General features: G+C 41.2%; 4 protein-coding genes across 7 annotated transcripts; all 4 read right to left on the bottom strand.

Annotated features, from left to right (window-relative positions):
- Positions 1 to 22,883: 22,883 nt before the first annotated feature.
- tars2 (threonyl-tRNA synthetase 2, mitochondrial) lies at positions 22,884 to 43,144 on the bottom strand. 3 transcript variants are annotated; one of them, XM_061775709.1, is made up of 18 exons: positions 43,005 to 43,144; positions 37,267 to 37,442; positions 37,084 to 37,198; positions 34,584 to 34,705; positions 33,789 to 33,900; positions 31,533 to 31,597; positions 31,362 to 31,440; positions 30,035 to 30,181; positions 29,255 to 29,353; positions 28,487 to 28,656; positions 28,258 to 28,420; positions 26,461 to 26,598; positions 26,126 to 26,203; positions 25,585 to 25,685; positions 24,209 to 24,310; positions 24,067 to 24,139; positions 23,870 to 23,984; positions 22,884 to 23,793 (listed from the first exon to the last, which is right to left on the bottom strand). In XM_061775709.1, exons 1-18 carry the CDS (start codon positions 43,005 to 43,007, stop codon positions 23,651 to 23,653), a joined length of 2,001 nt encoding a protein of 666 aa, XP_061631693.1. In that variant the 5' UTR covers positions 43,008 to 43,144; the 3' UTR covers positions 22,884 to 23,650. The 3 variants fall into 3 exon arrangements, with proteins under 3 accessions (XP_061631693.1, XP_061631692.1, XP_061631694.1); XM_061775708.1 differs by lacking the exon at positions 43,005 to 43,144 and adding an exon at positions 39,320 to 39,781; XM_061775710.1 differs by lacking the exons at positions 29,255 to 29,353; positions 43,005 to 43,144 and adding an exon at positions 39,320 to 41,846.
- On the bottom strand, positions 41,985 to 84,669 carry LOC133479146 (regulation of nuclear pre-mRNA domain-containing protein 2-like). The gene is made up of 12 exons (XM_061775711.1): positions 84,240 to 84,669; positions 71,577 to 71,706; positions 71,271 to 71,445; positions 64,877 to 64,902; positions 64,685 to 64,695; positions 57,593 to 57,639; positions 57,381 to 57,507; positions 56,706 to 56,881; positions 53,285 to 53,564; positions 52,972 to 53,187; positions 45,072 to 45,236; positions 41,985 to 44,995 (listed from the first exon to the last, which is right to left on the bottom strand). Exons 1-12 carry the CDS (start codon positions 84,556 to 84,558, stop codon positions 43,089 to 43,091), a joined length of 3,579 nt encoding a protein of 1,192 aa, XP_061631695.1. The 5' UTR covers positions 84,559 to 84,669; the 3' UTR covers positions 41,985 to 43,088.
- A 1,163-nt stretch (positions 84,670 to 85,832) lies between these two features.
- Positions 85,833 to 98,786, bottom strand: prpf3 (PRP3 pre-mRNA processing factor 3 homolog (yeast)). Its single transcript, XM_061777407.1, has 17 exons — positions 98,601 to 98,786; positions 98,120 to 98,272; positions 96,547 to 96,677; positions 96,278 to 96,448; positions 93,947 to 94,024; positions 92,599 to 92,843; positions 92,383 to 92,501; positions 89,619 to 89,806; positions 89,367 to 89,533; positions 89,004 to 89,086; positions 88,759 to 88,902; positions 88,585 to 88,684; positions 88,398 to 88,511; positions 88,198 to 88,316; positions 86,576 to 86,653; positions 86,460 to 86,515; positions 85,833 to 86,373 (listed from the first exon to the last, which is right to left on the bottom strand). Exons 2-17 carry the CDS (start codon positions 98,262 to 98,264, stop codon positions 86,224 to 86,226), a joined length of 2,088 nt encoding a protein of 695 aa, XP_061633391.1. The 5' UTR covers positions 98,265 to 98,272; positions 98,601 to 98,786; the 3' UTR covers positions 85,833 to 86,223.
- Positions 98,787 to 110,765: 11,979 nt separating this feature from the next.
- On the bottom strand, positions 110,766 to 125,403 carry LOC133480013 (uncharacterized). 2 transcript variants are annotated; one of them, XM_061777638.1, is made up of 6 exons: positions 125,261 to 125,403; positions 122,818 to 123,125; positions 122,665 to 122,740; positions 120,704 to 120,782; positions 117,505 to 117,700; positions 110,766 to 114,633 (listed from the first exon to the last, which is right to left on the bottom strand). In XM_061777638.1, the coding sequence occupies exons 2-6, from the start codon at positions 123,121 to 123,123 to the stop codon at positions 114,127 to 114,129; spliced, it is 1,164 nt and encodes a 387-aa protein (XP_061633622.1). In that variant the 5' UTR covers positions 123,124 to 123,125; positions 125,261 to 125,403; the 3' UTR covers positions 110,766 to 114,126. The 2 variants fall into 2 exon arrangements, with proteins under 2 accessions (XP_061633622.1, XP_061633621.1); XM_061777637.1 differs by having other exon boundaries at positions 110,767 to 114,633; positions 125,130 to 125,387.
- Positions 125,404 to 144,179: the final 18,776 nt, after the last annotated feature.

Below are 144,179 nucleotides of genomic sequence, written 5' to 3'. Positions count from 1 at the left end.
CAACTTAAGCACCAAAATGTAAATGCTGCACTTTTGTGTGTGTTTGTGTTTGTGTGGGGCTGCGGTGTAGAGCAGATGTGCAAAGTTTCGCCTCCCAAAGTGTTGACACTATTTTTGTTTGCTTGTGATTCCCCAACATTCCCTGTGAGTCACAACAGGTTTTCTTTATTTATTGCCTTCTTCATTTTGGAGAGTGCTTTCCAAAACTGACGACAAAAAAGGAGCAGTCAGAAAGACAAAATGTTTGGTTAAAGTCTGGTGAAGTAGTTGGACAAAGACTAACAATGATTTTCTTTCTCTGGCAAGTTTGGAGAAAGATGCTCGTTGACCGACTTTGTGGTCATAAACCTACCAACTGAGCAAAAGTTCAGTGTTGGTGCCTGTCTCATGATTATATTTACAATGGCGCCTCTAAGTAATGCTGGTTGACCTCCAATTAAGTTTGCTTAGAAACTATTTATGACATGGAAAGTAACGGAATTAGAACTAATTTTGAGATATGAACCATTGTTCAGCTGAGTTTTTGCTTTGACTTGCGAGCGTAAACCTGAGAGCCAAGCTCTGTATGGTGGCAGTGAACTCAACTCACGTCGCAATAAGCTGCACTTGGGCAAATCGTCAACAATTCTTCCAAAAAAGGCTTCAAGCTGTTTCATGTCATTCCCAGTTGAAGTTTATTGTCAAACTAAACATAAAACAGAAAAATTATCACATAGCCGCCTTTAGTCCGCTAGCTTAATGCTAACACATAATGGGAAATGCAGATATAACCCTTTAAGCAACTGATATTTGAACACTAATGGTGCAGCAACACATTTACACATTCAATGTAACGGTACTCACAGTCATGTATTCTTAATCCTCTGCAAGGATTTGAAACGAGCTGAGACATCTATACTGTACGGATGTCCATGTACGTTATATCTGTCTGTCTGGCCAAGGTTGGCAGCAGCACAACGGCCATTCATTTGATGCAAAGTGTGACAAAAACGGTTTCATTCTTTTTAATTCTGTCAATACTGTATAATTTTTACGAAGAACAATATAATAGAGTTCTATTTTACTCATTAAAAAAAAAATGTTTTGGGGGTGGAGGCTCGAAGGGAATAATGGTATTTCCATTCCTTTCTATGGAGAAAGGGTTAGAATGCCATATTACACATATTAGTGCTACACAGACGTAGAGTATCAACACTGATGCATCCCCAAGATGACCTCTTGTGCCTGGAAGGTCAATCTCTGCACATTCAAAACTTTACTTTCTTCTGTTAATGTCCATGTCAACTTGCCTTTAGCCATTAAACTGAGCAGCCAGGACAGAGGTGGGCAGCGCTTTCCTAGGTTTCTAGGTGGCGACCTTGTGACAGTGAGGACTAGCAGCTGTTTTTGGTGACGTCCGTGTGCCTCGTGAGTCATAGCGACGTCATCTCTCTGTGACTCACATTTTCATTTAAAAGGACATTCGAGCGGTCTCGGATCACACACTGAAAAGTAAAACTTTTCCACTACGGTGTTCCCCAGCAGCCCAGTGGCCTAATTACCACTATGGTGGGCTACGCACAGTGCTAGGGGAACTACAGTCTCGTAATTGTGCTTTTGCTTTGAAATGACCTTCCAGAAAGTAGTCATTTTTCTCATTTTATATATAGTTTTTTTATCATATTAGATTTTTTCGCTATGCCTTTTTTGTAACATTACAACTTTATTTTTGTTATATTAATACTTTTAGTCATAACATTACTTTTTTGTTACAACTTTTTTTGCACAACATTAAACCCAATAAGTAGTTTTTTCCCCAAAAAAACACTTTCATTATCATAAATGTAATTATCTTTGAATTTTGAGCCTCCAATACTCTTTCGTAATTACAAAAAATGAATTCTACATTTTTTTTATTTCATTCCAAGCGCAATTTGCTGGATCTGACAAGGCTAATGTTCAGACAAGGTCACTGAAATGAAGGCACACTAATGGATATTCAACCCTTGATCCCTCTCAAAGCACCACAGTTTGCTCCACGAGACGTAACTACAGTAACTGGGTCCTATGGTCTCATACGGGCGCCACACACACTAAGGCTAATAATGCTGCCGCTAGTGCTTTTCTTAGCCGACATGGCAATGGTGATTAACCAACATCAAAGGGTGACCACATTAAAGAGTCGGCTTTTGATTTGATGATTGCAAATAGAAACAGTCACGGGGAGGAATGAGAGTGAATTCTTGGCACATGTATATGTTGGATTCAAGAGGGTGTGTAGTGGGTGTTATTAGTGAAATGGATATCTTGATATTTAGGAGCAGCGAGTCTATCAGTAAATGCAATTAGCCGGGGGTCATTGCCATGGCCAACACTGCTCCGTGACCACTTATAGCACCGAGCTACCACCCTTGTTTCTTTTTTGAGAGCAGTGCTTCTCAAACTGGGGTCGACGAGTCGTTGCGTGGGGAGCTACAAAATAATCTGCACAAAATGTGAACAACAGGCTCTTTTTTTTTTGTTTTTTGAAAACATAGTGCAATACCTGGAGAACCATTAATTAGTTCCACCCCCTCAAAAAAGTCCCAATCTTTTTGTTACATTTTAAATAAGGAAAATAGCACTGTGTTGCATAAAAGCCTAACAAAATACAGTATCTTTTTGAAAAGTACATAGAAAAAGATAGCTTTATAAGGTAATCTGTCAAGGGCGAATCAAGGCAAGTGGACTGTTGTTTGTTGAAGATGTTTCACTTTTAATCCAAAAGGCTTCTTCAGTTCTACATTTTAGGTGTGAACTCCCTGTATTTATGCCTCCATACTTAAAATTTTGAAATGAAGAACTGATGGATTGCCCTGACCTGGATGACTAAGAAGCTACACAGACAATATTTTTATAAAGTGTAATTACTGTAAATACTGTAGTAGTCATGTGTTGGATAGACTATCCTTGCGAGTGTTGCCGTTTGTATTTACCCGTTTGACTGTCTGTCCCATTCAACATTGGCAAGGTGGCAGGAGCTTTAGAGCAAGGAAAATCTCAAAACACTCACTTGTATATGAAGGATCAAAGGCAAACATTTACTCAGGTAATTGTATTTGTGTTCATCGTTCCGGCATTCTGGCTTCGATCTTGGAACGTTAGGTACAGAAAGAGGAAACAAAGCTAAGCTCTTGAAACTCAGATTAGTTCCCCCAGCAAGCAGAACGAGGTAACTTCTTTGTAAAAAAAAAAAAAAAAAAAAAAGGCGCATGTTTCACTGTAAACATTTTGTCCAATTGCACTTAGTTTTCAAGGTGTTAATCGCTGCACGTGTCTGATGATAGCAATCTGCAAACAATGTGAAGCGCCCATCTGAAAACATCTCGCCTGTCGATTGAACTGAGGGACAGCTACAATATTAAAAGAAATAAATGTGCATTTTTTTAATTCACTTGTTAAAATAGGACCTTGCTTGAAATTTTGACTTGAATACCACAATATGGAAAAATGCTTTGTCTTTTAAGATTCTAACTTTTTATACTGACAAAATGTCCTTGTTCTTTTAAAGACTACAACCTGATGTTATTAAAACATTACATTTTTTTCTGAAAAATATGTATTTGTGATTGTCATTTATAAGTAGGAGGTCCCTGGATGTAAAAAGTTTGAGAACCCCTCCCTGAGAGGCAGCGACTGACATTGCATAGGACATTCAAACTGGGATGAGCACAGACTAGTGAACACAGGACGGAGACATGCCGTGTTTGCAGGGAGGGCCCGCGTGTAGCAACAGATCAGTTATTTGTCTCGGATGGCTGATCTGACTAATAGCATTGCACATCACAGTGGGTCACAGCAACCCCATGGGGGTCATAAATCACTCAAAAAACCTCCAGCACGTATCCCACCCCAAGACACAAGCGCCAACCCCAAAAGGCTCCCTCCCTCGGTGTGCCCTTTTACAGTCCAAGTTCATGAGGCCCTCAGGCGGAAGGTCACGGGCCTCAGGGGGTCTGAGTGTTGCGGCGCCGCCTGACGCTAACGGGGAAGATTTAAGGGGCACCAAGTGAGTGGGCAGCCATGGGGACCTTTGCGGTGCTTGACCCAAACTGTTCTCATTCCGCGAAAGCTACAACTATCTGGTGTTCATTTAACCATGATGACGACAGATGTCTAAATGCAAAGGGAACCGGCAGGGCGGAAACTTGCTGCGGGGAAGATTTATGTCTCCAGGATGGCCATGAAACAGTACCAGGAGTCTTTACACTACGTTATGCAACATGCACGCTTTTGTTTTTGGTCGCATGTATGGATGTTGTAGAAAGGGATTCATATTTCCGTGAAAAGTGGCGAGCTGCATTTATTTACTAAACTGCTGATGGGATGGAGGCTTCTATTAGGGGGAAGGCCTTTATTTGGGTGCGAAAAACATGATCACTTTTTCTCATATTTGTAACATTCTCGTGACATTTTCACTTTCAGAAAAATGTCAACTTTTTCACACAACTTTTTCTGGTAAGATTGCAACTTTATATTCATAACATTGACTTTTGTTGTTTTATAGTACAGCCAAGTGGAGCTTAAAGCTAAAACAGTTTAAACTATTCCTGCGAAATAGGGAGAAACTTCAAGAAATAAGGCAGACTGCAGAAAAAAAATAATTTGCGCGGGTCCCTGTAACAATCGAGCGATCACGTCAGTCTATTTGAATTGTCGATCTTTAAATCCCCATGTAATGCAAGATAATCACCAATACTGCGATTAAACTTTCAATTTACAACATGGTAAACACTACACACTCATTCTTTTGAGAGACTGTTTAGGTGCGTCACTCTGTGTTGCCATTTTGGTTAGCGACAGAATTAAAATTGCCTATCTACTGTAACAATGGTCGCTTTTGTTGTGTTTTTATTTTATTTTATTTTTTTAAATGAATTCTGTCCTTGTAATAATGCTCCTTGAAAAACGGCAGACAACCTTCTCCACTTCATTCATCCTTGCAGGACCATATTTCTACTAGAATATCCGAGGAATGGTAAAACATTTAGTCATCAATAGGATTTACAATGGCAAGACTGCAAGTCTAAAGAATGACAGTATGATGTAAGGAGTATAAGGAGGAGAAGTTTTGTTGTAGGCCCCTTGGTGGTGGTCCAGAAAGTGAAACAGAGCAAGACAGTCCTGGTCAAATGTTGTACTAACAAATGGACGACCTGAACTGCACTACATCCATGGCGGACATCCAAGTAATCTGAAAACCATGGTAGACATGTACAGTGACCAGGACGCGCGCTGGCTCTCCTTCTCTGGCTGGCTATGCTGCAGTAGCACTGGACCGGCATCAAGACCACAACTGAGTCCGGTTGAAAAGATTTGAAAATTTATGACCAAAGTCTGGTTTTGCAAACATGGCAGCCAGCCGCAGCGCGTATAAATATCACATGAAAGTATGTTGGCATCCGGCCTTTTCACACTGCGTGTGTGTGTGTGTGTTGACTTGCACTTTCACTAAGGCAACAAGGTGCTCTAATGTCGTAGCTTTTCTAACACCTGTATATATGTATATACTGTACATATGTGTGCACATTGTTCTTATTGCATGTAAGCATTCTATTTCATTTAATATTATTAAATCTGCAAACAATGAAAGGAAATGGTGGTATTGTTGTGATTGCCCTTTGTTGGTTAACAGGATTAAGCAAAAGTTACACATGCAATTTACTTGAAACTTTGTGTAGGAATGGAAAGACATTTAAAGTTTTTGCAAATACAAGTAACAATGTCCAGTGGGGAAAACATTTATTTAGTCAGCCACCAATTGTGCAAGTTCTCCCAATTAAAAAGATGAGAGAGGCCTGTAATTTTCATCATTGGTATACCTCACCAATAAGAGACAAAATGACAAAATTTCTGGCTCTCACAGACCTGTAACAACTGCTCCACTCGTTACCTGCATTAATGGCACCTGTTTGAACTGATCAGTATAAAAGACACCAGAAACAAAATTGTAGACCTCCACCAGGCTGGGAAGACAGAATCTGCAATAGGTAAGCAGCTCGGTGTGAAGAAATCAACTGTGGGAACAATTATTAGAACATGGAAGACATACAACACGACTGATAATCTCCCTCGATCTGGGGCTCCACGCAAGATCTCACCCCGTGGGGTCAAAATTATCACAAGAACGGTGAGCAAAAATCTCTGAACCACACGGGTGGACCTAGTGAATGACCTGCAGAGAGCTGTGACCAAAGTAACAAAGGCTACCATCAGTAACACACTACGGTGCCAGGGACTCAAATCCTGCGCTGCCAGACGTGTCCCCCCGCTTAAGCCAGTACAAGTCCAGGCCCGTCTGAAGTTTGCTCGAGAGCATTTGGATGATCCAGAAGAGGATTGGAAGAATGTCAAAACCAAAATGGAACTTTCTGGTCAAAACCCAACTTGTCGTGTTTGTAGGAGAAAGAATGCCAAGTTACATCCAAAGAACACCATACATACTGTGAAGCATGGGAGTGGAAACATCATGCTTTGGGGTTGTTTTTCTGCAAAGGGACCAGGACGACTGATCCGTGTAAAGGAAAGAATGAATGGGGACATGTATCGTGAGATTTGGAGTGAAAACCTCCTTCCATCAGCGATGGCATTGAAGATGAAACATGGCTCCCATCTCATTCCTCCCCGTGACTTTCGGCATGACAATGATCCCAAACACACACCCCTGGCAATGAAAGAGTGGCTTCGTAAGAAGCATTTCAAGGTCCTGGAGTGGTCTAGCCAGTCTCCAGATCTCAACCCCATAGAAAATCTTTGGAGGGAGTTGAAAGTCTGTGTTACCCAGCGACAGCCCCAAAACATCACTGCTCTAGAGATCTGCATGGAGGAATGGGCCAAAATACCAGCAACAGTGTGTGAAAACCTTGGGAAGACATACAGAAAATGTTTAACCTCTGTAATTGCCAACAAAGGGCAAATAAAGTGTTGAGATGAACTTTTGTTATTGACCAAATACTTATTTTCCACCATAATTTGCTAATAAATTCATTAAAATTCAGACAATATGAAAATTACAGGCCTCCCTCATCTTTTTTAAGTGGGAGAACTTGCACAATAGGTGGCTGACTAAATACTTTTTTGCCCCACTGTAGGTAGAAAAATTTATGGTATTTTTACTTCACGCCATTTTAGCCAGTTCCCACACCCAAATCCTAATGGTAGAATCCTGCTCACCGTTTTATATCATTTTCAATTAACCAGGAAGTAGCCCACTTAGATACAGGTAACCAAAGAAAAATATGTCATTCTGTTACAATATAAAAACGAGAAAAATAACTTAACATAAAGACTATAGAAATACAAAATTAAACTGTTACTAACAAAATAAAATAAATAACTAAGAAGAAATATACATAATGAAATTATTCGTATACGATAATAAAATGTTGAAAAATAGAAAAACAATTGACAAGTACTCAAAATAATAAACTAAATACAATAAGATAAAAAGTAGAAAGAAACTAATAAAATTACAATGTAGAAATAAAGTAAAAAATACAATTCAAATACCAAGAAAAATAAAACAATGTAATACATTGTGGGGAAAAAAAAGGCATCACTCTTGCCAAAGGGTGCGCTTCTGATTGCGGAAACTACCATTCGTTACAATGCGGTCATACAAAGAAGTGATTTATTTTTTTTTTTTACTTTTAATTCATTTTTTAAAATTTGCCTTTATTTCTCTTATGTAATTCTTTATATAAATCATGTTTGTGCACATGTTTTGCCATAGAGTGGATTATCCTTGAGTCTGAATGCGGTAGCAGGCCTCTACATTTAGCACATTGTAGGTGACTGACAAGGACTCACTGGCCTTGTGTGAAATCCAAGATGGAAGAGGCGACAAGGCCTGAAAGGAGCAGAAGAGTGCGCAGTGATGACGGACAAGGACACAAAAGGCAGTGAAGAGAAAGGCGGTGGTCGTAGAAAAGAGGATGAAAGGGTACGGCGAAAGAAAGCCATAATGGCGGATTAGTCGGGAACTGGGTATGTGAAACGAGGCAGGAAAGTGGGGGAGGTGGAATGATTTATCCCGCTCAAATGGAGTCAATATTTGCTCCATTCCGCGTGTCCAGTGACAGGCTGTGTGTGTGCAGTAAGATGAGAAAACCAGCTGACACTTATACACTGCTGACAGTGAGAGCTTTCATTGAAAGGTATGTTAGCTTACATTCGGCGTGGATGAGCATCAGGTGGAAAAAAAAAAAAGTGTCAGGACGTGCCTAATGAGAATGTATAGATTAGATGCCTAATGGTCAGTGGCGAGACAAGGACATGAGGAGGAGGGAGGCTGAGAGAGGTCACTGCCAGGGGAGTCTAATTGGCTCACGATAGGACCTTGTTCCAATTAAACAAACAAAGAGCCATTGTTGATAACTCAGGGGACAACAAACAACGTAATGTCCCAGTGTGTGAACGAAGATGTCCACTATCGTTCAAAAGTTTGGGGTCACCCAGACAACTTTATTTTTTCAAACTGTTTTTAACCACATTAACAATGTCTAGACTGTGTTTCTGAATAATGTAACCTTATTGGGCAAACAGTGTTTTTCTTTGAAAAATTAGAACGTTTAAGTGTTCCCGAACTTTTGAACGGTAGTGGAAGATGATGCAGCTGAGCAGATCCGTACATTTAAATGTAAATGCTTTGGCAATATTTGCACCTCTTATATCTGTAATTTAAAAAATATATATACAAGTTGGATTTAAACCACAGTGGTACCTTTAATTCCGAGTGTTCAAACTCAAGTTCAGTCAATTTTTTGCTTTGTGTTGTGAGCCAAAATTTTGGTACGAGTGAGATTCAGATACAACAGTGGATGCCTCACCATTCCAAGTCTCCCTCACAGTTATGTAGAGATAAAAGAATATTGAGTTAAGAGCTCAGTCACGGAACAAAAACTTGTGAGTCAAGGTACCAATGTATTGTATTGTTTTGTGTTGTAATATGATGGTAGCCAAACAAGAAAAGTAGCTAAATAACGGATTTACAAACACATTGACTTTCTAACAAAGTAATAAGCAGTCATTCAAACAAGTTCGTTCGCTCAGTAACTAACTTACTAACTAACAGCCATATTCAGGTCTGCACATTCTCCCGTCCGCTCAAATCTGTCACTCATGCACCGTCATGCCAGACACGCAACCCTAAAATGTGGGGGTTCTCTGTCGAATCTGGCCCTACGTGGATGCCGCACGCATTCTCCTGTGGACTTAAAGCACTTTTCCAGTGAAGCATTTCCGAGGCCGTTTTAAATCCAGCGCCCTGTGAAGGTGAAACATCCTATTGCAGTTTTGATTCAGTTAAATGATCGGCAAAGGCTCACTGGTGAAGATAGTGCGGGACACACCTGGCCCATAACGCTCACCTACGCTTACAGACTGCCCACCGGCCATAATGTCTCCCTACCACATTACACCAATGGCCGAACGGCGACATATTATATAATATTAGGTCTCCCATTATTACAACAACTACAGTCATCGTAATAGTGCAATGGTGAGTTAGATACTGAATAATTTGTTTTTTTGTGTTTCTGTGTCAGTCATCAAATATGTTAAAGTGACTCGCCCAGTCTGTGGCGCAAGGAAGGTTAGGCACCGTTAATCTATGGAAAACCAGGCACGCCCCATTTTTTTATTGATGGACCTCCAAACATGCATTCACTCATAAACACAGTATTCTGATTAAATTACTTTTATTGGATTTCATACCAAAAAAAAGCATACTCTCCTTCAAAGTGTAGCGTGTTAGACGGAGCAGTGTGCGTGTCCCACTGGCGACGACACATTCGTTACGTAAGGTATTTTCATATTTAGATTTCTGTGACATTCACAAGTCTCAGGAAAATTCTAGGCTCCGTGATTTACAGCCAGCCTCAGACTTCAGTGAGTCACGCCTCTTAGGTGGTTGCACACACATTTCCAGGTTACGCATGATGGGTGTTGTCAGAAGCTTGCATGCCATGTTTATGAAAGGTGAGCAAGCCAGACGTGTAAAAAAAAAAAAATAATAACCTAGACGCAAACAGGACAATATGGCCCTAACTAATTAACGAATTAACTAACTAAAACAACTAACAAACGATAACTAAACAACTGACGAACTAGCAAAAACAAAGACATAAGCTATAAGATTGAATAACCGACTTACAAATGAACAAACTAATAAGAAAGAAAACTGCAAGTCAAAACAAACCAAGAAAATTTGCTAATTAAAGGGCTAGCAAACAAACAAGGTAGCTAATACTATGTGAAAACAACTTAACTGATAAGCAGGCTAACAGACAAACAAAAAAAAGTGAGCTAACTGATGGACTAAAAAACAAAAGTTAAATGAAATCATACAAGCGAGCTAACAACAAACAAACAAGTGAGCCCAATTCTTGATGTAAATTGTAACAATCAATCATTTTTGTTAAAATCTCTTTTTTTAATCTTAAACATTGTAGTTAAGCGTACAAAGAACCCCTAAAAAGCCAAAAGCTCAATCCTTTCTGTGAATGTTTATCTATGTATATAAGCGTTGAGCAGATTAGCAGGCAGAGTGTGCACATGAGGCCTGAGCAACTGATGTGTAACAGGACCCCTCCTTTCCACACAAGAGGGACGTGAGGCTGGATGAAACACACAGGGAGGCCCCTATCACTTCAATCAATACTGTGCCCAAGCCATGCATATTCCCACACAAATTTGCATTTCATCAGAATAGCCTGACATTACTTCTAAGGGCAGATTTAATGTGAATTCAAGCCCCTTGGACATTTGGCCCCTGTTGTGGGACTGAATTTGAATATAAACCCAAAAGAAAACTAACACCAAAACCATGAAAAAGGTGACAAAAAAATCCCCCAGGTCCCTGCAGATAATTTATTTTGATTGTAAAATGAATTAAGCAATCTGGAATACTCCGAAGAGTACAATAAGGCAAAATAAATAAATAAATAAATTCTTCACGCAGAAAAACGTATTTACACTGCTCAAGTACATGTTGATGTACAAATTTAAGATTCAAATAAAATTTGCCTCATTTCTTTGCTTTTTTTTTGTTCTGGCCTCCAACTTGAGCCAGGCCCATCTCCACCTGCACCTGATGCCTGCTTCGACCTATGCCGCATGAATAGCATCCTCCTCTTTAAGCACTCTCATTCTGGAAAAGAATTGACTAAATTCATTGTGTTTCACTTCCTTTTTCACTATTACCAACTTCAAAGGCTAATCACAAATGCATAATCCAGGAAGATAAGTACAATATTTTTCCATTTTTATTGGCCATTTCTGAAATTGAAGTTAGTACATTCTGTGTTGTGACAATTGTAGGCGCGTTTCCTAATTAATAATTAATAGGTCATCAGGTGTTGTCAACGATGTTACGTGTGCTTCACGGTTCCGCTGGAACCGCAACCAGGGCCACAACTTGCAGCACCTCAACGCGAAAATACAAAACACCAGTGCAGCAAATACCACACTGGCTCATCTGATGAGCAAAAATGTTGCTTAAGCGCAAGAGTAGCAACAGAGGATGTCCACTCCAGAGGTGGGTAGAGTAGCCAAATATTGTACTCAAGTAAGAGTACTGTTACTTGACAAAAATGTGATTCAAGTAAAAGTAAAAAATAGTCCTCCAAAATATTACATAAGAGTAAAAAGTACACATTGAAATAATTACTCAAGTGCTGAGTAAATAGTGAGTTACTTACTATTTTTTTTTAACCACAGCATGAACATCAATATAAAAAAATAAAATACAAAATGTGAATGTGCAAAATCTGATGATGCTGTGTGTGTGTGTGTGTATATGCAGTCAAATATACAAAAAACATCTGCAACCGTTTTCTAAAGTTATAAATGAGCTGAAATATCCACATTTTGGCAGAGAGCGCCAGAAAAATACTACAATGCAGGAAAGCTGTTGATTTTGTTCGTCTAAATGTAAACACGAGCAGCGCGCCGCTGCCTTCATGGTAACGACGACCTTGCCAACATGGCCGCCAGGTAGGCACAACAATCAACCGGGCTGGCTTATCTTGTGTTAATACCTATGGCCAGGAAGCCCAATAGAAGACGTTCTGTGAGGTCATGTGACTTTGTGTTGTTTGATTGGTGAACTAGACTTAAACGTCACTAGCGCTTAATCTGGATTGGCGCAAACAGCGCCCGATGCGGAAGTCGAAGTCGTAGTCTCGCACACGAAATAGTTGATAAATAAACAATAATTGATAAATAAAAGTAGGGAGCGACATTTAGATCATTGTAAGTAAAAGTACTATTACTTCTTAACAGCAGAAGCGGCAGAAGTGTTTTCTCTGGTCTCGTCAACTCTTATTACTTACCCAAAGCAGGTCTTGAGCGCACAGTCGGAACCTCAGGCCAATGCGCTGGCATATTAGTCCGCCGCGGAGTAATATTCACAATTACATCTGTGTGTGGATGGGTGGAATGGATGGAGCTGCCACGGTTTAAGGAGTGCGAAACAGCCTATGACCACAGCGATGGCGACCCCCCCCACCCCCGGAAAAACTCATCGGATCGATACGATTCACGTAAATGGTCTATTTTGAGTTCAAAACGGCGAATTTCACCGAAAGGCGACTGATTTGCATGTACGTACAATTCAACAAACGCTGACTTTGGGATATTCTCTGAAATTTATAAACAGTGCAACCTCTGAGGTAAAAACACATTTCGCTTCAGGGATGAAATAATGAAAGTAGAATTAATTTATTCCAGGGCTACACGCTCCATTATTTACCAACTCTACAGGAAATGTTTAAAGTAACCTGTAAACATTATAAACTGTCATACTAGAGTAAAAATAAGTTAACCTATAGTATTAATGTAAAAATAGGACACGATCTGGACACACAAAGTGTGTGTGTGTTTGTGTGGTCGTATCGAGAAGTTAACCGCTAATGTAACTTAAAATGTTGAGCACTCTTAACAAGCTAGCTTGCTGGCACTGGCAGCTAGCACCTCACTTGTTAATTCATGCAGGGATTTTTTTTGTGCGACTTGAGGTATATTTTTCCATGTGCAATTTAAATTTGTACAGTCTCTGGTGCACTGTAATTAACTTCAGTGACCACTCTTAATGTTGTCGCAACTTTATGCTTGACCCATCAGGGGTCACCACAGCGAGTCACTCACTCGCATGATTTGTTTGACATAGTTTTTAATTACTGACGCAACCCACCCATATTTTTATCTGGGCTTGAGACCAGCTGAGACTGGGTCTCTGGGCACTGGCAGAAATCAAACCCGCGACATTGGCATGCAAGGCAGAATGATGCACGACTACAGTACCAGTGTACCTCTCGCCCAGTCAGCTGGGGCATGCTCCAGTTTAATCATAACCCAAACTAGAGGCTGACACGGGAGTGGATGTTGACTCCTGCTCCATCCTACTCCCACTGAGGTTGATCCTACTCCCTCCCAATCCCAGGTGAGTGTTTAAAAGAAAAAAAAAATCCTGCATCACATTATTACATATACACCACAAATTGATGGATAACTAGTTTTGAAATCAGAAGTCAAGATCATTTGTTCAACTATTCTTTTAGTTGGGTTAGCAAAATTGGTTTGGTAACAAAACAATGCTTGCAATATCTCAACGTTATTATTTAATAAATCTGACAGTTTAAAACGTTGGTACAGATTTTTACAAGAATCATGGAAGTTGACTCGAATGATTTTCTTTTGCAAGTCACATAAATTGATGTGGCAGGCCAGATGTGGCCCACGGGCCTTGAGTTTGACACGTGTGTAATGTAAACTATTGATATAGGCAAATCATAAAAATGTTTAGGCAAGGCATCAATTACTTGCGTTTTTTGCTATTCACAGCAGGGCTCGGTCCCTATCCCCCATAATCTCTTTGACAGTGTCAATCAAAACTGGGCATTATGATCTTTGTGGTTTTTGTTACAGCTCTTTGTATTGGTTCTCATTAGATTTTGCAGTATACACATCAGTTATTTGCCGATCTTCAGCCACAGCTGTGCCAGGAGAAGCACATCTGTTTTTTTTTTTCTTCCTCAAGTTGACTTGACGATTGTAATGGTCTTCTGACTGGACTCCCCAAAAGAGCTTTAAACAGCTGCAGCTCGGGTTCTGACAAGAACAAAGAGGTCAGAGCATATTACTCCAATTCTAAAGTCTCTACAGTGGGTCCCAGTCAGCTTTAGAATAGATTTTAAAGTTCTGCTACTCGTCTATAAATCACTAAATGGTTTAGGTACTAATACATGAAAGAAATGCAAATGGTACATAAACACAGTAGGACTCTGAGATCTACAGAATCAGGTCAAATAGTGGACCAGAGAGTCCAAAGCAAACATGGTGAAGCAGCATTTCGCCATTATGCTGCACACAAATGGAATAAGCTTGCTAACAGAAGTGACGTCAGCCCCAAGTGTGAATGTTTTTAAGAGTTAAAAGCTTCTCTTTTTTCCCCTCATGCTTTTTAGGGCATTTTGACTTAAATGATATTTCTTGAACTGTACGCTGTTTTAATTGTACATTTATTTTTCTTTTAAATGTTAAGCTGTTTTTTTCTTCTTTGTTTTATATGCTTTTAATCATGTAAAGCCCATTGAGTTAACTTGTGTATGAAACGCGCTATATAAATACATTTGCTTTGCTTTATGCAATTTACACTGATAACCCATAAACTCGTAACTTACACACTACAGCTAGCTCTAGTCTCGCATGAACTGACCGCTCCTAGCCTGGCCATCCTTCTTCAGTGGCTTCAAGTTACCCTCCAAAAGGCAGGAATCCTGAAAACAGGTCAAAACTCCCCAAGGCGCCCCTGCACAACTCACAAATATGAGCAAAGGGAGGAAAGGTTTATTCAACACGGAACGTGTGAGAAAGGAGATTTTTACTGGTGTTGAAATGTGTTGAGAGAGAGAAATGGTATGCTTCTTAGGTCTCACATCCAGAGGTCTGTGAGAGGTTTGTATGCAGCTGTTTCATATGTGTGACATTTTCTCTTGTCCATGCTCACAGCTAAAGAGGGACACGACAGCATTTGGCGTCTCCGAGCGAGCAAATTCAGAGCTGATGCTGGCCTTTGCCTCTGCAGCGACTCGCCTGCGGGAGGTGAGTGCAAATGCAAATATTTGGGAATCGGTTTATTCGTCTAAACTGGCCTGAGAGTCAAGATAACCTCCGACCTTCCCCTGAACCCATGAACTCCTCCCCCCTGAGAGGGATTCAACAGGTTGGCTCCAACAATAAACTCTTTCACACAGGAAGCCCACTCTCTAATACGAAAGGTGTCGCCAGGGAAAAGCGGGTCAGTGCATGCGGCATAGCACGCATATTTCACATCACATTGAGGCCAGTTAATTCTGTATGCTTTTGTCTGCTGTCTTATAGGTTCTCTGGGAGCACACTCAGTATCATCTTCTCCGGCCAGTGAGAGAGTTCCGTTAGCTTCTACAAAGAATCCTCCAGGGTGCAAAGAGAGCGGCGCAATGAAAGCTGCCGGATCAGAGAGTCGGTCCAGATCAAATAAGGAACAACGTGCAGGATCTTGCTCAGTCTTAATCGTGCAGTTTACAGAGTTTTGGGTCGGGAAGAAAAAGAGGGAGCTGGCTGAAAGGAGTTGGAATGAGTGGAGGCTGGGATGCCAAAAGTGGTGCGGGCAGGCCAGTCAAAGTAGCAAAGCCTGCTCATGGAAGCTACAGTAACGGCTGTTGATTTGCATGAGAAACATCTGTTCATACATTGTCCATGCATTTATTTCTAGACATATTAAAGTGGGGAAATAATTATTTGATCCTCTGCTACATTTGGAAGTTTGATTACTTACAAAGAAATCAACAGTCTCCAATTGTTACGGTTGTTTATTGATTATGGTAATAGACATTCAAAAATGTTGAAAACTTCTAAAAAGAAAATTACCATCGATTGCCCTCAGACTGGAGCTCCATGCAAGATCTTTATCTCGTGGAGCAAGGATGATCACCAGGAGATCAGTTCTACTTGCTTTGGTTTGAAGTCACCATTCAAAACAGTACAGCGTCAACTTGCAAAAACCTCACTGCACTGAACACATCATTCGCCACGAGACACACTACCAACCGAGGAGGAGGACGAGAGTTTCCTGTATTTAGTTAAAAGGAGACTGAGGGCAGAAAATCAGGTTGCTGCAATAAATTGGAGAATGTGGAGTGCATATGAAATACTGCAGTGTCCAGAGTAAATCATGTTAGCATGTCTGTATATTATTTTTTTGTTATTTTAGGTAGTTTATACTCTGGTTACAATGACAATGCTACAATATACATGAGCTACTTAGTGTAACCTTGACGTGCCAATTAACAAACTTTACACAGATCTGATCGGTATCGGAAGATAATTAGCATTTTATGCAGATCGGCTAATCGGCTTTGTCATAAATATTGCAGATACGATCAATGACGTCATTGATCGGCACCGCAAAAGACATTTACTCCGTGTCGCCGTCGTGTATGTTTGAATCCAAAAGCTCGTTATTTTCTAGCCTTGTCATGTATCTTGTGACGTAATACTGTAAATACCTGACAGACAAAGTTTTTTTTTTTTAAATCTTGCCGGTGAAAAAGAATGTCGGCAGTGTGGGACTTTATTGCGGTGTCTGTGACAGACAACACGAAAGCCTTTTGCAATCTGTGCAAAACTGAAGTACTTTCTAGGGGGAACGTCACCTAAATTCTTCAACACAACAAATTTCATCAGGCACCTGAAGAATGTACACAAGGAGGAGCATGCCGCGTTCAAGCAACGCAGCATGGAAAAGGAAAGGCTAACAACCAAACGGACGCTTACGCAAACAATGCTGGACACCACCCATATATATAGCCGGGGGACAGTGAGAAAGTTAGAGTTGGCATGTCATAAACAGTATTTGTTAATGTAAAGAAATTTTATTAATTTTTTATTAAGTTCACACCCATTATTTCTCTCTCAAGTAATGTTGGTTTGACCTGACTGAACTTTAAACTTATGTCAGTGACCAATCCTTGAATGCCCCCTAGAGGTCATTGATGTTTTACCTTTTGTTTAAAATGCAAGAGAATTTTGAAGATACTCAGTATACAGTATAAAAGTATATAGGGTAAATTAACAAGTCATTTAAATAGACACATTGCTCCATCATCTTGTGATCAGATCGGTGATGGGTTATGTTTTTTTTAACTCGCTGATCCGCCCGAAAAATCCTGATCGTGTAAAGCCTACCAATGAAGTACTTAAACATGTAAATAAGCGCACAATTCTCCAGTACACTTCTCTACAGACTCTTCACTGACAAAAGTGGTCATATTTTTCTTCCTTTCTAGTCCACAAATTCGTAAAATGTATGAAACAAACAAAGAAACGAACGGAAGCGGTCAACACTGCCGATGCAGCCGAAATAAAGTACAGAAACTGCTATACACAAAGCAGTGCAGCAAATGAGCACAATATAAATTACTAAGTGAATGAACAGTACACTCAGTTATTCAGAGACGCACACTAAACACTGCAGTGCTGTACAGACCCAATGCAGCCGTGTCGCAATCCAGACTGTATTCCCCACTGCGTAGGTGGTAATGAAAAATCAACCCGCAATGTCAAAAATTACATTGCGATTTTTTTTTTTTTTTAAACCTGTGATATATTTTTTGATATGAAATAATACAGGATCAATGTTGGGAAAGTTAATTTTCTATGTGAACTAGTTCAAAGTTCACTTCGTTCCAAAAATTAACTAGATCAGTTCGTAATTCGAAATTAACAAAATTCATCAGTCCAAAAACAAACTAGTTCATACCTACATTTACCCCAACGATCAATTAAGAGTGTTCAGTGAACCTTGCATGCATTATTTTAAACTCTGGGAGAAAGACAGAGAGAAGCCACACAAGCATAAAGGTGAGTTGAAATTTGAACTCAATGTTCCACTGCACTGCTCTCTGTCGTTTTCCCTTTGGAAATTCAATTTACACTCCATTGTTTCCATTAATATACATTACACAGTCCCATCATACACGCACACAATTAGATCCAATGCACAGTATGCATCAAGGGACAGAATTAGCATTATACAGTCCCCTCCAAACGTATTGGAATGGCTAGGTCAATTTTATTTTATTTTTTGTGTATACTGAAGAGATTTGGGTTTCAGATCAAAAGATGAATATGAGACAAAAGTTCACAATTCCAGCTTTTATTTCAAGGTATTTACATCTAGATGTGTGAAACAACTCAGGACAGAGCACCTTTTGTTTGAAGCCACCCACTTTTCAAGTGAGCAAAAGTATTGGAACATGTGACTGATGGGTGTTTCTAGTTGCTTAGGTGTTGCCTTTTAGATTGATTCCATAAATATTAGATAGCGCTTGTTTTTGGCTTTCACCTGTGAAAACGGCATTTGCTGTTAAGCAAACATGAAGACCAAAGAACTGTCTATGGGAGAAAAGCAAACCATTTTGAAGCTGAGAGAAGAGGGAAAATCGATCAAAGCTATTGCACTAAAATTGGGCATAGCCGCTACAAAATTTTGGAATGTCCTGAAAAAGAAGGAAAGTACTGGTGTATTGAGCAATAGACATTTAACAGGTCGGCCAAGGGTCATCAACAGCAGTTGTTGACAGAAACATTGTGAGACCTGTGAACAAACACCCAAAGACAACAGTCAGTAACATCACTGCCAACCTCCACAGGGCAGGGGTGAAGGTATCACAATCCACTGTCTGAGACAGAGACAAGAAATATACAGGCCAAACCACTCATCAGCAAAAAGAATCGGAAGGCCAAATTGGATTTTGCAAAGAAGTACAGAGATGAGCCACAAAAGATTTTGAACAAAGTTTTATGGACTGATGAGACCAAAATTAACCTCTACCAAAGTGATGGAAAGGCCAATGTATGGAGAAAGAAAGGATCTGCTTTTGATCCAAAACACACACGCTCATCTGTGAAGCATAGTAGAGGTAATGTCATGGCTTGGGCATGCATGGCTGCTTCTGGAACGGGCTCAATAGTCTTTATTGATGATGTAACTCATGATTGTAGCAGCAGAATTAATTCTGAAGTCTACAAAATCATTTTGTCTGGCAATTTACAGAAAAATGCGTCCAAACTAATAGGGAGAAGCTTTATCATGCAACAAGACAATGACCCAAAACACACTGCCAACACAACAAAGGACTTTATCAGGGGGGAAAAGTCGAAGGTCTTAGACTGATCAAGTCAATCACTGGACCTTAACCCAATAGAGCATGCATTTTACCTCTTGAAGAGGAGATTGAAGGGAGAATGCCCCAGAAATAAACAAGAACTGAAAAAGGCACCAGTAAAGGCCTGGAAAAGCATTTCAAAAGAAGAATGCAACAGTCTGGTTAAGTCAATGGGTCGCAGGCTTGATGCAGTTATTGCAAGTAAGGGTTATGCCACCAAATATCAAATGTTATTCACTTTAAGTTAATTTAAGCATGTCTGTTCCGATACCTTTGCTCACTTGAAAAGTGGGTGGCATCAAACAAAACGTGCTGTCCCGAGTTGTTTAACATATCCAGATGTAAATACCATAAAATAAAAGCTGGAATTCTGAGCTTTTGTCTCATATTCATCTTTTGATATGAAACCCAAATGTCTTCAGTATACAACAAAAACTAAGGAATTGACCTTGCCGTTGCAATACTTTTTGAGGGGACTCTAAATATGTTACCATATTTGGTAACTTAGTCGGGTCCATTTACATGTGGCTGTTAGTTTACTTGACCACAGTGTTTTGAAGCCTGAAAACAAAGGTTCTACACATCGTACAAATTAAAAACAGTAGTCTACCAAATCAGAGGACATTGGGCATGTGTTTTAACTGTTCAGTGTAGCTATGAGCAAGTATGTCAGTCAAACCCCATGACAGAACAGTGCTGGAGTAGCATTTGTGTAACTTAAATACAAAAATCTAAACCATACAGCCCAATAAAGGATATTCAAGCATTGAATAGCAGAGAACTAGCCGTTAGTATGCATGTGTGTTTTGTTTGCAGATAAAAATAAGGTATTTACTATTGTTGTCATGTCAACTTACCCTTGAACAATAAAAATGGACACCACACTATAAAGGCAGAAGAATCACATAACTAATCCTATCTAAACAGTGAAGAAAAGAGGCGATGATAACGGAAACATTATTAACTATTATGAAATACAGTAAAAGTTTATCACACTGAATATCATGAACAGAAATATAGCGATTAGAAAGTTTGTTCCTGGGGTTAAAATGTGTATCTTAATGTTTCATTATTTTAATGAATGCTCCAAGTTTTAAGTGGTTGTCTCACTTCCTTACTAGTATGGTATTTACTCTGCCAAAAGCAAACACTAATATGAGGGGAAAGCTGGATGTGGCGGATTATTCCCACAAACGTTAAGTCTTCAGTGTGTGTGTGTGTGTGTGTGTGTGTTTGGGTCACCTGGGGGTCTCTGGTGCTGGGGTCACTGTAAATGATCATCTTAACCAGAACCTTCTGTTAGTATGCAGTGGCTCCACTCCAGCAATGGTCACTTTTTTCCTGAATCGGTGTCCTTTTTTGCCCCCCACTCTAAACACACACACACACACAGGAGAGGGGGAGTAGGGGTATATTTATAATAGGGTAAAAGAGAAAGAAGTCAGGCAGAGCCTATTTTGGGAGGTCCAGCCTTCAATCAGTCAGGCAGACAGGGCGGCAGTGATACCAGGAGAACAATAGCACGCTGCCTGTTTATCTTCCTATGGGCTGGCCTTGGAGGGTTCTGCCTCCTGGCTCAGGTCGTCGTCACCCGGCCTCCCTGCAGGAAAGAAGCCGGGGACAAGAGGGCGAGTTCTTCCACAGTCTGCCACTTGACAAAGTTGTGGATTTCTCTGTGGAGGGAATGTGGTTGCAGTTGTTTGTTGTGTTTGTCACTGCTTAGTTTTCTCATGTCGTCCCTCTCTCCCCTTATAGATGGATATCTATACCGCCTTACATGATTAAAGCAATTATCTTTATCTTTTCTGAGTGTCACGTGAAGTTATTATGAGTGTGTGTGTGTGGGAGCTGTGCATAGGAGAGGAGAAGCTGATACTGTTATCCATTAAGTAAAGATTTGAAGAGTGTACACTGGAACTAATGGTGTGTTTCATATCGCTACGCAACTACTGGGCAATGTTAGCGCACCACATCTGACAGTTTGCTTATCTACTCTCCGTGAACAATACCTACTCAAATGACCCCATGCAAGAGTACCACAAGTATATGCGTGTCAACATGAAAACGCAAAACGCATTTATAATCTGTACACTCACTGATCAAAATATTAGGTACATGTGTACAATTGAATGAGCTCCAATACCAAGACTAAATATCTTTGAAAAAATACTGTCCTTAACTTACAATAGCGCATTTTTTTCTTGTATTACTATAAAATCTGATACAATTCGGTACAGTAAAAAGATTAGTGACAAAACGACAAACAACTATAGAACCATTAGAAACACACCTTGTCCAAACCATTAGGTACACTGGCGTAACAAAAAAATCTTAAGATTAATAGGACTATTGTCAATTACTTCTAAAATGTAAATCAAAACCATGGCTTCCAGTTCACCATTTTCAGGAACATCAAGGGTGTCCCAAAAAATTTGACATTTCATAGTGGACATAAAGTCTCACTAATATGATCCCAAATTTAAAAACTACAACTACAAAGAGTGAGTAAAGACTATAACCAAGTCTCACTCAAATGACCCCAAATTTAACAAATTTTAAAACTACAAAGAGTGAAGACAATGTCCACTGTAGTTAAAATGTAATTTTTATTTGACACCATATTATGGCGATTAAATTGAACTGCAAATTAGCAAAAATGCAAGTTGTCTTCAACAGGGACCTTAAAATGTTGAATAACCCTATCTTAAAACAAAAGTAAATTAAGTTTAATTTCGAGGCTGCTCTGTGCATTCATTAACGCTATTGCAGGACTACACAAGGTATCTAATTTAAAATGTATGCATCCATCCATTCTCTGTACTGCTTCATTTAAATTTATTTTCAACATATTTAAAAAAGTTAATCTATTTGAAGTGGATAATTTTGAATATTTGCATATTTTCCTGGAAACTTAAGGGCAATTTACAGTCAACATCCCTATTTAACTGGAAGCTATAAACTTGCATTATACTAAATGTGTATCAAAACGGACCAACCGACAGAAAGCAATGCAAACTCCCCAAATGTGAATGGTAATCAGAGACAAAATTCGCATACACTAACAGCAACAATTTTAAAGGTTCTATATTAACATTATAATATACCACAGAATCCCCCAAACTCAAAAACCTGCCTAAATTTAGTCTCTGGTGCAGAGTAGGAGCTGTGTCAAATGAAGGTCAAACTGTTCAGGTGTGTCACAGTCTGATCCGTTCCGCTCCGGAAGAACTTGCCACACACACAGACACGGTGCTGATTTTTCCACAGCGGGATTTGTTAAAAGCTGCTCCGTTTGTCCACCCTTGTGTTGTGACTCATGTCTTTTCCATCCTGTTGCCCTCCCTCAATTAAAAAAAGAAGCATCCAATCATTTTTGACCTTTACCTTGACTTGGCAGTTTCCATTAAAACACAAAAACATACTGCTGCTCCTGTTGCTTGCTGCTCAAACTCCTATTTTAGTCAAATCCTCCCCTGCATCCTCCCTTTCTTCCACTCTTTTAAAGGTAAGCCATTTCTTTATTCTCACAGCATGACAAAGCCTGTGTGTGTATGCATGTGTGTGTGTGTGTGTGTTTGTGGAGTGACAACATATTTAGTCAACACATTACAGGCAGTGACCTGAGATTTACGCGTCAGCAAAATTAATGGACAAAAAAACGTTTGTGGAGATTTATTAGAAAATGAAGCTGCACTTCTCCCAGCTAAAGTGCCGCACCAAAAATTAACATTGGTTTACATTACAGAATTGTCCTGAGACACATACGCAATTTTTCCACAAATAGTTTGTAGATGTCTTGGATATGCCGAGTCTCCAATAACATTTCTGTAACATGAGTTTGTCAAAAATATCCCAAGGATCAAGAAGGATAGCAGTTCACACCCAATTTATTCCCCTTGCTGAAATATGCCTGTATGAAAGGGGCAGTCTTACTGTATCTAATGCAAATGAGACAGAGACATTAGTGAAAATGTGACAAAATCGGACAAAAATAGGTAGCTAACAAAAGATTTATGTGGTTGTGTAATTTCACACTTCATGCGTAGGCAGGCTTTCCAGTGACCTATTTGAATATAAACTATTAAAAAGTCACATTTTCATACATTATGTCTTTCTATATTTACACAATTTTAGTGCGCCGTTGCAATCAGCCTGCTTTGCATCTATACAAAACAGCCTCTGCCCCGCTGTCAGCTTTGAGTTACCATGATGAGCACGGCAAAGGTAGGGGGTTTCTAGGTTGCTCAAGCGGGAGCCTGAGATTGAAGGGAACCCCCCCCCCCCATCAAGACACAGACAGTAAAAGCATCGATAGTATTATGTGTCAGTTATCAGAAGCCAACGATAACATGTTTCATGTAGATAGGTTGAGTTACTTGATTGTGTAATTTCAGAAATGGATGAGAATGTTTCTTATGTCCCATTTAAAAGGTCTCCTGGTTACTCCTGGAGTCTCGAAGCCGTGTGAGGCTCATCAGAACCTCCTCGACAGGTCGCCTGCCCAGCTGCAGGCCGCCTCGACTTCGAACACTCACCGTGTGGCTCTCGCGTTCCAGATTGCCTACCACTGAAAGCAAAACATTTATCACAAAAAACAAAGTTGAGGATGTAAAGCTTATGGCCAGAATGTCAGTGCTCTTTACCAAGAATGTAGTTGTATTGCGCCAGCTGAGCAGAGCGGATCTTCTTACTTAAGGTGGAGCCACTGTCTTCATTCAAGTCCACCATGAAGCCAGCTTCATGAAACTGCTGAACCACCTTATAACAAAACAAACATTGTATTTGGGTTCCTCCCCACCCCCCAAGATAGCCAGTGAGAGAACAGAAACCTGTTACTGACCTGTTTGGCGGCTGACACACAGCTGATCCCAACAGGGATGACCATTACCTGCGCCGGAGACAACCATAGCGGCCTTTGGAAGGAAAGGAATAAATGGTGAATTTGCTCAAAAGAACTGAACCGGACTCCAATTTCTTCTCACCATTTCCCTCCAAAGTTTTCAGCCAAGATGGCGATCATCCTCTCCAGTGATCCCAGTACTGCACGGTGGATCATCACCGGTCGTTGCAACTGGCCATCTCGCCTGAGATAAACAGGAAGAGGAAGCTGGGTCATGTGACAGTAGACCAGTATGGACCAGTGCTCTGCAACCCATTTTGTACCATCCAACACAACACTCCATATGGTGAAGCACTGTTAAGGTATCACAGCTTTATTAGAATGCAAGAAAGTTGACAGCCCCAAGTCATACAATTTGGAATTCAGCAAAAATTTGAGGGAAAAAAAATCTTGTCACACAAAATGAAAGTTTTGCTTTTTCCTTGGCTTTTTTATGATACTATCAAAGAATATCAGAATCATCTATATTTGCCAAGTATGTCCAAAAGACACAAGGAATTTGTCTCCGGTAGTTGGAGCCGCTATAGTACGACAACATATGGGCTCAGCCAAGCCTCAGCAGCTATGTTACATATTTAATCATCTTTTTAAACTGTAACTACATTGACACATGGGTGCTGGTTGTCCCAGGGGCTCAGAGACTGCGGGTGAGTGGGAGTAATGTGTGTTTGTCTTTGTGTTGTGAAGCACTGTTTGTTTTGTAAAGTGGGGCAAAAAAGTAGTTAGCCTCCACTTGTGCAAGTTCTCCCACTTAAAAAGATGAGAGAGACCTGTAATTTTCATCGTAGGTATACCTCACCTATGAGAGACAAAATGAGAGAGAGAAAAAAAAAAATATCCCGAAAATCAGATCTTATTTTCTCATCTTTTTAAGTGGGACAACTTGCACAATTGGTGGGTGACTAAATACTTTTTTGCCCCACTGTAAGTATGAAAGGTGCTATATAAATAAAGGTTTGATTGATTGCATGGGGCCAGTGATGACAGAGGAGATGGTGTTATGGGGCCCAACTTTTGTTCATTGAAGCTCTATAGGATCATTTAAGTTCGCTCGATCGACTAAGTGCAATATGGGAAAGTGGTATGCACTCATACAGTAGGGCTCAAGTGACAATAAGTGGGAAGAGCATTGTAACAGAAAAGTGAGCTGTGTTATGTGAAAGTTCTTACGACTTAAGTACATGCAATAATCCCCCCCGCCCCCTTTAATGATTTACGTATTAGTGGTCAACAACTTTTTTTTTTTTTAACAGTTAAAAAATGTTAAACTAACTACCTGTACAGTTACCCCAGGTTTCATGATGGAAAGTGATCCTGAAAACATTGACATTTTCATTATATCCTTTAGCAAACTGATGCCAAATTAGCACATTTGTATTTGATCTCAAGAGATTCCACAGTAAATGATTTATCAGCACCATCAGTGGAGTAAACTATATGCCAGAAATCAGCACTTACCCCACATACTGAAGATCAAATCTGATTGGCAGCTGAAAGTCCAACTGGATGGTTGCGCACTGGTGCTGTCGGCCAATAGCATCTCTGATCTGGATATCAATCTGCAATGTCACAAGAAAGTTGGGAAGGAGTGTGTTGTACTTGAGCGAAGTCTCACAGGTGCGAGGAAAATTGCATTTTTGGGGGGCGACATGCTCATAAAATGAGCCGCCACGAAAGAGGAGCGGATTTCGCTAATTGCTGCAAACACGCCTGAGCTGGACGTGGAGAGAGGAATGTTTGTTTTCATGGAGCGTCTTTGTGTTTGTCGAAGTGCACCCTTACATGAGCTGCCTCAACTCTGTGCATGCACCTGAGCTGAAAAACCCTTACGACCACGTCTAACTTGAAAATAACACAGGGCACCACTCAAATGAATTATATACAAATAGACTTGACTTACTTGACTTAAATAGAGTGTTGGATATTTTTAACTGACATTGCTACTAGTACCAACGCGATCCATTCTTGATAGATGGTCTTAAAATACGGCCTCACTCACCTTTGGCCCATAGAAAGCTCCGTCTCCTGGGTTCAACTCCCACCGCTCGCCAAACTGCTGCAGGCTCCGCTCCAACTGCTGCGCACACAACAAAAAACAGTGGGGGAGCCTATAAGTGAGTCCCATTTTGATCCTTACGTCGCCCCTGTGAGGGTGTGTGCCCATTTAATCGCACTCAATTGAATCAGCTTTAAGATAAACATCGACACAGCAGCTTGATAAGGCAGCTCTCTACAAAGTGACTGTTTAAGTGGTGCATGCTTGTTTGGTTGTTGTAGCTGTGGCTTCATATAAACACAATTACACACAATTTCTTTCTTTGAGTTTGGTCAGACCTGCTCGGCGTGGTCCCACTGCTCTGGCTCCCCGAGGCAGGGAGTGGGACGTGTGGACAGGAGGCAATGGAAGGAAAACCCAAACACTTGATAAACACTCCTCACGAAATCCAAACAAGCCACAATCTCATCTTCCAGCTGGGAGGGATGAAGAAAAAAAAAACATGAGGGCAATAGGAGGACACAATGTCAATAACGGACACGCACATTTGGAGGGTTAAATTTCATATGGGTATGATGCCCACTGGCAGCAGACATTAAAATGGTATCCGAGAGGTTAACGTGGTGATGCGACTCATCATGGGATCTTTGAGGCTCGACAGGAGACCAACACGGGGAGGTTGGTTGGACTCGCACCTCCATGGGAGCTTTGTGGGGGATCAGGATTACACACAGCGTGCGGCACATTTCGAGGTTAAGATTGCATCAGGACAAAGCGCCTCATTCATGAAGCTGGAATGTCTCTGGAATTATTAGTGTGGCCCATCTAATCACTGTAATATGGTCCCATGGTACGTGCCCCATTTATAGGTTGTATCAGAATAGAAAATTGTGTGTGGTACATAAAGTACTGTGCCAACATAAAATTTGTTGTTTCATCAAATGTTATAATGACCATATTAGCAGACTTTACACCGATCTGATCGGCCTGATCAGTGTCGGCCGATAATTAGCATTTTATGCTGATCAGCTGATCGGCTTTAATGTCATAATTCGGCTGATCGGCTCCACTAAAGACATTTACTCCGCATCGCCATCGTGTACAGTATATTTGAATTCAAAAGGTAGTTTATTTTTAGCCTTGTCGCGTGTCATTTGACGAAGTACTGTAAATATCTGACAAGCAATAAAGTTATTTAAAAAAAAAAAAAAAAAACGTTGGCGGTGTGGGACAAACAACACGTCTGCGACAGACAACATGGATCAGGCTACAAGACAAATTTTGTCTTTCGCGATTGCAATATGTCAGACGACTGCAATAACATCTTTGATACCACCACGTCCATTCTTTTATGATCACTGGGCTTTATCTTTTCTACTCATAAACGTGACTGGATACACTCGTTACCATGGCGACGACATCGCGACGCGTGTATTATAAGAACAAAATGGGTTAAAACGTGTGCTGGTGGTCACCGGTGCTCAGGAGATTCTGTTAATTTAAGGCTTGCTTGAGGTATGTTCACGTACTTTAATACGATACCCCTTGCAAGCAGGCAACAAAACGTTATGTAGCCTAGCAAGCTAGTGCTAGCACTAACGGTTGTGCGTAAACATCCCGGCGTGATGTCGATTCATGCTCTAAAGTTTCGGTGTGTGTGTGTGTGAAGTAATTTAATTACAATAAAGTAATTCAACTACAGTAAGTTAGCTCCCATTATTTCTGTCATCTGTTGTAATGTTTGTTTGACCTGACTGATTAGATAGAATACACTGATTAGATAGAATACATGACCTGACTAGAACAGTGATTTCAAACCAGTTGTTGTTAACTTGGTTAATAAAGAGATTTTTCATCATTCACCCCCTTGATATGTCTGATAAACAGTATAAGTTTAAGTATAAGTATACAGTTTAAGTATAAGTTTTATATTGTGTTCAAAGTGTTCCTACTTTTCTTAACATGGGGATTTTTGTTGAGGCTGGAAGCAATTGATGTTTACCTTATTTTTTTATGTTAAAATTATAGTCAATATATGAACTTTAATTCAAAAACCGCATTCAAGAACCAATACAATTCGTAAATCAGGGTTCCACTGTACTTTAAAAGCTAAACTTGAGTCTATTAATGTGTACCTGCTCAGGTGTGCAGAAGATATGAGCGTCGTCTTGGCAGAACCTGCGGACACGGGTGAGACCTCCCAGAGCGCCGGAGAGCTCGTTGCGATGCAGCGCCCCGAAGTCGGCCCAGCGCAGAGGAAGCTCACGCCACGAGCGCACACGCTGCTCGTACATCAGGCTACAAGACAGGAAAAGTCAAGACCCACTGAGAATTATAAGTGTGCGTGTATGTGTGCGTCTGTACCAGTGTGCAGGGCAGTTCATGGGCTTGAGCGCGTAGGTCTGAGAACCCTCCAAGGTCACGGTGAACATGTTGTCGCTGTAGTGCTCCCAGTGGCCTGAACGCTCCCACAATGCAGTGTTGTACAGAGTCGGGGTGATGACCTCGGTGAAGCCTCGCCTTCGATACTCGCTCTGCAAGAGGTCCAAAGAGGGAGGGAGGATATGCGTATCTGTCACAAAGAGTGCAAGGATGTGCTTAGACTGTTACAACACAGCAATAAATTGAGACTAACAAGCGCGACATCCTGAATTCTGATGGAAAACAGTAATACCCTCAGGGATGTGTTGTTAAAAAGGTGCGTTTGAGATGCTTGCACAAGTGGAATATAACAGCATTTCGAGTAGGGCTGTCACAATCAAATATTTTTAGAATTTTTAATTTATATTTTTATCTGATAGATATTTCGTCGAGTACGAGTAATCGCCAAACCCCCCCCCCCCCCCCCCAACTTACGACTAGCATGCATTTTATTTTCTTTTATGAGGGGGCTTCTATCCTTAAATTGCACGTTGATACTGAGTGCATGGTCTGAACTGTCAGAATTTGAGACAACAAAATCAGTCTTTAACAGTAACTTTTTCTTCTTTTTTGTTGGTCCCAGCGGAGCTTTGAGGCAGAAATTCTGCATAGACCTATTTTTTAAGTCGACGTAGCAGAGTTATTCCATTATTTTTCGCAGCCCTAATTTCGAGTAAATAATGCCTCAAAGAAGCCCTTCATAGAAGTCACCTTGATGAAGTCAGTGAGTGTGTTGTACACGTGCGCTCCTTTAGGGAGGAAGAAGCAGCTTCCTGGACTGACATCATTGAAGAAGAACAGCTCCTGGTCCTGTTAAAAGATTGAGTGTTCCGAGATTTAACCAAGCAATCGAATTAAAAATATTTTCTTCTCTTTCTTCTGAGTGTTCTCATATAGGTGATCAGGAGCCAAATATGTGGGTCACTAGAAATTTGTGAACTATTGCTTTTTTCAGCACAGAAACCTAGCAGCTCCTAAATACAGTATTTGATTTTTCTAATCAATGAAAGTTGAGAATCGTGGACAATAGTGCAAGTCATCATGATGACATTGTCTGAAAATGCTTACAGGAGTCCAATCAGATGACCTTTAATTGTCTGACAGTTACACTTATGAGTTAAAAAAGCTAAAACATTACTGAAAACAATGCCTGTACAGTTAGTAAAGGTGATGTGATTGTGACAGTTCGACCATGGAACATTCCTTGCAATGGCATAATTTTTTTTTTAATCTATTGAATGGATTGTTTGTGATTGGCTCGTGACTAGTCTTGGGTGTATCCTGCCTCTCGCACAAAGTCAGCTGGGATAGGCTCTGGCTCACCTACGACCCTAATGAGGACTTGCGTCTAGCGCTATAGAAAATGGATGGGTAAATATAGTGTGTTGCACATTTGAGGTTCCACTGATACGCTGTGATGCATTATCTATTCTGTTCATTCTTTTTGACATTTTCGCTTGGACACAACATCTCTTAAGTGAGTGGTATTACTGTGCCGATGCGTCTGTGGTCCCTCCTGCGGGTCTCCTCCTGCTCCCTGTCCCACTCCTCCTTATCCCTCTCTCTGAGAAAGGCCACCCCAAAGAGACGCATCAAACCCGGGCACTCACTCCGGTCGGCCAGAGTCAGAGTTGACAGCTGGGGAGTGAGAGAGCAGACGTGCGGAAGGCGTGTTAACATTCACGTCAATGTAATTGGTGTATAAAGGGCTGGCGAAAGGTAGCGGAAGAGCGCAATTCAGCCAAAAGAGGAAGGGTGAAGCGATACGAGTCACAGAGCTTCTGATGGATGGCACAGTGTGTGTGTATGTGAGAGCCAAGAACAGGAAACTGGCCTCTGACAAAACAACATCCTGCTGTTGCCATGGAATCGCAGTCTGTCCAGTGACGTGCCAGTATGGAAAACCAGCTCCCTCATGGATCAATAACCATGAGGAACATTCCATTCACATAGCATCATTAAGCCCTCTACATGTATGAAGCCAAAATAAACACTTTTACAGATTAGCAAGGCTCAACAGTATACTTGGTGTGTCAAAAACTCAGTATTATGTCAAACTATTCATTCTCACTGGCACCATCTCACTAAGGTCAGTATAACAGTGTGACCAATATGAAATGTTAGAGAACAATGATCTGTTCTGATTGACAATGTCAAAGAGCTTTTATTTTAACAATACTGAATTCTTAATATTACATTACAAATTACAAACATACGATAATAAATGACCATATGCACCTCACTGGACAGTCATACAGAGAGATATTTAGTTACATTGAAAGCTCAAAATATTAGAAAGATGATCCAGCACATATTGCACAAACAATACACATTGTCCAATCAAATTTGATAATTAATATCTTTGTAAAGGCTAAATTTTCAATACAGCCCCTATATTGTAAATTATTATATGTTGCAGCTAAATCAAATCAAGTGGCTGATGCATATAGATCAAACACACTTTGTGCTATTAAAGTGATGTCTGGGGAGTTTGACCACAACTTCAATCCCGTGAGACCACCAACAGGCTGCTGGTGGAATAGCAGGCAGCCAAAAGAAGGACTCTTAATAGTTTGGTCTAAGACACAAAGGACGGGCTGCAGGTTTTTAAAAATTTTTAAAGTATATTTTAAATGGAAACTATCATTATTTTCTTTTAATTTTATGCTTAATCTGTATTATGTACACCACTTTGTTGAAGTGCTATAGAATCAAATTTAGTTGAGTTTATAATAAATTTGATAATGACATCAATAGCTGCGATGGCAGATTAAAGAAGAGATCACAACACTGTTCACTAATGGAGGAAAAAAAACACCTGGAGCATCTTGAACACCCTCAGGAGGCCAGTGTGTGGGAGGAGGGGGCCATTACAGAGTGCTATGCTGTCTCCACACCTGAGTCACACAAAATGATTGTAAGAATTTTTTACAGTGTGTTTCTAGGACACTATAAGTGCCTGTTTGTGCGTATGTATGTGTAAACGTGCCTGTATACCGTAGCAGTGGGGCCGTTCATCTTCTCCTGTAGAAGCTGTAATCTGAGCATGTCATCCTGAAACAAATACACAAAAGGCTCATATTACAGGTGAAATGGAGGCAAGGCAAGAGACAAAGAAACAAAAAACACAAAGCCTGTCACTCCAACTGCACACAAGTCCAATGTCAGACACTATTTTACTCCCAAGAATATATTTTAAGGGAGTGAACAAGTGATAGTTGTTTACACAAAAAAAAAAAAAAAAAAAAAAAAAAAAGGGGGGGGGGGGGGGCGGCATGGTAGACTACTAGTTGGCACGTCTGCCAAAAAGCCAAGAAGTGCTGGGTTCAAACCTCAGCTCGGGCCCTCCTCCGTGAAGCCTAGAATTGAATGTGGGGACTATGACAGGAAAATCTCGGGAGTCGGTTGACATGATGATTAGGAGAAAGGTTGATATCGTGTGTGTCCAGGAGACCAAGTGGAAAGGCAGTCAGGCTACAAGTTTAGGGGCAGGGTTTAAATGATTTTACCATGGTGTAGATGGGAAGAGAAATGGAGTAGGGGTTATTTTAAAAGAGTTAGCTAAAAATGTCTTGGAGGTGAAAAGAGAATCAGATCGAGTGATGAGGCTGAAACTTGAAATTGTATAATGTGATAATATTATGTATAATGTGATTAGCAGCTATGTCCCACAGGTAGGATGTGACCTAATGCATTGAAATGTGACAGAGGACAAAGGTAGAGGTGGCAAAGGCCAAACAAGAGGCATTTGATGACATGTATGCAAGGTTGGACACTAAAGAAGGTCCTGATGACATTCCTGTGGATGTATGGAAGCATCTAGGAGAGGTGGCTGTGGAGTTTTTTACAAGCTTGTTCAATAGAATTCTAGCATGTGAGAAGATGCCTGAGGAATGAAGGAAAGGTGTGCTGGTGCCCATTTTTAAGAACAAGGGTGATGTGCAGAGCTGTGGGAACTATAGAGGAATAAAGTCGATGAGCCACACAATGAAGTTATGGGAAAGAGTAGTGGACGCTAGACTTGGGACAGAAGTGAGTATTTGCGAATAACAGTATGGTTTCATGCCAAGAAAGAGTACCACAGATGCATTATTTGCCTTGAGGATGTTGATGGAAAAGTACAGAGAATGTCAGAAGGAGCTACATTGTATCTTTGTGGATCTAGAGAAAGCCTATGACAGAGTACCCAGAGAGGAACCGTGCTACTGCATGCGGAGGTCTGGAGTGGCAGAGAAGTATGTTAGAATAGTACTGGACATGTATGAGGGCAGCAGAACAGTGGTTAGGTGTGCTGTTGGTGTGACAAGGAGTTCAAGGTGGAGGTGGGACTGCATCAGGAATCAGCCCTGAGCCCCTTCATGTTTGCAGTGGTGATGGATAGGCTGACGGATGAGGTTAGACTGGAATCCCCGTGGACCATGATGTTTGCAGATGACATTGTGATCTCCAGTGAAAGCAGGGAGCAGGTGGAGGAACAGTTAGAAAGATGGAGCCATGCACTGGAAAGGAGAGGAATGAAGATTAGCAGAAGTAAGACAGAATATATGTGCATGAATGAGAGGGGTGGAGGGGGGAGAGTGAGGCTACAGGGAGAAGAGATAGCAAGGGGGGAGGACTTTAAATACTTGGGGGTCAACAGTCCAGAGCAATGATGAGTGTGGTAAGGAAGTGAAGAAACGGGTCCAAGCAGGTTGGAACAGGTGGAGGAAGGTGACAGGTGTGTTTTGTGACAGAAGCGTCTCTGCTAAGATGAAGGGCAAAGTTTATAAGACAGTGGTGAGGCCAGCCATGATGTACAGATTAGAGACAGTGGCACTGAAGAGACAACAGGAAGCAGAGCTGGAGGTGGCGGAAATTAAGATGTTGAGGGTTGCTGTCGGAGTGACCAGGTTGGATAAAATTAGAAATTAGCTCATCAGAGGGAAAGCCAAGGTTCGATGTTTTGGAGACAAAGTTAGAGAGAGCAGAATTCGATGGTTTGGACACGTCCAGAGGAGAAATAGTGAGTGTATTGGTAGAAGGATGGACCTGCCCGACAAGAGAGCTAGAGGAAGACCAAAGAGAATGTTGATGGAGGTTGTGAGGGAAGACATGAGGGCAGTTGGTGTTAGAGAGATAGGCTCACATGGAAAAGGATGACGCGCTGTGGCAACCCTTAACGGGACAAGCCGAAAGGAAAAGAAGATTCATTTGTCTTAAGAGGATGATGGACAGGTGACTAAATGGTCATATGAGTTTTACTAACCTGGAAGAGCTCACTGATCTCCTGTGCGTCGAGTTCCAGCCTGGTCAGAGGCAGCTTGAGGGCAGCGGCCGCCTTGCATCTCTCCTCCAGATCACTCAGAGACACGGCGGCACTGTTGGCAAGGAAAGGACACAGGTGGAACATCAAAAGACAAATAGATATTTGACAGAGGGAGGATGATTGGAGAAAAAAAAAAAAAAAAAAAATAAATAAAAGTAGGTCAGGGGCCCTGCATGCGTGATGTCAAAGATAACGCTTTCTCTGAGGGAGGGAGAATGGTCATCTATGCAGGGGATTTGTTATCATGAAAGAAGACGCTATCTTAGGCAAAACAAACTGTCCATCAAAGCTGACTTTAGATGGCCGTACTTCAACCAGTCCTTTTCTTGCTCTCTGTAAATGATCTATCAGACCAATGCAAAAATACACATACAAATGTAAACTGACAATGCAGTAATATATACTACCACAAAAATGCACATCAGGCTACTTCCTGTTTCACACTGGCACAGTGCCGATAAGAAATCTATTTACTCATTTGGATGCTCGCCCCTAAATTGAATGCACTGCCCCCTCCATGCACGCAACTGAGTGCTGTAAGTCTCTAAATTCATCCATGAGATTAGACAACCTCGTGCTCATTTGAAACCAGACCAACATTTTTAAGTGCATCCCTGACCATAACACCATTTTAGTGGTGAAATACAAGAATACAGATGTTGAAATCTGTTATTCTATTAATAATATTTCTATCTTGAAGTGTTTTACTGCCCTTTTGAGATGCCAGTGTCTCACCTGTTCTCCAGCACATGGTCACAGTAAAGGCCGAGCTCCGACACTCCTTCGCGACACACCCGGGCACCAAACTCCCTCTGCAACACTCCACTCAACACACACGCCCCTGTCCGCCATGCTGCCTAAAGAACAAAAGGCACAAACTATGTAGGTCTAACTATTCAATAAACATACATCCTACCTTTTTTCATTCCCCCAAAATACCGCAACAAGATGCAGCGGCTGAAGTAAGTATTTAACACGTAACCATTTTTCTTCACTAAATATATTTCCAAAGGAGCTATTGACATGAAATTTTCACCAGATATTGGGAACAACCCAGTCATTCATACATACAAAGAAAGTGGAACAAATAAGATCAGAAATTAGGTTGTGTGTAATAATGTGAAATGACACAGGGAAAAGGTATTGAACACATGAAGAAAGGGAGGTGCAAAAAGGCACGGAAAGCCAAGACAACACCGAAAATCTATCGATAATGAAACAGCAATCCAGCCCCTTGTCAGTGCAAATGAATAGCTGGTTCAGTCCTAATTGATGGTCTACAAAAAGGTCTCATTGCCAAGGTGTGAGTCAAGACGCATCTCATGAGGGGAAAGAGCAAAGAGCTTTCTCAAGACCATCGCAAAGTAATTGTTGCAAAATGATGGCATTGGTTACAGATGCAAATCTGCGCTTCTGAATGTTCCAGTGAACACGGTCAGGGCCATAATACGTAAGTGGAAAGCCAACCATACCACCATAAATTTGCCTCGATCAGGTGCTCCTCGCAAGATTTCTGACAGAGGAGTGCAAAGAATAATCAGAAGACTTGTCGGAGAGCCAAGGACCACCTGTGGAAGCTTCAAAAAGTCCTGGAATTAGCAGGTACTGTTGTCACAAGGAAAACAGTGAGTAATGTACTCCGTCGCCATAGCCTGTATGCACGCTCACCATACAAGACCCCATTGCTGAGAAAAAAAAGACAAAAAAAGCATGTTAAAGCCCGTTTAAAATTTGCTGACCAACAGTTGTACAAGCCAGTTAAATACTGGTAGTATACACTCTGGTCGGATGAGAGCAAAATTGAACTCTTTGGATGCCATAATGCATACCACTGCCCTAAAAACACCATACCAACAGTCAAGTTTGGAGGTGGGAACATGATGGTGTGGGGCTGCTTTTCAGCAAATGGTACTGGTAAACTTCACATTATTGAAGGATGGATGACTGGGCAAATGTACAGTGACATTCTTGACAAAAATCTGCTGCCATCTACGAGGATGATGAAAATGAAACGAGGATGGACATTTCAGGAGGATAATGATCCAAAACATGGTGCCAAGGAAACTCTCAATCGGTTTCAAAGAAAAAAATTAAGCTGCTAGAACAACCCAGCCAATCACCTGACTTGAATTCAATTGAAAATCTCTGGAAAGAACTGAAACTCAAGGTCCATAAAAGAAGCCCACGGAACCTTCAAGATTTGAAGACTGCTTATGTGGAGGAATGGGCCAAAATCACACCAGCGCAATGCATGCCACTAATTTCTCCACACAGGAGGCGACTTGAACCTGTCATTGCAAACAAAGGCTTTTGTACAAAGTATTAAATAAATACAAGTTGGCGTGTTAAATACTTTTTCCGTGTCATTTCACATTTCACATAACGTAATTTCCTTGCTTATTTGTTCTACTTTCTTTGTATGTATGGATTACTTGGGTTGTTCCCAACATTTGGTGAATGTTTTATGTCAATAGCACCTTTGGAAATGTATTTAGTGAGAAAAATCGTGACGTGTTAAATACTTTCAGCCACTGTATTACATTCAGTGTTCCAGTGCCTATGTCATATGTAAAAACAGTACAAGTAAATAATACCAGTCATAAATACAAAAAGTAGCTCTGGGCTGCTTTGATTCGAAGTAACTGGTAGAGTACTGTCTAAAAGGCTGGAGGTCTAGGTTTTTGTGTACAGCAGAGACAACTGTTGCAGTAGTGTTAATAAGATGCTCAAAGAAGAGGAAAGAAGGATAACAAGAGGGAAAAGGGGCTGTTCATGAGTAACATAACAGTACCAAAACTGCATACTGGCAGTAGAGCTGTAAACATAAATTGAACAAACTGAAAAACGAGATTACAAAAAAATACGTCATTTTACTTGTAATCAGCTGGTTTGTTATTCCACACACCATGTTGCAGATATTTGAAATTAAGGTACTTGTGTTCCTGTTGACCTTAACCAGTTTAGTTGATTTAGGTTGATGATATAATATTAGATCTAAACAACACAGAGCACATCCACAATAACTCATGAAGGGACAAGAGTAAAAAAAATAATAATAATAAAAATTAAAAATACAAATTTAAAGTAATTGTAACTACATATGGCCACAGCTTTTATATATACTCTTGATATCTAGCAATGTTCTTTGGTATACATATTACTCATATTCTTGCATATTATAAATATGCAAAGAAAGAACTAAAATATGCAAATGAATAAAGATGATTCTGATTACCTGTCTTCCCTCAAGCGAGTCAAAGCCAATAAATTGTAGGTGACAATCAGCCTCTAAGGGACGCCCAAGATCCCATAGCTCCCCATTCACTTTGCTCACTATGGCTCCTTTCTCACTGTGAGGAGAAATTGGATCAACAAAGTGCAAATAAATAGTAAGTGCAAATTCCTGTTCTGCATATACCGAATACTCTGTGCGACAGAGAGCGGCGTTGTGACCCCGGATGTTCCCTTCACAAGCTGGCCTTCACCTATGTGGATGCTGAGGTGCTTTTCCGAAGCCTCAACTCTCCTCTTTTTGTCCTTTTGCTCCCTGAGAGACTCAAAGATTTGCACTCGCTCTGGCAACGCTGGGCACGCCTGAAGACAGAAAGGTACAGAGATTTTAAAATTAGGGTCTGAAATTAAGAAATCATTGAGAAAAGTTTCAAATGTACATCTGTCCTGATTGTAAATACTTAACTGCTGTGGAAGTGTGCATAAAACCCTTCAAAACCAAGTCAGTTTATAATGCATTATATTCTGCATTAGTATAAGAGAATACAAAAACAAAAAGCAATAGCTTGTAGTGCAACCATGCTACAGAACAGCACCACAAACCACATTTTCTTACACAGACTTTGCCTCATAACACATTACCTAAAATAAAGCTTGTGTGCTGAACTGAACTGAAGTAATCCAACAGTCTATTTGATGTAAATACAGTTGTGCTCATAAGTTTACATACCCTGGCAGAATTTATGATTTCTTGGCCATTTTTCAGATCATATGAATGACAACACAAACTTCTTTCACTCATGGTTAGTGCTTGGGTGAAGCCATTTATTATCAAACAACTGTGTTTATTCTTTTTAAATAAGGACAATAGAAACTACAGACACAAGCCTCAAAACTTCTGGAACAAAATCATTTGGAGTAATGAGACCAAAACTGAACTTCTTGGCCACAACCATAAACGTTACATTTGGAGAGGAGTCAACAAGGCCTTTGATGATAGGTACACCATTCCTATTGTGAAACATGGAGGTGGATTGCTGATGTTTTGGGGATGTGTGAGCTCCAAAGGCACGGAATCTTGATTAAAATTGATGGCAAGATCAATGCAGCATGTTATCAAAAAATACTAGAGAAAAATGTGCACTCATCAACGTTATCATTCATATTCTCTGAAAAATGGCCAAGAAATCAGAAATTCTGCCAGGGTATGTAAACTTATGAGCACAACTGTATGTCTGGACTTATTGGCTAGTTTGTAGATACATAATAGTTAATGTATTACAACTGTTCTTTTTTCATGCTGAACTGTTCTAGACCCGTCTATAAAAACAGTTTGTAATGCTTTATATTCTGCATGAGCATAATGGAAGACAAAAAAATGCAACAGCTCGCAGTAACACGCCAATTTCTTCCATTAACCATATTATTAGTCACCAAAATTATGGCCTAAGCCTAATGACATTTTTCCTAAGAGTGAAACGATTCAAAGTGCAGTCTCTTTAGAACAAAGTGTGCAGCATAAATCTGTTTTATGTACTGTAAACATTTTTGAGCAAGATTCTCATTTAACTTCATACCACATAATTACTCATCAAATAAATTGTTTTATCGCTTTCAAAGAGTATACTTTGAAAAGAAAATGCTTCATGTTATTTATGGCGAATTTTCTTTTTTTCTTTTTAGTTTAGCCCTGTAAAGATACTCCTCCACAACAGCAGTGCATAACACATCTGGCTAGATCAAAGTTCATTACTAGAAATCAATCAAGATAGTAGCACTAGTGTTAAAACGAAAAGTGCGCCTTTATTAACTGAAGGGTCCTGATCTAGCAGAATCAATACAATTACGTCATTGATAGTATTCATCCACTTAAGGGCTGGTTTGGAGCTACTCCAAATTTCTGTTTTTTTTTTTTTTTTTTTAAGTTTACCAAATATCAGTGCCACGATGCTGCACAAGAGTGTGCAAGTGTTCGCCTCGCTCTGAACAAAGTAATTTTTATCCCAGGATAACTGCTAGCTGCTAAATTAAGCTAAGACGCAATGAAAACGACTGAAAATGGAATTTCGGCTCTGAAGGTAATTTTGATGACTACAGTACATGATCCTGGAAAGTTCAGAGTAATAAACTTTGACTGGGCGACAAATAGCAGTTGTTCACACTGAATGACATCACAGTCAGACCAGCATGCTAACGTTAGCCTTTCATGCTAGCAACTGGGAAATGCATCACTTTCGCACCTTGCTGTACCTCCTGAACGCGCGAGCAGTCGATTGACGGACGACCAGCCGATACATCTGCGTCACCGACATCTCCAATACAAATGCCCGGACAAACATTCACGTCATGTCCTCCAAGTACAGCCACCACCACCAATTTTCACCGTACGCACGCGGCCATGACGACTGTGACGTCACGACGTGCGCGTTCACGAGGACGCGTACTCCGCATAGAACCTAACGCACGGGAGCATGTAAACAAACGCAGTTACGACGCCACGCTGAAAATAAAATAAAAACCTTTTTGAAACCCGACATGTTGACTCAAATTTGCACCTTTTGTTGGTGCATAGAAAATGGAAAAATATTCCAATCATGATAAATCATTTTTTCGTTTTCCTAAATGATTCTGTGTCGAATCTTTATTACATGAAGATGTTAAGGATCTTCCACGGAAGCGTAAATGAGTTTTACACGCACCACGGAAAATTCAAATCATGTATCAAGTGCTCACATTGACCTCGTTTATTGAGAAACCGATTATTGCAAAATAATCATGGCAGAAGCTAATTAAATTCAAACTAAGAAGAAATTTCCCAACTGCCCGGGGAATTACTCAACTATTACTGTATTATTATTAAACGAACATAATATTGTGCCCGACTTTGAACACACGGTGGAGCTAAAGCAGTTTCCAGAGCTCGTCTCCGGTTACTGACGTCACCCCATCTAACAAGATGGTTTTCACTATGAATGAAGCCGCATCACACCGTCTGCGCTCAAACGTAAATATATATATAAATATATTTAAAACAAAATGTGCGATATTGTGGAGAAGACATTTGGCATGTAACAAGAACCGTTTATGCAGGAAAAAAGGAAGATCTACTTGAAATCAGTTAGAATATGACTAACACACACAAAAAAACTAAAACTAACCAACTGTACCAAAAAGGCAATGTTGAACATGAAGAGCGAGAGCTTTTGTGTCATTACAGCCGACATGCAAGAAAATGTTTTGTACTACTATCCCCATGGACATTGACTAAATTATGGATGGCAAAACAATAACACTGCCTATTTAATGTTATCTCCCATGTGTGGTGCAGATACTGTTGTGTAAAATGTTGCTTGTAATGTGTAGGCGTTTAACTTTTTAAATTTACTACAACAAAAAAAGTGGAATACCTGACTACTTGTAACAATTGCTGCTGGAAATAACCAAGCAATGATACTGCATGTACGTGTAAAATTGCATTGTAAATAACAAAACAGAAGGGGGGAAAAAAAAAAATTGCATTGTAAATAACAAAACAGAAGGGGAAAAAAAAAAACACTCAGAATGATGCATATGCATTGACCGTGACAAAAACTATGCATGCTGGTGTCACTAGAAAGGACTGGACACTCCAACACTGGTTATATAGCGTCATTGATAAAAATAAAAAAAACAGCTTTCCCCCCCAAACACACAAACCATCCACTTTGTCTTTTTTTCATTTTTTTGGAGGGGGGGGGATATGGGGTCAAATCATGTGGCAAGGAGAGAGGCGGTTATTTACAGTGTGGAAATATTTTATGCTGAGCTAGAATGAAATAGACTACATAAGTTGGAAAATAAACAGAAAAATATTTGACATCCGCTCTCTTACACGAGTGAGATATACCATATTTCTGCATAGTGGCCGGGGTATGTTTATTTACTCAACCGCTGGTAGTGGGAGGTTTATATTAGGGGCAGAGGCCTCCAAGTCTATGTACAGCATATTAAACATAACCGTTACATTACAATGTAATGTAAAACGAAACTTAGAAAAGGACTTTCCTGAACATGAATGAAAACATTATGGGTTGATCACATAGTCTACTGGAACACCAATTGCCGCCATCTCCCCATCGGGCAAGAAAGATCTATAATCAAATTGTTTACACATTTAACTCCATTTCCAAGACTGTTTACATGCTACGGTGCTGCCGTTTTGGTTAGCAAGAGTTCAAATGGGTTCATCAGTCAACTCAAATGGCCATACGTTAACAATAGCTAACAAATAATATTCCTTTTTCAATTTCCTGATGGGAAAAGCGAGATGTCTATTTGAGGGAGGCATTTATTAAGCTGAAGTGGATGATGTGTCCGGCAACCATCAGAGGGGCGACCACTATTTTAGGAAATAGAGGTGTGTTGTTTGGTTTTTTTTTTTATTTATTATTATTTTTTTTAAATAATGGAAGAACCCATAGATTAGCATGTTGAGTACATTGGGTAGATCAACACACACAGTTGGATGAAGGTAATGTGAGGCTTTGACAGCAGTGACACCATTATGCATCTGTCACAATAAAATGTTAAATGTGGAAGACAGGGCGGCTTTAGTGAGCCTCGAATCTTGCAGAGGGAGAAAGGGCTGTTGTCTATTTGCTGCCATATTCTAACACTGCTCTTTTCGGGTGAACAAAATTGCGAGCACACGGGCTCTTGGAAGCAGAAGACGTTGAAGACAGTGAAGCGAAGAGGGCAATATAACAACTCAAGTATTAAAATGAACAGTAGACTGAACAATCCTTAGTGCAATTTTGTTTCATCATATACTGTGATGATGCCACAGATTCACTTTTGTCAATAAACTATGCAGGCCATAAATTGAAGTCAAAATGGTGGCAGCTACATAAGAAAAAGAAGCGCACATTAACTACAAAGCGCTATTTATTCAAGACCCAATGCAATAATCCCCCGCGCCCCACTTTAATTGAAACTCTGGATTTTATTCAACTCAGGACATGCAGGAGCTTCCCAAAGTACTCGCAGACACCCCATAAACTCTCTCCATCCACGATGTTTGATTGAAGTGTAGCCTGGCAAACATGTACTTGGAAATTAAAATTAGGGATGAGCATTTGACTAGATTTACTTTATTATGGGGGAAAATGTTAATTTCAACAGGATGTAAAAAAAAATCTCTGAATACGAGTGTTACATAGAGGAGTTATTTGGAGTCACTACATGGCTGTAGCTGAACTTCCCATCACATTGTTCTTTAGACAAAACTAGTTGACTAGTATGCCCATCCCTAATTAAAATACAATTATCGCCTCTTTTTTCCATGTACTGAATTTAAAAGAAACAAAAAATAACAAATTAAACAAATTCTGAGGTAAATGAGCATTTCCAAAGCCTTGATCACAGTAACGACAGGCTGCAGCAGTGAGCATCATTTACAAGCGTTTGAAGAGGGGGAAAAAGTAGTCAGTCACTCGTTTATATTACAAGCTTAGAATTACAAAGTCGGGAGGGACACGCGGGAAGAGAAAATTCCTAGTGCGAGATGACAAGGGTTATTTACATCAGAAAATTCTGGAAACCACTTCAAACACTGTTGTAGGACAGTGTACACATTCATGCATTCAGGGAGGAAAAGGAACTTTGGAACAAGTCGTGTTTCATGACTTCCTATCATTCAACATTTTCTTCTTATGTAGTAAGACCTCTAACTCATGAAATGTATGACAACTGTAAGGAATTCAAAACGGATGAGTAGCTTTTGTTGTAGGTTGATCTCAACTCTCCTAATGAGCGTTGAAGATGCCAAACTGACTCTGAAGATAAGCTTATACAACACTGTGGGCTAAATATTCTATGAAGTTTTAATGGACTATTTACACACAAGTGTTATGATTATGAAGTAGGCAAATATATCTAGGTTCATACCATCAAGGCAAACACACACTGCGGTGGGTTTAGGCTAGCACTGTGGCTTGCACTCCCTCTCTCAGCACATCACAGATGACCACTTCAGTAGCGTGGCGGTTGGAAGGGTCTCTTCTGCCCGTGGAACGGGCCACCTGCAAAAGGAGGGCCGGGACGCTTGTTGCCACGGAACCTCCCACCGCCTTGGTGATCTTGGTTAAAGTGTCGAGAGTGGTGGCCTCGCTGGTTGCCAAAGAGCAAGGGGGGTCTTTGAGTAGGCAGCGCCAGGAGAGGGACGGGGCTGGGAGGTTGGCTGCGGGGTTGACTGGGAGGACTCACCACGGGATTTTGCCCAGGAGGCGCGGCGGTTTGAGCGAGGGCACGAGCTGTCGTGCCGTCCACTGCAGGGGAATTGGGTGTCGAAGGAGACGTGCTTGGAGGGTGCAAACTTGGGGACTCCTTTACTCGGCCCAGGAGGGGTGGAGGCGCACCAGGAGCACCTGGGCGGTGGATCGGGGGTGTATTATGGGCAGGAAAAGGCTCTTTGACTGTGCCGGGACGGGGCAGCTTGGGAGGATCACCTAATAATGACATGAGTGGACGAGGAGAGGACCTGTTACCCCTGGGGCCTCCTCGCTCTGCACTGTCATGCCTGCCTGGAGGAGGACCAGCCTGCATCTGGTCGACGGGGACTAAAAGTCCACCTACCATGACTGGTGGGGGCAAAGAGGGAGACAGCGTGGGTGACATGGGAGGCGGGGGAGGTCGAGGGATGGTGGGGGGAGCGCCAAAGAAATGGGGTGAAGGAGGAGGTGGGTGTAGGAGATGAGAAGGGGGAGGAGTCTGGAGACTCTCTGCATGGTAAAGCATTTGGAAAGGTATTTGAGGAGGTGGAGGAGGAGGGACCGGGTGAGGGAGTGGGGGAGGGGGAGGGGGAGGAGGGTGAGAGAGGAGATGGTGTGGGGGCGGCATTTCCCCACTGCCTCCCTGGCCAATGCTAAGAGGAGGGGGGATGGGATGGGGCGAGGTAGAATGAGCTTCCATGTATTCTTCCTCTTCGTACCACATTGGCCCAGGCAGAGCACCAGCCCCTCCTCCTCGTCGAGAGTCTCGACCAATCACACGGATGCTCTCGACCGTCTTGATTCGCTCTCCTGCAAGGGGCTGGTTAGAATAGCCCACAGTCTCAATGGGTGCACCCTCAGTACAGGGTGAAACAAGGGTCTCAATGCGATGGTACCCCCCGCTGTCCTTAGTGTCCCTACCTGGGGACTGTAGACCTTTAAGCTTGTCCTCTCTTTTCCCACTCAGACCTCCTTCTTCAGAGCCAGTGCTTGCTTTTCGGGAGCCAGCGGAGAGGCGATGCTCTCCCTTTGTACTGGCATTTCCTCCTGTCATAACACCCTGACTGTGCTGTGCATCTTTCTTAGCCTTCATGAGCTCACTACTGGAGGCGGAGACCACCTGCTTCCTTGCACTCTTAGCTGCATCGTTCCTTTTCGCACCTCCATACCGGGAAGAGGTGAAGTTACTATCATTATTTCCCGACGGAGTGATCACAGCGTCCCAAGGCTCACTGCGATACGCTGTGGGTGAAAGGTTGTTGCCACCAGAGGATCCTAAAGACTCAGGTACACTCCCAGGCGTGTCCATGATCTCATCTTGGGTGGGGGTACCGACAGCCTCATCTCGCACTGGGGTCCCATCAACACCATCTGGACTGGCATCACCTAAGGCCAGGCTAAAACCTGGATTACCCTGCAAGAAACTGTTGATTTTTGATTCGAGGCTTGGGGGAGAGACAGTGGAGGCAACACAGGGAGGATGGGGTGCGGGAGGGGGGGAGAGCTGACGGTCCTTCTCCCAGACTATGTTCCTGTTGGGTGTTTCTCGCTTGAGACTGTTTGCCACTGTGGATTTAGCTTTCGGGGTCTTCGCTGATGATGATGCTTCTGGGGAAGCTCGAGTGGGTTGAGCAGAGTTTGTCACAGTGTGCAGGAGAGAGGACAATGCTGCAAGAAGATGAGGGAAAAGATACAAAATTAACCATTTCTACCATTTTGATAGAGTCAAAATAAATTTTCATACCTGGTGTGTTTTTTTTAGACAGAGCATTCAGTATGCCTTCAGGTGTGATGTCAACACGTGACAAAATACTGGCAAGAGCAGGACTTGCTGGGGTCGCTTTGGAGGTTATAGACTGGGCCGATGGTGTGGTGGATGTTGCTGGAGCTGGCCGAGCTGAGGGGCTACCTGCTTGAACAGACGAGCATGAAAGAAAGCCATTTAAAAGATAACTGACCTTGAACTGCATTCATTAACCATCGAAATGATAATTTATCTATCCACTTCTATAGCACTTGCCCCAGCGTCAGCCATTTGCAGGGCATAAGGGCAAACAACCATCTAGACTCACACTTACAGTGCATTCCGATGGACAATTCAGTCTTCATTCTAAGGTACAAATAAAAATGTCATACATTTGACACACTTCAGAGAAGAGTGTTGTTAACAAGCCTGCCAAATTGGAATGAAGAATAATAATTTAAAAAAGAGACATCGTCTCAGCTCTGACGCTGTGGGAGTGTCAGCTGAATGCGTTGAAAACACACCTTGCTCAAATTTCAACTGTCATTTGTAATTTTTGTATTTGTTTTGTATTTGTCATTCGTACATCTAGCATATGCCAAGATGTCCCTAAATGTTTGAGCCACCAAAATATATCCGCTTGAAGCCTCCACTGGTTGGACTACAGCCCACGGTGTCATCCTGCAATGAGATGCACTAGCCACCAGCTAATTGGTTTCCAGGCCCGGCGGACGGATCCCGCGTCAAGCAATACAGTGCCGTGAATATATACTGCCCCTTTCTCAAATTCTTATATTTTTGCATAGTTATCCCAATTTAATGTTTAAGATCATCAAACGAATGTCCGTATCAGACAAATATACCCCAAGTGAACTTAAAATGCTGTTTTTAAAATGGTGATTTCATTTATTACGGGGGAAAAAAACAAGTATTCAAAGTTACCTGGCCCTGTGTGAAAAGGTAATTACCCCCTTTGTTATATTTGAATTAGTAGTGGCTAATCACAATTTTTGGTTAATTTTCACTGATCAAACCAAAGCCTGATTACCTCCAGACCTGTTCAATCAAGAAATCACTTAAAGAGAATCTGTCCAGACAAAATCAAGTCGGACAAAAATCCAAAAAAGCTGCAACCAAATGACATGATCCAAAGAAATTCCAGAACAGTTGAGAAATAAAGTAATTGACATCTATCAGTCTGGAAAGGGTAACAAAAGCCATATACAAAGCTTTAGGATTCCAACAAACGATAGGGACAGCCATTATCCTCACATGGAGAAAATATGGAACAGTGGTGAACCTTCCCAGGTGTGGCCGGCCTACAAAGATTACTCCAAGAGAACACCAATGTGGCCTCAGGCCAAAAAGGACCTCAGGACAACTTCTAAAGAAATGCAGGCCTCCCTTGAGTCAGTGAAAGTCAATGCTCATGAAACAACAATGAGGAAAAGACCAGGCAAAAATGGCATCCATGGCAGAGTTCCAAGTCAAAAACCACTGCTGATCAAAAAGAACATTGAAGGCTCGTCTTACTTTTGCAAAAAACATCTGAATGATTCCCAAGCCCTTTGGGACAATAGTCTATGGCCTGACGAGATGGAAAGTGGAGCTTTTTCGAAGGTGTTTGTCTCGTTACATCTGGCGTAAATGTAGTAGAGCATTGCAGAAAAAGTACATCATACCAACAGTCGAACTTGGTGGTGGTCATGTGATGTCTTGGGCTGCTTTGCTCCTTTGACACCTGGATAACTTGCTGTGATTGATGGAACCATGAATTCTGCTCTTTAACAGAAAATCCTGAAGGAGAATGTTCAGCCACCAGTTTGTGACCTCAAGCTGAAGTGCACTTGGGTTGTGCAGCAGGATAACGATCCAAAAAACACCAGCAAGTCAACATCTGAATGGTTTAAAAAAAACAAAATAAAATTTTTGGATTGGCCTCGTCAAAGTCCAGACTTGAATCCGATTGAAATGCAGTGGCATGCCTTTACAAAGGCTGTTAATGCTCGAAAACTCTCAATTTTTGCTGAATTGAAACAATTCTGCAAGGAAGAGTCGGCCAAAATATCTCCACAGAGATGTGAAAGACTCATTGCCAGTTATAGAAAACGTTTGATTTCAGTTGTTGCTGCCGAGGATGGCAACCTGTTAGTAGGTTTACGGGGACATTACTTTTTCCACACAGGGCCAGGTAACTTTGAATATTTTTTTTTTTTAGTATATGAAATCACTATTTGGGGAAATTAACTGCTCTTCATCTCTAAATAGTGGAATCCAGGGAAGGTGCAGGCATACCTAGCTATTTGTAGTGGTAGAAATGGGTCAAGTACTTATAACTAGTAACTGACAATGGCACCGGATAGCCGCTGATGGAATGAAGGCACTCAGTTCTTATATAGTGTGGTAGGGGCAACTCATGCTGGACGGATGCCCAAGTGCATCACTAGGAACCCCCCCCGCCCCCCCAAAAAAACCTCAGAAAACTGAAATAGTGAAAAACAGTTTCACAGTATATCTCCACAACTGAGTACTACACCATTCTCAGTCTTTCTACGTATTCAGCAATTATCTTCAAACATGTCTAAAGTATTGAGGAACAAGTCACTGAATTCATTTTCAAATTGTTTTTGGAATGTGGCAGGAAGCCAGAGTACCTGACAAAAAGCACGGAGACCGCATGCAAAGTCTAAACAAGAAGGCCAGAGCTGAGGTTCAAACCCCGACCCTCAGAATTGTTAGGCAGATGTGAAAATCACTACCCCATCATGCTACTATTTGTACAAAAGTATTTTGTAAGTTCGTGACCACGGACAATGCTAAAAACAATGCTAGTATTGTGGAAGTAGCTGGACGTGAGATGTTTCGCGCACACGATAACCTGGCTGTACAGAGAGCACTGGGCGCGAAGGTGGTGCGCCAGAGTGAGACAGTAAGAGAATTATTTTTTTTTTTTTTTTTTTTTTATGTTTGTTATTCAATTTCTTTAACCTCAGTGTTTACATTCATGTTGCCCTTTATGCAACAGACAGCAAGTTGATTTTCTTAACTTAATGTCCATAGTGTAGTTTAGTTTTTTAAAACAGTGGCTATTTTAAGGTCCACCTTGGCCATGTTGACTCCCAGAGGGGTGGATGGAGTTTGAGAGGTAGAAGTAGGTGTGGTGTGGCTGGGTTTAAAAAAAAAAAAAAAAAAAAAAAAAAAAAAAAGTATTGCATCTGTACAGCGCCGCAACTAGCTTGAATGGTACTGTGTGCTAGACCCTGGCTCTAAACAAGTGTTTATTTGTGTAATTAATTTGACATTTTAAAATATAGATAACTTTTTTTTTTTTTTATTGCCACCGAGCAACAACTCTCAGAGATAAGTGGCCTTTTACATGTTTGAAAATAGGGTTAGACAAATGTCATTTTTATAGAATTCATTCATTCATCTTTCGTTCCGCTTATCCTCACTAGGGTCGCGGTCATGCTGGAGCCTAGCCCAACTAACTTTGGGCAAGAGGCGGGGTACACCCTGAACTGCTCACCAGCCAATTGCAGGGCACATGTAAACAAACAACCAGTCGCACTTACATTCACACCTATGGGCAATTTGAAGTCTTCAATTAACCTACCATGCATGATTTTGGGATGTGGGAGGAAACCAGAGCACCCGGAGAAAACCCACACAGGCACTGGGAGAACATGCACACTCCACACAGGCGGGGCCGGGATTTGAACCCTCAGAATTGTGAGGCGGATGTGATAACCAGTCGTTCACCGTGCCGCCATTTTTATAGAATTGTCTTAAGTCAAATCAACAATAACAAACTCATGGACTCCTGCAGATCAAATCCCAGATTACCCCATTCCTATAGGAAACATTAAGTATTTAGGTATTAATATTTCACCAAAACTTACACCACTAACCAATCTAAATTACACACCACTTCTGGAAAAACTCTCAGCTGACCTAAAACGCTGGAATAACTTGCCTATATCACTACTGGGAAGAATAGCCACAATGAAAATGAAAACCTTACCTCAAATTAATTATTTATTCTCAATGATTCCATTTAAACCCACAATTAAATGGTTTCAAACATTATAGTCTGCTGTACTACATTTTTAGTTAGAAAATAAGAAAAATAGAATTAGTCTATCCACGCTTCAGAAAAGTAAACAAGAGGGAGGCCTAAATGCTCCTAACTTTAAACACTATTATTTAGCTAATCAATTACAATACTTCATCAAATGGTTGCACCACAATGAGGAATATCATTCTTGACTAGGATTGGAAAAAATAGACTGCAACAGCATCAAACTCCTAAAACTCCCATTTATTTGCACAAGTCTTAAACGCCATAAATGCTTCAAGAACCCAATAATCGCATCCACCTTAACGGCTTGGTGGAAAAGTTTAGAATCTACAGTATCTCAATTAGTTCCCAGTATGCTCTCCCCAATCTGTCATAATCCAGATTTCAAAATAAATTATATACCCCTTCATTTTAGCAGATGGGAACAACATGGAATTGACCACCTACAAAAACTATTTAACGATAATGTTTTTAGGTCACGTGATCCGTGTTCCAAGAATTCCAAACAACAATCGGAAACTTTCTTCAATACAATAAAATAAAAGCAGCAATAAACTGATTTGGATTGACCTCCCGGAGAGCATTGATGGTGTGATGGTGACTCGCACATGTTCCGTGGGTGCTGGGTCCCACGCTCTGGCTACTGGTGAGGGCGGTGGGGCCCCCCTGTCACTCCTCGGGCCTGCTTCCTCCTCTTCTCTCCGTTCCTTGCGTCCCGCTGCGGTCCCCTCTTCCTTCTTCTCGTTGGGGGGCTGAGTGGTCCCCTGCGGGCTGGACACTTCTGTCAGTCATTGTGCATGCGAAACTGTCTCAATTCACTTGCATGTGTCCACAGGCACACAGTCCTGGGACTTTTTCGCTGGGCGTGGGGCCACTCACTTATTGGGACAAATAATCCTGGGTATCTCCTCACTCACACTCACCTCCTATAAACTTGGAATTTACATAGTCACTCCCACCACACTTGAGTTGTCCAGCCGGGTTCACGACCATTGCCTTGCATGCTTCTTCTCCTGTCCAATCTTGTCCTTCCCTCACAGGGTGTAGCACTACTCCCCCATACAACACTCATATCTAATGTTGCATGTTTATAGATATGTAATGATTTACTTTTCTCATCTTGTTTACAATTAGTACCTTGTCTTTTGTCTCCGTCTCTCACTCCCCTCTAGAAACTTTGTTCTGTTCGACTGATAGACTCTGATTCTCAATAAATATCAATTATAACACTAAGAAACCACAGCAGCAGTTTAAAAACCCCACTGTGACAGAGTAAAACTGTTTCGGCATAAAAGGGAAACAGATCCTCCATTCTGCTTGACCGAACAGGACACACAAAAAACAAACAACAACAAAAAAAAGTCAAATCAAGGTGCTTTATGATTAACGTCTACATCAACAAATGTTGACTATCGCATAGTTTCTGCACCAAATCGAATCGTATCGAATAATCGTATCGTTCCCATACTGAACTGAATCGTATTGTTCCGCCCATAAAGATATCGCTTTTGAATCAAACCTTAACCTGTGTATCTAGTAGGGCTGAACAATTAATCAAATTTTTACCATGATCGCGTTTTTAGCCACCACGATTAAATGAGCCTGATCATCTGCGATTTTTTTACATTTAAAATGTGTGCACTGCTGCATATGAGAAGTGCTTCATTTGCAGCAGTGCCCGCATAGTCAGCCAGCCACCAGGGGGCAAGCGTATGGTTAAGGCTTCATTAAGGGCTGCGCTCTGTGGCCAACTTCAAAAAGCCGAAAATGGCATTGATATCCAATGTAGTAATAAATTAAGCTTTTATTTTGAAGTTGGCCCTCTGAGCACGTTGGCGGAGAGGCGGCATGTCACGGTAAGACACTATTAACAATCGTTGCGGCTGCCTTGACTTCAAGTTCTAGGCTGGCCTGACTCCAATGAAAAAAAGTCAAGAGTAAATAGAGAGGGAAATCACAAATGTCAAATTCTTTGCAGTTTGTGACTACATGACTGACCAATGGTCAAGTAGAACAACGGACACGCATTTACCCTTGCCAATTCACTATTTTGACAGAGATTTTCACATGAAAAGTCAGTGCTTACAGCCTTAATGTTATTGCGTTTTCTGCATAAACTATTTGTTTCCATGAAGTTACAATTTGTGATTGCAAATTGTAATAGCATATTTATTCAGTTAGCCCTTGGTAAAGTTCAAATGTTGTTATTGTTATCTATCAGGCGGCACGGTAGCCGACTGGTTAGAGCGTCAGCCTCACAGTTCTGAGGTGCGGGGTTCAATCCCCGTCCCCGCCTGTGTGGAGTTTGCATGTTCTCCCCGTGCCTGTGTGGGTTTTCTCCGGGCACTCCGGTTTCCTCCCACATCCCAAAAACATGCATTAATTGGAGACTCTAAATTGCCCGTTGGCATGACTGTGAGTGCGAATGGTTGTTTGTTTCTATGTGTGCTTCGCGGTTCCGCTGAGACCACAACCAGGACCACGACGTCACAGCACCTCAACGCGAAAATACAACACTGGCTAATCTGATGAGCAAAAATGTTGCTTAAACGTAAGAGTAGCAAGAGAGGACGTGTGCTCCAGAGGTGGGTAGAGTAGCCAAATATTGTGCTCAAGTAAGAGCACTGTTGCTTGACAATAATGTGACTCAAGTAAAAGTAAATAGAAGTCCTCCAAAAAATTACTTGAGTGAGAGTAAAAAGTATGAACATCAATTAATATATATATATATATATATATATATATATAAATAAAATCTGAATGTACAAATTCCAATGTTGCTGTGTGTGTATGCACAGTCAAAACTACAAAAAAACAAAGTGCACAGTGTTTTCTCAAGTTATAAGTGAGCTGAAATATCAACATTTGGGCAGAAAGTGCCAGACAAATACAATACATGAAAGCTGTTGTTTGTCTAAATGTAAACTACAGTTGCGTGCCGTTGCATGGTAACAACGACCTTCCCAAAATGGTGGCCACTTAGGCACGACGATCAACCGGGCTGGCTTATCTATGCCCGGGAAGCCGAACAAAAGACGTCGTGTGAGGTCATGTGACTTGCTTGTGTTGTTTGATTGGTGAACTAGACTTAAACGTCACTAGTGCTTAAATTGGATTGGAACAAACAGCGCTCAATGCGGAAGTCGAAGTCGTAGTCTCGCGCACAAAATAGTTGATAAGCAATAATTGATAAATAAAAGTAGCGACCGACATGTAGATCATTGTAACGGTGTAAAAGTACCGTTACTTCTTAACAGCAGAAGCGGTGGAAGTGTTTTTTCTGGTCTCATAAACTCCTGTGACTTATCCAAAGCAGGTCCCAAGCGCACAGGCGGAACCTCAAGCCAATGCGCTCGCATATTAGTCCGCCGCAGAGTAATATTCACAATTTCATCTGTGTGTGGATGGTGGATGCGTGGAATGGATCTAGCTGCCAGCGTTCAAGGAGTACAAAACAGCCTATGACGACGTTCAAACGGTGAATTTCGCCGAAAGGCGACTGATTTGCATGTATGATTTCAAGATTAATTTTGCACTGAAAACTGTTACATAGTCTGTTGAAAAGTAGTGCAAGAAAAACACAGTTTTTTTTTTTTAAGAATAATCATGATTACAATATTGATAAAAACAAATGGGATTATTCTTTTGACCATAATCGCACAGCCAGAGTAAAAAACAAAGACTTATTATACACTGCAGAATTCTGCAATACAGCAGGGAACACTACTGTTATATAATACCCTAAGTCATATACAGTAGGTGTGTGTACGTAATCCAGTATAAGAATTTCAAAATACTGTCATACAGTATTCTTGCACCCACCTGTGTTCTTCATAGCAGCCGTGAGTGAGCTGAGGATGGAGCTGATCTTTCCCAGGTCCACCTTGGCCATGTTGACTCCCAGAGGGGTGGATGGAGTTTGAGAGGTAGAAGTAGGTGTGGCTGGGGTTACGCTGACAGCGGTGTGAGTCTTTGAAGCTTTGGTAGGTGTGGTTGGAAGCTTGGAGTCTGCAGGAGAGATCTCACCTGCCTTGTCACCTGCTCATGCAAGTAATGGAGAAATATTTTTTCAAAGATGCATTACCGTTACTTCAAAGCATGACAGCGCAAGCTAACAACTTTTGTGTGGGCTGACCAGCTGTTGAAGAAGAACGCTCCTCTTCGTCAGACACATCTATGTCCTCTCTGCTGTCACTCTGCAGGTCCCCTTCATCCATGGCCTTGCCATCCAGCTCCGGGTCCACCTGTGCTCTGGCGGCACCCATCGCCAGCAAAGGGGAGTCTGAGCCGGTAGGGGAGGGGGCGTCTTCAGAGGGGGAGGGGATGGGTGAGTCTTCAGGCCCAGGTAGAGTCGACTTGAGGGAGTCCAGTTTCCTTTTGAGAACGGCCACGCGGTTGGCAAAAGCACTGTACGCCTGTCCAAATGCACAGAAAACATTGCCATGGTTGTCATACAATGTCATGAATAAAAGACTTGAATTAGACAGTCATAGATGACCACAATGTATTCCACCGGACATCCTCATTTATTATATACTGTATATACTCACACATACCATAGATGGAAATGACAAGATATGAAACGATTTATGGTTAACCTTAAGCCGTGATAACATTTCAAATGGTAAACATTACTGTTTAAAAGTTGTAATTATTGTTCAGACCATATTTAGTGTCCCCTTTTTGGTGCAACGTATGTTCAGTTAGCACAAAAACATTACTGATAACATCAGCAGCTAACAGCAGGAAGGAAGGTATCATAAAAAGTTCCCTCCAAGCCCGTAAATCATGATGGTGACATAACAGGTACAAAGTAAACAGATTAGCTCCTTGAGTTACAGTTTACCATGCATGCAAAAGTATTTTCTCATCACAGACAAGGACATCGCGCTCAAGTGGTGTCTTTACAGTGATGGTGTTGCCGCCTGCTAGATTGTCAATATAATGATTAGTTACGCGGCACGGTGGACGACTGGTTAGAGCGTCAGCCTCACAGTTCTGAGAACCCGCGTTCAATCCCCGGCCCCGCCTGTGTGGAGTTTGCATGTTCTCCCCGTACCTGCGTGGGTTTTCTCCGGGCACTCCGGTTTCCTCCCACATCCCAAAAACATGCATTCATTGGAGACTCTAAATTGCCCGTAGGCATGAGTGCAAATGGTTGTTTGTTTCTATGTGCCCTCCGATTGGCTGGAAACCAGTTCAGGGTGTACCCCGCCTCCTGCCCGATGATAGCTGGGATAGGCTCCAGCACGCCCGTGACCCTAGTGAGGAGAAGCGGCTCAGAAAATGGATGGATGATTAGTTACCAACAGCGACGCCCAGTAATTACAAAGTAAGTAAGTGATTACAAAGTGAATCAACTCCAAAAATCTGCCATTTTAATTAACGAGCAAAGTAACGCATTACTTTTCCAGGAAAGTAATTAGACTACAGTTATTTCTTCAATCCAACAATAGTTACTTTTGCATCATCAATGTCTCTCAACAAACAGTTACTTGTAGCTGGTGATTGAAACAAAGAGCAGTCCAAGTGTGCAGACGCATTTAACCGAGACCACCCCTTTTTCCAACGAATAGAAGAAAGCGATTGGGATGTGACTGTTGATTCTACAATGCACAGTGACAGTGCAGTACCCAAAAAGTGCAAAGAAATGCATGATTTCACTGTCGTCACACTATTTTTATTTTCCTTAGTAAAAAGTGGATTTGATTGTTCTTACGTTTTTATTTACACATTAAGAATACAGTTTTACTGGCGTGTTAAACACGCAATGCATTGTGGGTTAATTATTCATACCAAATGCGCGATCATCAAATCAGTCATGGAGGGTAAGGAGAAATAAACCCAAAAATAAAAATATAAATAAATAAATAAAAATTTTAATTGTAACATAACCACTGCTTAACTTAAACATACATACTACATGGAAAACTAACCTCAATAAATAAAGACAAATTATACAGTGGACTTAGATAAAACAGACCGTCGGGAATGAACAACCGGATAAAAGGGACCGTCGGGAATGAACAATGTGTCCAAAAATAGTTTGTCATTTGTCACTTAAACTGCCATAGAACATTGCTCTCTGCACAGCAAGAGAGAGAGAGAGAGAGAGAGAGAGAGAGAGAGAGAGAGAGCGAGAGAGAGCGAGAGAGAGAGAGCGAGAGAGAGAGCGAGAGAGAGAGAGAGAGAGCGAGCGATGGCGACAGTGTTAACTGAGGAATACAAAGCAAGTCTCTGGAGTGTGGAACATGCTATTTTTGGTACAGCTCATGAAAGCGACTCACCTTTGATGAGTACTGTACGTCAACAATGTCACCATAACAAAGCACACCGACCAGCGTGGTAAGTTTGGAAAAAAATGTAACAACATTTTCCAACTTTTTTTATATTTACAACTTTGTACTGTAATGGGTGTTTTAGGCCATGAAAAAAACCTACAAAACAATAATTCTGTACTGTACTGTAATATGGGTGCATATGGCATAAAAATAAAAACAAGTGCTTCAATGTAATGAAAAATCGGTTATATATTGGACAACTCCCCGCCCCTATTAGTCCGTTCTATCGAGGTTGCACTGTACTTATAAAGTGCAATATAACAATTAAAGTTCTATTCCGTTATTTTTTTACTGTCAGTATATGGTTGGAAGAGCAGTTGCTTTCTCCACATGTACGGCAATATACTTTTGAACTTCTTCTTTAGTTTTATTAACAATGTTGTCGTGGCGAATAGGAATCATGTAGTGAGGCTCCAGGTGCTTAGCTGTCTCTTTGTGTGCGTTGTTGGGATCGCTGTTCCTGCTATGCACATCTTGAACTCTGAGGGGCAGTGTGGTGCACACAATGAGCACGCACTTGCAGTAAAAAAAAAAAAAAAAAAAAGTAAAAGTCATTATTGATTATTGCTAATATAACTTGTTTTTCACAGTGTTTGAAGAATATGTCAGAGAGTATTGTTTATATTGTCTGTTTGTATGGGTTCATATAGCATTTGTGTACAAATATTCATTATTTTGAGCGATATTAGTGCCACAAATTCAATGCTAATTTTTGTTATCTCATCAATGGTGTTTTTCATTCATTGTGTGTTAGCTTTGAGCTAGCCATTTTAGTGAACAAAAGGTCTGTCATGTATTTAAACATTCAATAGGTCTAATTCTTTAGTTATTTGAGTTTTGTTTTTCAGTGAACTTCAAATGGAGTGTCAATAACTAAGCAAGCAACATTCACTCTTACTCCTTGCTACCATGTTAGCACCTCAGCAACCTGTTATTTTGATCATGTGGGCTCTGCATGCCATCCGGGCGCTGCTGGATAAAAGTGCTGGACCTAAGCATGGAATTGACTGCTTATGTAAGAGTGGTAAAATCTGAGATTTTAAATCCATTCCGATCTAATCCAACACTCGTTTTTTGTGCTGACATCGGACCGATTTCCGATCTCAAAAATCGGATCGGGACACTAATATACCCTAATATACATACTATGAAACACTATGTGCACTACATCCTCAGGCCCTCATAACTTAAAACAGACCAAGAATGCACACTTACATTAGCCACAATCTTGACCTCCTTGTACTGCATCTCGTAGAAGATGTCTGCGTTTCCCAAAGCGTCCAGCAGGGGGGGCCCCGTCTTCAACTCCTCCTCCAGAAAGCCGACAAACTCTTGCAGCTTCTGACTGCCATCCTCAAAGTCTTTAGCAAACTTGTTCCCTCCTGCCTTGTCTGATAAAATGGTAAATGGATTGCACTTAATGTACATCATCACATTGCCCAAAGTGCTTTATAAAGCCTCACATTCACCCATTCACACAGACATTCATACACCAATGGGCAGCTGCTGCCATGCAAGGCGCTGCCAGGCCCACTGGGAGCAAATTAGGGTTCAGTGTCTTGCCCAAGGACACTTCGACATACAGACAGTCGGACGCAGGATTTGAACCGGTGACCCTTCGGTTACTGGACGACCCGCTCTACCAACTGAGCCACAACCGACCAATAGCCATTTAAGACATGACATTTAAGCGATTGAAATTGATTAGATGGAGTTTGTCAGTAGGTGTGAATGTGAGTGGAAATGGTTGTAGTTTATGTGTGCCCTGCAATTTGCTGGCAACCAGTTCAGGGTGTACCCTGTCTATTGCCCAAAGTCAGGACAGGCGCCAGGGCACCAGCAACCCTTGTGAGCATATGCGTTTCAGAGAAGGGATGGATGGATTCTAACCTTTCAGCCTCTTGTGAGCCTCAGCACTGCAAATGTCCAGCCTGAGAGCTGCAAGCTGCTTCTCCCTGAAGTCCTCTTCTGTGACTGCTTGCTTGTATCCTGACAGCTGCTCTATAAGTGAGTTGGGCTAAAAGACACAGCAACAGAGAACCAAAACTTTTGGATCTATCTAAGGACAGTAAAGAACGCATAAACATTTGTATGAGACTTACTGCAAACTCTTCAACAATCTTGGACTTGGTTGCAGCTTTTGTCTTGGCTGGAGCTAAAAATTCAGAATTAAGATTCTGATTTATGCTTGATGGAAAACATTACAGTGGAACCTCTAATGTCATATCCGCATCAGGTCGTACAATTCAGAATTTGGCCATGAAGTTTAGGAAGGATGTGCCTCTAAAGCAGGGGTGTCAAACTCAAATTCACGGTGGGCCAAAATTTAAAATTGGGACAACGTCGCGGGCCAAACTCAATATTTAATGAAAAATCATGGCGATGTGCATGTTTCCCTTTTCTGCAGAAATGTAGCGTTAAAGTTTATCATTGACAACAAACTTACATTTTGCCTAAACACTGAATCTGGAATAAACAAACTTTAATATTATAAACATTTATAACTATTATAAAAGACATCAGTGGTATTTGTCTGCTATTTTGTATTTAAATAGATAACATGAATTGGTCTGTCTCTCTATCTTCTATTTATCTATCTTCAACTACCTCTCTTTTTTATGTACAGTGGGTACGGAAAGTTTTCATACCCCCTTAAAAGTTTCACTCTTTATTATATTGCAGCCATTTGTTAAAATCATTTAAATTCATTTTTTACTCCATGTACACACAGCACCCCATATTGACAGAAAAAAAAACTTACTTGTTGAAATTTTTGCTGATTTATTAAAAAAGAAAAACTGAAATATCACACAGCCATAAGTGTTCAGACCCTTTGCTGTGACACTCATATTTAACTCGGGTGCTCTCCATTTCTTCTGATCATCCTTAAGATGGTTCTACACCTTAATTGGAGTCCAGCTGTGTTTGATTATACTGACTGGACTTTATTAGGAAAGCCACACCCTGTCTACATAAGACCTTACAGCTCACAGTGCATGTCAGAGAAAATGAGAATCATGAGGTCAAAGGAACTGCCTGAAGAGACAGAATTGTGGCAAGGCACAGATCTGGCCAAGGTTACAAAAATATTCTGCTGCACTTAAGGTTCCTAAGAGCACAGTGGCCTCCATAATCCTGAGATGGAAGACGTTTGGGACGATCAGAACCCTTCCTAGAGCTGGCCGTCCGGCCAAACAGCAATTGGGGAAGATCCTTGGTGAGATAGGTAAAGAAGAACCCAAAGATCACTGTGGCTGAGCTCCAGAGATGCAGTCGGGAGATGGGTGAAAGTTCTAGAAAGTCAACCATCACTGCAGCCCTCCACCAGTCGGGGCTTTATGGCAGAGTAGCTCTACGGAAGCCTCTTCTCAGTGCAAGACACATGAAAGCCCGTATGGAGTTTGCTAAAAAAACACCTGAAGGACTTCAAGATGGTGACAAATAAGATTCTCTGGTCTGATGAGACCAATATATAAATTGTTGGCCTTAATTCTAAGTTGTATGTGTGGAGAAAACCAGGCACTGCTCATCACCTGTCCAATACAGTCCCAACAGTGAACCATGGTGGTGGCAGAATCATGCTGTGGGTGTGTTTTTCAGCTGCAGGGACAGGGAACCGAAGAAAAGATGAATGCAGCCAAGTACAGGGAAATCCTGGATGAAAACCTTCTCCAGAGTGCTCAGCACCTCAGACTGGGCCGAAGGTTCACCTTCAAAAAAGACAATGACCCTAAGCACACAGCTAAAATACCGAAGGAGTGGCTTGAGAACAACTCCGTGACTTTTTTTTGAATGGCCCAGAAAGAGCCCTGACTTAAACCCAATTGAGCATCTCTGGAGAGACCTGAAAATGGCTGTCCACCAACGTTCACCATCCAACCTGACAGAACTGGAGAGGATCTGCAAGGAGGAATGGCAAATAATCCCCAAATCCAGGTGTGAAAAAAATTGTTGCATCATTCTCAAAAAGACTCATGGTTGTAATAGCTCAAAAGGGTGTTTCTACTAAATACTGAGGAAGGGTCTGAATACTTGTGGCTGTGTGATATTTCAGTTTTTCTTTAATAAATCTGCAAAAATCTCAACAATCCATTTTTTTCTGTCAATATGGGGTGCTGTGTGTACATTAATGTAGAAAAAAAATGAACTTAAATGATATTAGCAAATGGCTGCAATATAAAAAAAAAGTGAAAAATTTAAGGGGGTCTGAATATTTTCCGTACCCACTGTAAATCATTTTTTAAAGGCCAACAACAAAACAACCCAAAACAAATAAGAATGTCCTTCAATAAAAATCCAAACCTCAAACTATTAACAGTCCCTGCCTAGGAGCTGATAAAGCATTCAAAAAAACGTTAATTCAAATGTTATATTCTTTGTTACAGCCACGTTGCTCCGCACACGACAAACAGGTCTGTTTTTTACTTTAGTGAACAGGTAATATGCCTCCCACCTGTCTTGGAAGTTAACTGTTTTCTATCTTCGTTTTGGCCATTTTTGGGAAGAGGAAGTGTACATTTGCGATAGGAGACTGGAAGCATAGTTGGTAACGACTGCAACAGAAAGGGAAGGTGCGCTTGTCGGTCCAGACTGATGGGCCAACACACGAGCAAAGCATTCTGGGATTTGTAACATTGGTGGCGCATGTGCTACATTCTGGCGGGCCAGCTCTAATACACATTTAATATGGTCTTCCGGGCCAAATATAATTACATCGTGGGCCAAATTTGGCCCCCAGGTCTGAGTTTGACTTCTATGCTCTTAAGTCTTACAGAACCTTAGAGTTTGGAGTTTTAACCCCCTTCATGGATGATGTCAGACGAGACTAGCGAATCTCACAAGACATCGCCAGTTCAGCGAGTATCAAGAACTAACTTTTTTCATTGGCTGTTTTTTTGTTTTGTTTTGTTTTATCTTTCGCTTTTTGCAACACTTATTCCAAATGAAGGAGCGGCCTTAATGAGGGGTGTGAAAAGAAAAAGAGCCAGAGAATAGAATACAGAAGCAAGAAAAAGTTAACCCTTGCAAATTAGAGTGATGACTTGACGAGTTTAATTCACATTCCATGACCACGCCAGGAACTCAAAACACTCGTACCTCAACTCATCTTTCCCCGTTGAAATGAATGAAAATTCCATTAATCTGTTCCAGCCCTACAATAAACATCAACCAAAAAATTTGTAGCGCTTTTTTTTTTTTTTTTTTTTTTTAAATTAGTAAAATATCACACTACAGGATTGTACTCTATAAGAACATATAGTAATAACTCGGGTTGGGAATCTCTGGCATGAGGCCGATCTGATCCATATCTAGATACACAGGAAGCAATTTGATTCAAAAACGGTATCTTTAATGGCGGAACGATTCGTTACGATTTGATTCAGTATGGGAGCGATGCGATTCTCGAGTCGTTGCAGAAACAAGGTCAGTTAAAATTTGCACGTGCTAATAGCAACCATTATAGTGGTTCCAGGGAGAGGTTTAACAACTTGAAACATGGTTGCTAATAATATTGATAGGGAAATAGTGATAAAAATAAGAAGTTTGTTTGTGTGCGTGTGTGAAAGAGAGAGAGCGAGAGAGAGAGAAAGAGCGAGAGAGAAAAAAGTTCAGTTAAACTGCAGGCAAATGGTGGCTGTTGAACAATTTCTGCTACTACATTACCATTGGAAGTTTTGTACAAACAAGTAATTAAAGTGATGGATAAAAAACCAAGGCACTATCATCACTGTGCAATTTTTAAAAAATACAGTCTTTTAAACTGGGACCGTCTTCACATATTTGCAGATTTAAATTTGATTTATAAAGTACTGCATGATTTGGCCCCAGCTCCTCTGGCTGAGTTCATCAGCCAAAGAAACAGCTCTGAGCGTGTCACTCGAGGCTCTGTCAGAGGTGACTGTCTCATTCCTCTGCGCAGGAGCACTTTCAGTAAGTCAGCCTGGTCAGTGAGGAGCGCTGGTGAGTGGAACTCAGTACCTGAGGAGGTTAAACTGCTTACAACATACAAGGCCTTCAGAAAAAAACTGAAAATGTGGCTAGTTAACACCTATAGCTGCCAACACTAAAAGACAAGTATGTTATGTTGTCTTTTTGTTATGATCAAAAAAATTATGGTTTTATTCTCTCTTAATAGTATAGTTTGATTATGTATCCTGTATTATATTGTCTTGTAGATGTATTTTACTGCTTTTTTACATCATGGCCAGGGGACTACAGATGAAAACTAGCCTTCTGGCTAATTCTGGCTTTTTTAACCATGTGTACTTCATGTGTTTTATGAAATTGCATTGTCCCCTTTCAAAAATAAACTGATAAAAAAAAAGGAGAGCAGGCAGCTGCATATGAGCACACGAGAAATGGAAACACCCACCACAGGCAACGGAAAGAAGAAGATCCTTCTGCGGCCATGTTGACGAGACGTTTAGCTATTTAACAAGAGAAGCCATAATGCCACAGGACTCTCTCCCATTCAGTCCACACTATTGGTCGTCCGCTCCAGACACTGTTCCAGTCCCGCGACACTGCGCGTCTGAGAGACGAACTCTGAACACTTTCCCCTTGTCTACTTACATTTTTAGGTTTCACTTTTACCTTCATTTTTACTTTTTAGACTATTTTGAATTTTTGAGAGCGCAGTAGCCCCGCTTTTGAGGCTACTAGCCCCAGCCGCACTATAGTCGGACATTAGCGAGGCTCTATGGCTATCCCACAGATTTCGTCTCCAAAACTCAGACCAAAATAACCAATGGACAAAACAATGGACTCATGCACCACTTGCACCCTACTCCTTTAGAGGCTTTCCCTGCTAGAGGAACATGTCCGCGAACTAGAGCAGAATAGTTTGGTAACTGTAGACGTGGCGGGCACACCTGATAGTGTAGGTTGTAGCCGCCCTACTGGCCCTGTTAGCATTAGCCCCAAGCGGCTAGATAACCGCAGAGAGCCTGTTCAGACGCATAACAGATTTATTCCTTTAGCTAGTCCAATTCCTGCTTAGTCTACTGGCTCCAGCACATTCGTCATAGGTGACTCCCATCACTGGTAATATCAATCTTAAAAACCCAGCCACTGTAATGTTTATTGCTCGGGTCCGAGCACCAGACATATAAGTTAGCCTTAAAGAGCCGACCTGCATTAGGCCTAGACTCCAGCGTGGGGTTAACAATACTAGCTACTCAGATATAGAGCTGTATGTTGGCTCCAATCATACAAGGATGAGGCTATCACAGACTACAAAGAGGAATATAGCCAGGACTTGTAATCTCGCCAGAAAGATGTTTTGGCATCGAGTAATTGTCTCTGGCCCCTTGCCTGCGAGAGGCAATGATGAGAGGTTTAGCAGATTATTCTCATTTGTTCAGTGGCTGGCTAGCTTCTGTAGCAAACAGGGAATGCAAGTTGTGGATAATTGGCCTTCGTTATAAAGGACTCACGGCTTGATGAGAGCGGAAGGCCTTCATCCTAACGGAGTAGGCGGCATTACCTTTTCTAGAAACATAGATTACTGTTTGCGCTTTCCATGACAGTTTACATGAGAGCAAGCCGGGACACGGGTGATTAGCGAGTCTGTTAGAACGGGTGTGGAGTCGGTAAGGTTAAAGCTAACTAGCGCTATGCTGGACTCTAACAACGCACACAGAACAACATACTACACATTCTGATCCACTACCCATAATCCATTGCAGACTTATGTTTTCTACTCAGGTAGTACTGTGACTTAAGCACTCTTCATTAGTTAATTTTACCGATGACAAGTCGAGAAATAACTACCAGATTCTTGCAGTATTACTCTCTCGCCACGCCCACAACTACTTGAAATATAATACGGGTTATAGACGATGCATTCTTATTAATATTACTACGATGAATACTGTGGGGGCAAATCGCACCCATCAGTCCACTTTTAATGAAAATCGGTCTTATGAATATTAGATCACTTTCCTCAAAAGCTTTGCTAGTCAATGATCTTATCAGAGACCATAATTTTAATGGTCTTTGCGAGACTTGTTTAAAACCAAATTAATTCTTACCACTTAAATAGGTGTCTGTCTCCTCCAAGATTTGTGAGTTCACCTGGTGCACGTTCTATTAAGAAGGGAGGGGGTGTTGCCCTCATCTCTGAGTCCGTTTCCAAACTTAGTACAACCCCAAAATGGACTTTCAAACATTCAATGCTCTCATTATGCGACCCACAACACCCATTGCTGTTCTATCTTGCAGTTATCTACCGCCCACCTGGCCCTTACTACTACTAGTACTGTATGTCAGACAATTACCTCATAAAATTTGAAGTCTTGGCCCACTACCATCGTTCTGACTAGGGTTGGGAATCTCTGGCATGAGGCCGATTTGATGCATATCTAGAGACACAACTAGCGATTCTATTCAAAAACAATATCTTTACCGGCGGAACGATTTATTCGATTCAGTAATGGGAGCGATACAATTCTCGATTCAATGATAGTTAACATTTGCATGTGCTAATCATAAAGAACCTTGACTTGACTTAACCCAAGTCTAGAAAATGACATTTGTCAAACCCTATTTTCAAATGTGTAAAAGGCCACTTAACCCTGATCATTGTTGCTTTATGGCACTGTAAATATATATATTACACCTTTTAAAAAACATCAACTTAATTATGTAAATAGACCCCAACAATTAATTTTCTTTTCACAAACTGCACAAACAATATTTGAAGAGCCATGGGGGGTCTCGCCCACAGTGCCCTTCATGCTAGGACCACCACTGCACACTGACTTTTTGAAGTTTTAAGTCGTGATGACTAGCTTAGTACAACTGCCGATTGTTGTGTCAGCTTCGGGATACACCTGGCTGTGTGTCCTCTCTGTAGTTTCTTTGTTGGGTCACACCGTACCAACTCGAACGTATAAGTGGACCACAAGGACTCAAGAAGCATTAGTTTGCTGAGTTCCAGCTCAAGGAAATTGCAGAGACATACCTACCTTTGTCATATTGTCTGCATGTTTACAATCCGTGGTGCACATTTCGCCGCCGGCCCTGTTGTCTACGGCAGACTTGAGATAAGGTACATAACGTGACATCGCATTTAATATTTACAACTCCTGGGGGAACACTACTTTGCTATCGCTGTGACCACAAAAGTAGCTTCACAACTGAAAAGCTATTTGATTTTGAAATAATGACGCTACGGAGAAATGTAGTTAAACAAGTAGTGTCGCTAGTATCCACCACTGCTGTTTGGTTGTAAACAACGTTACGTCCACGGCGCACAGCGTGATAGCTCTTGTGCTTTTTTTAAGAGATAAAAACTGTAAAGCCTCAAGCAACCTCGCAATATCTGGTCCACAGCCCTACAACCGATGTATCGAAGGATTACTGACGGATTTTGTATCGATAACGGAGTCTGTGTAAAGGCTTCTTTATACTTGCGCGGACGGCGACCACGCTGACGTCACTGCGGCAGTCGCGTGCGTAGTTTGCCTTTATACTCGAGCGCAACCCACGTGCTCAGTTTTGAAAATGTACTGCAGTTCACCTCCAAGTCGGGGGTGTCGCTACAGCTGGTATTGGCTAGGACACCACAGGGTGGAGTTTCCTCAGCATTTTTTGGCCATTTCCGGTAGCCGTTTTTACTTTCCTTTCAGTAACAAGGAACAAAGCAACAACAATGGCGACCGTGGAACAGTGTCTGCTAGAACAAATGGACCTAGATGACCAGATGATACGTTTAATTATGCTGCAAAATCGATCAAGATGGCGGCTGTGTAGATGGTATGTAGAACCATAGTTTACTGAAAGACAAACAAGCTATCATTTCACCAAAAACTATTTTTTCCAAAATAATTTGCCTTAATAAAAATAACCCTAAATACTTATTTGATACAGAAGCAATGCTAATCCAAATGCAACCTACTTCCTACAGCTCCTTTTAAGATTATCATTTCATGCAATTTTTGACCCAAAAAAAATTGAGCTCATTAGAAATTAAATCAAGGACACCGTGCCTCAAGCCCGGTTGAATTCTTCGATCACTGAGACTAATTTGAGCATCATTGCGGATACCCTTACGGCTATCCTCTATCATTTTGAGCAAGTATCCCTTGACAGACTCACAAAACACATTAGTGAGGTAAAACAGACGACATGCTTGCTCAAACCTCTCCCTGGGAAACTCGTTAAAAAGCAGTTTTTAAATCTTAGGACCCTCAATCTCAGATACTATAAATTTTGTCACTCTCCAGCACTGTACCTGCAGCTTTCAAGACAGACGTTATTCGAGCCTTACTCAAAAGATCCAACCTCAACCCTGAGAGTCTTTGCAATTATAGGCCAGTGTCAAATCTCCCATTTATTCCAAAGATTCTTGAAAAAAAATAGTACAACAGGTTAAAGGTCAGAGGACAAAGATGTTAAAACATTTCTTGGTAACTATAGAACCCCTTTACAAACCACAGCTGCCATTTCGAAGCGATTATATAGCAGATATACTGCAGTTAAATTGATAAATATGATTCAGAATGCATCTAGCGCCTTCCGGTCTTCGGCTATATCCGGCGCTGTGACGCAACACTAGCCAAACACCCTGTTCATTCGACATTGTGTGCTATTGTACTGTATTGTATATTTTTTGTCGTATGATTTTGCGATTTCACGATGGTTTATTGTGTGGCATTTGGGTGTACAAATGGTTAAGGCATCTGGCAAGAGTTTCTCTGGCTTTCCAAGTGAAAAAGTAATACATGACCAGTAGACTTTACATTGATCTGATCGGCCTGACCGGTATTGGCCGATATTTAGCAATTAATGCTTATCGGCTTTAATGTCATAATTCGTCGATACGATTAATGATGTCATTGATCGGCTCCGCAAAAGACATTTGACTCCACGTCGCCATCGTGCACAGTATATTTGAATCCAAAAGCTAGTTTATTTTTAGCCTTGTCACGTGTCTTTTGATGTAGTACTGTAAATATCTGAACAAAAAACAAAACAAAAAAAGAACAAAAACATCGCCGGTGTGGGACAGACAACACGTCTGAGACAGACAACACATAATGCCCGGATCAGACTACAAGACAAGTTTGCTCTTTCAGACTACTGCAATAAAATCTTGTATTCCGACACCACCGCATCCCGTTTTTACGATCATTGGGTTTTATCTTGTCAACTTAAATGCGACCGGATACACTCGTTATCGTGGCGCTGACAACAAGAGTGGATCGCGCCGACTGTATTATAAGAACAAAATGGGGGGAAACGTGTGCTGGCGATCACCGGTGCTCAGGAGAGGACGTTCATTTAAGGCTTGCTTGAGGTGTTACCGTACTTTTAATACGATACGGCTCGCAAGCAGGCAACAAAACGTTATGTAGCCTAGCAAGCTAATGCTAGCACTAACGGTTGTGCGTAAACATGCTGCCTTTCTGTCGAATTCATGCTCTAAAATGGATTAAGTAATTTAATTACAATAAAGTAATTTAAGTACAGTAAGTTAACACCCATTATTTCTGTCATGTTGTAATGTTGGTTTGACATGACTGATTAGAATACATGACCTGACTAGAGCAGTGATTTCCAACCTTTATGGAGCAAAGGAACATATTTTACAATTGAAAAATATCATGGCACACCAACAAACAAAAATGTCACAAAAAGTGGATACATTAATTACTGTATGTACTTCCTGCCATCTAATAGAAGACCATTCATTTGTTCTGTCTGTCACTATCCCTCACTGGCATAAATAGATAACTAAAGATACATTATTTATTGTAAATGTAATTTTTTTAGCAATTAAGTACACAAGTATATACAGTAAATGAACAGATTATTTAAATAGACTCAATCCTGTGATCAGATCGGTGATTGGTTATTGTTTTTTTAAACTCGCTGATCGGCCCCAAAAATCCTGATCGTGTAAAGCCTAGTGACCAGTGGATAGGGAAAGTCTATCAAAGTCTGGAAGAAACGTGGTCATCTATAGGGGTACATAGCAAGCATTCCAAACTCTGTGCTGGTCACTTCGAACCGGCGTGTTTTGAGAAAGACTTAGCAGAAACCATCGGATAAACAGGTGTAGTTAGGCAGAGGCTGAAACCAGCTGCGGTGCCAACTATTTTTTCTACGGCCATCGGGACTTCAACCGCCAGCCAGAGAACTAAATCTCGCAGCCACCATGGTGCAGCGGCGAAGCGGCGCAGACGAGGTGAAGATTTAGGAAGGTTAGGAAGATAGGAATACTAAATACTATGTAAAAGCTTGTGCCGTGTCACTGAAACATATATGAATATATAATACGTATAGTCGTGCTAAAAAATATTGGCACCCCTGGGGTGCCATCATTTCTAGCCATGACTGGATAAAAAGACATGCTTTTGACATACCGTCACATCGACCCAATGGCCACTCTCTTTTTCTGTTGTACAGCTGCTACTTGGCTGCTCTTCGTCGTCACTGTCAGGTTCCAACCTCCTGATCGGCTCAAACGTACGGTTTGACGATGCCAAGTGCTCCTGTAGGTCGAAATTCTCCTCCTCGTATTCCAACACGTCGCTCGCCATTGCGTACAGAGAGTAGCGCGCTGTGTTTGTCAATTGCAACGTCTCTTCCGGTAGCCCTTGCGGTGGATAGAGTAAACACACCCTGGTGTCTTGAGCTTTGGGTATGTTCGAGGAGTGCTCAATATGCGTGACAAAAACCTAATTTCTAGCTAAGCTATAGTTGACAACTTGCTGGAAGTGATGTGCATGTATTACATAACATATACACAATGCAAATATGAATTTTAACTGACCTCATAACATCTCTGTCCTCTGACCTTTAATGATTACATGGCCTCTAAGCAATCTGTTTGAAGTTCTTCATTCCGGATTTAGGGCAGACCACTCTTCTGAAACAGCCCTTGCAAAAGTGACGAATGATCTTTTATTAGCTATGGATTGCGACACCTAATCAATATTATTACTCGACCTCAGCGCTGCCTTTAATACCATTGATCACAATACACTACTAGATCGCCACGAAACGCGTATCGGTATTACAGGCCCAGGACTTTCATGGTTCAGATCTTATCTCTTGGATAGGAAGCACCGTGTAATTCATGGTAATGTGACCTCTGAGTATTATAATGTCACCGCAGAGACCGGTACTCAGTCCTCTTTTGTTCTTTTTGTTGTTTGTTATACACTGCCGCTTGGCAATATCATATGCAATTCTAAGATTAGCTTTCACTGGTATGCCGACAATACTCAGCTTTACATGCCATTAAAACTGACTAACCCACGTTTGCTATAATCTGGAGTTGTGTCTTGCTGAGATTAAACAGTGGATGTCCTGTAACTTTTTGTTCCATATCCCTGAGAAAAGTGAGCTGCACCGACCAACTGACAAGATCTGAGGTGGACCACTTCCCCCAGAGTCATTGCCATGGAGGATTCTCCTCCGAACAACCGGTCCAGGTCGTGAGGGAGAACCACCGAAGGAATCTACCCTGTGGTGCCTTTTTCTCTTCTTATGCCATCTTAATGAACATTATACAGCATCTTGCCATCATAACGAACATTGTGCAGCACTAGACTATGTGATAAATCTCAACACACATTCGACATACATTGCAGCCTGGTCTTCAAGGAAGGGGGGATACCCCCATCTGTGGTCCCTTCTAAAGAATTCCCCCCCCCCCCACCTCCCAAATGGGGTTTGGAGTTTTTCCTTGCCCGATTGGGGGTTTTAGATTACGGGATGTTGTCAATCATTGCCAACAATGGGGCTGTGAAGCCCTTTGAGACTGCTTTGTGATTAAAGGCTAACAAATAAACTTAACACTCTGCTGGCACATGTTACTACTGGCCAGTCGCCGCGCTGAGGATGAGCTACATCTGTACCTCAAGGAGCCAGTCATCGACAGGTGGAAAGGGGACCCACTCCAGTGGTGGACGTGACAACTAACTCTGTTTTATGGACTTTATAAAACTTTAGGGAACTATTTATTTAAATTTGCAGTTAACTTTTATAAGAGATGGTGCTGACCCTGTGAACTCCCTGCACTCTCTTTTTTGAACTTTCAACAAAACTATTATTATTATTGTCATTATTATTATGTTGAACAACACTTAAATTCTACTGAAATTTTGGAAAATTTTATTTACTAAAGAAAACTTTAGCGAGCTATTTGTTAAAGTTTTCATTTAACTTTGTAAGACATGCTGCTGAGCCTTGGAGCTCCCTGCACTTTTTGTTCGAATTTTAAAACAAAGATGCATATTTTCTAAGACTAAAAAATAAAAAAAATAACATGCTGCAAATTTGAAAAGCTGTTTAATAAATGTGCATATAGGCATTTAAACGAAGTGTTGGAGTTTGGATTTTTTTCAAATTTTGACGCCAATATTTTCCTTTTTAGCAAAAAACCAATATCAGCTCCAATTATCCGTTATCGGCCTCCTTGACTACTACTAATTGGTATCGGACCTGAAAAAAACATAACGGTCTATCGCTATACCAGAGGGCAGATTTTTTTTCTTGTACTCCCACTTCACAGAGGTTAATTTAATCATGGCAGCCAAAATAGCGAGCTCAATAAAAATTTGGCTTCACACGATCAGGATTTTTGGGGCCGATCACCAAAAAAAAAAAAAACCATAACAGATCACCGATCCGATCACAAGATGGAGCAATGTGTCTAGTTACATGACTTGTTTATTTATTGGCTATACTTGTGTGCTGTATACCAAGCATCTTCAAAATTATTCTCTAGCATTTTCGACAAAAGTTAAAACATCAATGACCTCTAGGGTGCATTCAAGGATTGGCCACTGACATAAGTTTAGATCAAATCAGCATTACAACATAACAGAAATAATGGGTGCCAACTTACTGTAATTAAATTACTCTATTGCAATTAAATTACTTGAACAAATACTGTTAATGACATGCTTACTCTAACTTTCTCACTGTCCCTATATGGAGGGGAGTTGTCCAGAGTTTGCGTCCGTTTGGCTAGTTAAGGAACAGTTTTGATCAGTGATTGGCCAATAGTTAAGCACTGTGAGACATATGGCCAATGTACTACTATCGTATCTGGCAGTGGCTACATTTTGAGTCAAGTACACTAGGTGAAAAAAAATTATTGTGAGTGGCAATGTTTGTCAAAAAGAATACTACGGTAATGTGTGTGTTTCCTATCAAAGTGTTTTCATTTTCAACTTCATTTTAGTTTAGTCTGGTCTAAGCCAGCCACGAACCTATTATATCATTATGACACACCCTAAAATGCTAGCTGCACCAGTCAAGTTGCAAAACAGGCTACTTTTCAGGGCATGGGCATTTTAGGCAATATCCCTCTCTGCTGGCGCCCGAAATTAACACCAAACATAACTCCGCAATGGTTATGTACGTCACGTGACCACACCAAGAAAACAGGTTCACAGACTCTCTGTGTATGCTGTGGGTTGCTGACATGATCGTTTAAACCTGAATTTGCTAAAATGTTGTTCAGATTATCATGTCAGCAACCCCAACATACACAGGAAGTCTGCTAACAGGTTTGCAGATTCCCTGCGTATGTTTCCGGGTTTGATCATGTAAAGTACACACCCATTGCGAGGAAATTAACGTCACACCTACCCCATCACATGCCCTTCTGTTCAATTCTTATTCCACAAATGCAATGTTACGCAGAATACCGGGTTCTGATTTGTGGTGGCACATACAAAGTATTCTTGCAAGAAAAAAAAAAACTGCAGGTTTAAGAATTGCAGGGGCCCAATAAAATCTTCACACACTTACCAGCACAGGTGGAGTCTCTTTTCCTTTTTCTTTCACTTTTTCTTTTTCCTTCTGCTTCTCTCTTTCCTTTTCCTTCTTGTTCAGATTGGCTTTCAACTGAGTGAGGAGCTCCTCAGGATACACGCTGCGTTCCTCCCAGATTGACAAGATCCTTTCCACCGACCTACGGACCTTCGCATCTCTGACAACACAACACACACACGCACACCCACACACACACACAAAGATTAGTTTCAATACCAGAGGACATTTCATCCATTTGGGAGAGATTTACCTGTAGAAGAACATATGGACAAAAAGATGGTCACTCACTTGATAAGAAGGGCAGCATTCGGCAGAACCTCAGCAAAGGCGGACCGGAACACAATAGCATTCTTTCTTTTGCAGTTCTGTATGACGTCATTGGCAAGGTAGAAGAGATTCAAGCGATGATTGTTGTCAGCTGAAAGAGGAAACACAAACCCACTGAAATATAGAGACAAATATAAAAGAACAATCCATGAATACCCAAATGGTAGAAATACTAGTCTTGTAAAAATGTTATAGGCCACATTAATATGGTGGCACAATGATCAACAATAAAGCACAAAGTGGCGTGCATGTACCGTCCTTGACAGTTTACTATACTGATGGGGGTTTTCAAATGAAAACTCGGTGATTATAGCCTATGCATTAACTGTATTTGCTTCCATTAAGTTGCAATTCATGTCTGCACTTTGTAATACCATATTTATTCAGTTAGCCCTGAGTAGAATTCTTTTGGGTACATTTATTTTTTTATTATTATCTATCATTTATTCTGGCGGCACGGTGGTCGACTGGTTAGAGCGTCTGCCTCAGAGTTCTGAGGACCGGGGTTCAAATCCCGGCCCCGCCTGTGTGGAGTTTGCATGTTCTCCCCGTGCAAGCGTGGGTTTTCTCCGGGCACTCCGGTTTCCTCCCACATTCATGGTAGGTTAATTGAAGACTCTAAATTGCCCTTAGGTGTAAATGTGAGTGTGAATGGTTGTTTGTTTATGTGTGCCCTGCGATTGGTTGGCAACCAGCTCAAGGTATACCCCGCATCCGGCCCGAAGATAACTGGAATAGGCTCCGGCACGCCCGCGACCCTTGTGAGGATAAGCGGCTCAGAAAATGGATGGATGTATCATTTATTCTTATTTATAGAATTAATCACAATCAACACTGTTACATATTGTTTGTTGAAAAGTAGTGCAATAAAAATAAATATTTTTCCCTAACATGAGGAATAGCGGCACGGTGGCCGACTGGTTAGAGCGTCAGCCTCCCAGTTCTGAGGTGCGGGATTCAATCCCCGTCCCCGCCTGTGTGGAGTTTGCATGTTCTCCCCGTGCCTGCGTGGGTTTTCTCCGGGCACTCCGGTTTCCTCCCACATCCCAAAAACATGCATTAATTGGAGACTCTAAATTGCCCGTAGGCATGACTATGAGTGCGAATGGTTTGTTTCTATGTGCCCTGCAATTGCCTGGCAACCAGTTCAGGGTGTACCCCACCTCCTGCCCGATGACAGCTGGGATAGGCTCCAGCACGCCCGCGACCCTAGTGAGGAGAAGCGGCTCAGATGGATGGATGGATGAACATGAGGAATAGTCGTGGTTAATAATTGTGATTACAATATTGATCAAAATAATCGTGATTATTATTTTGGCCATAATCGTTCAGCCCTATTATTTAGCTACAACAAGAGAAGAAACAGTATGAATATGTCACATCACAAATCTACTTTTCCTTTTGGCTTGTCCCGTTAGGCTTACATGGAAAAGGATGACACGCTATGGCGACCCCTATCTCCTGCATCCTCCTCTCTAACACCAACTGCCCTCATGTCTTCCCTCACATGTTCTTCCACATGCTCCCTGCTTTCACTGGAGATCACAATGTCATCTGCAAACATCATGGTCCACGGGGATTCCAGTCTAACCTCATCTGTCAGCCAATCCATCACCACACCAAACAGGATGGGGCTCAGGGCTGATCCCTGACTCAGTCCCACCACCACCTTAAATTCCTCTGTCACACCTACAGCACACCTCACCACTGTTCTGCTGCCCTCGTACATGTGCTGTATTATTCTAATATACAGTGGGTACGGAAAGTTTTCAGACCCCCTTAAATTTTTCACTCTTTGTTATATTGTAGCCATTTGTGAAAATCATTTAAGTTATTTTTCCTCAATATACACACAGCAACCCATATTGACAGAAAAAAAACGTAATTGTTGAAATTTTTCCTGATTTATTAAAAAAGAAAAACAGAAATATGACACAGCCTTAAGTATTCAGACCCTTTGCTGTGACACTCATTTTTAACTCGGGTGCTGTCCATTTCTTCTGATCATCCTTGAGAAGTTTCTACACCTTCATTGGAGTCCAGCTGTGTTTGATTATACTGATTGGACTTGATTAGGAAAGCCACACCCTTGTCTATAAAAGACCTTACAGCTCACAGTGCATGTCAGAGCAAATGAGAATCATGAGGTCAAAGGAATTGCCTGAAGAGCTCAGAGACAGAATTGTGGCAAGGCACAGATCTGGCCAAGGTTACAAAAACATTCTGCTGCACTTAAGCTTAAGAGCACAGTGGCCTCCATATTCCTGAAATGGAAGACGTTTGGGACGACAAGAACCCTTCCTGGCGCTGGCCATTTGGCCAAACTGAGCAATTGGGGGGGAAGAGCCTTGGTGAGAGAGGTAAAGAACCACCCAAAGATCACAGTGGATGAGCTCCAGAGATGCAGTTGGGAGATGGGAGAAAGTTCTAGAAAGTCAACCATCACTGCAGCCCTCCACCAGTCGGGACTTTATGGCAGAGTGGCCCGACGCAAGGCTCTCTTCTGTGCAAGACATATGAAAGCCTGCATGGAGTTTGCTAAAAAAAAAAAAAAATAAATTAAAAAAAAACACCTGAATGACTCCAAGATGGTGAAAAATAAGATTCTCTGGTCTGATGAGACCAAGATAGAAATTGTTGACCTTAATTTTAAGTGGCACGTGTGGAGAAAACCAGGCACTGCTCATCACCTGTCCAATACAGTCCCAACAGTGAAGCATGTGGTGGCAGTATCATGCTGTGGGGGTGTTTTTCCGCTGCAGGGACAGGGAGACTTCTTCAATTGCAACCAAAGATGAATGCGGCCAAGTACAGGGATATCCTGGACGAAAACCGTCTCCAGAGTGCTCAGAACCTCAGACTAGGCGGAAGGTTCACCTTCAAAAAAGACAATGACCCTAAGCACACAGCTAAAATACTGAAGGAGTGGCTTCAGAACAACTCCATGACTGTTTTTAAATGGCCCAGCCAGAGCCCTGACTTAAACCCAATTGAGCATCTCTGGAGACCTGAAAATGGCTGTCCACCAGCGTTCACCATCCAACCTGACAGAACTGGAGAGGATCTGCAAGGAGGAATGGCAAATAATCCCCAAATCCAGATGTGAAAAAACTTGTTGCAACATTCTCAAAAAGACTCATGGTTGTATTAGCTCAAAAGGGTGGTTCTACTAAATACTGAGGAAGGGTCTGAATACTTGGCTGTGTGATATTTCAGTTTTGAACAACACTTTTTCAGTTTTTCTTTTTTAATAAATCTGCAAAAATCTCAACAATCCCGTTTTTTTTCTGTCAATATGGGTGCTGTGTGTACATTACTGAAGAAAAAAATGAACTTAAATGATTTTAGCAAATGGCTGCAATATAAAAAAAGAGTGAAAAATTTAAGGGGGTCTGAATATTTTCCGTACCCACTGTAAATCTTTTTTCAAAGGCCAACAACAAAACAATCCAAAACAAATGTCCTTCAATAAAAATCCAAACCTCAAACTATTAACAGTCCCTGCCTCGGAGCTGATAAAGGACATTCAAAAAAACGTTAATTCAATTGTTATATTCTTTGTTACAGCCACGTTTCTCCGCACACGACAAACAGGTCTGTTTTTTACTTTAGTGAACAGATAATATGCCTCCCTTGGAAGTTAACTGTTTTCTATCTTCGTTTTGGCCATTTTGGGAAAGAGAAAGTGTACATTTGCGATACGAGACTGGTAGCATAGTTGGTAACGACTGCAAAATAAAACAAAAAATTTCAACAATTGCGGTTTTTTTCAGTCAATATGGGTTGCTGTGTGTACATTACGGTGGAAATTTTTTACTTAAATGATTCTCGCAAATGGGTTCACTATAACAAAGAGTGAAAGGTTTAAGGGGGGCTGAATACTTTCCGTACCCACTGTACTTCTCTGCCACTCCAGACTTCCGCATGCAGTACCACAGTTCCTCTCTGGGTACTCTGTCATGGGCTTTCTCTAGATCTACAAAGACACAATGTACCTCCTTCTCTTTTCCATCAACATCCTCAATGCAAATAATGCATCTGTGGTAATCTTTCTAGGCATGAAACCATACTATTGCTCGCAAATACTCACTTCTGTCCTGCGTTTAGCATCCACTACTCTTTCCCATAACTTCATTGTGTGGCTCATCAACTTTATTCCTCTCTAGTTCCCACAGCACTGCATATCACCACTGTTCTTAAAAATGGGCACCAGCACACTTTTCCTCCATTCCTCAGGCATCTTCTCACCCGCTAGACTTCTGTTGAACAAGCTGATCAAAAACTCCACAACCACATCTACTAGAGGCTTCCATACCTCTACAGGAATGTCATCAGAACCAACTGCCTTTCCATTTTCTATCCTCTTTAATGTGTTTCTAACTTCTCCCTAACTAATCATTGCCACTTCCTAGTCCACCACACTTGCCTCTTCTACTCTTCCTTCTCTCTCATTTATCAACTCAAAGTATTCTTTCCATCTGTCCAGCACACTACTGGCACAAGTCAACACATTTCCATCACCCTAATCTGTTGCACCATGCTTACCATCTCTATCCCTCTGTCTGGCCAATCTGTATAGATCCTTTTCTCCTTTAGTGTCCGACCTGGCATACATGTCATTATATGACTCGTTTGGCCTTTGCCACCTCTACCTTTGCCCTACGTCGCATCTCAATGTATTCCTTTCGCCTCTTCTCGGTCCTCTCAGTGTCCCATTTCTTCTGAGCTAAGCTCTTTCTTTGCATGATTTCCTGTACTGTGAGGTTCCACCACCAAGTCTCCTTCTCTTCTTTCCTGCCAGAAGATACACCAAGTACTCTCCTGCCTGTCTCTCTGATCACCTTGGCTGTGGTGGTCCAGTCTTCTGGAAGCTTCTCTTGTCCACCGAGCTTGTCTCACCTCTTCCCGAAAAGCCACGCAACACTTTCTCAGCTTCCACCACATGGTTCTCTGCTCTGACTTTGTCTTTTTAATCTTCCTCCCCACCACCAGAGTCATCTTACACACCACCATCCTATGCTGTCTCGCCACACTCTCCCCTACCACTACCTTACAGTCGGTAACCGCCTTCAGATTACATCGTCTGCACAAGATGCAATTCACCAGTGTGCTTCTACCTCTGCTCTTGCAGGTCACCCTATGTTCCTGCCTCTTCTGGAAAAAAGTGTTCACGACAGCCATTCCATCCTTTTTGCAAAGTCTATCACAAACTGTCCTTTCCTGGATGCCGTACTTAACCATCACTTCTTCATCACCCCCGTTTCCTTCACCAACATGTCCATTAAAATAACAACCCCCCCTCTGTCTGGGATGCTCAGAACTACTTTGTCCAGAATTTCTCGTTCACCTCTCGGTCACATCCTACCTGTGGGGCAGGTTAACGGTGCCAGGGGCGGACGTTGTTAACGCGGGCCACGACCAATCCAGTATGGAATTCTTTAGATGAAAGCTCATATTGTTTGGCAAAGTTTTAAGCCGGATGCCCTTCCTGACGCAACCCACTGCATTTATCCAGGCTTGGGACCGCCCTACACTTTGCACTGGCTTGTGCCCCCAATAGGGCTACATTATGTCACATAAAAAATACAGTGACCAAAATTATCAGTATTATCACTATATTGCCAAAAGAATTGTAAAATACAGATACAGACACAGATGTATGCACCTAAAGCAGGGGTGTCCAATCTACAGCCCGGGGGGAATGTAGAGCCCGCCATTCATTTTTAGGCCCCCCCGGCCCCCCCCCCAACATCCATCTGTAATAAAAATAACATTTGACACAGCCTGCAACATTATTTAAAAAAAAAGTGAGTATGGGCAGCGTTAAAAGTGTGGGTGTTGACAAACTGGGGGCATTTTGACACCCAAATTCTTCATGAGAATAAAGAATAAAGTCAATTCCATTTCAGAATCAAAAACGGTTTCCTCCACTTTCTACCCCGTGTCAGGTTTCAATCTGTAAACAAATCACATTAATGGTCCTCAAGTAACTGCTTTAAAATGTGCACGCTTACGACAAATTGCTCACATTTTGGTTTTGAATGTGGAGATGATATTCAGCTGCTACTCAATGCAGGGGCAAATCTATTCTAGTGAGATACCAGGCAATCAGCCACCCCAAAATCCTGACAAATTCTTAACTACCGTAATTTGTCATGCGTAATACGCTCTCCAGAATGATGTGCACCCCCAAAATAGGGGTACCACGATTGGTCAACTAATCACGTCATCCTTATCTTTTGTGTAAGCTTTGTTTTTCTCTCAAGAGGGTCTGAATTCTCCTGCTGCTCGGGGCGCTCACCTGTTGTGTATGTACAAGAAATATCAGATTGTATGTTCCTTTAGCAAAGCCAAATTGATGAAACTCAAAATCAGTACTCTCAAGAATACATAGGCTATAAAATATGTATTCATGTTCTGATATTGTGGGTTTAAGGTGTTTATGTGTGGGCATGTGAAATGTACAAGAGCTTCATTTAGTTAGGTAGTTCAATACAAAAACGGATACTCATTTTCGAGATGCAAAACACACAGAGTGAAATTTCTAATATATATGCATTAGGCTTTATACAATCACAATTTTTGGGGCTGATCACCGATCAGCGAGTTTAAACAAAACAATAACCGATCCGATCAGAAGATGAAGCAATGTGTCTATTTCAATGAATTGTTCATTTACTGTATATACTACTTGTGTACTGTATATTAGACTTTACGCCGATCTGATCGGTTATCGGTATCTGATGATAATTATCATTTTATGCTGATCAGCTTTCATGTCATAATTCGCCGATCCGAATAATGACGTCATCGATCGGCTCCGCACAAGACATTAACTCCGCGTCGCCGTTGCATATAAATCCAAAAGCTAATTTATTTTTAGCCTTGTCACGTGTCTTGTGGCGCAGTACTGCAACTGTGACGGCCAATAGAGTTTTCTTCAATATTGTTGGTTAAAAACACGTCATCGGCGTGGGACTATTTTGCGGTGTCTCAGACAAAACAACAAGTTATTTCCAGTCTGTGCACAACTGAAGTACGTTGTGGGAAACGTCATCTAAATGCTTCAACACAAATTTGATCGGGCACCTGAAGAATGTACACAACGAGGAGCATGCCACATTCAGTGGCATTAGTGTGAAGAAGGCGTGCAAGGTCATGTGACTTTCTTGTGTCGTTTGATTTGTGAACCAGACTTAAACGTCACTAGCGCTTAAATTGAATGACGCAAACAGGCGCCCGATGCGGAAGTCGGCTTCATAAAGGTTGGAAGTCACTGCTCTAGTCAGGTAATGTATTGTAAGCAGTTTGGTCAAACCAACATTACATGACAGAAATAATGGGTGCTAACTTACTGTAATTAAATTACTTTATTGTAATTAAATTACTTCACCCACACCGAAACTTTAGAGCATGATTCGACAGAACGGCAGCATGTTTCGGCACAACCGTTAGTCCTAGCACCAGCTTGCTAGGCTACATAACGTTTTGTTGCCTGCTTGCGAGCCTGTATCGTATTAAAAGTACGGGAACATACCTCAAGCAAGCCTTAAACGAACGTCCTCTCCTGAGCACCGGTGACCATCACCACGTTTCCCCCCCATTTTGTTCTTATAAAACAGTCGGCGCGATCCACTCTTGTTGTAGTCGCCACGGTAACGAGTGTATCTGGTCATATTTGAGTTGACAAGCTAAAGCCCAATGATCGTAAAAAAACGGGATGCGGTGGTATCGGAATACAAGATTTTATTGCAATAGTCTGACATAGTGTAATCATGAAAGAGCAGATTTGTCTTGTAGTCTGATCCGGGCAATACGTGTTGTCTGTCTCAGACGTGTTGTCTGTCCCACACCACCGACGTGTTGTTTTTATTTTTTAATAACTTTATTGGCCGTCAGATATTTACAGCACTATGTCAAAAGACATGCGACAAGAAATAAAAATAAACTAGCTTTTGGATTAAAATATACTGTGCACGATGGCGACGCGGAGTAAATGTCTTTTGCGGAGCCGATCAATGAAGTCATTGATCGGATTGGTGAATTATGACATTAAAGCCGATCAGCATAAAATCGTAAATATCGCCCGATACCGATCAGATCAGTGTAAAGTCTAATAAATACTGTTAAATCAGTGAACAGACATTGTCTCAGTGGACAGTGCCGTTATTGTGAGCATAGCATGATTATTGCTGCAGCAATAATAGCATTTTGGAGGTACAGTATACGACTGCAAACAGTGGCTGGACGGGGATAAAAGACATTGTACAGTAATATGTGATTTGAAGCTGTCCTTTTGTCCTACTAAAGCCTCTCGAAAAGGACTGTCCCAGAAAGAAAAAGAGAGCTCTTTCGGTTATTCTGCTTTCGCCTCGATACCGTTTCCCACAATATCGCAATAAATACCGTACCGTGAGAATAATACCATAATAAAACCTTAGAGTGACTCATAGATATCTTTCCATCCCTAATATATGTACAATGAATATGTACATTAACACAATTTTTTATTTACATATAGCATTACAAAATGCTCAATAAACCAAAATTATTGGTTTATTGAGCCAATTTAAAAACATTGAAGGACTGCATCACACAGCCTTTTTAGTGTCCTTGCATTACTGGAGTAGTAGCATTTGTTTTGATCGTCGTATGATGTAATTTTCTGTCATGTTGTAAATGCTACTGTACATACTGAAGCTCGAAATCGAAAAGAAATCGCAATATCGCCGAGAAAAAATATTCCCGCTGAAGTTGAGCACATCTCAGCAACTTTGGCAAGATTTTATTTTTTTTTTGCAAAAGAAAGCTCCTCCGTCCATCACTTTGCCTTCTTAATTACTGTATGTCACGGTATGTATTTTATCCCAAAGTCCGGGACACAAAGACATAGCATTTATCAGAGCTTCATTTTCCCCAGTACAAATCCCCTAAATAAAAAAAGCACACTGAAATCACTCTGCCAGCCTCTATCCCATTGGTGGGCAATTCTGAGGTCACCGCGACGCTGCTCTCGAAATAGAACTTCTTTCTATTCAAGGTCATGCCCCAGACCATCAGCTGCCCTCTTCAATGCTGCCCCACGCCGCAAGATGGCAAAATGCACTGTAGTCCCCTCAGCACATACACAATGAATGGGAAAGTCAGTGCACTGCCAAGTGGGGTGTGAAAAGTACGGTGGCCGACAGGGGCAAATGTGCTGCAGAGGCCATATGGTGCAAATGCAGGAATGACGTAAAACAAAAAACACACAAGCACATAAAACAATAGCAAAATAAAAATGCTGCAATCACAGAAAACAACAACAAATGAAAAACGCTGCAAGATAAAAAGCTGCAATCATAGAAAAAAAATTGTGGAGGAAAAAATGCTGCAAAATAAAAATGCTGCAATAAAAGTGCAAAATGCTGCAATAAAAGTGCAAAATTTGTGTGTGTGTATAGGGCCCGACGATTAATAGGTTGGCTGATTTAATCATAATCGGCCAGTGTTTGCCAATTAAACCACCATATATTCTTAATTTCTCATGTAGCATTTAAGAGCTGTAAAAGCACTGTTAAATGTCAGAGTCACGTAGAATGTCCTTGTGCTGTTTGTCCACTACATGGAGCTCTGACTCCAGTCAATCCAATAACATCTTTCCTGAGAAAATGATGTGCACGAACACTGCACTACAACAACAATGGTAGATTACCGTGTTACGTTTGTGCTGCAGATGCTCCTGAGCATGATATTGCTTTTACAGCAAAAGTATATCCCACGTTCTTACATCCACCGCGTATATAACCAAAAGAGCAAGCAGGAGAAAGTTTTGGCAAGTTTAAGCATTTTTGTGTGAACACTCATTGCTGTTTATGGGAAACAAAACAAAACAAAAAAACTAAGAAAACTAATTAAAAATATAATAAAAAAATAATAATAAGGAAAAGATTGACTGGTTCCGTGTTGAGGACTTGTCACATTGCTACTTAAATATTATTTAAAATGCTTTACCTAAAAAATAAATGACTTACAGATAGGCCTTACACGATCAGGATTTTTGGGGCCGATCACCGATCAGCAAGTTTAAAAAAAAACGATAACCGATCACTGATCCGATCACAAGATGGAGCAATGTGTCTATTTACATGACTTGTTCATTTATTGTATATACTTGTGTACTGTATACTGTATCCATCCATTTTCTGTACAGCTTATCCTCACAAGGGTTGCGGGCGTGCTGGAGCCCGTCCGTGCCAGCTCAAATTATTCTCTAGCATTTTAGACAAAAGTTAAAACATCAATGACCTCGGGGGATTTCAAGGATTGGCCACTGACATAAATTTAGGTAAAATCAACATTACATGACAGAAATAATGGGTGCTAACTTACTGCAATTAAATTACTTTAATAAATACTGTGAATGACATGCTTACGCTAACTTTCTCATTGTCCCAACTATATGGACGGTGTTGTCCAGAGTTTGAGTCCGTTTGACACTTTTCTCCCCCCACCCCCCATTCCCACACTGCATTGCTTGAACGCGGCATGCTCCTCGTGTACATTCTTCAGGTGCTCGATCAAATTTGTTGTGTTGAAGCATTTAGATGACGTTCCCCACGACGTACTTCAGTTGTGCACAGACTGCAAATAACTTACGTGTTGTTTGTATGAGACACCGCAAAATAGTCCCACACCGACGACGTGTTTTTTCACCGACAAGATTGGAAAAACTTTATTGGCCGTCAGATAGTTACAGTGCTGCACTACAAGACACGTGACAAGGCTAAAAATATACTAGCTTTTGGATTCATACGTGACAAAGACGCGGAGTTAAATGTCTTGTGCGGAGCCGACCGATGACCTCATTGATCGAATCGGCGACTTATGACGTGAAAGCCGATCAGCATAAAATGCTAATTATCGGCTGATACCGATAACACCGATTAGATCGGCGTAAAGTCTACTTACAGATGATTTGATTTTGAAAAAAAACACCAGAATGTCCACATGTACAGTACATGGGACAAGACTCTCCGTAACTTCAACAAACAACCCAGGCTAAACTTAGTTTTTAGTTTCTCAGTCGGGAGGTATCACTTCAACATACTTCCTTGAAATTAATTACAACTTTCTGGTCTGTCACTGTGACATCTAAAGCGTTATAGAATGAGCAAAAAAATAATTGTTCGGTATAGTTGAGGATAGGTTACAAAGTAAAAGTAAATAGGTGGTTCACTGCCTTTGAGGACAAATAAATAACCAACAGTTGTCCAATTTTAGAAGATTTGTGCCAGGATTACAGTGGAGCCTTGACTTGAGTTTAATTCAGTCAATGAACATGCATATAACTAAAAACTATCATACATCAAATAATCTTTGAAATGAATCGAAATGTCAATAATCCGTCACAGCCCCACATCATGCTCCTTCTGGTGTGCGCACCTTGGCCACCAGGGGGGCAGTATAATACAGACATGGAGACATAAATGAAAAAGAGTTTCACAACTAAGTGACTGAATAAAGTAATTTTTTTGCAGATAAAGTAAAATAAAATATGCCTGTGAGTATTGGTATATGATCTGTCTATGTGTTGCTGCAACATTTATGCTCAAATTTCCGTTGCTTAAATGCTTATAACACTGTGACATAGATGTTATTCGTTAGCTTGTCTATGGTGTTGAAAATTGTGTGAGCATTACGCTAGCAGACTTTCCTAAGGCAAAGTGATGTGGTGGTTTTGAAATAACATGCAATTCTCTTTGTTTAGTTTGACAGTAAACTTTAACTGGGAGTGGCAATAACCAATCTAGTCTTTTTCAAAAATGATGCACCGTGACAAAAAAATGCTACTTGTTGTAAAGTGAGTTGAGTTCGCTACCACCATCTACCGCTCGTGTCTTGAAGTTTTGCTTGTACATCAAAGCAAAAAAACAAAAACAAAAAGAAAAACGAGCGACGACTCATACCTCGAAAAACTCGTAAGGCCGGTCACTTGTAAGTGAAGATACCATTGTATTACATTTCAGGGTAACCATTTTGTTTCAATTACCTGCACAAGTAGCATACCTGAGATGGTAAATAAGATAAGATTATGAAGATGTTAACTAATTTTATACAGGCAAGTAATGACTTTTGGCAAGTACATCGAAGCTGCAAAATCCGTTAATCCTGCATCTTTAATGTACCAAAAACACGTAGCTCAAATGGTGAAAAGCAGCACAGACTTGTGCATCAAAAAATACAATCCATGCGTTATTGACGACTGTGAGTCCGACTTTGTAAAATGATAACGACTTCCACACGCGATGCCCTGAATAAACGTCACAAAATTCGCTATGCTACAAGGTTCTCGTGCAGCGGTGGCGACGTGGGTTATTTTACATACATCGTGTAGTGGTTGGACCTTGGAGGCCCGACTGCCAGCAATGTGGGAGCAAACTGAGAGCAAACATTAGCATTAGCTTGGCCACCATTAGCAAATAATTGCGCTAATATCTTAAATAGTGGAGCTAATTCAACGCGGTTACGTATTCCACCGTAATTAACAACTAAACCAACTCTTGCGCTGTCGGGACACAATCGCACTCGAATAATTAGCCTTAGCCTAGTTTAGCTTAGCCGGAGCTCGCTGGGGCTACTCACATTTCTTGAGCCACTTCATCCAGTAGCGAACGACGAGACTGCTCTGCTTCTTGTTCTCAATGCACCAGCCGGAAAGGCTCTGGATAGACTCCATGGTGTTGGATATTCCTTGAAAGCGGCGGTCCAGAGAGGCCGCCAACGAAGCGTTGGAGCTGCGGGCTCCGTGGCCGGTCACAGCTCCAGAACCGCCCGCCATCTTTGCTGCTGTGGCTAAGCTCGGTTGAAGTCGAAGAAGCTTCAGTTGGGACGGAGTAAGAGGAGGAGGAGGATGATGATGATGGCCGCTAAAATCGTGCTGGTCGGCTAGCAATGATGGCATAGAGGCACACGGACCCTACTTTTCAATTCTACTGTTTTGTACAGTCGTAGTAGTAGTAACCCATTTTCCATTCGTTTTTAAAGGGAACAGATTACGGCAAATTGAATTTTTAATGCTCTGTACAGCAGTTGTTTCCAGACCTCCTGGGTGCGCCAAACAAGACGAATGATCAAACATATAATTGTTAAATAAAGTAGAAAGAATAAAATGAAGAATAAAAAAATTACCAATACTGAAAGCAAGCATTGCAATAATTGTATACAATTGTAAATAAACAATTAAAGCTGCTCCAATGTTGTTCCTTTTTGAAAGGGCTTGAAACAATGTTAAAATGACATCAAAATATTGGGACATCTGTGGAGGAATTTTTAATGGTAGGTTAGGAGCGCTTTGTGACCTTCCCCAGCTTGGTTGACAGACTGACAGACAGAGAGGTAGATAGATGAAGAACAAAAGGTTCAACAATTATGACAATTCATTATAAAATTGACAACTATTTTATTAATCATTTAACCTATTGTTTAACTTAAAATTGTCCAAATCCTCTGATTTCAGCCTCTGAACAGGAAATATTCTCATATTTCTGTTGTGCTCAATGAAAGCACTGATTATTTTGGTTTAATCAAAGTAAGTCATTTGAAAACTGAAAAACAATAACACTTTTGCCTATTTTCAGACACAATCACAGACCAAACCACTAACTGAATCATAATCAATTTGTGCTTGTGCATTTTCCACACTGTAATCCGATTAATTGACAAAATAAATGCCAGATTATTAGTTAGTTGCAGCCCTACATATATGAACCTTTTAGATTTATTGGGCCATCACTATTTGCCTATTTTTGAAAAAGTGCCTGTGAGTAAGCCATTCCAGTCTTCCAGCACACATCGAAAGTGGGTCTAGTTAGCGTTAACTACCGAAACTCAACAGTATCATTTGATTGCTCGCTAGTTGAAGCAAGCAGCCGACCACAACAAACACATCAACGAAATGTCTAGAATTCTTGATCTATGATGTACTTTGACCAAAGCATGTCAAACATGTTATGAGGACATTAGGGAACTGTTTTAAATGTTTAAAAAAATTAAAAAAGGACAATACTTCTACTTTAAAATGTCTTCAGAAATGGACAATTCCAATTGACTCAGAATCGCAGTCCAAATCAGTTATTTTTTTCATCTAAATAAAGTTTATATACAGTCTGTGTGGCTACATATCAAAGAGCATTCTTTTTTTGAGTTATTGATCTTGACAATAAGAGAAATCCATCATTTACTGAAGGGATGGACTTTTATTGACAACTGAACTCAGAATACACTTTCAGTGGTCTCACATCAGAAATATCTGGCCAAGTGATTTATATCACTATGTAGTCTTACAGAACATCCTAAAAAAATTCAGGCATACAGGCACAAACACACATTCATTCACACACACATACATACATGATCTGCCACGTTCCAAAAAGGTTTTATTGATCATCCTTTTCTAACACCCCAAACTGTCACGTGTCCTTGCAGAACAGTTTTTAATCAATCCAAGTTCAAGTCAATCAGTCAGTTGTGAAGTAAGTTCAGGGGCTTTTTGGAAGGAATGAGGCAAGGAGGGAGGGTTGTTGTGAGGTGTTGAGACTGAAGCGCTTGTGTTCGTCTGTTAAGCTCTTCAGTCGTCCGCACTGTCCAGCACACTCTTACTGAGAGCCAGATCCCAGTAGTGTTCAGTGCCGTGCTTTTTGAAGTGTTCCCTGGCCATGTTTTCTGTGGGGCACTGCTTGAACTTCACATCTCCAAAGGAGCGCTCTTTGGCTGTGCCCTAGAAGAGCATTCATTGGAGGACTATAGCAAACCAGCACAAATATATGTTTAACGAGGGAATGGGGCACATTACGAGACACTCACCTCCCAAATTAACCAGCACTTGTTGTTCCTCCTCGTGTCGTCATCACCGTCTGGATCTGGATGTACGTCAGACGTGAGCTTGCAGTATGTTAAAAAGACTCAAAAGTGTCTCTTACCGTCTCTTTTGGAGTTATGCTCCTCCCATTTAACTCTGTGCATCATGAGCTTCTTGAACTTCTTCTGAGATTTAGGACCTGAAATAAGAGACACCAAGTCACAAGGAGAACAGCAGCCATATCATTAAGTACAACAGCAGAACATAATGACACTCCATACAGTGCCTTGAAAAAGTGTATAGGCCCTTCTCAAATTCATTCTATTTTTGCATAGTTTCCCCACTCTCACATCTATGATCATTAAACAAATGTAAATATCAGACAAATATAACCGAAGGGAACTTAAAATGCTGTTTTTAAATGGTGATTTCATTTATAAAGGCAAAAAAAAAAAAAAAAAAAAAAAAAAAAAAAAAAAAAAAAGAACTATTCAAAGTTACCTGGCCCTGTGTGAAAAAGTAATTGCCCCTAAACCTAATAACTGGTTGGGCCTCAGCAGCAAAAACTGAAATCAAGCGTTTTTCTATAATGAGTCTTTCACATCTCTGTGGACATATTTCGGCCCAATTTTCCTTGCAGAATTGTTTGAACACAGCAAAAATGGAGGGTTTTCAAGCATCAATGGCCTTTTTAAGGTCATGCCACTGCATTTCAATCGGATTCAAGTCTGGACTTTGACTAGGCCAATCCAAAATATCTATACTAGGGTTACAGCTATCAAATATTTTTAGATTCAAGTATTCTACTAATTATTTGCTTTATTAAACACAACAAGTTATGCATGTGAGGTGCAGGTATTACATATGTCCACTTGGGGTTGCCATCCTCACATTCTACTGTAGTGTCTTTGACTTTGAGTGTGTATGGCTTGATGAGGCCCCTGCCTGGCTGAGTGCGGGAGTCAGCGAATGAAATTGTAGAGTTGGCTGGCAGTTATCTGGCTAATCTGTGAGCCAGTCCGCAGGATGTGTGTGAGAGTTTTGGCCAGAGAGCTCCTGTATGAATTTGCTTATTACACATTTGTTTTCTTACCATTTGTTCAAGAAAGCGATTGAAAGTGCACTGGCAGCTGTATCTATCATTGATAACTTGAAGGGGCTTGACAATACATTGTAACTAGCGATGGTAGGCTATATTAAATTCGCTAACAATACGTTACGTAGGCTTGTGTTGTGATACACATTGCATTTTATCTTCCTTGTTAAAGGGACTCTAAGCAGATATCCGTGTTTTGTTTTGTAAATATCTTTTAAGGTACAGTTTCCAAAGACTTAAAGCAATATAGTGCTGAATTGTTTAGATATAGCTTAAGCATCTTCACTGTTCTCTTTTGTATTCAAAATTGCTCTTTAACCAAGCAAAAATATAGTTTATCCAAATACTCGATTGTTGGATAGAATTTTCAAGAGGATACTGGAGGACTAAAATATTCGTTAGGTAAAGGCCTACATTCAATACCCCCATTATATTGTCGTATTTGTATTTAATAAAACCTTTGCTTTGGGTCCCTGTGCCCTTAACCTGCAAAAAAAAATTGCTCCGCAAAGTTAGAAAGTTGCTCCTCAAATGAAAAAATGATTAGCTAAACTCCTCAAAGAAAAACTTTTTTTCGAGCCTTGCAGCTAAAAGCATTACAACGCACACAATGCTGCTTGACAATATCGTTGGTCTTAGCTCCTCACCTCCTTCAACCACAACCAAGTTGACATCTTTATGCAGAACTACAGTTCCAGTCAGGTACAGCTGGTTGGCATTGGCTTCCACTTTAAACTTCTTAGCTGGATTTTGTAGGTTACGGATCCTGTGCAGGGACAGAAGATTCTGTTGGATCCATTTCAGAGTTGTAGCACATTTGATTGAAGTGTATGTGCTCCCTACAAACCTGTACACTGTAATGTGAACCCCATTGGTGAGATCCTCTTTCAACTTCTTCACTTTCTTTTCTTTGCGCTGCTCTGCTGTGAGCTTTCGCGCCGCGTTGGCCTCCTCGTGGGCTCTGCAAAAGGCACAAGTATTCATCAAATAGGAAAGTTATAAGTAACTGAAGAGTGGAGTGATTGACGACTAACTTCTGCCTCTTGGCCATCTGTGCTCTGACGTGGGCCTCCACCTTGGTGGGGTCCTGAACTGCCTCAGTCCCCAACACTCTCATCAGGTTGGAGATGCGAACTGAGAAAAATTATACAATATGTTAGCCATGTTCTACTTCATTTCGACTACTATTCTTACGCTTTTGTGGCTACCTTTGGGCTCCGGTGGAGGCATCAGACCGAGACGGACCTTTTCTTGTACTTCTTTTTGGCCTTCCCGTCGAGTCTGTCTTCTCAGCTTCTTCTGTTCTTTCTTGGTCAAGTATACACCCAAAGTGACTGGCTTGTCTTTGTCAACTGAGGGCAGAAAACACACACACAAACACTGTAACCGGTTTAGTCCTTGAGGATTATGTTTGTGATGCAGTAAATAAAGAAGTTTCACATCATACACTTACTTGGAGGGCTAATTTGAGCAGGATGTTCCACCAAATTGGTCACTCCGAAAAGCACCACCTCATCAAGTTTGGTTTCTGGCTTTCTTCATTGGATTCAAAAAGAGCATAAAGGTTGGACCCACCACTTTAGGACTCACAAACGTACATATTTTTTACATTGAAAGAACATTCTCAGCTCAAAGATCTAAATGTAGTGTTATATTTATGTGTTGTTATAGTATATTGTCAATTTAATATTTGATATCAATAGCAAATTAGATTTTGTTTAACCTTGGAGATTCCCCTGCATGAAACTGAATGTTAGGATTTATAGTTTCTGTCTTGTTAATTTATTTTATTTCTGTGTGCGTGCAAGTTTCTTACATCTCTATGTTGGTGGGCAAGATGAATGAGTCCCACCACTCGATGTTGGGCACTTCGCTGTCTCCAATGTCCTTCCTGGGAGCGATCAGAGCCAGCTTGGTGGACGCATGGATTCCAGTCTTCTTCGCAGCCTGGGAAATCTCATTCTGTAACCTCTCCAACTGGGCCTGCCAGAAAAAACATAGGGGAAACTCACTTTGCAAATATTCCATCTGATGGTTACACAATGGACAATGTAGAGTAAAATCTGACCTTTGTTCGAATTCTTTGAGCGATCTTCTCAAATCGACCCTGCTCGTGGAATTTGAAGCTCTTGCGAGTCCGTTGAGGTGCTATTATTGTTACACGATTGTCAAAGTATGAAGTGGACTCCAGCTCCTCCCCGGGTTTCTCTTTGAGTTGCTGACGGAACTGTTCTCTCTTCACCGCCCGAATATTAGCTGGAGACAGGTGAAATGTCAGCGTCCAATAGAACCATCATTTTGTTGAAGAACTACATCAACTATAAACAACTGTTATTGGACAGATTTCATAACATATGATTGCTTGCAGTATTTCTTTTTTAATAATAGTGGTTTTCCATGAAGATGGTGTTAGCTATAAGCCACAAGCGTTTAATTTACCATCCGCTCAGGTTTCAACTCTAGGTACTGTGGCAAGTTAACACTATAAATTTACACAAAACACACAATGTATGCAAATTATTATAAATATATACCCACACAGTACTTTTCAGTAGTCTCTACTTTTGCCTATATGACAAGTTGTATATAATTGTTTATTATATATTGTTTTAAAAAATCCTCTCAATACTCTGGCATTTAGCAAATAGAAATAATGTTGGCAATACTAATTAACCTAAAACAGGAACATTTTAGTCTGATTCATGTCAGACAGTCAGGTGAAAAAAAGCGTTTGTCTCTTTTTATACAAAGCCATGACTATCTGCTGTTCCTGCTGTACGCGCCTTGGCCTCTTGGAGGCTGTGGGGTGCGATGCATACATGGAGCTGTGTATTACAGCAAGCTAAAAAAAGAATAGAAAACTATTAAACTGATATTTCTCAGATTAGGAAGAACACATGCCAATGAGTATTGTTATATTGTCTGTCTGTATATGTTACTATGGTGTTCGTGTTTAAGTATTCGTTATTTGAAGGTAAATCCCTCCCGTGATCTAATGCTAATGTTAGCTTGCCCGTCAACAGGGTTTTACATTGACTGATAGCATCCATCCATCCATTTTCTGAGCCGCTTCTCCTCACTCGGGTCGCGGGAATGCTGGAGCCTATCCCAGCTGTCATCGGGCAGGAGGCGGTGTACACCCTGAACTGGTTGCCAGCCAATCGCAGGGCACATACAAACAAACAACCACTCACAGTCACACCTACGGGCAATTTAGAGTCTCCAATTAATGCATGTTTTTGGGATGTGGGAGGAAACCAGAGTGCCCGGAGAAAACCCACGCAGGCACGGGGAGAACATGCAAAATCCACACAGGCGGGGCCGGGGATTGAACCCGGGTCCTGCGAAATGTGAGGCTGACGCTCTAACCAGTCGTCCACCGTGCCGCCTGACTGATAGCATAAGCTATCTAAAACGTGTGTCTTGTATATAAAAATACAATGTGAGTAAATCTTTTTGTTGTGCATTTAGTTTTACAGTTAACTCCAACTGGGGTTTCAAAAAACAACTTGAATAATGCTCAGGGAGGGCAGAAGAACATGCGTCACACGCTTGCTACAAGCAACAAAGTAGGGCTGCACAGTTAATCGAATTTGAATCATGATCGCGATTTTGGCTGCCACCATGTTTTACATTTCAAATGCACTATGCACTGCAGCATAGTGCCCACAACCTAGTCAGCCAGCCACAAGGGGGTGAACGTATGGTGCAGGCTTCATTAAGCTCAGGCACTGCACTCAAGTGCCAACTTCAAAATTAAAGCCTAAAATGGCATTGATGTCCAATGTAGGAATATATGTAGCTTTTATTTTTAAGTTAGACCTCTCAGCATGTTGGCGGAGAGATGGTATGTCACAGTAAGTAAGACACTATTGATAATCGTTGTAGCGGCTGCCTTGACTTCAACTTTTCAGCTGGCCTGACCGCAAAGAAAAAACTCCAGGAGTAAATAGAGAGGGTAATCACAACTGTCTAGTTCTTTGCAGTTTGTGACTGTGCACGACTGACCAATGGTCAAGCAGAACAACGGAGACAGACTGCCTTTGACAATTCACTATATTGACGACGGGGATTTTCAAATGAAATGTCTGTGCTTACAGCCTAATGTTATTGCCTTCTCTGCTTTTAATGTATTTGCTTCCATTAAGTTGCAATTTGTGAGTGCACTTTGTGATAGCACATTTAATCAGTTAGCACTTGCTAAAGTCGAATTTCTTTGGGTAAATTTATAATTTTTTGCATTTATCATTTATTCATAGTTAAAGATTAATTTTCAACTGAAAACTGACATTGTTAATACGTAGTGCAATAAAATATTTTCCCTAACATGAAGAATAATCATGATTACAATATTGATCAAATAATCGTGATTATTATTTTGGCTATAATTGTGCAGCCCCACAACAAAGGGTGCATTCAGGGTGTGTTTACAACGCTTGAACTTGCACACACAACCGGTGACACGGCACCGGTAATCGTTTTTCTTCGAATATAACGTTTTTATGATCGTGAGAAGCCAAAATTGAAATCATGATTAAATTTTGATTACAAATTCAAATAAATGTTATGTAATATTCAATAATACCGCAAAATCGCTTCACAATGGCAGTGTTGCACTGCAAACATCTCGTTCCCCCATTACGTGTCTGCCAGGCAACTTTATTTCAGTTTCTTATCCAGTACTTAAAATGATGCCTGTACAGTTATTAACGCTATAACAGTGACACTTTGAGCCTGGAACAAAACAATTGATATTATTTCCTAAGGGAAAATTGGTTTTACGATCACAAAAATGCCTATTTTTTATTATTATGTAGCAACAACTGACATACCTTTGAGCGTGGGCATACGATGTGTGAGCTCAACCTCTTTGCCAGTGGCATCAACTGTTCTACCCTTGTCATCCAGAATGAGCGGCGTTGGCTTATTCACTTCCTTCACTTCCACTTTCCTAGAAGAGCAGAGAGAAAGAAGGTGGAAACATTTTCAATGACCGAACATCCACACACAGTTTTGCACCTCGTTGAGTACTTTATGGTATTACTTACGGTGGGGCGATTCCCATGGCGTGAAGGTTGGCCAGTGCCACAAAGTTGTGAGGGATGACGTTTCCCAACACTCCAAGGATGTTGGGCTTCATGGACATCTGGGACTGGAGGCGCGCCTGCTCCTCTGCGACCTTGCGAGCCTTCTCAATGGCGTCGTTCATGAAGCTGGCAGCCTGCGAGGGCATGATGGACCCGCCTCCACCGGCGTGGCAGAGAAGGCGGGACATCGGAGATTCCATTTGTGTCTGCGGGGTTAGAAAGGAGGCAGCAGCAAGTGTCAGCACTGCATTGGTATTTTCTCCCTGCTACTGTGTTATCAATCCCTAAATGCATGAAAAAACAGTCAACAACCCCTGTAGAACAAACGTCACTAAAAAACACACACACACTGCATATTTTTGTGCTCTTTGTGTAACACCCTAAGATGGCGCCTGATCTACACGTGGTACAGTAATTGCCCAACTCGAGACAGTCGTCTGCGGAATATGTATTTTTTTTAAAATGAGAATTTATGTACCACTGAGTCGAAAAATGAAATGTCTAACAGGAAAGTAGCAATTGGTATTTTTACATATTGCAAAGCGGCAATATAGACGCTAACGTCCTTGCACTTTGGGTGGATTTTTCAGAACTCAATTTGTAAGCCATTTATTTTCAATAGTAATGTAATAAGGTGTTTGATATGATAACCCCAGTTTGGCATATAGAGTGGTACCTTGACTTAGAAGTTTAATTCATTCCATGGCCAAGCTTGTAACTCAATTTGCTCCTACATCACATCAATAGTCCCCCATTCAAATGAACTGAAATTCCATTATTCTGTTCCAGCCCCGAAAAAAACATTTTTGTTACCATCCAGCCATCCATTTTCTGTACCGCTTATCCTCAATAGAGCTTTTAATTAAGAAAAATAGCACAGTATTGTATAAAAACATAAGAAAATATGAAAATGGCAACTGTACGTTGGGACAATCCGGAATTCACAACAACAGGGCATGGCAGAGTGAGTGATCTCAGGAACATAGCTGTTAGTCTTTGTCTGATCTTGATGACATGAGATATGGGTTACTGTAGCTGCCTGTGAGTGTAATAATTTTATACTTGTTTGTTTGACTGTTTGAACCGTTCCCAAAAAGAAAAGAAAAAAAAAAAGTCTAAAAATGCATTGGTGACTGTCACTTTCATTTTTGTTCACTTCACTCCAGCAGCAGCGTATCTGAAGGTCGCTAGTAATTCACATTTTGGCTCGCAACACAAAGCAAAAACAAAAATCAACCACGTGATACTTGTAAGTCATAAATTGGGAGCATTCGTAAGATGCAAAATAGTGAATGTTCACTGTCATGACCTGTGCAGGAGATGCAATGTTCAGTTGTTTCCTTCGCTGTTCTATCTGCTTTGTGGCTTCCTCCATCATCTGTTTGATCTAATGATACAGAAAATAAGTCAGAAAATTAGTGTTTAGTGACAACATAATCATGTACATTAGAGCTGCACGAGACTGGAAAAAAATGACTGCCATTTTGTTTCACGGCGATATATATTGTGATGTTAAAAAATTCAGGATAATATACACATAGTGGTGTCACGATACGAAAATTCTGAGTTTGCTACTATACCTGCATAAAATACCTCGATACCGGTACTGAAACGATACCACGGCAAAATTGTAAAACATCAGGAAAAGCAGTGGAATGAAAACTGACAAAATAACTTCAAATACTTTTATATTAATATAATAATATATCATATAACTTATCAGGGTCATTTGATTGACAGTTAAAGGTCTTACATCACAGTCCAGCAGCTCGAGGGCGGGCCTTATTTTACATTTTATTGATCCTTTATTCAACCAGATAAAAGCGTATTGAGACATAAAAGCTCTTTCACAAGCCAAGAGGCAGCTGAAATTATACATGCAGCAAAAAATATACAATACATAACACTACACTAATATTCATACAATAAATAAAGACAAAAAATAACAGATTAAAATGAATGGCGTCTGATTTAAAAACAGTGACAAAGCTCAAATGCTTTCAAGTACATAGTGTTTTTTTGTATTCATTCAAATTTGGCAGGCTTTAAGCAGGGCTCTACATTAACTTTTGCACTAGTAGCACATGCACTAGTGCCCAGCACATGATTTGGTCGCCCCCTTTTTTGAGGAGGTATAGCATGACCTGACCATGGCATACCATACTTTCTTATGAAGATTGACAGTGACTCAAGATATATTTGCAAAATATGTTACTGTGAACAAGAAGTTTATCTGCAATAAGCAGTTGCAGACAAAATAGGCCAATTAAAAAAAAGGCTTTATTTTTATTTGCTCTTTTTTTTTTTTTACTCAGAGGGGCCAGTTTTTATAGTGAGGGCTCCTCACACTCTTCCTCTGGAAAAATCCACTTAATTTTTAGCATTACCACAACCATATGATTGATATACATTTAAAAATGATTGACTAAGTGTACCACCATCATGTAAATGTATCGTTTATGATTGTTGACACTAATTTGCAATTTTTACTAAGAAAAACAAACCAATTTACCTATTTAAAATCACAGTCCCAAAAAGAACAAGAATAAATCATTACTACTGCAATTTATACACTTTATTTTAATGATAGTTTGTTTGTTTTCCTATAAATTTATCTTTAAAGGAGTCTGGGCTTTTTAATTTTACACATATCTTCATATGTCTATTGTATAAACAGGTGATTAGGGTTGGGCATCGAGAACCAATTGGAACCGGGACTAACGTTCCGGTTGTCACGGAATCCTTCAAAATTAAAAAATTCAGTTCCCAGTTGTGATGCCTCGTCTGCCGACCTCGAAGAAGAAGTGGCAAAAACCAATGAAGCAGCCATAAAAACCAACAAATAAGAACGCGCACAAAGACGTGGTTGTGCCCAATGGCGGCGAACAAAAGTGTGTCTTAACTTTGTTAAAATGAATGACCAGTTGCCTCAGTGCAAAACTTGGAATAAGATTATATTGTGCAAAGGAGGCTTTCACGATGTGTGATCTGACACGCGCTGAGCCTCAGCCTACACTGCGCAATTGACGTACTAAAATGCTTTTTCAATTTCGTTGGTTTCCTTTAGTGTAATAACCTTGCTGTAGAGTCACTAGCATGTTTCTAAAATTATTCGTTTTAAATCAAACTGTTATTTTACACCTGCGTTTTAACATACACATTAGTATTTCTATATTTGAGTGCATTAGTTTAAGCAAAATATGTTATATACATCTGATTTGTCTCTTCAATAATGCCGTGGCCCTCCCCACTTGCCCCAAGTGTAATCTGTTGCGACATGCATTCTTTCGTAAAATTCTGAAGAGCGATATAGTAAATGCAGGCGTGTAATGGTAACCCATGTCCTCATTAAAAGTTAACATACAAAAAACGAAGTATAAACACTCTAGGCTGCTCCGTGGGTTGTTTGATGGGTTAGAATTTACAGTAACGTCTGTGCTAGTCTTATTAGCATGTCCAACCAGGTTCCTCTGCTGGTCACTTATTCATTTTACAGTACATTGACTGCATATCAATACACCAACATTGCGCAGGACACTGCGATGTGACTATTGTGGACGTACATTGTGAAGACGATGCTCAAACGATTTATTGTGCAGCCCTAATGTACAGTGCACATATGCTGGTGGTTTTCCTGTACCTGCATTTTGCTGAGCATTGCCGGGCTCTCTGATGGTGGTCCCGGTATGACCTCTGGCTCCTCAATCTCCTGAAAGCGGGGTACCCGTTTGCGTTTGGTGACCGTACCATCAGTAGCAGTGGCCACAGCACTTTTCACTCCTGCTGTTTCCGTCTCATCGCTAAACACCTCCTGAGAGCACCCCACCAGCAGACAAAACACATCATCTATCAAACCTTTAAGTTTGAGGTCAAAGTATTAATATCTGTGTTTGGGTGCTACTTCTCTACCTTCAGGTCTCTCTTGCGTGTCTTTTCTCCACTTCCTTTGTTGCTACGGGAACTGCGGCTCTCCTCCAACACTTCGAAAAGACGCTCCACAAAACTTCCAGCTGACTCATTCAGGAAAGGGTGCAGTTGGTCTGAGAGGAATTGAGTGTAGTTCAACAACTGAACACGACCTCAAGCAAATGTAGTGCTCAACATAAAAGTGTCCATCGCGACAGATTTGTTTTTAGAGAACCTTGAGTTTCCTTTCAGAATCAATATTTTCTATGATAAAAGGGAAATTACTCAATTATGTTGAGCAAAAGTGGTTTGCAAGGATGGAGTACAGGTATTAAAGGCACAATTAATTCAAAATTTTTACAACTTCTGGCTGGGTGACACTACACATGATGCTGCTTTTTGACTGAACAAAGGACTTACTTACTTACTGTATTTGAGATGAGGTATTAATTTTAAGTCAGGCCTTTATTTGAAGAGGCCTTTATTTGCAGTAATGCTTGTGTGAATGAAACCTGGCACGCTGCTGTCATATTATTCAAAAAAGGTGTTTATTTGTAGTCAGGCATTTATTTCTTGCAGTTTTGAGGAGGCAGCGTTTATCCGTATGTGTTGGTGGATCTAGAAAAATTGTTGCCTGATAATTGAAAAAAGGAGGTGTATTATTTGAGGCTAGGTGTTTTTAAGTTAGTTGGAAAACCCTATTGATGGGCTTACTAAAAGAATGATTATTATTTTGGCCATAATCGTGCAGCCCGAAGTGAAATGTTAATCTTTCACTTATCTGTTTGAAGTTCAAACAAAAACAAAAAGTGCAGGGAGTTCCCAGGGTCAGCAGCATCTCATAAAGTTACCTGATAATTTTAATTAATAAATAAAGAGCTCCCTGAAGTATACCCAGCTTTAAACCAATCTCTTATTTGCCATAGGATTTTTTTAAAGGGTTATTTTTCAAAAAGAAATAAATTAATAAAAAAGGTTGATGCCGATATGCACGAAAATGCAGAATATCAACACCCATAATTCGACTATCCCTAATTTATTTGAGAGTAGGCATTTATTTGTAGAAATGCACATGTGTTTAGAGCTAGACATGCTTCTGCATGCTGACTGGGAAAAAAGACAGCATATATTTAAGGTGACGTGTTAAAGTAAGCTGTTTGAGGGACGGCATACAAATTGTACAAATGATGGTGCCTGGGATGATGTACACTGACCAAAAAAATTAAAATGCAGGATCTAGAGGAGGTTTAGGCGTGAAGATGTTCAAGTGATTGACAGACCCATCATATTAATTGGTCCACGGTGTCAATGACAGCAGAGGCCACTATTAGAAGATATGCTTCTCACATATGAATTTATCATGATCACTACACTGTTTTGGAGTTGTTATGTTTATTTCTAAAGTGCAAGGTAGCAGATTAATTCTAACTCAGTGAACAATGCATGTTGACAACTAAACGTGACCGTGGGAAATGTACTGCGTCAAGCGGAATTGAACCGGGTTAGTTCTGGCCATTATAATAATACTGTACATGTGAAACAAACTACAGGGCATAAATTCAATATCCAAGTGTACCTGTTGTTTTCCTTTTGTCCATACCCTTCCCTACGCACTGTAGAGCAACAGTGACCACAGTGGGCTCCGAGAAGCCGAGCACCTTCTTCACGGTGCGCTCCACCCATGGCCTCAACTCCTCCACCTCCCGTTTAGGAAGCGACATCCTCTAATCTAAAGGAGACGCAAAAAATAACAAATGTGGGTTGATGCTATGAAGCAGCACATTACTATTCGTTGTAAAACTGGCGCCATTCAGTCGTACTTTTAGCCAGCGTTGCACAAAACGTTCTTTTTGTTCAAATATTGGGGAAATTACAGCAATGTGTTCAATACGTGCAGATGACAGAATAAAAACAAGAACAGTATCGCATATGACATGTCTTCAAATGCTGTCAAAAGTCAATCCCATCCGCGTAAAGTGCCTGGCTATGTGCTAACGTTAGCAATGTTAGCACACAGTCGTACACGGGACGCAAAATAGCTGCTTCGCTAAACTTACAGACTCTTTCTTGTTTCCGTTATTCCGTATGAGGACACCGGAGTTGTACAAGTCAAACGGATAGAATCCGCTTTGAGACGTTTATCTCACAATAAAGCACAAAGTTTTTTCGATCACTTTGCATTTAGCCGCGCGGCTTCGCCCGTTCACACAACGTTGTTCTCAAACCAACCGGAAGCGGAAGTAGTAAAGTCGTCGTCGTCTTCTTCTTCTTCGGTACCTACTGGGCCTATCGGAGGTTTCATGTTGGTCGCCCTCTAGCGGTGTACAAACGAAATTACTACGTTACCAAGCGTTTCTACAGTACGCTACAGTACATGCAAAGGTTGGCAGTAACGCGCTACATTTACTCATGTTAAATGTTCAATGCATGTTAATGCTGATTTATGACAGTTATAAACTTTCTTATACATATATTATTAGTTTTTAACAAATATTTCTATTGAATTATTCAAATAAATTGTAAATAAGTATAACATTTTATTTTATTTTATTTTTATTTTATTGTATTTGTCGTTTTGTATATTAATTAAACTGTTTTTATTATTAAAAATAAAAATAATCTAAATGTAAAAAATATATACATACATAATTTATTTGCACTAAATTAGTAAGCAATTTCGAACCAATATAACAACACTGCAGTTTCATTTTCTTCTTTCTTCTTTTCCTTTCGGCTTGTCCCTTTAGTGGTCACCAGAGCGCGTCATCCTTTTCCCTGTAAGCCAATCACCTGCATCCTCCTCTCGAACACCAACTGCCCTCATGTCTTCCCTCACGACATCCATCAACCTTCTCTTTGGTCTTCCTCTAGGTCTCTTCTACCAATATACTCACTATCTCTTCTCTGGACGTGTCCAAACCATCAAAGTCTGCTCTCTCTAACTTTGTCTCCAAAACATCGAACCTTGGCTTTCCCTCTGATGAGCTCATTTCTAATTTTTTCCAACCTGGTCACTCCGAGAGCGAACCTCAACATCTTCATTTCTGCCACCTCCAGCTCTGCTTCCTGTTGTCTCTTCAGTGCCACTGTCTCTAATCTGCACATCATGGCTGGCCTCACCACTGTCTTATAAACTTTATCCTTCATCCTAGCAGAGACTCTTCTGTCACATAACACACCTGACACCTTCCTCCACCCGTTCCAACCTGCTTGGACTCATTTCTTCACTTCCCTCCCACACTCACCATTGCTTTGGACTGTTGACCCAAAGTATTTAAAGTCCTCCACCCTTGCTATCTCTTCTCCCTGTAGCCTCACTCTTCCCCCTCCACCCCTCATTCATGCATTATATTCTGTCTTACTTCAGCTAATATTCATTCCTCTACTTTCCAGTGCATGCCTCCATCTTTCTAACAGTTCCTCCACCTGCTCCCTGCTTTCACTGCAGATCACAATGTCATCTGCAAACATCATGGTCCACGGGGATTCCAGTCTAACCTCATCTGTCAGCCTATCCATCACCACTGCAAACAGGAAGGAGCTCAAGGCTGATCCCTGATACAGTCCCACCTCCACCTTAAATTCTCCACAGCCTCCTCTCCTAGATGCTTCCATACCTCCACAGGAATGTCATCAGGACCAACTGCCTTTCCATTTTTCATCCTCTTTAATGCCTTTCTAACTTCCCCCTTACTAATCATTGCCACTTCCTGGTCCACCACACTTGCCTCTTCTACTCTGCCTCCTCTCTCATTTTGCTTATTCATCTACTCCTCGAAGTATTATTTCCATCTATGTAGCACACTACTGGCACCAGTCAACATATTTCTATCTCCTTCATCATCCTTACACCCTAACCTGCTGCACATCCTTCCCATCTCTATCCATCTGTCTGGCCAACCTAGACAGATCCTTTTTCTCCTTCTTTAGTGTCCAACCTGGCATACATGTCATCATATGCCTCTTGTTTGGCCTTTGCCACCTCTACCTTTGCCCTATGTCGCATCTCAATGTATTCCTTTCGCCTCTCCTTGGTCCTCTCAGTGTCCCACGTCTTCTTAGCTAACCTTTTTCCTTGTATGATTTTCTGTACTGTGAGGTTCCACCACAAAGTCTCCTTCTTTCCTTTCCTGCCAGAAGATTCACCAAGTACTCTCCTGCCTGCCTCTCTGATCACATTCAAAGTACCCACATTCAGTTCTAGGCTCTGTGCTTTCCACTTCTCTTTCTGCCAAAGAACCCGCTTTCCAACTCTTCTTCGACTTCGACCCACAGTAGCTGAATTTCCACCGGCGCCCTGCAGGTTGACGGCGCCGGTGGCGGACGTTGTTAACCCGGTATGGAATTCTTTGGATGAACGCTCATATTTGTTTGGCAAAGTTTTAACTCAGATGCCCTTCCTGACGCAACCTTCTGCATTTATCCGGGCTTGGGACCGGCCTACAGTTTGCACTGGCTTGTGCCCCCTGTAGGGCTGCATTTTATATGAACTAAAAGTTATTGTTCTCATTCAATGTTGTAATAGAAAGAAATAAGTAGAATGAATCAAACTAATGACAAAATTGCTTTGAGTAACTCCCCCCCCCCCCCCCCTCTCACTTTATCTAATGACTTTGTTGACATTTTACAGCTGCAGCTCATTGCCATTCATTGATTCTTATTTGCCAGTGCGGAGTAAAGCATAGTTTATCTATCGATCGACGCCCCTCACGGGAACCATGAACATGTGACGATCAGGCGATAGCCATTCTCCCACCACCCTCAATTAGCCTGTCTTTGCGGGATGTGGGTCAACTGAGTGGCGATGGAGTAGCGTGAGCACGAAAGCACTCGTGAGCCTGGGGCCACCATTCGTCTGCCGGATACCCCCATCCCTCCATCCCTCCCTGTGCCAAAACTCCAAAATCACTGCATAACCATTCATGTCATGGGAGTATAAAGAGAAGATTATATTGCTCAAATTGTGCCACAGGAGGGATTTATGTGTAGTAAGGTGTTTATTTAGCGGAAGTGTATGCAGCTTGAGCTAGACAGACGGATGTCCTTTGACTGAAAAAGAGGTGTTCATTTGAGGTGTGGTATTTTTTGACAGGTCTTCATATGAACAAATATTTGTGTGTAGGTGCTGTACATGCTGTTATTTATTGAATGCAAAAGGAGGCGTCTATTTGAGGTGAGGTGAAGTAAGCCATTTGAGATGGGTGGGCTATAGGTGAACTAGACATGCTGCTGTTCATCGTCTAAAAAAGGAGGCGTCTATTTGTAGTAAACAGTTCAACTGAAAAAAAGGTGTGTTTTTTTTTCCCAAGGAGACCTTAATTGAAGGTGTGGCTTTTATTTTAAAAATGTTTGTGTGTGGGTGGAGCTTGACAAACTGCTGTCCATTGATTGACATACTATTGTGCGTTGATGGAAAGAATGAGGCATCTATTTATGAGCAGGGCTATCTTTTTATTTTATAAAACCTCACGTGGGAAGCTCACTCTCTTCGGAGAATGGATGTATTCCAAATTCTTGTGATCGGTCCACACAATGAATGGGTGTTCTGCTCCTTAGAAAATGCCGCAATTCCTCCAATGCCATCTTCACCGCTAAGAGTTCCCCGTCTCCGGTCCCACAATTCCTCTCCGCCTCAGACAGTCTGCGAGAAAAGAAGGCACAGGGGTGTACCTTACCATCCTCCGGGGATCACTGGGACAGCACCACGCCAACTCCTCCCTCCGATGCATCAATCTCAACAATAAATTGTCTTTGTGGGTCTGGGTGGACCAGGACAGGAGCAGAGGAAAACAGTCTCTCTAGTTGACAAAAAGCCAGGTCAGCCCCTTCTGACCCACGGAAAGGTGTCAAGGTAGATATGAGAGCGGTGAGGGGGGCTGAAACTCTACTGTAGTTTCGAATGAACCGTCTGTAAAAATTGGCAAAGCCAAGGAAGCATTGTAGCTCCTTTCATGTAGAAGGTTTTGTCCATTCAGTGATCACGGCTACCTTGGCTGGGTCCATCTGGAGCTGCCCCTCGGCGATGATGTGCCCCAGGAAGGTGGTCCTTGGAACATGGAACTCGCATTTTTCAGCCTTCACGTAGAGCATGCTCTTGAAAAGCCTTTGGAGAACCTGATGAACGTGTTCGTGATCTGCGCTGGAACTGGACAAGATCAAGATGTCATCAATGTACACAAACACAAATTTGCCAATCATGTCACACAGGACGTCATTGACCAAGGCTTGGAAGACACCGAGCTGGAACTCTATAGCACAATCGTATGGTCTTTGCGGGGGGAGAGATGTGGCCTGTGTTGACTGAATACTTGAGCCAAATCGTGGTAAATTACATGAACACAAGACAAATCAGGCTCATCACTTTGACTCTGATCACTAAGAGGCCCCGCAGCTGTCAACAAGCAGTTCGCAGGACAAAAATTGCTCCAGGAGGTTATCTTTGGCACTGTCCAGTCGATGTCGGGGTTGTGGGTCTTCAGCCAAGGCAAGCCAAGCACCATCAGAACTTGCAGGTGGTCAAAAAACATGAAAGCTAATATTTTCTTGATGGTTACCTGATAGTTTGAGAGGAACGGGTACGGTTGTTTCTTTGACACAAGAAATCAGCTGCCCATTGAGAGCAGTGGATCTTATTTGGAGTGGTTAGAGTTTGCAGATTAATTCCCAATTGATTCACCAGTCGGCGTTCAATCAGATTCTCATCTGCTCCGGAATCTATTAGGGCGAAGATGGGAAAAGTTATTCCAGCAGACATCTTAAAACGGGACGAAAGGCGGAACTACAGTGATTCACCAATGCCTCCTTCCTCATTGGAGAGTCCGCCAGTTTGATGGACGTGTGGGACATTTGGCAATGTAATGGCCAGCATCTCCATAATACAATCACAGATTGGCCGGCCTCCTGCGTGTCTTCTCCACATCTGAGAGTTTTGCTCGTCCGAGCTGCATAGGCTCGCTGCCATCCAGGGGCGGGGCTGAGGACGAAGGCTGTGGCTCGAAGCTAGGCTTAGAAGCGTACAACGGTGAAGACGGGGAGGTAGGTGGAGTCGAGCGTCTCGAGTTGCGCTCCCTACGACATTCACAGAGACTACAATCTAATCTTATGGAAAGGTTAGTTTATCGAGGCCATTGGGGTCATCTCTGGAAGGCAACTCGTCCTTAATTGAGTCATTAAGAGCTCCCCAAAAAATGTCCTGGCGTGCCTCGTCCTTGAAGTTGCCTTCTGCAGCGAGATGTCTGAAAGTGATCGAGAATTCGGCCACCCTGCGAGTGACATCAGCTGTCTAGCGGCCTCCCTCCCACAGACCAGGTCGTCAAAGATCTTTCCCATCTCCGCCGTGAAAGAAATGGAGCACTGCCTCTCCCATTCTGCTGACACTCATGAAAGTGCAGTACCCCGGATGCAGCCTATGAGGTAGACTATCTTTCCACGGTCAGTGGACTAAGACTGAGGTTGCTGCTCAAAAATGAGTGCGCACTGAATCAAAAAAGCACGATAAGCCCCTAGATCACCATCATAAGGGGCCGGGGCTGGCATAAACGGCTCCCGCAAAAAAGTGGGTGGGGTGGGAGACGGGAGGGGTGAGTGCCGTGACAGGTGGCTGTTCGCAGGTTGGGAGTGAGTCACTTGATGCGCACACGGCAAAAATAGTTGCTGCGCGTAGAATGTCGCAGAGATCATCTCTCGTGATTGGTCCGTTTTAGTCACGTGCTGTGATGACATACTCAGCGTTCCCCTTGGTTCCACATACCACCTACGCCTCCACCTTCTAGATCGATTTTGCAGTATAATTGACCGTATCATCTGGTCATCGAGGTCCATTTATTCTAGCAGACAGTGTTCCACGGTCGCTATTGTTGTTGCTTTGTTCCTTGTTCCGGAAAGTAAAGTTAAAACGGCTACCGGAAATGGCCATAAAATGCAGAGGAAACTCCACCCTGTGGTGTCCTAGCCAATAACAGCCGTAGCAACACCCCCGACTTGGAAGAGAACTGCAGCACATTTTCAAAACCATGCGTGGGTTCGCTCGAGTATAATAGGCAAACTGCGCGCGGGATAGCCGCAGTAACGTCAGCGCGGTCGCCGCCCGCGTGAGTATAAAGAAGCCTTGAGACAGCGGACCTGACGAGGTGTCTCTTTGAGTGGTGTAATTTATTTGGGAGGAGGTCTTTTTTTTGACACATTCTCATGTATACACTCTCGGTAGACATGCTGTCGGTCGTTGGATGGAAAAAAGAAGGCATCTCTTTGCAGTGAGCCATTTTTGGAAGTTAGGCTTTTATTTGTCCAAAAATTATAAACTGTTGTCTGTTGATAGACATGCAGTTGTTCATTCATTGAAAAAAATGAGGCATCTATTTGAGGTGTGGTATTTATGGGAGAGGAGGCCTTTATTTGTATAAATACGTGTATCAGGAGCCAAGCAACCTGCTGTTCATTGATTGAAAAAGAGGAGGTGTCTGTTAGTCGTGAACCGTTTGTTTGGAAAAAAAAGGGGTGTGTATTCGAAATGAGGCCTTTAGTTGAGGTGAAGCTTTTATTTGAACACATTTCTGTGAGTGGGTGGAACCTAACAAACTGCTGTCCATGGATGGACAAGCTGTTAATCGCTGATTGAAAGAATGAGATGCCTATTTAAGATAATGTGTTTAATTGAAGTAAGTCATTTAAAGGACAGGAGGCATTTATTTAAAAAGAAATACAAAATCTGTGGGTCTAAAGCTGGACAAGTCTGTTGACTGAGTGAGTCATTACTTGAGATGCGTTTTTTTTGTGTTTTTTTTATCAAAATCAATTCTCGACAAGCTGCTTTCTGTTGATAGACATGCCGTTGTCTGTTGATTGAAAGGTGGTCTCTAGTGCATTTGAGGTGTGGCATTTATTTGAGAGGAGGCCTAAATAGTAGACGTCATGCCCTCTCTTTGTGATAGACACATGTACTGTCTGGGTGTACCCCAAACACTCCCTCATCCCTCCTACCCCTTTTCCAGCCGGCCTATTATGTAATGAAGCTTGTGCACATAAAATGACAATACCGCACTGGGTTCCATACACACACACGCACACGCACACGCACATACACACGGGAGGCTCACATGGACACACACATGCTCCTCACCACAATACACGCTTGTACTTTCCTGTAATACAACAGAGAACTGAATTATTATTTCAACTATTCCCCCTCCAGTTCATCCCAATCCACGCGCCATCCATCAGTTTACTCACAATTTTGCCCTTAACGGCACAATAAAGCATTAACAGCCTCATTGGTATGCTGCATATGTACAGTGTGTTACATAAGAGCATCATTTATGACAAACCATTGGCAGCCTCAGAGTGCATCTTTATTGTCTGGCTAATTGTGTTTTATGCTGTGTTTTATCATGCTGACCCACTTCGGTGTGAGCGTATGTGACAGAGGCAGTAAATCATCCTGTCTCCCAGGACCTCTGCTGTCTTTACGTTCACACAAGGACCTCTGCGACCTCTACACGCGTTACGGCGTCACGCACGTGAACATGCTCAAATTCGGGCCTCTCTCATTTGCAGCCGCCCATCCACCCAGCCAGGCCCCTCTTTTTTTTTTTTTTTTTTTTTTTACACTTGTTGTCTCCTAATCTGTTAGAAGGTGTGGGGGAATTTTTAATCACTTTCTCTTGAGTTATAAAGCAGCAGGTCTTTATTTAAGGACGAGGCTTTTATTTGTACGGAACATACAGACAAAACTAAAAGGATGCGTCTCGTTGATATGAGGCCTTTATTTGAAGCAAGCCATTATGTGAAAGGCTTTTATTTGTCCAATTGAGTGCATGGCTGGAGCTAAACACACTACTGTCTGTTGGTTGAAAAAAAGAGGTGTTTATTTGAGGTGAGGCATTTATTTTAAGTAAAATGTTTGAGGCGAGCTCGTTAGCTGAAAAGAAAGAGGCGTCTATTTTTAATGAGGCATTTATTTGTCAATTTGATGGTCGTACTTTCATTTGAGGTAAGGCTTTTATTTGTACACATTTTTGTGTGTGGGTGGAGCTACATAAACTGATATTTTGATTAAAAAGGAGGTGTCTATTTGAGGTGAGGCATTTATTTGAAGTAGTACATTTATTTGAGAGGGGAGGCCTTATACAAAAATCTCATGTGTGAGTGGAACTAGATATACAGTACCGCAGTCTGTTGGTTGAAAAAAAAATTGGCATTTAATTGAGGCAAGGCATTTATTTTAAGTAAAATGTTTGAGAGGAAGCTATTACTTTTACAAAATCTCATGTAGGGAGATTTTTCTCCTTGGAAAAAAAATGGGCCGTCAGTTTGAGATGAGGCATTGATTTAGATGTTTATTTGAGGGGAGCCTTTTATTATTATTTTTTATAAAACATTATGTGTGGCAGGAACTAGACAAATTGCTGTTCTTTGATTGAATAAAGAATGTGTATTTGTCTCTCGTAATTATTAATGCTTCACAATAAAAAATAAAAATGAAAACAAAAACAATGAAGGCATATGTTTGATATGAAACATTTACTTGAAATTGAATTATTAAAAAAAAAGAAAAAGATTTCTGTATTTATTTATTTAAATGTCGTAATGCTTGAATTTTTCTTCTGGGAATCACTAAAGGAGATCTTATGTCATCTCATCTTATTTGCAGAAAGACGCCTGTGTGAATGGAGCTTGGGGGCATTTATTTGAGGTGAGGCATTTATTTGAGAGGAGTCCTTTATTTGTACAATTGTATGGTTGGAGCTGTACACTCCGCCTTTACCTATTTGAAAAATAGGTTGCATTTGTTTGGGGGTAATTTGGTCAAGCGGGTGAGGCACCGAATTTGGGCCGAGTTGTTTCTTAGAGCAGAGGCCACAATTAGAACACCAATGACAACGACTGCAATGCCTCTCTCATTCATAGCCAAAGCTTTTTTATTTTTTTTTTAAATCACTGCTTGGTCTTTCCCCTCTCAGGGTGTGAATAATTGATGCTCATCAGTGAAATATGGCGTCATCCGCAGAACACAAGCGGGCCAAAGAAACAGATGATGTTATCATTCACCCCTCCAGCGTCGCTTCGCCCCAATTATCGCTCCCGAAAGTCACGAGACGCACATGTGCGCCCTTGAAAAGTGGGAGATCTTCAGCACGGCGAGCGCCACGCGGCGAAGACCCGTGACCTCAGTGGAAGGCAGTCTGAAAGCCCTCATTCTCTTTTTATTATTCTTATTTCTTCTTTTTTTTTTTACCACTCAAGGTCTTTGGGTGACTAATATCTGCAAGTGTATGTGCCCTGCTATCCAAATGAGACTCATATTTATCCATACAGTATACAAGCACCACATTGCTATTTGCTTGGAAAGTTTCAAAAACGGACAGGGGGAGATGGTAGGCAAAGCAAGTTTTTTAGGTCATTACTGTAAAAACAGCTACAATGAACAATTAAGAAGTTTGAAGTATGTTTTTTCGCGTAAATTATGATCACCGCTCTGTATTACATGTACATCACATATTGTACTGATTGTATTGTATTTATTATCTTGAAAAAAATTCCCACAGGAAATAATGTGAATGGAATGAATCTTTTGCAGTCAAACTTTGGCCATCGTAAACTATTTGTTAAGTGTAGTGAGAATTTCTAAGTTACAGTTATACAACTAAAACAGTTAAAAAGTAATAGAAGTGAAGAGAACCGATTTCCTTTCCAATCCAAGAATACTTACAGACAACATTGAACACTTAAATTAGTCTCCACTGTCTTCCTGTTAATGATGTACATTACCTCAAATGACTGGAGTATTAAAAGTATCGATATTTTGATTTGAGAATTGGTTTTAGAACATAAAGATCTAGTATCAGAGGTATCGATATTTCAGTGTCGATCTGCACATCAGTGGCAAAGACGCACCCGGTCTGAAGTGAAGAAAAATCGTATCTTCTGTGTAACACCAATAAACAATAACAACAACAAATAATTGATGAATTAATGATAATCATTATGTATACAGTGTGTACGGAAAGTATTCAGAACCCCTTACATTTTCACTCTTTGTTATATTGCAGGCGCTTGCTAAAATCATTTAAGTTCTTTCCCCCCCTCCTCATTAATGTAGACACAAGCACCCCATATTGACAACAAACATGAGCATCGTTGCGATGGTTCTACACCTTCTTTGCAGTCCAGCTGTGTTTGATTATATTGATTGGACTTGATTATGAAAGCCACACCCGGACCAGAAGCTGACGCCCGGCCAAACTGAGCAATCGGGGAAGAAGAGCCTTGGTGAGAGAAGTAAAGATCACTGTGGCTGAGCTCCAGAGATGCAGTTGGGAGATGGGAGAACGTTCGCCCCTCCCCAAAAATGTACATGCTTCTACTAAATACTGACTAATGGCTGTATTAGCCCAAAAGGGTGCTTCTACTAAATACTGAGCAAAGGGTCTGAATACTTATGGCTGTGTGATATTTCAGTTTTTCTTTTTGAATAAATCGAAAAAGAAATTCAACAATTTTGTTTTTTTTCTGTCAATATGGGGTGCTGTGTGTACATTATCCATCCATCCATTTTCTTTCCCGCTTATCGTCACTAGGGTCGTAGGCGTGCTGGAACCTATTCCAGCTATCTTCTGGCAATCGCAGGGCACATACAAACAAACAACTATTCGCAATCACATTCACACCTACGGGCAATTTAGAGTCTTCAATGAACCTACCATGCATGTTTTTGGGATGTGGGAGGAAACCGGAGTGCCCGGAGAAAACCCACGCAGGCACAGGGAGAACATTAAATATTGCATAGTTTAAAAAATATACTGTATATATTTTTTAACTTCATCAACAAATGACCTGGCCCGTCCTTCCATTTTAAAAATCAAAACATGGCTCTTGACCACAAACGTTTTGCCCCATACATTAGATGCTCTCTGATTTGTTCCAGAAAATGTTGGTAAAATTCCCAAACAGTACGACTTGGGATTCAGGTTAGAAGGCCGTCTGGTGCATTTGCTCGTCCACATGCAGGCCAGCCTCGCTTAAATCATTAAGTTGTTAATACTAATGAAGGGCATTGCAGTTAAAAGCTACAGAACAGGACGGGATAAGAGGGCCGCTAAGTTCATTATGGACAATCCTGTTGGTGCACATGCTAAATAAGTTAACACCCTCTTTGTTGGCTATACACAATTACATAGACATGAAGTCAAATGCGTTAGTGTGTGTGTGTGTGTGGGGGGGGGCACCCATGTCCTCTGTCGTCTTTCCCAAAAGTGAAGTGAAAGCAGGCCTCCTCCCTCCCTCCCTCGCCCTCCTCCTCCTCCTCCTTTTCAGCCTCCAGACGGGGAAGGGGTGGGGGGCAGCATCGGCGAGGGCAGGGGCTTCTCTGCTAAAAACTGCATGGATACAAGGGGGGGAGGGGGGGGGGGGGGGCAGAGAGGGGGTTGGACAGTCCTCTCTGTTTTGTCACATGAGTGGCCCATCACCACATCAAGCCACTGTACTGTACAGTATGTGTGCATGTGAGGGCAACATTTGTGGATTTGGTTGGGACTTTATGAATGTGTTTCTGTATGTGTGTGTGTTTGTGTGCATATGAGCCATGGCTGATTTCATCCAGAGCGAGGAGGGGGAGGGTGCATTAAACCACACCCTCTGAAAATGTGCCACTCCCGTGCCCTCATGCATGCTCGCACCTACCAGTGAGGAGAAAACAGAGAGCATGTCAGAGCTCTGATTTCATTCAAAACATTCCCCATACAAAATAAGCAGCGTTATATTATGCTTACTCATAAATAGTACTGATAAATATCTGAATTAAGGACAATTCCTGTAAGGTGGCATTAACAGTCCTGTACTGTTAAAAAAAACAAGACTTCTATGTGCGAAAGAGGGCGATTCGTAATCGCAGCAATCTGTGCGTGACTGGAGCATTGTCACTGCTCTTGGCTGGTGTGGCAACAGATAATGCGAGCGGGGTTTTTTTGGAATTATATTTTGTTCACTTTCATTTTGTTTTGGTTTAAATTTACTTTTTTTTAATTGTTCATTTTTGTCTTTCTATTCCTTGACTGTATTTGTTTTGCTTAATTGTTTTTTGTTGGATTGTATTTTTTCTTTATTGATCTTGTTTTATTTCTTTATTTCATTTTTTTCACTTGTATTTTGGTTTAATTTTACTTCCTTTTATTACTGTATTTTTTAAATGTAATTCTGAGCTTTTGACTGATGCCCTGCTCGTCTTTTAAGGTCCCACCCCCCACTGTGCAAGATACCTCCACATTGCACGCAAACGTGACGTATTTGAAGACACACACACATGCGAGTGTTGTGTTTGTGCTGTTTTAGCAGCTGGTAGGCGACTCAAACACACAACACCCCCCTTCTTGTGCCCGTCAGATTAGTGAGGCTGAAGTCTCACACGCTGCCTCCGCCCCCGTCGCCCCTCCCCAAAATGTACATCCTCTAAATCTGCAACCCCAGTGAGTCACATCTGTCACATTGCTTCCATCCCAACAATAGAAACGTCATTTTTAGAAAATCCAGTGCAACATTTCAGCTTTTAAAAAATGTCATTTATTCAAAAAGGTTCCTTTTTTTCACGTGGTTGTTGAAAAAATATAGCCAGAGTAAGATTAAGAGTGAAGGTGAGCTAGAGACAAGAAAACTAACAAGATTGAGGGAGATGAAGAAGGGAGGGCGAGGACAGCCTGGTGCTGAGTGAAGGAGGACAGTCCAAGTCGTGAAAAAGAAGAAAGGCTACAAGATTCCCAAATCTTTCCCAACCAGTCGTCGATGAAATAGAAAAACGTACATGAAAAAGTAAGTGCAATCGGTCACACCATGGCCGTAGAAAAAAATAAAATAAACACACCCACAAGACTCTGATGAGGAGTCTAGAGCGTCAAATGGAGACACGGAAGGTCTTTCTCAGACTCGTAAGGCTTTGACGACGCCTCGCTGCGATCAAATACAAAAAGGAACGTGAAAAAAAAAATAATCAAAATAAATTAAGCAATAATCAACAAATAGACCTACAGTACAATGAAAACAATAATTAAACCAAAATGAAAACGATTAAAATGAATGAAAAATAAACAAAAAACAATGCAAATTCAAATAAATACTCAAATAAAAAAAGAAAAACTAAAATAAGGGGAAAACTAAAATACTGTAAATAAATAGAACAAACAAAATGAAAAACTAAAACAAAAAACAAACAAAAATGAGTAACATAAAACATCTATTAGAAATAAAACAAAATCATTAAAATAAACAAACAAACAAAAAAGAAAAATTAAAACTAAATGAAAAAAATAATTATTATTCCAATATATAAAAAACAGCACAAACATATTAAACAAAAATGAAAAATAAATTCAAAGAAAAATTATCACAAAAAACAACAAACGTAAAATGAAACAAAAATCTGATTAAAAACCATCCAAATGAAAAATGAAATCGAAATAATCTAAGTTAAATAAAGGCGGTTGGAAATGGAGGCTGTCTGTGGCTCTGGCAGTTGCTACATCCTCGCTCAATGGAAATAGTTTGAAAAATAGCTTAGTAGAAATATTTACAACACGTTTGCATTAATTGGTCATTTTGCCGACACCCCTCCTCTATGATCATACTACTCTGTGCTTCCGATGCAGAATAGCAGCAGAGGAAGGGTTGGTGCAAGTCGAGACGAGTTCCTCCTTAATGTTGACATTTTTGTAGCATTTCAAGTTTCTCAGTGCACCAGCCTTCGGTCCCTCAATTCGGGTGGGAGCCGAAAGAAAAAAAAAAAAAAAAAAAAAGGCTAGCAGAAGAGCCTCTGCTGACAAGATGGAGGCATGTTTTACGGAATACACTCTGATTGGCAGAATTTGTTAGCCTAAGAGCATAATTGCCTACGTCATTCATTCTCAAAAGTGTGGTACGAGTGCCACTAGTGGTACACAAAAGAATCACTGAATTAAATGGTCACACTACACATGTCGTCACAGTGGCTTAAAGATTCTTTCAATCCAGTACAGTACATTTAAATTTAGTTGCATTTAACTTTGCATTTTAACTAGAACTTGAATTATTATTGAAGTACGGGTGGTGGAACTTGGAGAGCCAAGTAGTTTTCGAGATGGTACTTGGTGTAAAAAGTTTCAGGACCATTGGCCCAAGTCATTTCAACACGCTTGCTTCGCTCTTTGTCTGTGTAGATTTTCAGTCATCCAGGTCATCTTCATTTTTTTGTTTTCCAAAAACCTTTAAAAATGACTTGGCAAGCATGCAATCAAGCTAAAAGCCTGATAGGATAATTGCTGAATTTATTTTTAACTTCCTGTGAAGATATCGATATAAAAAACTAAATTCGAGAGGTGAAACAAGACTGTAAATTGCTTAATCGACAACTAATTTGATTATCAAATTAATCAATTAATCTACTGTGATAATCATTTAGAGCTACTGTTGAATTTAAAATTGTCCAAATCCTCGTAATTTGTACCCTTTCACCAGTACATTTTCTCAGATTTCTGCAGTCCTCCAAGAAAGGAGACTGATTATCTTTTGTTTTTAATCAAAATAAAACATTTGCGAGCATCTACTTTTACTTAGGCGAAAATGTTGATCATTCTTTTCTTTATTATGGACCAAACCAGTGACCGAATCATAATCAGTTTATGTTTTTGCATTTTCAACACTGTCCATTTTAAATAATGTTCTGTTTTTGAAATAAAGGAATGGAAATTAAAAATGTTTGTAATTATCTTCCCCCCCTCAATCAAAGAAAAATCTTCGATTCTTAAAGTTAATCGTTACTTGCAGCCCGAGTTTTTTTCTTGCTTTCTGAAAACATGACTTAGGCAATTATGCTATTAGGGTAACGATAAAGCGCGATGCCGTTATGTTTGAAGAAAAGTACAGGTGACTACTGTCAAGATGTGTTGTTTTTTTGTGTGAAAGCAAACAATCAAAATGTAGTAAAAATGCACTCAAGCACCAATTGTTTCTTTTGAAAAACAAAAATAAACACATCCTATTTGGTAAAAGGCACAGTAGTCCGACAGTTCAAAACTTCCTTCTGGTTGATGATAGAAAGGAAAGCACACTTGTCAACAATGTCATAAAAATAGGTTGACTTCCTCTCTGTGTTTTCCTCAACTGCCCAATAAATAAATACAAAGTATAATAAATAAATGCAGTGTCAGCTCAACAGGTGAATAAATTAACGGTGGGAGCAGTTCCAGTGATCCTCCCGGAGCGCAGCTACTTGTTCTTGAGTTACATTCGTGAGTTGATGACATTGTTTCTTTTCTTCCAACAATCTCCAATGTCTTTAAATGCACCACTGGTGGATGCGTCCATGTGTACACTGGATTTCCTTTTTTCTTTATGTATATCTACAACCCGTACAAGTTTACATCACTAGCGACTTCCTCTCCTGACAGGAAGTGGTCCATTCAGTCATCTTTTTTTTAGCCTTAAGAGTTTACTTGCGATCTTCCTCCATGATTTCTTTGCACTTTGCATTTCTTTTTTTACACGATTTGTGATTATCGACACGCGTTTGATTTTCCTCTTGTGGCGTTCCTCACTTCCTCCAGTTTTGTCCCGTTTTTCCTCTCAGGTCTCCGAGGGAGCGCGGCCCACCCGGCTGTTGCCCTGCTCATCTGTGGCAGCTTTGCTTTGGCAGCGTGCGGGTTTCTTAAAATTTCTGCTGTGCTTGGAAGGCGTGGTGGAGGAGACGGCGCTGTCCTGCGTTGCCGGGCTCGTCCTGTTCTCATTGCCGCTAGCCGACCTTGTCATTGTGCCCGTCTTCCGCGGTGACAGGATGGGCGCGACGTGCACCCACGTGAGGCTAGGCTCGGACCCCCGACCCGTTTTGTACTCTGACAGCTTGCCCGACTCGTCACAGTCGCTGTCGTTTCCCTTTGCGCAGACACTCGCATTTGCAGAAATTTGGTGCGAAGACGATGACGGAGGAGTGCGGGGTCTGGCTTCTTCTTTTTCTCCTCCGTCTTCATCACTGTCATCTTGCTTCTTCTTCTCTTGTGAACTGAGGCGAGGGCACTTCAAGAGGCCCGGAGACGGCGTAGGAGAGTCAGTTCCTGTCCAGCTGAGTCGGCGTTTCTGCAAAAATAAACAACTAAGTCATTTAAAATTCAGTAATAGAAAAAAAAAAAAGAAATGACACTTACATAAGTACACATTTTATTAGTTTTAGTGTTACTCTTGATAAAAAAATAAAATAAAAACAAAAAAGTAAAAAGAATTAAATTTGACAAAAATTAATAAAGAAAATAAAGAAAAATTAAAAAAAGAAACATGAAAATAAAATTTTACAAAAAAATGAAATAAGCAATATAATTGAAAAAATACACAAAAATAATATAAAATAAATACAATAAAATAAATAATTACAAAAATATAAAATACAATAAAAACTAAAATTCAAATTAAATTAAGAAACACAAAATAGGATAAATAAAACATTAGAAAACAAAATTAGACCAGAAATAATAGAATTAAAAAATACAACTAGACAAAAAGAGAACATGAATTCAGAAATAAAAATAATTAAAAAAACAAATAAAAATGAAATAAAAAATTAAATAAGAATTAAAAACAAAAAAATAAATTGAAGAGAAAATTTTAATTGAATTAAGAAATACAAAACAAAGACAAATAAAATCCATTATTAAAAATAAAGTTACACTGAAATAAATAAGAACTGAAAATGTAAATGAGATAAAAATACAATTAACAAAATAAAATAAAACAAGTAAAATAAAAAAAATACATTTGACAAAAAGAAAAACAAACAAAATGCAATTGGGGAAAAACAAACTTTCTTTACTCATACTGCAAAATGTGAGTGTGATGCATGTTGTGGCGTATGAGAACTCACATCAAATTTTAGCTCGCAACGCAAAACAAAAATAATTGGCTGAGGAACATCTTGTGATTTTGAAAACTCGTAAATCGGTACACTCTTAAGCCAAGCTGCCGCTGTAGTGGGAGTTTTCACATTGTAGCGGGATTTCTCACATCGTCCCTCTTATAGCCATACCCCAATTAGTTAATTTGCACTGTACAGTTAAAACACCTCCCCCTAGACTCCCTTTTCTGCATCAGGGTTAAAAAACTAGTCAAATTATAAGACCACCTTTGTTTATTTAGTTTCTTGTCCATTTTTAATGTCTGTTACAACTAAAAGTACATTTGTTTGAACAAATATAATGACAACAAAAATAAGCTTATAAGAGTTTTAATAAAGAGCTGACTGACATCTTGTAATTTTCCATGGTTTTCTTGATAATAAACAAAACTAGTGGAAATAAGTTTCCATCCATCCATTTTCTTCTGCTTATCCGAGGTCTGGTAGTGGGGGCAGTAGCTTTACCAGGGAAGCCCAGACTTCCCTCTCCCCAGCCACTTCATCCAGCTCTTCCGGGGGTATCCCGAGGCGTTCCCAGGCCAGCCGGGAGACGTAGTCTCTCCGGCTTGTCCTGGGTTGTCCCCGGGGCCTTCTCCAAGTGGCACATGCCCAGAAGGAGGGGTCCAGGAGGCATAATCAGATGCCCGAACCACCTCATCTAGCTCTTCTCAATGCGGAGGAGCAGCGGCTCGAGTCTGAGCCCCTCCCAGATGACCGAGCTTCTCACCCTATCTGTAAGAGAAAGCACGGACACCCTGCCGAGGAAACTCATTACTGCCGCTTGTACCCGGGATCTTGTTCTTGCTGTCACGACCCACAGCTCGCGATCAGAGGTGAGGGTGGAATCACAGTCCTCAGCCTCCCTGGTAAGGTCTATTCAGTCGTGCTGGAGAGTAGGGTCGGCCGGGAAGTCAAGGAGCAGTGTGGTTTTTTGTCCTGGCCGTGGAACAGTGGACCAGTGGACCAGCTCTACATCCTCAGCAGGGTCCTCGAGGGTACATGGGAGTTCGCCCAACCAGTCTACATGTGTTTTGTGGACTCGGAGAAGGCGTTCGACCGTGTCCCTCGGAGAGTCCTGTGGGAGGTGCTTCGGGCACCTGATCTGGGCTGTTCGTTCCCTGTACGACCAGTGTCAGAGTTTGGTCCGCATTGCTGGCAGTTTGGTCCGCATTGCTGGCAGTAAGTCGGATTTGTTTCCGGTGAGGGTTGGACTATGCCAACGCTGCCCTTTGCCACCGATTCTGTTCATAACTTTTATGGACAGTATTTCTAGGCGCAGCCGAGGCGTAGAGGGGGTCCGGTTTGGTGGCCTCAGTATTGCATCCCTGCTTTTTGCAGATGATGTGGTTCTGTTGGCTTCATCAAGCACTAATTTCCAACTCTCACTGGAGCAGTTTGCAGCCAAGTGTGAAGCGGCTGGGATGAAAATCAGCACCTCCAAATCTGAGACCATGGTCCTCAGTCGGAAAAGGGTGGCGTGCCCTCTCCAGGTCGGGGATGAGATCCTGTCCCAAGTGGAGGAGTTCAAGTATCTTGGGGTCTTGTTCACAAGTGAGGAAATAATCTTATGCATGTCAAACATGACAAAGTATTATGGAATCAGCTGCATTTTTGTCCTGTTCATTGTATTCTTCAGGTAATATACCTTTAGTGGTATCAGGCATTAAAATGAAGAAATATTTTTTTTCCATTTCTGTAGCTATAGTAATTTCAGTTCCAACTGTATTGATCACAAAAGGACAAAGAGTTTGACTGCTGAGCACATTCGAACTCTGTTGCTCACCACAACAACAGCAAGCATATTAACAGTCTCTCAGGGGAATTCAAGAGTGGAGACTTACTGAATGTTGGAAACAAATTACCTGCCCAGTATTACATCATATTACATGGCGATGAATTAAAACTTGTGTTTCTCATTTCAGGTACTCTGTTGCATAATGTGTAATCAATTGGCAAATGACATGCTGTGTACCTGTGTTGTTTAGATAGCTGACAGACCCTGCGGTGTAGACGCTTGATCTGGGATTACTGATTCAAAGTGCACCGCGGTGGCGCATGCTCACCTTCACCGGGATATGCAGCTGATCCCTGTGCTTGTGCGGTGGCGTGGCACCTGGCGTGCCGGCCGGTGTGTCTTGGAGGATGCGGGTGGGTGATGTGGCCACGCTGGAGGCAGCCGAAGTTGGGAGAGTGGAGATCTGAGGAAACCACAGCTTCAGCATCATCTCCACCTGGAGGAGCGTGTTGAGATACTTCTCCCTGGAACAAGACATCCACACGTACCTTCAGCGAGGGAGCATCTGGATGTTTAAAGTCCCACATCACACTCACTGGAATTTTTTTTTTTTAGGTACAATCTAAAACAAGGGTTGATAACATACGGCCTGTGGGCCATATACTGTCTGTGAGAACATTTGCTCCAACAAAAACATGTAAAACCTCAGAGGAACTGTTGCAAAAACATCCAAATAGCTGTGTCAAAAAAATAAGCCTTGACAAAATGCTCACTTTTGGCTGGCGTTTCTGCAAAAATGAATGGCAGTCATTTAACAGTCAATTAAAAAAAAAAAAAAAAAAAAAAAAAAAAAAAAAAACCAACAACTATAGAATTCCCAATTTACACTTTGGTAGACAATTCACTGCATTTTTATTGTAATGCTTGTGGAATGTGAAAACAAAATCCAATTAAAAAAATAAAAGATAATAATAAAAAAAAAAAACTATACAAAATAAAATTAGCCAAGATAACCTTAATCATAAAAATGAATAACTAAAAACACAATTAAAAATAAAATTAGACCCAGAACCTAATAAAATAAGAAACTCAATTAAAAAATAAAATTAAAGTTTTCAGTTCTATAAAATATATTATATATAATTTAGAATACATAATATATTCTATAAAATAAAAATAAATACCAAAATGAACACAAATTGTTAGACAAACAAAACTATACAATACAAATACTTAAATTGAGATTTTAAAAAATGAACATTAAAAATAAAAGAGGGACCAAATATTCTGACCCCATCAGTATGATAATATAATATTACACAATCAGTATGATCATACAGTGGGTACGGAAAGTATTCAGACCCCCTTAAATTTTTCACTCTGTTATATTGCAGCCATTTGTTAAAACCATTTAAGCTATTTTTTTTTCCTTAATGTACAAACAGCACCCCATGTTGACAGAAAAGAAAAACTAATTGTTGACATTATTGCAGATTTATTAAAAAACGAAAACTGAAATATCACACAGCCATAAGTATTCAGACCCTTTGCTCAGTATTTAGTAGAAGCACCCTTTTGGGCTAATACAGCCATTAGTCTTTTTGGGAATGATGCAAAAAGTTTTTCACACCTGGATTTGGGGATCATCTGCCATTCCTCCTTGCACATCCTCTCCAGTTCTGTCAGGTTGGATGGTGAACGTTGGTGGACAGCCATTTTCAGGTCTCTCCAGAGATGGTCAATTGGGTTTAAGTCAGGGCTCTTGCTGGGCCATTCAAGAACAGTCACTGAGTTGTTCTGAAGCCACTCCTTCGTTATTTTAGCTGTGTGCTTAAGGTCATTGTCTTGTTGGAAGGTGAGCCTTCAGCCCAGTCTGATGTTCTGAGCACTTCGGAGAAGGTTTTCGTCTAGGATATCCCTGTACTTGGCTGCATTCATCTTTCCTTTGATTGCAACCAGTCATCCTGTCCCTGCAGGTGAAAAACACCCCCACAGCTTGATGCTGCCACCACGCTTCACTCTTGGGACTGTATTGGACAGGTGATGAGCAGTGCCTGGTTTTCTCCACACATACCGCTTAGAATTAAGGCCAAAAAGTTCTATCTTGGTCTCATCACATCAGAGAATCTTATTTATTTATATATCTCTCACAAAGGCTCTTCTCCCCCGATTGCTCAGTTTGCTAGGAAGGGTTCTGGTCGTCCCAAACGTCTTCCATTTAAGGATTATGGAGGCCACTGTGCTCTTAGGAACCTTAAGTGCAGCAGAATTTTTTTTTGATCTGTGCCTAGCCACAATTCTGTCTCTGAGCTCTTCAGGCAGTTCCTTTGACCTCATGATTCACATTGGCTCTGACATGCACTGTGAGCTGTAAGGTCTTATATAGACAGGTGTGTGGCTTTCCTAATCAAGTCCAATCAGTATAATCAAACACAGCTGGACTCAAATTAAGGTGTAGAACCATCTCAAGGATAATCAGAAGAAATTTCCAGCACCCGAGCTCAATATAGGAGTGTCACAGCAACGGGTCTGAACACTTATGGCTGTGTGATATTTCAGTTTTTCTTTTTTAATAAATCTGTAAAAATTAAAAAAAAAAAAAATTCTGTCAATATGGGGTTCTGTGTGTACATTAATGAGGAACTTGAACTTAAATGATTGCTGCAATATAACAACGGGTGAAAAATTTAAGGGGGTCTGAATACTTTCCGTACCCATCCATCCATCTATTTTCTGAGCCGCTTCTCCTCACTAGGGTCGCGGTCGTGCTAGAGCCTATCCCAGCTATCTTCGGGCAGGAGGCGGGGTACACCCTGAACTGGTTGCCAGCCAATCGCAGGGCACATACAAACAAACCATTCACACACACATTCACACCTACGGGCAATTTAGAGTCGTCAATTAACCGACCATGCATGTGGGAGGAAACCGGAGTGCCTGGAGAAAACCTACGCAGGCACAGGGAGAACATGCAAACTCCACACAGTCGGGGCCGGGATTTGAACCCCGGTCCTTCAGAACTGTGAGGCAGACGCTCTAACCAGTCGACCACCGTGCCACTTTCCGTACCCACTGTATATTATATTATCAGTATGATGCAGTGCAGCGCTAATGCTGCAAACTACAACTGCAACAATATACATATTAAATAAATACCTAAAACTTATTGGATCGTAACAGATTGTGCAAGTGCACTCCATGAAATGGCAAATAAATGTAAAGCACTGTGGAAAACATTTAGGCTTCCATTAGATTTGTTATATTAGCAATGTTGTAATGCTCATACTGTACATTATTACAAAACCACTGAGTACAGACCTTTACCAAAGCTGAACTGTTAAGAAAAGTGAAAAATCAAAAACAAAACACAGATCTTTGAATTTGTGTTTGTTTGTCCATACTGTAGGCTACTTCCTGGTACTTGGAGGATGCCCAAGACTCTGGCACAGTACTGTATAGCAACAAATATAGAAGTAGAAGTATCTAACTTGAAACAAAGCGTGTTAGGGTTTGGGGTTACATCTTACCCGCTGTTTGGTTTCTGTAAAACACCCACGATCCGTTGGATGCGATCCATAGCGACGCTTTGCTGGAAACTACTCAGACCTGTCAATCACAAACATAACCCTGCGTCAGCGTTCGCACCAAGACATTGCGGTCATGACGCAGCGAAGCCACGGTCGGTTGCCCCGAATGAGGCAATGAGTCAGCCGCACGGGATCAATAGAGTGTATTGTTTACAGACGGTAAGAGAGTGTAGACCAGGGCTCAGGAGAGTTAAGACACAACAGAGATTCCCAAACAGTGTTAATCTTGAAGAACAGTTTGTTTTTAAAATTTGACGTAGGTACATATTTTTTTATTTAACTTTTATGTGTAATACAATTTGATTGAATCATTAAGTGCAAATTAAAAATATATAATTTCCTATATTCAAGTACAGTGTTAATGTGTAAACTGCATAATGTTATAGTGGCTTACAATAATATTATATATACTTTTAGGAATAAATACTTTTTTTTAGCCTTAAGCCTACTACACAACTATATTTCAATGTTGGTCAAGATGGTGCTACTTGGAGAGCTAAATATTTTTTTAAGTGGTACTTGGTGTAAAAAGAAAGACTGGCTTGAACGATAATAGAATGAAAAACATTTGTCGTATTACATATTTGATGCATTTTTATGAATGAATTTTTTCCTTGTGTTCAAATAACTTCACAATGTGTTTAAAAAGTGTTTGAATAAGTTTCAATGTGATTACAGCATGTGTGATGGATATTTAATGGCTTAAAGTATAAAACAAATGTTTCTATTTTTTTTTTTACATACAATATTTACGACACATTTTATGCCTTCATTTTTTGTGTTTAAATACTGTAATGTGTTTAAAATGTGTTGAAAAGTGTGTTTGAAAAAGTTTAAAATGATAATGCGGTTACAGCAAGTGGGAGGGGTAGGCTTACTTCAAAGCTTAGATTCTAATTAGAGGTACAACTATTAAACGATTAATTGGGTTAGGTTTAGACAACTAATCGACTACCAAAATAATCAACAAATATTTTGATGATCGATTAATCATTTACAGACATTCTTTAACTTAAAATTGTCCAAAACCTCAGAATTTCAGCCTCTCAACAGTAAATTCTCAGATTTCTGTAGTCCTCCAAGAAACCAGACTGATTATCTTTGTCTTTTATCAAAATAAGGCATTTGCAAATATCTGCTTTTATTTGGAAAACATTTTCTGACATGTTACAGACCAAACCAGCAACTGAATCAAAATCAATTGATGTTTGTGGATTTTCTACACTGTAAGTTTAAAATAATGTCCTGTTTCTGAATAAAGGGATGGCATTAAAAAAAAATCAAATTAATCGAACAAAATAAAAAAATAAGTGTTAGTTACAGCACAAAACATGTTTTTTTAGCCAAATATTATAATATGCAATATTTTCTATGCATTTAATTGTTGGAATTTTTTTGTATGTTCAAAAAACCTTTTGAAGGCGTTTAAAAAGTACTGTATGTTTAAATAAGTTTACATTTCTTTAAAGTGTATGGGAGGTATATTTCAAGGCTAAACCCCAACATTTTTTAAAATATTCACTCTCTATATCGCAGATCAGCAGCTCCCCATGAGCTGGCTCAGGCATCTGGTTAGGATGCCTCCTGGACACCTCTCTAATGAGGTGTTCCAATAACGTCCCACCGGGAGGAGACCCCGGGGAAGACCCAAGACACACTGGCGAGACCAAGTCTTTCGGCTGGCCTGGGAACGCCTCGGGATTCCCCGGAAGACCTGGACAAAGTGGCTAGGGAGAGGGAAGTCTGGGCTCCTGCTTAGGCTCCTGCCCCCCCGACCCGACCCCGAACAAGCGGAAGAAGATGGATGTGGACTGTGAGATTTTTCTAATGTAAAATATGCGCCTTGGCTCAATAAAGGTTGGGAAACACTGAGCTAGAAGCAGCGATGGAGGAAAGCTTACCGCGATCAAATCGGCCTTTCTTCAGCCCATTGAGCAGCTCCAGCAGGGGCCTGATAAAACCCTGCAGCTCAGCACACTGTGACATGAAGTGACAGAGAAATTGATTACTACAAGCTGTCCTGGCAGGGTCTTCAGCGATAGACTGAGGCTCACCTTCTGAGCAAACAGCAGGTCACCTGCCGACTTGGGAACCTCTGGAGGCGCCTTGCCGCCCGAGCCGTAGCAGTCCTCCTCTTCCTCTTTGTCGGTGAAGCCGTCGCACGCCCACTGCGACCCGGGGCTGACCGACGCCCGGGTGGCGCTGGCGGCCGACGGGCCCCCCGCGACGTCCAGGAGGGCCGAGGAGGAGGCGTCGGTCAGGAAGACGTCTGTGTCGTCCGAGTCGCTGAACAGGAGGCTGTCGCTGGAGCTCAGGGAGTCGAATGAGGGTTGGGAGGACGTGCTGCCCTGGGACTGCATCTCTGTGCAAGGGGGTAAAGAAATATATTCAGTTATATCCAAATGCGCGTGTGTTAACTTCTTGCTTCACAAAATGGTGGGTGTCCTACTTTAACATGGCACGGGGGGAGGGGGGGTGGGGGGTGGGTGGGGGCGGTGGCCAGTCGGCACACAATGGTAGCGCATGTCTAGCTCCCATTGAAGAGATTGGGAGATGGAAGAGAGTAAAAATGTGAGAGGGGGGATGGGAGCTTGAGCGTAGCGTATAGTAGTGGAATCAGAATAGGCAGTCTCGTTCTTTCACTGCCTCCAGTGCTCAGCTTATTGCACCGCCCTTGCCCGGCTCGGGCTGGCTGGCTTGCTGGAGCTCCATCCTAACCCCCCTTCCACACCACAAGACCACCACCATCCTCCTACCTCCCACTCACACACACACAAACTGCTCTCTTTCTACTCTGGGTGCATTTCTGCACGACTCTCATCTCGTCTTCCTCATCCTCTTGCTTACACACTCGAGCATGCCACTCGTCTCTCCTTCTTCCTTCCACCACTTCCTTCAATGCTATTTATGAAAACATATGAAACCAGGTTTACATATTATGAGATTTTGTAGGTTAAATGTTCTAAGGCTTCCTATAACAGTTCCTCTGAGGGCTTTAGTAATTTTAGAACTGTATGGTGGGCCCGGACAAAATGCTCTCACATAGGTTCCCCACCCCCCGATCCATTCCTTTCCCTAGGAGTAATCCCTGCTGGACCCTGAGCCCTGGGGGAGGTCACAAGCATACTCACTTTTACTCCCACATGAAAAGAGGGGCATTTTCAGTCTGTCGGTTTGGTTTTATAGCAAGAAAATGCACTTCACGCCCTTACCTTAAAAGATTGTTCATTCATCACAAGTTCATTTAAACAATACCAATTTAACAGTTTGTAATGACAGGTATAGAGCCACATAGACATGGCGGCCTCCATAACCTATGGTTAAAAAATCCCCAAATATATTCCATGTACCAGAAGAAAAAAACAAGGCATGTGCAATGACATTATAAAAAAACAAAAAAAAAAACAAGATAAGAAAGAAATAAGAAATCAGAATAATTCAAACAGGAGGTGCAACAATTAATCGATAACTAATCGATTATCAAATGAATCGACAAGTATTTTGATAATTGATTAATTGTTTAGAGACCTTGTTTAACTTAAAATTGTCCAAATCCTCAGAATTTCAGCCTCTCAACAGTAAATACTCTCAGATTTCCATAGTCCTCCATGAAAGCAGACTGACTGACATGTGAAGGACCAAACCAGTAACTGAATCATAATTTATGTTTGTGAATTATTTGCAGTTCATGAGAAATAATGTCCTGGTTTTTAATGTGTGAAAATTAAAAATTCGCAATCATCGATTAATCGAAAAATAATTGACAGATTAATCAACTATTAAAAGAAGTGTTAGTTGCAGCCCCAATTCAAATGCTATGCACATAAAACAAGGTCATTAAAAGGCATTACACACATTAGTGTTAGGTACATACACCTACGATAGATTGATAGATAGGCCAATTTCCTGCCGTCATCCCGGGGGGAACTTGAAGAACATGAATAACATCCATCTATCTATCTGAGGTTTTAGTAGGCGTACAAACTGGATACAGCTTGCTGGCCAACTTCGGGAAGGCACACACACGTATGCATTTTATATATATATATATATATATATATATATATACACACATATATATATATATATATATATATATATATATATATATATATATATATATATATATATGTGTATGTGTATATATATATATATATATATATATATATATATACACACACACACATATATATACACACATACACATACACATTTATATATATATATATATATTTATATATATACACTTATGCATACACACACACACACATACATACATACATATACATATAATATACATATATATATATATATATATACACACATATATAGAGCGAGAGAGAGAGAGAGAAATGACGTTGCTCACCCACTGACTGTATTCGCGATATATATATACACAAAAAAACACAATAGTAGCTGCTACAACGTCCGGTTCTGTGTCCGAGTTGGTTCCGTCAGTATGCGAGGAGCGAGCGGGGTCGACTTTGACAGACTCACACACGCACACGTCGTCCACGTCCACTCCCGGTCGCCGCGCGACACCTTGTGTGTGTGTGTTTGCTCGCTCTTTCTCTTTCTCGCCACACTTTACGAGCGTCAACATGTGCTGGGATACACGTGCCCACGTCATGGGTGCAGCTCATTGGCGGACGGCGTCCAGGGGGCTGCGCGCCATTGGCCGACTTGAGCAGCCAGTGATTGGTTTGCTCGGCGCCGATTGGACGAGGGCGCGGGCACCCGTGGACCCGCCCACTCATGTGTCGCCCGTGTTTCCTTGTGGTGGCTTTTGCTTCTACTACAGGGAGCGGGTGTAAACACACGCGTGCACTCCCCGCCCACTCTTAAAAAAACCAAAAATAATAATAATAAAATAAATAAAATAAATAAATAAACGAACGTCTGCATCACACACGCTCGGAAGCATTGACAGGGAAAAACCTTATGCAACATCAACATTAAATTTATATACAAGTACATATATAAAAAACTTATTGGCCGGTTTATTTCATTTTAAATTGACAGCCTTTTTACTACCCATTTATCCATCTGTTTTTTTACCGACCTCTGTATATATCCATCAATTTATATATATATATATATATATATATATATATATATACATACACATATGGCGGCATGGTGTACGACTGGTTAGAGCGTCTGCCTCTCAGTTCTGAGGACAGGGGTTCAATCCCCAGCCCCACCTGTGTGGAGTTTGCATGTTCTCCCCGTGCCTGCGTGGGTTTTCTCCGGGCACTTCGGTTTCCTCCCACATGCACGGTAAGTTAATTGACAACTCTAAATTGCCCGTAGGTGTGAATGTGAGTGCAAATGGTTGTTTGTTTGTATGTGCCCTGCGATTGGCTGGCGACCAGTTCAGGGTGTACCCTGCCTCTCGCCCGAAGATAGCTGGGATAGGCTCCAGCACTCCCGCGACCCTTGTGAGGAGAAGCGGCTCTGAAAATGGATGGAAGGATGGATCTATATCTATCTATCTATCTATCTATATATATAGTGCTGGAGCCGACCGCAGCGGGACGCAAGGAACGGAGAGAAGAGGAGGAAGCAGGCCCGAGGAGCGACAGTGGGGGCCCACCGCGCCCACCAGTAGCCAGTAGACCCAGGCGGGTGCCAGCCAGCACCGCCGCAGCACCCACAGAACATGGGCGAGTCACCATCACACCACCATTACTCCCCTGGAGGTCACCCCAGTGGTTCCCCCCACCCCCGAGATTAGGAAGGAGTGAAAAATAGTCCCGCCCCTGCAGACTGCGGAACAGCAAACACAGGGACAAGAGGAGAAGATCCCCACAGCATGTATGTGTCTTTTCACTATGCAAACCGATCTAAAATGTGTGAAAATAAAAAGAAATAAATAGCTTCCCTGAATTGCTCAGTCATTCACAAGCAAAGACGGGGCGAGGTTCATCTCTTTGTCCACAAGTGCGCGAGAAAATAGTCGAACAGTTTAAGGACAATGTTCCTCAACGTACAATTGCAAGGAATTTAGGGATTTCATCATCTACGGTCCATAATATCATCAAAAGGTTCAGAGAATCTGGAGAAATCCCTGCATGTAAGTGGCAAGGCCGAAAACCAACATTGAATGCCCGTGACCTTCGATCCCTCAGGCGGTACTGCATCAAAAACCGACATCAATGTGTAAAGGATATCACCACATGGGCTCAGGAACACTTCAGAAAACCAATGTCAGTAAATACAGTTCGGCGCTACATCCATAAGTGCAACTTGAAACTCTACTATGCCACGCAAAAGCCATTTATCAACAACACCCAGAAACGCCGCCGAGCTCATCTAAGATGGGCTGATGCAAAGTGGAAAAGTGTTCTGTGGTCCGACGAGTCCACATTTTAAATTGTTTTTGGAAATTGTGGACGTCGTTTCCTCCGGGCCAAAGAGGACCAGAACCATCCGGACTGTTATGGATGCAAAGTTCAAAAGGCAGCATCTGTGATGGTATGGGGCTGTGTTAGTGCCAATGGCATGGGTAACTTACACATCTGTGAAGGCACCATTAATGCTGAAAGGTATATACAGGTTTTGGAGAAACATATGCTGTCATCCAAGCAACATCTTTTTCATGGGCGCCCCTGCTTATTTCAGCAAGACAATGCAAAACCACATTCTGCACGTGTTCCAACAAAATTGTGAGAAAAACAGTCCAATTATCTTTACATGTTTACCAGGCCTAACTGATCCATTTAAAGTGGCTATAAAAAGTCGACACACCCCTGTTCAAATACCAGGTTTTTTCCATCCATCCATTTTCTACCGCTTATCCGGGTTGGGTCGCGGGGGCAGGAGCTTTAGCAGGGACGCCCAGACTTCCCTCTCCCCAGCCACTTCATCCATCTCTTCCGGGAGGATCCCGAGGCGTTCCCAGGACAGCCGAAGGACGTAGTCTCTCCAGCGTGTCCTGGGTCGTCCCCGGGGTCTCCTCCCGGTGGGACGTGCCCGGAACACCCCACCAGGCAGGCGTCCGGGAGGCATCCGAATCAGATGCCCCAGCCACCTCATCTGGCTCCTCTCGATGTGAAGGAGCAGCGGCTCTACTCTGAGATCATCCCGGATGACCGAGCTTCTCACCCTATCTCTAAGGGAGAGCCCGAACACCCTGCGGAGGAAACTCATTTCGGCCGCTTGTATCCGGGATCTTGTTCTTTAGGTCACGACCCACAGCTTGTGACCATAGGTGAGGGTAGGAACGTAGATTGACCGGTAAATTGAGAGCTTCGCCTTTCGACTTAGCTCCTTCTTTACCACAACGGACCGATACAAAGTACGCATCACTGCAGACGCTGCACCGATCCGCCTGTCGATCTCCCGTTCCATTCTTCCCTCACTCGTGAACAAGACCCCAGGTTTTTTATGATGAAAAAAATGGGACCAAGGTAAATCATTTCCCCCAAAGATTTCCACCATGGATGCGACTTATAAACTGTACAACGCAATTGGATGTTTAAAAAAACATATCTATTCGAGAGGGGAAGTGAAAAATAAACAACTGTGCAACAACAACAACAATGTGGTTGAAAAAGTCCGCACACCCCCTTATAACGGGGAATGTGGTTGTGTTCCACCTTGACAAATTAAAATTAAACTTAGGTTCCAGCTGAAGAAAAGAAGTCCCTCAGCATGATGCTGCTACCACTTTTCTTCACCTTGGCTTTACTGTAGGTATCGTATTCTTTTGGTTATGAGCAGTTTTGTGTTTGCGTCAAATATACCTTACCACACCATGCTAAAGATACAGGTCGTAGGTCGCATTAATGATGGAAAAAGTTTTGAAATGATTTATCTTGGTCTCATTTATTTTATGTCACAAAAAATGGCATTTGAACAGGAATGTATAGACTTTTAAAAAAATATAAATTTCTATATTTACAGTTTTAAATGTCAGCATTACAAATACAACAGTATACATTCATACAATAATAATGTAAAGGCTAGCAGAAAAACAACACCAACAAGGTAAAAAAAGAACAACAACAAAATTTTCCATTTTACCAATAATAGTTATAAGTATAAAGTAAGAATAAAACACAATTAACATGGTTGTCATAAGTGTGCACTAATACGATGCCGTAGATTTTGTCTAGCCAATGAACTGAAAAAAGTGGGTTGATTTAGGGGGAGTGCCCCACAGCAGGGGCAATGTCCACTTGAAGGGAACCAACATGTTCCTGAAATGCCTGCCATATTGTGGTAAACCTTGTGTCGGAACCCTGGAGGCAGTGCCTAATCTTTTCTAACTTCATTAAAAAATATCATCCCTTATCCAAATTTAGTGAGAGGCGGGGCAGGGATTTTCCAGTGCATTAGAATAACCCTCCTTGCAAGCAAGCTGAGAAAGGCCACAAAGTCAGCGATATAGGACATCAGTGAAAGGTTTGTGGGTGTCACACACGCAAAAAAGCCACAATGGGTGAGAGACTAATTTGGACAGAGGTAAGCCAAAAGTGAAAGGAACACTAAGTTCCAAAACTATGACAGAACGGGACAGGTCCAAAACATATGGGTAACATCAGCTGTCCCTTGATGACATTTATCACAAGTTGGATCTAACTCGTGAAAGATAGGAGCCAGTTTGCTCCTTGACCAGCGGAGTCTGTGCGCCACCATGCATTGCATCTAGCACAAATTGAAGAGGAGGGGTCTGTTTCAAAATTAACTGCCAGGTGTCTGTATCTATGTCCATGTTGAGTGCCAAAACCCAAGTCCTATGTAAGTCACTCGCTACAGAACGGTGTGTAAGAATGGCTGTATGTAATTTGGAGATATTTCCCTTGGAATATGGGTTGAGCTTAAGTATAGAGTGTATCATAGTTGTAGATGGAATATTAGGAAAGCCAGGGAAGTGCTTTTGGGCAAAGTCCCTGACTTGCAAAAATGTATAAAGTTGCTTTCTGTCAAGGATAAATTTGCAGGTCAGCTGGTCAAAAGAAGCAAACATCCTGTTCATGTAGAAATCATCAACTGACTGCATCCCGGCAACAAAGGGTTTAAATGGATAGGAGATGAGAAGGGTATACAGTTAAATCCGAAATACCATTTAAATTGAGCCCAGATTTTAAGAGTTTTAAACAATTCCATTGCCAGTGTATGCAAGAGGTGAGAAAAGTCTGAGAGAAACACAAAATAGATCTTAAAGTAGAGGAGTTAAAGGAAGCCTCCTCAACTTGCAGCCACCATGGTGACTGGTCACTAATATGGCACCAGAGCAACATGCTGCAGTGTTTACAGCCCAGTAATAACAGCAGTGCTAGCAGTGCTAAATTTGACAGAGCTCCACCTAAGCTTCTGGATATATATAGATTCTGGATATATAGATATTTACACACAGTATGTGTGTGTATATATATATATATATATATATATATATATATATATATATATATATACACACACACACACGGTGGGTACGGAAAAGTATTCAGACCCCCTTACATTTTTCACTCTTTGTTATATTGCAGCCATTTGCTAAAATCATTTAAGTTCTTTTTTTTCCTCATTAATGTACAAGCAAGCACCCCATATTGACAGAAAAAAATGGAATTGTTGAAATTTTTGCAGATTTATTAAAAAAAGAAAAACTGAAATATCACACATTCAGTATTCAGACCCATTGCTGTGACACTCATATTTAACTCGGGTGCTGTCCATTTCTTCTGATCATCCTTGAGATGGTTTTACAACTTCATTGGAGTCCAGCTGTGTTTGATTGTACTGATTGGACTTAATTAGGAAAGCCACACACCTGTCTATATAAGACCTTACAGCTCACAGTGCATGTCAGAGGAAATGAGAATCATGAGGTCAAAGGAACTGCCTGAAGAGCTCAGAGACAGAATTGTGGCAAGGTACAGCTCTGGCCAAGGTTACAAAACAATTTCTGCTGCACTTAAGGTTCCTAAGAGCACAGTGGCCTCCATAATCCTTAAATGGAAGATGTCCTAGAGCTGGCCGTCCGGCCAAACTGAGCAATCGGGTGAGCAGAGCCTTGGTGAGAGAGGTAAAGAAGAACCTAAAGATCACTGTGGCCGAGCTACAGAGATGCTGTTGGGAGATGGGAGAACGTTCTAGAAAGTCAACCATCACTGCAGCCCTCCACCAGTCGGGGCTATATGGCACAGTGGCCCGACGGAAGCCTCTCCTCAGTGCAAGACACATGAAAGCCCGCATGGAATTTGCTAAAAAAACACCTGAAGGACTCCAAGATGGTGAGAAATAAGATTCTCTGGTCTGATGAGACCAAGATAGAACTTTTTGGCCTTAATTCTAAGCGGTATGTGTGGAGAAAACCAGGCACTGCTCATCACCTGTCCAATAGTTACAACAGTGAAACATGGTGGTGACAGCATCATGCTGTGGGGGTGTTTTTCAGCTGCCGGGACAGGACGACTGGTTGCAATTGAAGGAAAGATGAACGCGGCCAAGTACAGGGATATCCTGGAAGAAAACCTTCTCCAGAGTGCTCAGGACCTCAGACTGGGCCGAAGGTTCACCTTCCAACAAGACAATGACCCTAAGCACACAGCTAAAATAACGAAGGAGTGGCTTCAGAACAACTCAGTGACTGTTCTTGAATGGCCCAGCAAGAGCCCTGACTTAAACCCAATTGAGGATCTCCGGAGAGACCTGAAAATGGCTGTCCACCAACGTTCACCATCCAACCTGACAGAACTGGAGAGGATCTGCAAGGAGGAATGACAGATGATCCCCAAATCCAGGTGTGAAAAACTTTTTGCATCATTCTCAAAAAGACTAATGGCTGTATTAGCTCAAAAGGGTGCTTCTACTGAATACTGGGTCTGAATACTTATGGCTGTGTGATATTTCAGTTTTCCTTTTTTAATACATCTGCAAAAATTTCAACAATTCGTTTTTTTTCTGTTTATATGGGGTGCTGTTTGTAGATTAAGGAAAATTAGAATTTAGTTTAAATGATTTTAGCAAATGGCTGCAATATAACAGAGTGAAAAATTTAAGGGGGTCTGAATACTTTCCGTACCCACTGTGTGTGTGTGTGTGTGTGTGTGTGTGTGTGTATGTATATATATATATATATATATATATATATATATATATATATATATATATATATATATATTCTTTTTTTCGAATCCTAGGAGTCTTATTGTTCCAAATAAACTTTGGGATTAATCTGTCAAGGCCATGAAAGAAGCGTTTTGGGATGATTACAGGTTTAAGAATTTTTTGGAGAAGATTCATTTCAATGTAGTTAATTCTGCCAGCAAGAGACAAATAAAGAAGAATCCAAAGCAGAAAGTCCACATTTATTCTACATATGAGGGGCGAGAAGTTGTGGTCTACTCGGTCAGTAAATTTTTGGGTGACACAGATGCCCAAATATATGAAGTTGTCTATAGATAGTTTGAAAGGAAGGTCTGAAAGGGCATATATTGTGGCATAAACAGGCAAAATTCACTCTTTTGAATATTTAGCTTATAGCCTGATGTTTTCTCGAACTCTCCAGTAAGGTCATCGCTGGGGGAATAGATCTGTCAGTGTCAGACATGAATAGTAAGAGGTCATCTGGATACAACAAAAGCTCATGTACCTGTCCTCATCTTATGATACCAAGCTTCTGGCTGGACCTAATGGCTGCTGGCAGTGGTTCATTGGCAATATCAAACAATAGGGGGGCGAGGGGGCACCCTGACTCGTTTCACGGCTATGGGGAAAGTATTCTGAGCAGTCGTTGTTTGTTTGGACTCTGGCAAAAGGAGATCTATGCAGAAGTTTGATCCATGATATACATTTGCTACCAAAACCAAATTTTTAATGTTTAAAATAAATAAATAAGGCGGCACGGTGGACGACTGGTTAGAGCGTCAGCCTCACAGTTCTGAGGACCCGGGTTCAATCCCCGGTCCCGCCTCTGTGGAGTTTGCATGTTCTCCCCGTGCCTGCGTGGGTTTTCTCCGGGCACTCCGGTTTCCTCCCACATCCCAAAAACATGTTAATTGACAACTCTAAATTGCCCGTAGGTGTGAATGTGAGTGTGAATGGGTGTTTGTTTGTATGTGCCCTGCGATTGGCTGGCAACCAGTTCAGGGTGTATCCCGCCTCCTGCCCGATGACAGCTGGGATATGCTCCAGCACGCCCGCGACCCTAGTGAGGAGAAGCGGCTCAGAAAATGGATGGATGGATAAATAAATAAATAAAAAAGGTAATTCTACTCGATCAAATGCCTTCTCAGCAACCATTGAGATGACCCCTTCTGGAATAAGAGAAGATGAAGTAGAAACAAGATGTTCAAAAGGCGTCTGACACACAAAGTAAAGAAATAAGGCCTTTGCACACCGCACTTGGTGATGCGATTGATGCCTGTGACTTTTTCATTCATTGTGTATGTGCTGTGGGGACGACAGCACGTTTTGCCATCTCGCAGAGCGGGGTGACTATATAGAAGGCGGCTGACGCTCTGCAGAGCGACTTCAAACAGAAAGAAGTTCTATTTCGAAAGCAATATTGCGGTGACTGTCAGAATGGCCCTCCAATGGGAGAGGGGCTGTAGGAGTGATTTCCGTGTGCTTTTTTTGGCGGACTTGTACTAGGGAAACAAACAAACCTAAACTCTCTGAGGTTACTATAGGGTGAGCCCATTTCCTTGTTTTCCTCCTCCTCCTCCTCCTCCCTAAAATGAGCAATGCCAGGGCTTTATTTTGCCAAAAACAAATACATCTTGCTGAAGTTGCAGAGGTGTGGTCTACTTTCCTGTTACCTCCTCGTAGTCATCTACATCAGCACTTCCAAAATTGGGCACGCTGTACTTTGATCATTGTCACTGTGACGCGCGGTCCTTTCACATTGAGCAAGTGCGGCGTGAAAAGACCTATAGGACAATAGTTACTCCAAAGAAGAGGATGTCTGTCCTTCTTTAGAGTAAGTGATAGATTAGCCTGTCCCAATGTGGGAGGGAGGATACCATACTGCAAGGCTTCATTGTACATGTTCAATAAGAGTGGAGTGTTTGTCAACAAATGTTTTGTAAAATTCAGCAGGAAATCCGTCAGGGCCTGGACATTTTCCGCTATGCACTGACCTCAAGGCGGACTTATGTTCTTCAGGAGTGATAGGTTTGTCCAGCTTGGCAGATATTTCAGACTCAAAGAATGGGATTTCTAGCAATCTAAAAAAACGTATGGTAAAAAGACTCATCGCACATACTCTCAGAGGAATATATGGCTTTATAGTAGCTCTTAAATTGGTTATAGTTACGGGGTCATCGAATATCCCAGCCCCAGTGTCTATCTGTGTAATGTGCCTGGAAGTTGCCAGATTTGCAAACAATTTAACGTTTGTCACCAGATTAATACAAATTTGAGCGTTTTTTCAGTAATGCTGCTGCTGCCTCATCCAGTGTCATGATGTCAAATTCTGCTTTCATGGTGAGTAATTCTTAAATAAACCAGCATCAGGTGAAATTGCACATCTATCTCCCAGTTCCGCAATACTTTTGGACAGGTGACCTTTCCTTTCATGTAATTTTTCTGTTATAGGCAGAATAGGAAATGACTTGCCCATGGAGAAATGCCTCCCAGATTGCAGAGGCTGACACTTCTGCACTCACATTGCCTTTAAGTAAACAAGTCGATACTGTTATTAATGGAATTGATAAAATCTGATTCACTTAGTAGCAGAGCGCTGAAGCGCCAGGGTGATCGGGACAATGGCTTGCCCAGGAGAGCTATGTCGACAACAACTGTTGCATGATCAGTGATAACTATTGGACCATAAGAGCATGAACAGGCAGAAGAGAGTATTCTATTGTCAATGAGAAATAGGTCGATTCGAGAGAATTTACCATGCACGAGACAGAAGAAAGGAAACTGCCTGTCATTGGGGTTGAGTAAGCGTCAAATGTCCGAAATGGCATACTACTCCATGAAGGTATGAATGGCTCGAGCTGATTTTGAAAGATGGGAGGGTCTAGAAGAAGAGCTAGCCGAAGATGGTGATGGAAGCAATTAAGATTGCCCCCAAGAATACAGTGACTAGTGTTTAAGTTAAGACGAAAGAAAAAACTTTTTAATGAAGTCTTCATTATAGCAGTTAGGACCCTACAGTATATATTGGGCAGAGTGAAGTTGTTACTATACCAATGCTCCATGTGAAAATTACATATCGGCCGTTAGGATCCGATATAACCGTCCACGTTGAGAAAGGAATGGATTTATGTATAAGAATGCCCCCACCCCCTTAGCCCTGCTTGAGAATGTGGAATGGTAAAGTTGGCCAACCCAACCCCTTTGAAGCCTTGCATAGTCAGATGGCTTAAGATGGGTTTCCTGAAGTAAAACAATTTTAGCGTTAAGTTGTTTAAGATGATTGAATACTTTGTTTCGTTTGATGGGGGAATTGACCCCTCCAACATGCACAGCAACGACCTTCAATTTGTTGTAATAAGTCCAATAAGAGTAAAAAAATAAAATAAAAAATACATAAAAAAAAAAGTAAAGAGAGCAAAACTAAACAAAAACAAAAAATATGCACAAAATGCAATAGGTGTCAGAGACCTCAGAAGATGTGTCATGGCATTTAGCTTGGTAAGAAACTTTAAAAACCTGATACATTATCAGAGGCCTCTCAGTCAATGCACTGCAAATAATACTACCTGTAAATATGAGCTGAGGTCAGTGATCAACAGGTTCTACTGCGGGTATATTAATAATAATAATAACAACAACTTGGTACAACAAGCATACTCTGTACAGTATGTGCAAAGAAACAAAAGTGTGAAGTGTATCTGAACAGCTGAAGTGCACCTGAAGAGAATCATACAGTACAAACATTTGAGTTGTAATTATAGGACGAGATGAAACGACTGCTTACCGAGTGGTTAGATTTAGGACAAATCTGTCATCCTGCGTGGTAAACAGGAGCCACTTCTTTTCCCCATTTGGCATAGTCATGCGTAACTTTGCAGAGTAGAGTAAAGCCGGCTTGTATCCTTCCTTGAAGAGTTCATTCATGGAGGTTTTGAACCCAGCACGAAGTTTGAAAACAACAGGGGTGTAGTTATGGTACAAGCGAATCTTGGGGCCATTGTACGTCAGTTCTTGTCTTTTGTGAGCTTCGCGTCTGATCAGGTCCTTAATTTGGAGATGGTGGTGTGTTCTATCACTCTCGGGTGCTGAAGTTAGAGTTCCTGTGCCAAAAACATCGACAAGTAATTTGGCAAAAAACACAAGACGGTTGAGGGCCCTCAACTGATTCAGGTAAGCCAATGATGTGGATATTTTGACATCTGCTTCGTCCCTCCAAGTCATTCACTTTAGCTTGAAGAAGTTCACTTTGGTTACATGCTCTCCAGTTTCTGAATGTGTTTTTCCATCTCAGTGGCTGTTTTTCTAAACAGCGAATACATTGACCATGGTCCGCGACAGTAGAACATAAGGTGTCAAGGGTTGAAGCCAAAGAGTCAAACAAAGTTTTAACATCCGCCACGAGAGCAGTCCATAGCTCCGCTAGCATAAGGCTAATCTCAGAATTGGTTATGCTGGCAGGAGGTGGAGGGTCTTTTTCGACAGATTTAGCCTTTGATTTAAACATGGTTAGACCATTCAAAAGTCATGGTACAAGTGAAACGTGCAATAACCTCGTTAAACCGAAAATAGCAGGGTTAAGAAGAAAAAATGGACAAGTTTACTGTGGGAGCCTACTTAACACACATCTACTCCGTGTGGTCCATACCGGAAGTCGGGTGTATAGACCTTTGTATATTCTTTTACCCATCCAGTCATTCACCCATCTTTTATCATTTTAAGTATCCATCAGGTCCAGTATAAAAACATGCACAGCAGCCACACCAGTGTATGTCTTCACGCAGTACATTCTATACTGTGAGTAAAAGAGCTCTCTTTGCATGAACGTTGCCGTGTCAATCTCCAGGCAACATTGCTAACGGTTCAATTCAATGCCGGTGTGACCATTAAAACAATAACACTCTTCTCTTCTTGTAGTTTAGAATGCTTCAAAGGTAAGATCAAGCATCAGACATGTGACTTGACTTCCCATCGAATGCTAACCGTTCACAGCCTATCATTCTCGGTCACGATCAGCAATACGTCAATAGGTGTAAGTGACATCGATTAGAGCCTAATGTGAAGGCTTGTCCACCCAGTGATTCATAGCCACGTTGGCGCTTACTGGAGGTTACTAAAGCGTGAACTTGACAACCCCCTCCCCACCGCAACATGTGACATCTCACACGCTCAATGGCAACCTCTCACAAGCTTGTCATATATATTGTATTGATATTTACTTTCCTCTATTATCCATATTTCTAATTTCCTTCACAGGATGAACAAAGATCCATCCATCCATCCGTGGCGGCCGGTCAAATGAGGGCACTAGGATTCTGCCCCACCAAGCACGGTCACCACATTTCTTATCTTGAAGACACATTTTTTTTTATTAGCAATAAAATAAATGTTTTATGAAATATATGTATTTACATTTTTCGATAAGCAGGATAATTAGCATTTCGTTAATGATGAGTAAAGTTGTTTCGCTCATGTGTCTTGTCTGATGAGTGACGCAATTCCACTCGGGGGTGCACAAATCTTTACCCATTGACTTTTGTTAAAACTTTCACATGCACAGTAGCTTCTCTTCAATGAAAGCTATAGGGCCAAGGCGGGGTGCAACATTCCAGTGTCCCGAGCTGGTCATATCCTAGCTCTGGCTCTATGCATGGAATATTTATGCCTGGATCAGATTACAAGATTTTAGCCCTATTATTGACCCTATTTGCTATTGTGGCCAATTTTCCAGATCGTGCCTGCTATATTTTGTCAGGAACGACAAAACTGTAGTAGTGTGTGACATAATCCCCGATCAACTATTTGGCACCGGAGAAGCCCTACGATGCCAAAATGAAAACGCCAGCATGTTTGATTTTTTTGGGATATCTTTCCTGTAGTGTGACATAATGAGATCCCTGCGACATAGCACCTTGATTTCGACCAATAGGATTGTGTCTTGCCACAGCACCCCGCCTCCCTTGTTTGCCAGTGTTAAACCTTAGAAGGCTGGCTTAATGTTTAAGTACAAATGTTCCCGCTAGCAATAGCTAGCTATAAGGCTGTGTTGCCTTCTTGCTAGCGGTATTAAAAGTACTTGACCTAAAAAAAGTACCTCAAGCTCTGCTTGAAGAATCGACAGCTCAAACCGTCCTCTCCAGAACACCCAGAGACACCATCACATTTTTTTCCTTCTTTTTTTTCAACACAAAAAACAAAACTAGCACCTCATCCTCCATGATTGTTGTTGCTGCCGCTATATATTAACGCTTATATCCGTTCGCGTTGACCACTTTTCCGCCCAATGATCACACAAGACGGGATATGGCGATATTGTAATAGATATCGTGTAGTGTTGCCAGCGTTCTGACCGGATTTTATGGCAGTCGTCTGACATAGTGCCATCGTGAGCGAGCAAATTTTCCTTGTAGTCTGATCCAGGCATTAGGTGATTTCAATAAAGTTTTAAAAAAAAACGTCAACTTCCTGTCGAGTTAAGTTCATTTGATGTTTGATGGAATTCCAATTTATTGATAAGTTTTATGCCTCATCTTACCTCTGCAATTTTGAAGGTGTGATAATTTTAGATACAGCTTCTTTATAGGATCTCATTATTTTATTTCCCTCACAGGTTTAGTTAAGATTTGATCAATCTAACTCATGCTCACTGGCAACATGTCACATGCTCGGCATATAGTCTATTGACATTTCCCCTCCTCTAGTAGTAATCCTGTCATTATGGTGGCTTTATTTGTAAGTGTTGCTCACATGCAATGCAGGGATAGAGAATGAGTGAAGAGTGCTGGGTTGTGAAATGGGGCAGGTCACCCACCCCCACTACATACACACACGCACACACAGCATACATATGAACTCTCTGACCCTCTCCTAAGGGCGCATACATACACTGTGGTGCTGTGTCCTCGTGGTATTGACAATACCTGCCACTGATCATGAGCATGGGGGTAGGGTCACCCAGTGACACGAATAACACAAGCAATGCAGACTCAAGTAGTGTCAGCAACCATATGGTTAACCTTTACTTATGGTAAACCTGAGAAAGGGGGCAGGGGGTTTGTTTGTGTATACACTGCGCAGGTCAATAGCAGAAAAAAGCCTCCCATGTCCCTCCTACATTCCTTAGCAACACATGAACCCAGTGAACCTGCTTGTAGTTCACGGGTTCTGAAGACCACCCCCACCATTTCCATCTCTGCAGTTCCCCTTCCCCCATCCTCCCATCCCCCACCTGCTTTCTGCATGTATGTGCGCTTCTTCACCATCAATATTGTCCCCTACAACAAGAGAGACCAGTTAACCCACAGCCTGTGGATATTGCTTTTCTACATATGTACATACAGCACACACAAAACAAGTAAAATGATTAGTGTAATGATTCACAAGAGAGCCTCTGAGGGGTTGTAGTGGAAATGAGATTATGCTCAGTTGGAATTAAGTCACGAGTGGCCCTTGAAGTCACAGTAACACGTAAATAGTGTGTTGAGATGCTGCTCATGCTTGTGTTTTCAAGCTAAATACGTTGGATGAGCAACTCTATAGTTCATGCCAGGGTATGCATATACAAACCTCCAAAGGAAAACAGCTCAAAAGTGGTACAATTTAGAGTTTGGCCCAAATTCTCTGGGAAAAATACAGGTGCATCTCAATAAATTAGCATTTCGAATAAAACTTTATTTACTACAAACAGGGATAGCTCATGAATATATTTTCTATAATTTTGATGATTATAGCTCACAGCTAACAATTCCCTAAATTCACTATTAGAAGAAATTAGAATATTACAGAACAAAGAAACAAACTAAATGATCTTTAATATAGAAATTCGGTAGGAATTGGTCTTCTCAAATGTATTTTTCCATGTGATTAATGAATTTATTTAACATATGAGTTTCACTTTTGAATTAAACTAAGACATAAATGAAACTTTGTCCCATGTTTTAATTTATTTAGATGCACAAACACTGCATACAACTTTTGGACTTTGAACTGTCATCATACGTGACAGCAGCGTGGCTCGCGAGCTATCCGCACACCTCACTAGATCTCGTTCCAGTCAGCATTAAAGGATTAACTCTGTGTGTTTTGCTTTTTCAACAGGAGCTATGTAAGACAAGCAGATAGCAGCAAATATTTACCAACTTTTTTTATTTGCGTCTGTCTCGTTGTGCTCTTTGACGAGCAGCACTGAGTGAAGATGTAATGATGACAGCTAAGTGAGCTCCTCCCACCAGACAATTAGCTGTAATATGTTTGTAACTTGAGATTTTAAAAAAAACGTGTTGTGTTATGGTTGAACATTTTCCATTACATTAGTGATTGCTTTACTGTTGTATTTGTGTAATGCACTGTATACTGATCAGTTGAGACTTCAGTCATGTTCCTCTCTCTCATCTACTAATAACTTCACATATGTAGACTGTGCAACTAGAGGCAATACAACTCTGGACCTCCTGCATGTCAATGTGAAGGAAGCATACGGCTCTTCTTCCCTTCCTCCTCTAGGGAATCTGACCTCCACTTGATACACCTTGAGACCACCAACAGGCCACTGGTGGAAAAGCACGCGACAACATTTCAGCCATCCATTTTCTGTACCGCTTATCTTCACTAGAATCTTGGGTGTGCTAGAGCCTGTCCCAGCTACCTTCAGGCGAGAGGCGGGGTACACCCTGAGCTGGTCGCCAGCCAACCACAGGGTACATATAAACAAACAACCATTCACAGTCACACCTACGGGCAATTTAGAGTCTTCAATAAACCTACCAAACATGTTTTTGGGATGTGGGAGGAAACCGGAGTACCCGGAGAAAACCCAAGCAGGCACAGGGAGAACATGCAAACTCCACACAGGCAGGCTGGATTTGAACCCCGGTCCTCAGGACTGTGAGGAAGATGTGCTAACCAGTCGTCCACCGTGCTGCCGCGTAAACATAAATTCTGGTCTTAAAAAGACAGAGGAGGTGCTGCAGGAGTGTCGTTATGTCACAGCTTTTATTTGTTTGTAAATATTATATTTTTATTCACAAGGAATATTTATTTTATATCCCTTTCATTATTTGTGTTTTATGTTTGATGTTATTTATGTGACACACTTTGTTTCAGCTTTGGTAGTTGAGTTGCACTGTTAAAAAGTAGGCAAGGTTTATGGCCAAACTCATCCATCCATCCATCCATTTTCGGAGCCAATTCTCCTCACTAGGGTCGCGGGCGCGCTGGACCCTATCCCAGCTATCATCGGGCAGGAGGCGGGGTACACTCTGAATTGGTTGCCAGCCAATCGCAGGGCACATACAAACAAACAACCATCCGCACTCACATTCACACCTACGGGCAATTTAGAGTTGGCAATTAACCTACCATGCATGTTTTTGGGATGTGGGAGGAAACCGGAGTGCCCGGAAAAAACGCACGCAGGCACGGGGAGAACATGCAAACTCAGAACTGTGAGGCAGAGGCTCTAACCAGTCGGCCACCGTGCTGCCTGGCCAAACTCAATAAAGTTATTATAAGAGTGATTAAACTGATTCCAAATTTATCTCAAAAGGAAATTCTGTTTGAATCTGATCCAACGGTGGCTAACCAGCATCACAAAACTGACATTGGCGATTCCACTGCAGGGGTTATTCAGGTGAAAGCATGTGGGGAAGTCAAATGCACGACCAGCTGTGAGAGTGAAACAACAGAAATGTGATATGGCTAAAAAGAAAGGCCGCAGAGACCTAAAGACGAGACTAAACTGAGACTGTGAGCTGTTGCTGCACAATACTGTATCAGGTTGCACCTGGAAACCGTGACGGGCGAGGTTAACTGCTTTGCTGTGTACTGTCTGAACCGCATCGGACTTCCCGTTTGTCTTCATCCTGTGCACAAGTACAAGTTTTTTGTATAGCCTTACAGTCTTGTGTGTATGCTTTCAGTTTAAAACCTTATTGAACCAGCTTCACCTACAGCCTTAAGGTGCAGGTGTAGATAGACAATATAAAACAAATATTGACACATACACATACTGTATACAGAAACATCAAAAGAAGCACAAGAAAAAAATACTCATATTTAGTAAAAAGCATCAGACAAGAGACAGCTGTACCAATTCTTCAGAGCTTTTCCAAGGTCAAATTCATTCAAGATCAAGTAATCAGGGCCAGACTTACCATAAAGCAAGATTTTCAGGGGCTCCAAACATCACATAAGAACTGAGCAGTAGCACTGCTGTCAGTGTCAGCCAAGGAGGATGCAGTAGAAATGAAGTGGCGAGTTATACGAGTCACGCTTTTCATCACAAAGATGTATTAAAGTGGTTGTAATGGTAAACTATATTCAATGTTGCTGAATGTTCTTATCAATTACAGTGAAAGTGTTGAGATGATTCACTTGCGAGATAATAATCCTCAACAAGGATTTTAAGGACTTTATCTAGCCCAGGAATTTATTTCTTTTTCAAATTCACTTTTTACTTGATGATAATTGACAAAACAATATTCAAGAGAGAGGGCTCCATGACTGGTTTTGCCTTGGGCTCCAAATTGACTAAATACGTCCACACAAATAGTATACACACATTCTCAGAATTATCTATTTCTATAACATTTGTAAAAGCCTTTTCTCCACTTTGCTCAAGGTTTTCAAGCACCTTTTTGCAGTTAATTTTGAAGTAAACAGACAAATTCGAATTTTTGCACACAAGCCTTAGGTAACACACAGATTTTTAGATTTTTAAAAAGAAAAGAAAAATTGCAGCCACCTCTGCGTGCGTGACTCTCAGGGATGAGTTGGTGAGCAGCACCACTTTCATAACGCTTTCAACAGAGCTCCTCTTCGTTCCAAAGATTACCATGATTAAGCATGTAAATGAGAACGTAACTATATTCAGAATGTCCCATGGCGTTTTTGCCGTTCTGCAATGGAAACACAAGGAGCTTGCACATGTTGGCGAGAAGCTGCCTCGGCCGATTTTATGAATGAAACCAGTGGGCGCGCCCCCTCCCAGGAGCTAGCCAATAGCATGTCGAGATACGATTTCCACGCCCCAAAACGGAGATCCGAGCGACCAATGGGAGGCTGGCAGAGGTTATCGCTGTTGTATAATTTGGCTGAAGCGCTTTCACGTTTCAACGGCCCGGTCGCTCCACGCACGCGCACGCAAGCCGAACAACAACGGGGGCGTGACGAGGACACACGTGATGACATGAATTATTTCAACTATGAATATCATTTATATTAAGCAGGCTGTTTGTCTTTGGACATATCATCACATTCTATTTCATATGAACCCCTATTGGTTCTACGTGGCAATTCTGACAGATTTACAAAGCAAAAATGATGAAACGAATCGTTTAAAACATCGTTAGGGATATAATTTTTTTAAAACTACCTGAAATCAAGCATAGTGGTGTAACGTGGTGAGAGCACACCCTAGTGGCAGAGAGCGACACAATCAATCACAGGAGTGGCTGGCATTAGTTTATGTAATGTTCCCTAAGTGCACATCCCTGCAGATGCATGCTCAAGACAAGGAACGACACACACACCCACGCCTTAAAAACACGCGAGTTTATGCAATAAGATCATTTTATGATGGCCTTAAAGAGTTTAACTAATGTAAAAAAGTAAGCAAAATATTAGAAACAGTGCTCAGCTTGATGCAATGCAGTTGTAAACCACTGCAAACCACGATAATACATGAATAGCTTTCTGATGATGATATTCAATAGAGCATTCAGCAGAATTTAGGATTTTTACGTTTTTTTTAAGATTGGACCTTATTATATAAGTGTACTTAATGGTGTATGAGTGTGTAATGTACAGGATGTTCAGTGGTTTTTGTATACAGTCTGAATTATTCAGGTTTCTATTGTAAATTGGAAAGTATAAAATTATATATTAAAACTGTTAGGTTAATAAATTACAGTGGCACAGTGGAAATGTGAAATAAAATACACATCTCAAACTGTTGCCATCATAAAACATTTAACAATTCTCCAGGCAATGTTTTAAGTGACATTTTAACATGCATGCATTTACGTGTAAAGACTTGGCCACTGTAAATAAAAACTAAAATAACGTAAAAAATATATTTTACTTGAAGCCTGGTACGCATAACAGAGATGGGAAAACGAAAAAAAATTTTTTTTTTAACATTCTCAACATGGTGGAAGGGTTGAAGAGTGGTTAGCACATCCGTCTCACAGTTTTAAGGTTGGGGGTTAAAATTAGTGCACTTTTGCATGTTCTCCCCATTCTTGCGTGGTTTTTCTCTGGGTACGCTAGCTTCCCTCCACATTCGAAAAACATGCATGGTAGGTTCACTGCAGACCCTAAATTT

This window comes from Phyllopteryx taeniolatus, chromosome 6 (assembly GCF_024500385.1).
Source record: "Phyllopteryx taeniolatus isolate TA_2022b chromosome 6, UOR_Ptae_1.2, whole genome shotgun sequence".
In the NCBI taxonomy this organism is placed as follows: domain Eukaryota; kingdom Metazoa; phylum Chordata; class Actinopteri; order Syngnathiformes; family Syngnathidae; genus Phyllopteryx; species Phyllopteryx taeniolatus.
This window is presented reverse-complemented; position numbering and strand designations above follow the sequence as displayed.

Excerpts from the sequence above, each read along its gene's own strand:
- tars2 (XM_061775708.1), bottom strand. The coding sequence starts at position 39,418 with ATGTTTGTCCGGGCATTTGTATTGGAGATGTCGGTGACGCAGATGTAT. Across the intron at positions 26,204-26,460 it reads AGTGGGACCACGCCGAGCAG|CAGTTGGAGCGGAGCCTGCA; the intron begins GTCTGACCAAAC and ends TTGTGTGCGCAG. Across the intron at positions 23,985-24,066 it reads GTGTGTCAGCCGCCAAACAG|GTGGTTCAGCAGTTTCATGA; the intron begins GTCAGTAACAGG and ends TTTTGTTATAAG.
- LOC133479146 (XM_061775711.1), bottom strand. The coding sequence starts at position 84,558 with ATGCCATCATTGCTAGCCGACCAGCACGATTTTAGCGGCCATCATCAT. Across the intron at positions 57,508-57,592 it reads AGATTGTTGAAGAGTTTGCA|CCCAACTCACTTATAGAGCA; the intron begins GTAAGTCTCATA and ends TGTGTCTTTTAG. Across the intron at positions 45,237-52,971 it reads GGCTGCTATGAAGAACACAG|GTAGCCCCTCAGCTCGGCCA; the intron begins GTGGGTGCAAGA and ends CTGTTCAAGCAG.
- prpf3 (XM_061777407.1), bottom strand. The coding sequence starts at position 98,264 with ATGTCGCTTCCTAAACGGGAGGTGGAGGAGTTGAGGCCATGGGTGGAG. Across the intron at positions 92,844-93,946 it reads ACATTGCATCTCCTGCACAG|ACACAAATGGAATCTCCGAT; the intron begins GTCATGACAGTG and ends CTAACCCCGCAG. Across the intron at positions 92,502-92,598 it reads GCCATGGGAATCGCCCCACC|GAAAGTGGAAGTGAAGGAAG; the intron begins GTAAGTAATACC and ends CTGCTCTTCTAG.
- LOC133480013 (XM_061777638.1), bottom strand. The coding sequence starts at position 123,123 with ATGCAGTCCCAGGGCAGCACGTCCTCCCAACCCTCATTCGACTCCCTG. Across the intron at positions 117,701-120,703 it reads TTACAGAAACCAAACAGCGG|GGAGAAGTATCTCAACACGC; the intron begins GTAAGATGTAAC and ends GTCTTGTTCCAG. Across the intron at positions 114,634-117,504 it reads AGCTGCATATCCCGGTGAAG|AAACGCCGACTCAGCTGGAC; the intron begins GTGAGCATGCGC and ends TTATTTTTGCAG.